The following is a 144,179-nucleotide window of genomic DNA, read 5'->3' as shown; positions in this document are numbered from 1 at the left end:
ATTTGTGAATATTTCAGTGTATCAAACTCTTTTCTACAGGAAGGGCACATTTTTAGCCTGGCTTAATATCAGACATGGTTATCTTTTTTAGTAGGTCAACTGTTTCTACGTTGACTGAGCGCAAGCTTTTTCGTGCAGTGTCGTTTTTCTTGCCAGATTGGTTGCAGCATGATCTTTGCAAAAATTCAAATCTTTTTAGGAGTAAATCTTCATGATGGATGCATTGTTGAGTATTTTCAGTAAAGTGTAAAGCACCCTGTCTAGTAAGTAATTCTTGCTCTTCTAAGGAAATTTGCTTTACAGCTTTCAGTCCTTTTAAGGCACTGTATGTCGTTAAATGGCATGGGGAATTAGTATTTCCAAAACTGCATACATTAACTTGATCTTGTTCTTCCATTTTAGCAACAACTTGATATGCTTCAGCCATTAAAATCAGATTGTCGAGTCCCAAATAAAGAAAAGAAATAAAATTAATAAGCATTCAGGTTCCCAAAAATTATGTAGAAGTCTCTAGTACAGTTAAATGGTTAAATTTAGCAATGAACCTGTCACAAACAGGTTTAAAATCACCGAATAAACAGCAAAATGAACATTTAAACAATGAAGACATAATCAACAATATTCCCAATTTTAGGCGACATTTTGGTACCTTACCCAAAGAGACACCAAAATGAAAATAAGGTTTTCTAATAAAATGAAATGTGTTCTGTTGTTTGGTGTTAATGAATGTAATGTGGTAGGTGTCCATTTTGAGATAGATGACTTTGAACACGGGTATGTATATTTTGATACATTCATCTCTTTTAGCAAATTTACAGGATGGTAGCAGAGCCAAGCCAAAATTTGTGATATACTAAACACCCAGGCAATTGTTTGGCAAAAAGACCAGGTTAATAGCGCACTTTCTCCACTACATATGCTTCGTTAAACTATGGGGAAAATTTCACGTGACATGATTTGTTGCCCTCTTTGAACTGAGAGTATGCCAAATGCATTGCTTTCTGAACTCTACTTGCTACATTTGTGTGTAGAGTACACAAAGTTTTACCGCTATACCCAGAAGCAAGAGTCTAGCTCTCACATTAGGAACAGTGGAATGCCAAAGTTCACCATTTCTTCAGGACTTTTCGGTCTCTGTAAAAGTGGTGTTCACGAAAATGGCTCTAGCGCCTCAACCAAGTTACAGATGAGCCTAAAACGTTGCATATAGGGCCCTCAGGTACATCCTTTACAAATTTCATCAAAATTGAAGATGGTCGAGCTGGGAGCCCTAGAACACTTCTCGTGGAATGATCCTTAAGTAAGCCGGCCGGAGTGGTCATGCGGTTCTAGGCGCTACAGTCTGGAACCGAGCGACCGCTCCGGTCGCAGGTTCGAATCCTGCCTCGGGCATGGATGTGTGTGATGTCCTTAGGTTACTTAGGTTTAAGTAGTTCTAAGTTCTAGGGGACTGATGACCATAGATGTTAAGTCCCATAGTGCTCAGAGCCAGAGCCTCATCACCTAACATTAGTCGTTTCGGTAAATTCGAGAACGTTTCACTCTGTCCTTGTTTTGATATTGGTTTAGAAGAACAAAAATTACAGAACTTTATACCGCAGGGTGTGTCATACAGCCTTTCAACAGATTACCGATTACCAATTATGAGTCCCAAGCGACTGCAAAAAGAGAGCAGGTGACTACTGTATGTAAGAAGGGTAAGAGAACTGACTTCTCAAATTTATAGACGAATATCCTTAACATAGGTTTGCTGCAGTAGGCTTGAACATATTCTTAGTTAGAATATAATGACGTTCCTTGAGAAGGGAAAGATTCTGTCCTCAAATCAGCACGGTTTTAGGAAGCATCGCTTGTGCGAAACTTAGCTTGCCCTTTTTTCGCTTGATGGCCTAGGAACTACGGATGAAGAGCAACTGACAGATTCCATATTTCTAGATTTTGACCCGGTACTCCTCTGCAGATGTTTAACGAAGGTATGAGGAGACGGACTACGTTCTAAGGTACGTTAATGGCTCAAATAAATCTTATACGAGGATTGGAACTATAATAGTGGCAACTATTTATTTACAGCTCGTACAAAATTGATACGTGTTACAAAGTTTTACTGGCCTTCAAAGTCGTCACCAGCATTGTGTGTAACCCGTAGCCAGCGACGTGGAAGTAGTAGGGTACTCTTAGCAGTGTCACTTGTGTCGACAGTTCGAGGGGCGCCGTCTGTTGCCCGACGAATTTGTAGCAGTTCTGAAGCGAATGCCGCGAAGTGTTTCCTTCAGTTTAGAAGTCGAGTTGAACTCACGAGGGCTTAAGTCAGGGGAGTGCAGTAGGTGGTATAGCACTTAGCAGCTGCATCAGTCAAACAAATCAGTAACGGCTTGCACTGTACGTGCTTGAGCATTGTCCTGCCAAATGATGGTCAGGTCCTGCAGAAAGTGTCATCACTTCTGTCTCTAAGCTGGTCGTAGGTTGCGTTCCAAACACGAACAGCATTCTACCACAGAAGACGAGTTTTTTGCACCACATCTTTATGCGCCAGTCTACATCAATCTTTTTTTCATTTGGGTTACTACAGGTGCACCCTTGTAATATACCTAGGTACCCTTTAACAGGACCATTAGTAACCAACATCAAAAAAAATAATATGTAGACTGGCAAAGCAGCTAAAGATGTGCCCCATATGCTCGCCATCTATCATATACTGAAATACAAGTCGTAATTTGTAACTGATGGCGGTTTCTTTACTGTTTTAGTCGTATTTTATGGAGGGATTTACTTTACCTATTGTGGAAAATGTTGGAGCTAAGGAAACAACTCACAGCTCATAACTCATTGCCCGTGGAAGCAACAATAAGTGCTTTAATTAACGCCAATTGCTAAAAAGAAACAGTAGCAGGTGGCAGGTGCGACTGTGATACGTCATGGAGAGAGGACGAGACACGGGGCAACAAAAAGAGAGTATAGGCCTTTAGAATGTGGTATTACAGAAGAATGGTGGCGATTAGATAGCTATAACGAGTATATCACGAAGAGGTTCTATATTGGATAGGGAGAAAAGAAATGTATGGGACTACTTGGCTGGAGGAACGGTTATTATTCATTTGGTAAGGAGAGCAGTGGGGGGTGGGGTTAAAAATTCTTGAAGAGATTAAGCCCTGACTGCGGTAAGCAGGTTGAGTGCATGTAGATTACGGTAATTATGCAGAGATAAAGAGATCTTCACAGAAGAGCCTATAATGTGCAGCAGCAAAATCAATTTTGAGTTGACAAAAACAGCAACAACTACAACAACATGGAACTTGTGGGCAGATTTTAATCAGATTCTCTTTGTCGCACCGGGACTCGAACCCGCAACGCTCGTGGGCAATGACTTTACCTATTGAACTGTTAAGTTTCAACAAGTATTTAAATGTTTTTAGATCATCTATTTAATGTACCGTTGGTTCTTACAACAGTACAAGATTCATTGAAATAAACCATGTCAGGCGAAATGAAATGCATAAATGCGTAAATTTTGATCTTGATTAGAACTTAAGGAATTTCTTTGTTTTAAGATAATGGTGCAGAATTTGGTATAAATAAATGTTTGCAGTGATATTATGATACGATAATAGTAATGTAAGGTACCACTTGACAGCAGCGTAAGACCACGCTTCCTTAATGCTTGCAGATTTTGAGTTGCTTAATCTGTTTACAATTAGTGAACTAAAAACACTGCGTAACACAATTAAAGACTCAGTTTTTCGAAATCTCGTAACTGCCTCACATCGCGATGCATAAGTTTTAAGTCTGGCTCAAAGATGCCTACAAGCTTCCTCTATAATGGCGCAAAAACGTGGTACTCTGCGACTCACCCTCGGGCTGGGCGATACTTCAAACAGCAACGTATCGACACACGCGAAAAAAAAGAGAAAAAAAAAACAACAACCACAGCTCAGAAGTTCATGTGTACCGCAAGGTGGAGTAATGATGCCGCAATGGCATCAACTCAAATCTGCCCAACGCCATCGTGGGCGTATCACAAGATGAGGTGGTCGTCACAGCCCATCTTACGCACGTTTCATCCGATCTTTTGAAGTCTCTGCGTTGGAGAACCGCTACACCATCACTGAAAACCACGCGGAATTGTTATGAGTAGCCAAGGAAGAGACACTGCCGCTCGGAATCGACACGAAAAGGCCACAGCGGGTGTAAAAGGCGTCACTGAAACCACCGGTTTCCCTAGGGCATTGTTTCCCACACGTTTCGCTGTCGAAAACGACAGTTCGAAAAGCGGTGAGCTACAGGAACATGTTCTTGACAGCCTTTGACACCGCTGACACGCTCGGACATTTCAACCCTCCTCTAATGTGACTGTGGGACTCCATCGCCTTTGAAAGTGATTGCACACCTAACGAGTACAGTGCGACCGTAATTTCTGGTCTCATGTTCAATTAACGTTCAAAACCATTCAAGGAATTTTGAAGCAGAAAACGGTTCTTATACTTTTTCCACGAACCCCCCCTCCCCCTCCCACACACGCACACACACTATTTTCCATCGCCCTGTGGTGTGATGACGTGTGCAACATTAACATGTGAGTGAATAAAACGGCAAAGCGGCAGCCGGTCACTTTAAAGACTGCCCGGTTCGGCAACCCTCTCGGTGCTACACACGCCCCTTTGAGCCAAATTAATAACTTATCCTTGGCAACTGGCAACGGGAGAGAATTACGAGGTTCCGAAAAAGTGATCCTTTAATTTGTTCCGCAGTGTAGATGCAGTAACTGTAGAGAAGGTATGTTCACGGGTGCTTAATGATGAGCGGAGACAAGTCACGGGGCTGCCTTCAGCAACGAGTCTCCCGAGAGCGTGAATCGGTACGACAGCGATCTCGGTCGTTGACTTTGATACTTACGTTTTCCATAGCAGTGTTCTGCTGGAACCTTCGAAAGAATATCGAGGTAGTAGGTTTATCATACTTTCCGAGTGATTCAGTAGATACTGAGAGAGACTGAATGCTATAGGTATGTTGTATATATTTGCTAATACGTAGTTCTTTGCTTTTCGCCATTACCCATCACATTTATACCCAAGAAACCTAGACAAGGACTATTTTACAAAAGCTAAGGAAACGTAATAATCCTTGATACTTAATAAAGGAAACCACGTCGATACCATGTATATTGCCAGATAGTACGCAGAGCATACGGTAGTGCCTACCTGAACACTAAGCTCACTGAGATCCTGTCATGAGGTTCAAGAGTTCCTAACTGGAGGATATTGACATGTTACAACGTCACGTCTTTAAGTTCCAAACGTTGTGATAGTACTGCTAGTTTAAGTAATAGCACCATACGTTATCAAAACAGCCGTCACTAGACACTTAGATGTGGGCCGCAAGGGAAGCCAAACAAATGGTTGTATCTCTACAAATCGCATCCATATCTAATTCATCGACTGCTGAAATGCTTGCACGGGACGTGCTGTGAGGGGGGATGTCAGGCATGGAAGTGAGCTAATGTTATCCACTATGCACTGCAATGAACTATCTCCAAGAAAGACTAACTGAAGTAGAAACCACTCGACAACTATGCATCCAAAACGAATAAGATAATCTTTAACCCGGCATTAATATAACGTCGCTTTGTGGATCTGAGAATCAATCGATGCCTCATCGAGCTACATCGTTCCCATTTTACATTAGAACCTAATACTGAAGCGAAGCACTGCTTACCGACCATCTGAGCTGCTTTCGGGTAGACAGTCTGTTCCTGTATTTTCTCCGCCGTTCGGCCGTAGTTTATCTGCTTCTCTCCGTTCGGCCGTAGAGTTCGGCATTAGAGTAGAAAGTCCACATCTTTCCCTGGTCTTCTGTAGCTCCGAAAAACTTTACTTAATCCCCATGCTGGAGTCCCGGTGAATGAAACGCGCATCTAACACACATTGGCCATACACAGTCTATGTGTCGTTGTCGGCCTATCATACTAAAGGATATTCTCCTCCCGATATCCTTCTTTCTCGGCTGTTCTCCAGAGGATTTCCTGCCAAAAACGTGAGACGCCAATGATGGAGCATTATTAGTTCTCCACCAACGAGAGAGGAGGAAACCGCGCTCTCGCTTCTCACTTCTCGAGATAATTTCAAAACAGCCAACCAGACGTGACGCTGGGGGCTAAAATTCACTTGTCCGGTACAGTAACTAGCACGCCCGGCGCCTTCTTGTCGCCAGTTCATGGGAGGGGGACTGTTCTTGCTGGAGTTGGTCTGTGAGAAATTCTCAGACGTGACTGACACAAGCGGATCTCCTTAGAGTTGCGTCCAGGTTTTGTGTCCAGGTGCGATGCCTTTCATCACTGCCTAATTGATGTGGGCAGAGATTTCCCGTTTCGAAAGTTGCTTTTATCCTCAAAATTTTGCGCGTACAGAGGCGCGAAGCCGCGCCATTGTGACCTCACAGTGCAGGTGGAGACGGCCACTCAAGCACTCCCAACAGTAGAAGGGTCTTCGAACTTAACATACCAAATCTCACGTCGCTACATAGTGGAAAAGTCCATAACTTGAAAGAAATTAGTATAGCTGCTGCATTGCCATGTACAGAAAAGGTTTGAGAGAGGGCTCTGTCTACTTGTTATACCACAACTGTTTCTGATGTGTCTGTTATGAACTTGTTCTTCCACGAATTACTGGTGGTATAAACCTTAAACGATGGTTGAAATTGATTGACACGAAAAGGGCCAGCCTACGGACACATTTTAATAGGACACACCTATCCACTGCATTGACTATTGCAGTCCTTAAGTTTTTTTTTAAAAAAAAGAAAGAATAGAATCTTTTTAGCCCCTGCTCGAGTATTGACGCCTGTAGTCACTGACTTTCAACCAAATTCTAGGTGAACTGATAGTGGGGCGGATAGTGTCTCATATGAAAATTTCTGAGAAGGGATTTCTAGTTACATCACATGCTTCACAGCCAAAAGACGTCTGTCGAAATCCTTTGTTAGAACATGGAGCTGGGAACCGAATTAGATGTAATCCATTAGTGCTGGAGTCTTTATTTTTTAGGTTCACTACTTTTACCTTCTTTGTTACAACGAAAAAGAAGCATTTAAAGTGAAAAAGGCATATTTACTTTCTAGTTATAATATAATTATTATACTGTACCATTTATCTAAGGCTAAGCAGTAGTGAGAGCAAAAGATATATTTGTATTATAAAGTTATACATATTTGTGCTGAAACGTACGAAGCTAACAAATACAAATTAAAAAATCACAATCACAATCAAAAAGAGAAACAACATGTCTCTCAGTTTAATAAGAAGCAAACCTTCAACACGTAGGTCGACATTACATTTCTTGCACTGGGTCTGTAGTGATGTCTTATATCCCAACATATCGCCTTCTTCTGAGTCCCTGTATTTTCACAATCAAGTGCTTCATTCCTCAAACTGAAGCTCATCCGCTACCGTAATGGAGTGAGGAGATCCTCCATGCCCTTTCGGTAGCGTCGCATGCCTCCTCAAGCACACTTGCACAATTTTCTCTTCGGATATTCACGTGAGAGATTGTATTTTCATTTCCGCGGCAGAGTATTCAAACATTGTATGCAGTGGCATGCAATAACCAAATGAAAAGAGACCAGTACCATTTCCTGTTATAGATAATTACGCTAATTTTTTAACCTATTGAGACACTTGATCAGTTTCACCCATTTGGTAGTTGCATTCTGTCAGAATGGAGGGTCCAGAAAGTACAGTGTGTTTCCTTGACCGCTAAAGATATCTTTTAACATTAGTTACTGGATGCACACCAGCAGGATTTAATTCTGCAGAAACAATGAAGCTTTTATGCTGTTTACTAGAGAGAGACAGTTTTCTTTTTTTATAATAGACTGAATGGTATCTCTTTCACGTTTATCTGTCTCCTTCCTTCGATGTAGGCAGTTTTGGTGGATATAGTTTTCTCTCTCTGTCCCAGCGCTCCCAAAATAATACTGAATCACAACAGTAATAGGCATAAAGTCATAATACAATTAGGTAGAACATGTTCCATACATTTAAATAAATGCGTATTATTTTTGGTGCATTAAGCAAATACAGTTTTTGTACCTGAATGACAAAATATTTTCACTGACTCTAAATCCATTGTGTGATGAGATTCAGTCTATAGAAAAAATAGTGCAATTCAGTTTGCCAATTGTTCTTAGTTGTGGATTGCTTCTCATTACTAATGATACAGGAATGAAAGAACAGATGCTCAAGAATCATTAAACAACGATAAGATATTGAGGAGTTTCATTGTTGTCCAAGTGTCCCTTGTACCATTCATTTAACGCAGAGCCCATTGGGTTAATTTTCAGACAATGTATCTCCGATAAAAAATGTATATCTGTTTATGAGTGAGCAATTCCGTGTGTGTGATTTGATAGACGTGTGCAGTGTATCGCTTTCATCACAGGTGCCGCGAAAGATACTACAAATTTTATTTTAATACATTTCATTCTGTACTCCTAAGGATGGAGCAAGCTCTTGGAGTAACGACCAATAAATAATTTGTTGAGTGAATTGATTAATATGAAACCATCTCATACAGAGACTAGGAGAAAGTAGCCTATGTGCACTGACTGACGTACGTGACGATTAGTTTGTATCGCCGTAAACTTACAAAAATAATTAATGTACGTAACGTCATGGATACATTTGGCAACTGGAGATCTTGAAATTAATTTTCTAGGATTTCACTCTCTTTATTGTCTATTCAGTGTCAATTTGGTGTCTGAATAGTCGTAGATTACTATTGTGAAAATGATGCGTCTCGTATGCATTCCAAATTTTGATTCCTGCTTTCTGTCAGAGACTGACGTCTGCAGTCTTCTTACAATACTGATTTACAGACGAACGTATAGATTGACGGTCAATTGAATCAAAACCATGGAACTTTTCATTTAACCTGTAATATGTTTTTTATACCTTCGATATAGTTTTATTTTCCATTAGAACACCTTCCGTGTAATTTCTGAAAATTCACATAGCAGAATGATTTTCAAAAGGGCCAAAGAAATTCGGTTATTTAACGATTAAGTAGGAGTTCCATTTTCGTATGTTTCATAATATCGTTGTATTCTGATAGAGATGTTTATGCAACACAAGCAGCCAAGCACAAAACTTTAACAAAATTTTTGTGCTACATAAAAACTTCAGAACTTTCACTTACCCAGGCTTACAATAAATTTTTGCTGCTCACACTATCAAATATATAAAACAGTGACGTATTTGGTCTCTATGATTTCATCTCTTTGTAATCTTCAACCATAAAACAGTTCTTCCATGTTAACGAATTCATTTCTCAACTAACTAGCATACATTCAGCAACATTCGCTGTGGAACTGAAACACGAAACGAACTGCACCAGAGACTGTCACAGTTATATCCATGTCTCCTGTACAAAGAAATTAATTTCTGACAGATTTATTCTCTGGTGATTGATGCACATACAAAATTAAAAAGAAAAACTACCGAAAATAAAAATTCATGCACACACGAGATTTTGGTGTACAAAATAATGTTCTAATAACATAGTCATACTTGTTAATATATCATGCTCATTTACAATAGCGTCGTTAATATTTTATACTGTACTTGCGATGTCTTTATGGTATATGCGTTCATATTACGCACAATTATTAGAGGCGGATAAGCGTTACAGCAACTGTATTATGTGTGTCATGGGCTGCCGGTTGAGGCTAATGACTTAACCGACGACTTCAGTGCCAAGTTCAGAAATAGTTTGTCAGGTGGTGAAGATATACGAGTAGGCCTACTGCTTGAAACTATTATTTTCATCTTCTTTCTAGAATAGCGTACTTGAAATGTGGGACAATAGTTTAAGTTTAATCGTTGTTTATCAGTGGTAGCAAACTTGAAATGCAATCTAAATGTCGAGTGCATCATTCAGCATTCAGAGTTCTGCAGGTATCAAATCTCTTACATTGTCAGTATTGGTAGAACCCGCTGTTGAAGTTGTGGCAGTGTTTTCCTTCGATCTGTGTCTAGTAAAACGAACTTTGCATTGCTTTCAATGTTAATTTGACTATTTTGGATAAAATATGCCGTAAATAGTGACAGTGGACAGTAAAATAATCTGGCAATACTAGGTTCCTGCAGACAAATGTGTAGTTCTTCTCGAAATTTTTGTCAATTAGAGGCCCATATTTAAGCTCCATACAAAGAGAATATTTCCAGTGCGCTAAGCTTATTACTTCAAAAGTGTTTTATTTAATCCCTATGAAATTATATTTTTTGAACGGTAATGAGTTTTATTATTTAGGCGCTGGTTAGCAGAAAGTAAAAAATAAATGAACGTGTCACATTATACTTCGTGGAAAAATGCGTTTTTATTATTATTCTGAACAAATGACTGCAACGTTTTGCATTGTCGTGCACATTTCATCCGTCTGTTTAATGCGTTAGCGCTCGTTACGTATTATCAGACAAACTAAAAGTAAAAATACTCCAACAAAGAAGAGAACAATAAATGCTGTTAAAGCATATGTGGACCACGAAACAGAAAGTGACATATCGTCTGCTTTCGAAAGTAAAAACGATGGAAGTGATAAGACGTCGGACTTTCTGTTATAACCTGATAGACTGATACTTCTGGAGCATCATATAAGTTCAGTCTAGTATTTTCTACGGTGAAAAACTTTGGTAGTATCTTAACAAGACATAAGTTCTAAGCATATATTCTGTCATAAAGTTGAAACATTTCTTTCTAGCACTGAATGCACCTTTGGTGTTACACATCTCCTTAAACCTATCCTCACTTTAAATATTTGGAACTGTAATTATCGATATTAAGTCGGACCACTTTTTTGATAAGAACGTAGGTCAATTATTGTGGAAACGTACAACGATACCAAAAACCACCATCAGTGCTGGGGGCTAGTCAGGCAGTGGTTAGAGGAGACAGTATAAGTATTCCTAAAGGAACAATACTTGGTAGAACGTAGAATCCTATTTGACTGCAGACAAGAGAACTCTTCCTTTGATCTTAAAGCAAATGTTGGAACTAGTGATACCCTCCAAGAAGGCAGTTCTATCGCTCTGGTTAGGAAAGTAAAATTTCTTATCATATTGTAATGACTAGTGCAATCAGTATCCTGTGTGATATGTTGTTCAGGATGTTTTTCTGCCGGCAAATTCCCAGCTATGAAATGATCTAAAGAACAGTGTTGCTTATATTCGCATTGAAATATTTCATACTGTACTAGGAAGTGGAGGAGAACACTCTATGATCACGCAAACATAGTGCTTAATTTTAAACTGACCTGAGCAAGCACAAAAGTTTACAGTGCAAACTTTATAAAAATTTATGAAATCATTGCGTTTGATTAGTAACAAACACCACGCTCTCTGCAGCTGGTAAGCGTTCGTAAAATACAGCAGAAGTAGTATTTATTTGTAATACATTTATATCAATAAATATTTATATACATGTGTCTATTTGTATAAGCTAGCTGATTAAATTTTGTGGAATATTCATATGTGGGGTTTTGGAAACAGCGAACTGAAGATGCTCTAAAAATGAAGCTGTTGTCAACAGGTAGATCACTGATTGTTACGAGTGGATCAGAATTCATTTGGAACATGTTCACAAAGCACGTCTGTATGTATAGTATAGTAAACATATAAATCGATGGACTGTGTCAGCACAACCAGGAAATCATGAGCAATGCAATCACCTAAACCATACTGAGAAGCTCTTAATCCAGATCACAGACTTCATTACCAGACTGAAGTTGTTTAAGCAGTAGCCAGTATTCTACTGCAGGAACGTGTTTACCTGAAGTACTCGGTGGAAACAGTGCTCCCCACTGAGACATCAAGATCACCGTGTCACTGTAGCAAATATTTACGACGTAACGTTTGCTGTACGAAAGGGCGGCAACTTTTAAAAGAGGTGGCGGTAGTCACCGTAACAGAACTTAGGGGTGCAATGACCCTTTGCTACGAGGATTGCACATCAGTGCGGTTGTACAGGTTGTTCCAGGAAGACTGGTCAATGGTCAATATTGAGGGGTGTGAGAGGTACGATCATTCGAAGAAAAAAAAAAAAAAAAGAAAGGCCAGTAAACATTGGCTTTAAAATGCATATATTAGGAGCTATGAGCATTTCTTCGTCTTCGATACTACGAAACAAATCTCTTCTACTTGATCTCCACATTATGAGAGGTGGTAGCACGGACCAAATGTTGTGTCCTGCCCACTCGTCTAATATACGGTGCTTATGGAACCTGTTTTCTCGGATAACTAGACAACAATTCAAGCAAATCGTATTAATGACATTTTATTACAGTGAGGTAATTGACAATACTTAACTTTGTGACATTCAGAAGTGTCACAGGCAAAGGGCGACAGATTAAATAAGCTATCTCTTCGGTGTATACAATTCGTAATACCAGCGAAACAATACAGTCCCCAAGTTACTGCTGCAGCGTTCGCAGAACAGCTCGTGTTCACCTGGGCCGCGGCGGCACGGCGCTTACAACGTCTTCATGTCGAGGGCGCTGCGGTCCTAGAGACGGGTCGGTCATTGTACTACTGGCTGACATCGTCTCTTGACCGACGACCCGGCGCTTGATGTTACGCCAGATCACAAAACAAAAAGATAATGTCCATAAATATGGGCTCTGAAGTGCACAATTTAAGAGCTATGAGCACTTGTCCATCTTCATACTGTGGAACACCTCTAGTCAACAAGTGCTCATGACGGTTAAGGTATGAATTTTAGAGAACACATTTAATATACAATTTTTTTCTTTTGCTCCATACTAGCTCCTCCCAAAGCATGCAAAGCAAGTAGATCGCAGTAGAAGAGATTTGTTTCACAGTATTGAAGTTGAAGAAATGTTCATAGCATTTTAGATTCCTTATTTACATGGCTTTTTTGCTTTGAATGATCGTTCGTGTCACATCCTTAAAATATTGTCGATTTCTTCTGGGACATCCTGTGTAAGCAGATTTGGAGATGGAGATGGTTTCAAATGTACACAATAAATGACGTGTAATGAAGAAAGATAGTAGACGACACACAATTGTATCGTACAAACAACGGAGTAGAATGGGACATGTGATTGGATAGCCACGTAAACGGATGGCTAGGAAAGACGCTGACGTACCGACGTACTGCATCCACTCGCCATCTGGCGGCAGGTCCCGGCTCTAAAGTGAAAGCTGTCCGTGAAGTTGACAGTTCAGTCCAGAGATGGCGTTCGACCCGCAGTGTTGCATTTCAAACAGCTACTTCTGTATTTCCTACCACCCCTGGTGTCCTTGGTATGTACGTGTGTGTAGGGGGGGGGGAGGAGGAGGAGGGGGGGTTGGTACATGGGCTGTACACGCACGTTCCTCCAATTTGGGTATAGACTTCTTATTCATTACAGAATTTCTAGCAATGAATGTTTGTGACTCTTGAAATGCAAATTTAACACTGTCGAGACCTCTGGGAAATTCTATGACTTTTAGGCATGAGTGAGGCGTCTCAGGACAACATACGCGAACGCACGAATAGGCACAAGGGAATAATTCGTGATATCGCCAAACACCACCGCAGTAAGGAAACTCAACTGATGAGTGCAGTGACAATAGTAATGAACAGAACTGTAGGAGAAGAAACAACGGGATTTGGCGCATCAATAAAAAACTGACCAAGTGTGAGTAGGACGTGCGCACTGACGGTTACGTACGAACTTAATTATGTGTATAGACAGTTCATCCAACCTAGGAATCCAGAATCTCAACGATTTTTGTCTGTTATCGATACTGTACAAGGGCGATGTACTTGAGGACAATATTATGGAAATGGAAGAGGATGTAGATGAAGATGAAATGGGAGATATGATACTGCGTGAAGAGTTTGACAGAGCACTGAAAGACCTGAGTCGAAACAAGGCCCCCGGAGTAGACAATATTCCATTGGAACTACTGACGGCCGTGGGAGAGCCAGTCCTGACAAAACTCTACCATCTGGTGAGCAAGATGTATGAAACAGGCGAAATACCCTCAGACTTCAAGAAGAATATAATAATTCCAATCCCAAAGAAAGCAGGTGTTGACAGATGTGAAAATTACCGAACTATCAGTTTAATAAGTCACAGCTGCAAAATACTAACACGAATTCTTTACAGACGAATGGAAAAACTAGTAGAAGCCAACCTCGGGGAAGATCAGTTCGGATTCCGTAGAAACATTGGAACACGTGAGGCAATACTGACCTTACGACTTATCTTAGAAGAAAGATTAAGGAAAGGCAAACCTACGTTTCTAGCATTTGTAGACATAGAGAAAGCTTTTGACAATGTTGACTGGAATACTCTCTTTCAAACTCTAAAGGTGGCAGGGGTAAAATACAGGGAGCGAAAGGCTATTTACAATTTGTACAGAAACCAGATGGCAGTTATAAGAGTCGAGGGACATGAAAGGGAAGCAGTGGTTGGGAAGGGAGTGAGACAGGGTTGTAGCCTCTCCCCGATGTTGTTCAATCTGTATATTGAGCAAGCAGTAAAGGAAACAAAAGAAAAATTCGGAGTAGGTATTAAAATTCATGGAGAAGAAATAAAAACTTTGAGGTTCGCCGATGACTTTGTAATTCTGTCAGAGACAGCAAAGGACTTGGAAGAGCAGTTGAATGGAATGGACAGTGTCTTGAAAGGAGGATATAAGATGAACATCAACAAAAGCAAAACAAGGATAATGGAATGTAGTCTAATTAAGTCGGGTGATGCTGAGGGAATTAGATTAGGAAATGAGACACTTAAAGTAGTAAAGGAGTTTTGCTATTTGGGGAGCAAAATAACTGATGATGGTCGAAGTAGAGAGGATATAAAATGTAGACTGGCAATGGCAAGGAAAGCGTTTCTGAAGAAGAGAAATTTGTTAACATCGAGTATAGATTTAAGTGTCAGGAAGTCCTTTCTGAAAGTATTTGTATGGAGTGTAGCCATGTATGGAAGTGAAACATGGACGATAAATAGTTTGGACATGAAGAGAATAGAAGCTTTCGAATTGTGGTGCTACAGAAGAATGCTGAAGATTAGATGGATAGATCACATAACTAATGAGGAAGTATTGAATAGGATTGGGGAGAAGAGGAGTTTGTGGCACAACTTGACAAGAAGAAGGGATCGGTTGGTAGGACATGTTCTGAGGCATCAAGGGATCACCAATTTAGTATTGGAGTGCAGCGTGGAGGGTAAAAATCGTAGAGGGAGACCAAGAGATGAATACACTAAGCAGATTCAGAAGGATGTAGGTTGCAGTAGGTACTGGGAGATGAAAAAGCTTGCACAGGATAGAGTAGCATGGAGAGCTGCATCAAACCAGTCTCAGGACTGAAGACCACAACAACAACATCGATACCGATATTGGCAAGATTTTTGTACCAAGAATTCCAAGCCCGTATCAAAATCTCAACGATTTTTATATCTTATTGCTATCGATACTGGCGAGATATTGGTGTCAAGAATTCCAAGACTGTATAAAAATCTCCACAGTAGATCCTCAGACTAGACCGGACATACAAAAATAAGCGACCAGGGCACTTCAGTTTACTCATTCATAAAGGCAAGATGTAATGAAATATTTTTATTTAGTTAGTAAAGCATTACTACAACATACATTTTACATTTGCTTGAAGTAATGTTCGCCTATTACGCTTTTCACGGATGAGTACAATTTATCTTCAGCTGATAAGATATATTTTTATGTGATATAATTGTAATTTAACAAGGTTCAGTTTGTTTACTTCACTTGAACTATTAAACCTTTGTTCCTGTGAAATTTCATGATCGTAGGTCAACAGGAAGCTTCCTATACTTTTTGACAAATATCAAAATATACGACACATGTGGTCGTACCTACTGATAACCTTGACTTAGAAATTTACTATTTTTATGCTGCCAAGGGTCCATAGACCTTAATATGTGACATGTTTTTTAACATGGTACGCCAAACTGTTACAAAGATTTTTCCGGTGTTTTCCGTTACTTGTACAGTGAAACCTTGCTTCTTGCCCGGTTTCATGATTGTATGTCAATGGGAACCATCCTTTAGGTTTTGGTGAGTGAGTTTTTGAGAATGAAAATATGTCAATTAAATGGCCGTATCTTTTGACTACATTTACTTAGAAGCTGACAATTTTTGCACTACAAAGAGACCATAGACCTTAGTATGCGACGTAAATTTGCACTTGATTCACCAAACTGTTCTAGGGAAAAAAGGGTTTTAACAGACGGACAGACAAACAGACAGAGGGACAAAAAAATATTTTCGGCCTGTTATCTAATTACAAATTATCAGTTTTCGGATTTTGTCCCATACTTGTACTGTGATATCCTGCCGCCTGCCAAATTTCATGATTCGAGGTCAAAAGGCACACCCTATAGGTTTTGACGATCGAGTTTTCGGGTATCAACATATGCGACATAATGTGCCTATCTTTTGAGTGCACTGACTTAGAAGCTTACAGTTCTTATACCACCAAGGGGCCATAGACCTTGAACTTGACATACCAAGCTGTTTCAGAGAAAAAGGGTCTTAACAGACGAACTGTCTGACAGGTGGATGAGAAAAGGAATATATATATATATATATATATATATATATATATATATATATATATATATACTTTTTTTCGTCTGATATAACTGCAGTTTAGCAATTTCTGGATTTTTCCTTCACTTTTACTGCGAAACCTTACTTCTCGCTAGGTTTCATGATTCTCGGTCAACGGGAAGCACGCTATAGGTTATGACGAGGCTGTTTACGTATATCGAAATAAGTGACTTAAATGGCCATATCTTTTGATTGAATTGAGCTAGAAGCTTAAAATTTTTGCACCTTCTAGGGATCATTGAGGTTAATATTCAACACAAATTTGAACTTGATACGTCTAGATAAACTTGGGAAAAAGGTTTCTTAGCAGTCGGACAGGAGGAGAGACAGACGGACAACAACGCGATGCTATAAGGTTTCAGTTTATACGGAGTGAGGCAGGTAATGCTAAAACCTAAACGGGCGCCAGGCACCTATTATAATACTAGTATAAATCGTGTTCAGAATGAAGGGCTGAATTAGTCCTCTGACCGTTCAGCGCCAGAAATCTGGCTCCGACGAAACCGTTTAGCCCAAGTGTTCTGATCGAGGGGAAAGTGAGGAACGCAGATACTGACGTCAGTAATTTACGTTACAAAGATGTAGTTGACATGAGACATGGCTTGCAAGCAGTCCACAAAACTTGTCCTTAGGTCGAGCACACAGGAGAACGATTCGCTATCGCGCTAGAAACAGAGGGAAATAATACTGTGGCCTTCACTGATTCAGATGCAGAAGGGACGCTGATGTCAACTGGACGCTATAGACAAATTTCTGAGCGGAAGCCATTGTCATCGCTACCTGATACCGCAGGCAAAATTATCGGTGCCGTTGGCACACGTAGAAAAACTGTTCCCCTGCGAGCTCAGTGTATAGTGAAACTAGAGAAACAGTTTCACTGTCCACGGCCTTGTGTCAAATTGTCTCCTCGGCGTCATTTGCTTGCGGAGAACAACGCTGTGATTGGCTTCTCTGCTAGAATATTTGTTTTGCGTTCAACGAGCCGTAACTTAAAGATTAAATACCTTACTTCTGCCGAAGGCCACAGCCGATTCTGTCCCCAGGTTCGCATACAAACTGTGGTAACTAAGTGGGGGCCCATTCGCTTCAGCACTTGTAATTGTTGCATATTAAGTAATACCATTGAAGAAAAGTTAGGTGTGTCAGGAGCGGGCCGACGACCGAAGTGTTTTGAACGAACATGAGATGTTTTCAAAGTAAAGCGGGGCATAATTAAATGTTACGAGTGCATAACGAACCGTTCAATCTTCTGTCTTTCTCTATCTCTTGGGTGAAACGATCTGCCGTCTCCTAAAAGTTATATCACACTACTGGGGAATTATGGAACTTGGTTTATATCGTGTCCAAAATAAGGAGCTTTTCTATAAAAGAGCAAACCAGTAGGATGTTAGCCATGTCTTACATATGTACACAGTTTTCCCAATATGAGTTTACGTGCCTTATCGTACAGTTTAGGTTTACTTCATGTATCGCACTCCAGCGAGAAAAGTGCCGCAAGTAAAAAAAAAAAAAAAAAAAAGAAAAAGCGGCAATTTTTGATTTTTACCACTGAAAAATACGTGTGAAGTGTCCCAACATGCACGAAAACCGTCACATCTCTATCTGGCAATTTGTCCGCTTCAGGACAATGTGTCAGTCTAGTTGCAGGCTACTTCATGATTCGCCACGGCAAGAACAGCGTCACTTCAGCGTTGCTGATGGCACATGCGCGTACGTCGTTTAAGAAGAGAGGCACATTCTGATTTTAGAAATTTGTCGACTATAACGTAAGTTGAATGTAATGCCAGTGTTTTTACAGTGTCCGTACCTTCTATTGCAACGTCCTTGGAGGTACTGTTTTGACGCTCACTACTGTTATAAATAATACGAAACTTATGGAATAGCCGTGCGGGGTGGCCCCCCCGGTCTCAAGCGTCTTGTCACGGTCTGTGTGGCTCCCCCGTCGGAGGTTCGAGTCTTCCCTCGAACATGGATGTGTGTGTCGTCCATATCGTAAGTTAGTTTAAGCTAGATTAAGTAGTGTGTAGGGTTAGGGACTGATGACCTTAGCAGTTTGGTTCCATAAGACTGTACCAGAAATTTCCAAAACTTATGGAATACGAGGAAAAAAAATGGAAATTTCTGCTAAGAAGAAAGTTCATACTGAATCCATTTTGTCGGCAAAAGCATTCTTACATTGTTGTTGTTGCGATCTTCAGTCCGATGCAACTCTCCATGCTATTCCATCCTGTGTAAGCCTCTTCATCCCCGAATAACTACTGCATCCACCTCCTTGTGAATCTGCTTACTGCATTCACCTCGCTCTACGAGTTTAACTCCTTACACTCCCCTCCAATACTAAATTTGTGATCTCTTGATGTCCCCGAATGTATCTTATCAACCGGTCGCTCCTCTGGTCACGCTGTGACACCAGTTTCTTATTTGCCCTGTTTGGTTCAGTACCTCCCCATTAGTTACCTGATCTGCTCATCTAATCTTCAACATTCTTCTGTAGCACCACACTTCGATAGCTTCTACTCTCATTTCGTCTAAACTGTCTATCGTCCATGTTTCACTTCCAAATATGGCTACACGCCTGACAAATACTTTCAGAGTAGACTTCCTAACACCTAAAACTATATTCGATGTTAACAAATTTCTCTTCGTCAGAAATGCTTTTCTTGCTATTGCGTCTACATTTAATATACTTCGGAATCATCTGTTATTTTGCTGCCCAAGAAGCAAAACTCGTCTACTACTACAAGTGTCTTATTTACTAATCTATTCCCTTAGCTTCACCTGATTTAATTCGACTACAGTCCATTATCCTTGTTTTGCTTTTGTTCATGTTCATCTTATATCCTTTTTTCAAGACAATATCCATTTCGTTCAAGTGCTCTTCCAAGTCCTTTGCTGTCTCTGACGGAATTACAATCCATTTTCAAAGCTAAAAGTTTTACTTCCTCTCCCTGAACACTAGTTCTTTCTCCCAATTTTTCATTGGTTTCCTGTGCTGCTTCCTCAGTGTAGAGATTGAGTACATCAAGGATAGGCTACAACCCTCTCTCCCTCCTTTCTCTCAACCACTGATTTCCTTTCATGCCCCTTGACTCTCATAGCTGTCGTCCCGTTTCTGCCCAAGTTTTAAATAGCCTTTCTCTTCCTGTGTTTTATCCCTGTTAGTTTCAGAATTTCAAAGACGGTATTCCAGTAAACGTTCTCAAAAGCTTTCTCTAAGTCTACAAATGCTTTAAACGTAGATCTGACTTTCCTTAACCTATCTTCTAACATACGTCGAGAGGCGAGTATTGCCTCGCATGTTCCTACGTGTCTCTGAAATCCAAACTGATATTCCCCGAGGTCATCTTCTACCAGTTTTTCACTTTTTCCATCCATCTGTAAGCAATTCGTGTTAGTATTTTGCAGTCATCACTCATTAAACTGGTAGTTCGGTAATTTTCATACCTGTCAGCAACTGATTTCTGTGGTATTGGAATTATTACATCCTAAATCTATCTTGCCAATACAGGATCAACCTGAAACTTTCCGGTGTCTCCAGGTCCCTTCCTCACTTACAGGGTTGTGGCTGCATCTACAGTAAAGCTAACTGTATCGCTGAGGCACGTAAATCACAGCACCATCGGCAAAGTCCATCGTTCATGGGAGGGATTCCCACACTATATATGCCCATTTATAATTCCTTGTATTCGAAAATTGTTTTGCTTAAATTGCATCTAACTAATGGTTCCTTCTTAAATTTTATTAATTTCCATAAATCATAAGTTTGTGAGATTTAAAACTTTCCCGGCGTACATATTGTTCCACAAAATTTCGGGCGAACTGCCGGATGTTTGCAACTTCCTGTAAACATCCGGCAGTTCGCCCGAAATTTTGTGGAACAATTATAAATTTGTCTTTTGTATTTTTCTAATACAACAGTTTCAACTTGTCTTTCATTTTTCATTTTAACTAAAACACAAATTTTGCCTGATGGAGGTTCGAATCCAATATTATATTACAGTAAGTAAAAAAAAAATACATATTTTTTGGGGTGGAAAGTGGTAAAGGTATTACACAAAGGGTCATAAGAAAAACAAAATAGTTTTTAGAAAATAGTGGAAATTGACACAACTCAAAAAATTAATTAATAATTATCTGATAACACCTCATATTCGAAGTCAACAGATTTACATGTCTGTATTACAATTGTATTGATTATGCTGTAATTTACTGTCAAAATTACTTACTTTGAATTTAAAGGACGCTTATACTACTTCAGTACGAGATTTATAGAATCATTTATGTCGATATTTCTCAAGTACCGGACTTCTGAGTTGTGTCACTATTCTTGCCGGGGGCGACACGTGTATTTTAGTAAGATATTCAGATTTTATTCGTGATAAGATTAGAGCGTTTTATTAAAGACAGAAACACAACTTGTTTTCTAGCTTGACTAGGCATCTCAGAGGTAAACTTTACTGCAGAGGGAGGACACATTGGGGAGTAAGGTAACTTCATTACTGATGATGGTCACGTGTGTTCAATGCCGACCAGCTGCAGTTGTGCTCTGTTTGTAAATGGAACACTATCTTGTCAAGAGCGGACGTGATGGCATCCTGTACTCAGTGAATCGTTTAGAATGTACTCAGTGCGGAGTTTGCTTGTGAATGACCGATAGCATTTTCAGTACATTAGTCTTGATTGTCTGGGTCGAACTTGCGATCTTGTACTAAGATAATCGGTCAGCTTCTTCCCGCTAACAAAGTATGACCTGTATACCAAGAGGTACGGCCTTACGTTACGGTTTGGTTAGGTTAGATTATTAATTTTCATAAGAATGTAACTCATTATGGTTGCCTTATGGGTTAACGTTTCTATCTACACACGTGTTCTCGGGGGCATGATGTTTACTTTCAAAGCTACTCATTACGTCTCACAACATACAGGCGTATGTATACTAATTTTACTGACAGTGTGAAATTTATAGAATTACCTTATTTTGACGACTTGACCCACCGTGTGAGGTTTGTGGGCAGAAGCATTTCTGGAAGTACACATTTGGTTGTGAACTAACGAACACTTTCAAAAGCGATGTATTTAATCAATACCCACACAGACAGTTAAACGCAATGAGTGTGTATAACATTGCTATATCTTTGCTGTTTCTGTGAATTGCTTACTGTTTCTGTTTCCATTCTCTGTTAACACTAGGCTGAAAATGTCTGCGAGAGGCGAAGTTTTGATACATATCTAGAGCTGCAAGACTACCATAGGCTATCGTAAGTAAGCGTAGAGTACGTGAATTACATTACATACGTTGCATGCCCGTTGGGCGTTACCTCATAACGATTGCTTTCTTTACGTATGCGATCAGTATCCTACTAGATTCCCCTAAAAGCCGGAAGCGGTGAACCTTCTAAAAAGTGATAGAGGGTATATAAAGGAGCGGGTAACCTACGGAGCGTTGTTATTCTACATAGTTATCCTCCTGTCTGTTGCTTAAAAGTAAACAGTATTTATAGCAAAATGAAACTGTCATGGTTTCATACAGGTTTAATTCGAAAATTGTTGGTTAGTAATATGAAAGTTGTGGTTGGATCACAGTTTCTCTTTTCCACATCCATTTGTTTCTTTCCCTACCAATGCAAGCAATTCTGCCAGCAATCCTACCATTTACAATGCAATTTATGTAGTGTATCAAAATTACCGAACCATAGTTTTGGGTCAGCGTTATTCTACTCACATCCTTTGATGTGTTTAAAAATGACAGTGAGATGCTTCGAACTATCTGCATTCGTGGGAGGAGCCAAACATATAAATAACGTTAACTGGCAGTTCCCTGTGGCTCTGCTCGCTCATCGGTAGACATGATGAGTGGTGGTAAGCAAGCTATGGTACGTGCAGTAACATCAGATGCTCCAAGTGTCTGCCTTTTCGAGTAATAAAGCATAATAAAGTATAGCTAGTTCAGTATCACGATGCAGAGATGCACATCCCCTCCTCTCATCCTCAAACTACAATGACACACGATGACATGGTACGCACACAGCGTTGCTGCCGAGTGGTGCATGAGGACGGGCGTAGGAAGATGCGCACATCTATGTATCGTGGTATTGTAGTAGCTACACATAATTTGTAAGGTGGCAGAATAAATGAAGGCCAATTTTGCACCTTACATAAGAGTTCATACATCGTAAAGGGAAGGTGAATATGACACCGAACTTACTTCGGCGATAATGAGCAAATTTGCCTATAAGTATGTAATGCAAAAGGGATGACACTCAATTGATGGTATTAACACACCACTCCTATGTAATGCATGTCAATGAGCTGAAGGTGAAACAAGCAACGAGAGGAAACGTTTTGTGTGGGAGCCAGTGTGGGCAGACGCAGATGCTGTGCCTGGGAGTACTACAGAAAGCTCTTAAGGGGGCACTTCCCACAGCAGGTCAGCAACCGGGCAGGTCACGCATGCTGCAGGGCGAATAAGGGGCCACCAGAAGTAGGACAGAAAGAAGCTTTAGAAAACTGCTTTTCGGAATGTGAAAGGGATACGCACAAAACCAGTGATGCATTCGATCACGTGAACTACAAGTGGTACACACGTGATAGACACATGCAACTTTTCAGGCGTCTGGAGCAGGCACAAAACTTCCCATTGGCGGAAATGCACCGAGAAGGAGTAAAGTGCTGAGATTTCGACACAGTTTAATGCTAGGACCCTTGCGATTGATCGAGAGAGTTTCCACAAAATAAAAGGAATGTTGCTTTTGGACGAAAAAATATGTGACATGGAGAACGAAAGAACCCAGGTGGGGAGAGAGTTAGGCAACGAGAAAGACAAGAGCGAAATATTTTGGGGACTCTTCTCTGAGTTGTATAGACCATGGTCATACAACCCGGAAGAATTCTCGGCAGCTCAAACATCTGGTCATGAAAGCCTTCATTGTATGACTCTTCTCTGAACTGGCGTCAAGCGTAGAATGGAGTGCATAATGCTCTGTGCGATGCAGAGGAGAAATTTGTGTGAACACTGCGTTCACAGTGGCTGACCTCCAGCTAGAAATAATCTGTAGTATCGTTGAGCTCCAGCTATGGAGAAATGAACCAGCCGGTTAGTTAATTGTTCTTGCAAGAACTGTGAGGGCATTATAATATGAACACTGCTCCAGCCATGCGCATGTATATCGCCATAGTCTGAGACCAGGGATGATTTCATGTCTTCTCACATATCGAGAAACATAGGTAGAGTTTCTGCTGGATAATTCAGCAAAGGTTTAATTAGATTTTACAGGAATTTCAGTGGGCGAGAGCAGCCATGAAGATGACAGCTCATCACAGCTAAGGAAAATACTGCTTTCAGAGGAGTAAACTTGTTGATTCACCAGCTGGCATCCACTGTAAACTCAAGCAATCTGTGGTAATCTTTTGCTCAACTTGCCACAAAACTAACCATCCTCCGTAGACTTCATTGTCATCCTAAATTTAGTACCGAACTTTGAACTAGAATCAGATGATTTGTCACAGTACTGGTCAACATCATAATGTACTCGTAAGAATAATTTTGTAAAGAAACTTTTAGTTAAAATTTTATACCGTTGTGTTTAGCATTATTTAACTTTCTGAGAGTTACAATTTAATACTGTTTTGTTTAGGATTAGTTCACTTTCAGAGGCCGAGATGCGTCACTTTGACAACTGTCTTAACATTGTGGCAAAAATTGCAATATTAAACAATGTCATTACAGCTTACATAGCTTTGCTCAGTCGTAGAATAAGAAACCACCTAACCATAACCTCACAAATTCTGTAACAAGTGTAATAATTTTTTTAAACATAGTTTGTGTTCACTGTTGTAAAAAATGTGTTCCATCCCCCTACTTCACAGTTTCAAGTATTGACTTTTCTTTTTTACTTTCTGAAGTAGCCTATCTTCTTACTCAGTGTTCAATCTCTCCCCATTCCAAATTTTATCGGAAGTGGTTCAGCGGATTAGCCGTGAAAGCATACAAAATTATTTGTGCAGATCTTATATTATACTAGGGAAGTACGGATAAAACACTTTGAGGATTGTGCAAGCACTATATTCATTATGTTGCATTGTATTAGGTACAACATATCAATTAATAAAAGCAGTTTCATAAATATGATAAAGTTCAAAAGTCAAGCAGTAATTAGCTTTTCGAAGAGTAAGTATATTGCCCTAATTCGCGTAATATTCTACACATCAAAAAATATCTTGCACCAAAAACTTCCCAAAGTAGCTTATGTTGTTTTTCAGCGTTCCAACTATCTCCATACAAATTTTTTTCAAAACTGGTTCAGATGTTTAGTTGTGAAAAGATAACAGAAAAACACAGTTTCGCATTTATAAAACTTTGAATTACGGTATCTTTTTTTCAGTGCTCCGAGTTTGATGAAACAATACCCACAATACGCTGAACGAAGCTACTCAGTTACATGTTGAAACACGTATGTAACATAGCAGCGATGGCGAGGCATTGTAGCATCTGTGACCAGAGAGTATGCGCTTGACCGCGCGAGTGTTGCGAGCGGTTCTCAGTCAGTAGCAGTCAGTCAGTCGTTGCGAGTCTGTCAGTTTAGTCGTTGCGAGTCTGTAGCTCTGTCTAGTTGAGAGCAGTACTCAGTCTGTAGTCGTCATGCAGAGCGGTCGGTCAGTAGTAGCAGCCCAGTGCGGTTGTGTGATGTAGGCGGTCGGCAACACTGGTCAAGATGAGGAATAAGGTATACCATTAATTAATATAATCATTAGATAATGTAAAAATTTATTTATTGTAATTATTCTCCAACAAGTTCCCCAATAATAATTTTATTTCAAAAGCATTTTCTCGAAAATTTAATTTTTTATTGAACTAAAGATTTCGTTGCACTTCCCATTTCATTCCACTTCTTTTGAAGAAAAATTTCACTAGAATCACAAAAAAAAAAAAAGAGAATATTATTATTTGCAATGCAGTTCCTCCAAGCGGTGCGCAACAACAAGAGCAGATATGTGACATCCATTTATTCTGAGGTAAGACTTTAATTCTGATTGTTTTACACAGGGCCAAAGACCAATATTTCGGTCTAGTTGAATTTCCTTATCACTGAATGGACTTTAATTTTTTTGTAAAGAATTTATATTTGAGTCAGATTGCGAATTTCACATTTTTTGTTGCCATTGTCAGTACATTTCATTGTGGGCAGGTTACAATTAGCGCAATGTCCATTAGCATTACTAAATAATATTGTCACACTCTTTTAAAATTATTGTGGGGAGGTTACACTCGGCTCTAGCATTCATAATTAAATATTGTCATATTTCTTTCCTTTTCAAAAATTGCGGTGGGGAGGTTACAATGTGGAAAAACGCATGAAGAATCATCTAGTAGTTCTGGAGATTAGCGTGTGCAAACAGACATGCAGGCGGTGTTAGAGTTTTATTTTTAGATATATTTCGATTTTGTAGAAGCACGCAACACATTTATTTGTAATGATCTAACAACGCCTTGTCAGAAATGTATTCACCCTATACTGACGTCGTTGTTGTGGCCTTCAGTCCAGAGACTGGTTTGATGCAGCTCTCCATGCTATTCTATCCTGTGCAAGGTTCTTCATCTTCCAGTACGTACTGCAACCTACATCCTTCTCAATCTGTTTAGTGTATTCATCTCTTGGTCTCCCTCTACGATTTTTACCCTCCACCTTGCCCTCCAGTACTAAATTGGTGATCCCTTGATGCCTCATAATATGTCCTACCAACTAATCCCTTCTTCTAGCCAAGTTGTGCACAGATTTCTCTTTTCTCCAATTCTATTCAATACCTCCTCATTCTTTATTTGTGTTGTCATCTCCTGTGCCTATGTTTTCTACGCAACTACCGCGGACTAGTATCTATGTGTCGCACAGAACTTATCAGTAACAGGTAGACCTATTACGACGAAATGATCTGTACAATGTATGACACAGTGAGCAACACCTGTTACAGCAGAAATACTTTCCTGCTAACAACGTCTGCATCGCTGTTGTAGAGCTGTCCTGCGCAGCCGATGTCAAACTGTACCAACAATCATGTGCTCTGATGATTCCACGATGCCGGATGTCGCTGTGTTGTGGATTTTCGGAGAGATTTCCCCACAACCACCGGGCTACTGCCAGGGTGAAGAAAACCTTGTCCCTCCACAATATGTTAATGAACGCTCAACTTCCTGTCATCGTCAAGAAACGAAGAACAAATATTGCAAACCTATTGTAAATAAGGAAACAAAGAATGATAATATTGTGAGACACTCTTTCAGTCACAATAATAAAAACAAATGTAAATAATACCTATAAAAGAACTGAAATTGTAACTGAATGTATTTACAAACCAGCATACACCCTGGAGCAAATGAACATGTGTATTTATTTATCTATACGTATACTAATGTAAAATTTATATTCATTTGTGTGTCATCAGGGAATGACTTCTATGGTACCAGAAGGGCTAAGTGGGTAAAACCTGTGCAGGAAGACAGAGTTTAGAATTCATCTATCAACTAATTGAGGACGTAGGGTGCAAGTGACACTCTGAAGTGAACAGACAGTGCAGGAGAGGAATTCGTGGCAGGTCACATAAAAAAAAAAAAATCTGTTACCACTGCATTCGGCGACACGTATTTCACAACATTTAACTTAGGTGTAACAACGACTATTGACGAAGAAAAAATTGCATATTCTTCAACGTAATTGAGCTAGATCGCTGGTCGATCATCAGCGATCGGCTTGTTATCGTTGGCCCGTCCCCGGGCATGAGCATCTTTGCGTTTTCGGCTGTGGCGCGCGGGACAGCGAGAGGCAGTCGGTTTGGGGCGGCCGGTGAGACTGGCGGAGTTGTGACTCGGGCGTAAGCACATGTGTGATGTCTGTTACACTGGGGCTGTTTGCTAACCGTGAAACTCCTGGGGCGGTTGGTTACTGGTTGCCTGGAAGGCATTTCATATAAGCTGTGCCAAGCCTCGCAGTGAGAGGGGAGTCCGGAGTTGGTGTTGGCCTAGATGTTTGTACAAACTGAGGTGCCTGTGTGAGAAGCACGGCTTGGGCCTGTTGGTTGCTTCGTCCTTCTGGCAGCCACCGCAAGCAGATGTTCGGCCGGAATGTCTACAGTTTGTGGTGAACACAGTGTGAAGTTCTCTTAGGATGCGCTTCCAGCCTGACTCTTAGCCTGTGTTTTTTGTGGGTGCCGACCCCTTGTCTGTTACTGCTTCCGGGTGTCCTGTAAGATTTCACAGCAAAACTGTGTTTTTGAGGCATTCTGTGTTTCTGGCTCAGTCTCCGCCTAGAAAGGGGAAAGATTGGGAATTCCTTAATGCTGTAATTTAAACATATAAAATAAAACAAACTGTTCTTTCAGAATAAGCGCCGGTTTCTTTGGGACACTGCAGTTCAAACAGGAGTGGGGTAATGTTAATGAGTATTTGTTAATCGTCAAATGAAGTGTATTTAATGTCTTGCTGTTTTCTGGGGCACGCAGCTGTGTTACTGAACTCATTTTGAAGTGTTCCGTCGGGTGAATGACTGCTCCCCACTTAAGTGTATTCTTTTGAGTAGTATTCTAAGGCTTTTTGGATATTTTTTGGATATTTGTATTGATCCAATTTTGTTTTCCCCTTTATTTTGAATTACGGTGAATTGCTTAGTTTATCTGGTTATTAGCTTAACCCGCGCTTCACACACTAAATTAGAGCTAATATAGAGGGTTCCCGATAATCATTCTTCCCACGCGCTATTGGCGTGTGAGACAGGGAAGGGGTGGATCAGTTAGTGGTACCCGAAGCATCCTCCGCCACTCACCGTCACTAGTGTTGAGGAGTACGGATGTTGACGTAGATGAAGATGCAGCGTGAAAACGAAGATCATGAAGTTTGTTCCTTAACATAATCTGTATATAAACTCTTAGAGATATTCCTTCTCAGTTCATCTAAGCAGTTCATTATCTCTCTAAAGCAATACGAATAACGTTAAATATGGAACTTTAATTTGAAAGTATGTCAAAATTGTAGTCTCCGAACAAATTCGCCCTCGTTAGGGGTTTATTCCCTGAATTTTCAATTGTCTTCCTTTTTGCAGAGACGCAACAATATCAGAGATTACTTCTTACTTCTGATTCATTAACGAATTAGCTTTTTCTGAAAGTTCTGATTGCGCAATTAGCCGCCATTTTATGAATGAATATTCTCATGAAATACTGCTGCAGCATATGAAGTACAAGCCACAATCACATAGCGAGTTGGAAGCTACTACAGAATTGCTGAAAAATAATTAAAGAACATGGTTCGAGAATCTCTCGTTCCTCATTTGACAATAACTCACTAATTCTTTAGAAATTTGTGTTCGCAGAGCAATAGCCAAACACTGAGAAGCGATCAGAGGTGAGATAATTGTTGTCATGTCTCGTACGTGGTGTCTAAATTGACTAAATATTAATTAGTACGAATTTACGACTTTAGGAGTTATAAAAAATCTATTTGTCGAGGTAGGATGTGTTTTATTCTTGTGCTTCGGCCTACTGTCACCTGATCGTAGACCTCTATTTACATCTTTTTCTGAATAGACATTTGTTTCGAAAGTCTGTGTCAATTCGGCGACCAGGTGTTGAGGCATGCAACTTCTTTTGCCTTTGTCAACACCCTCTTTTATTGTGGATGATGGCTGAAGTTCTTATCCAGACGTCTATCACTACACATGACTTTCCCAAAACTTTTATGTTCCATCCTTCCATTTGTTTGTGTCATAACTAAGACATCCAAGAAGGATATTCCGTCGTCATTTTCCGTTAGCATAAATTAGATCTGTATTGATTTGTTAAGTAAGCAAACCATAAATCTATCTTCCATAAAGCGGCAACATGGAGATGGTTTCTTTTTTGCCTTTTCTACATCTAATTTTTCGAATTTTTTCCTATAGAAGGACCCAATAGGCTACCATCAACTTGCTTATGAAATTTGTGGTCCCAATTGAACCGGCTACATGTGAGACAGCGTATAGAAAGAGCAGTAAAAAGTGCCGTTGGAAAGCTTCTACTGCATGAATTATTACTCTAAATCATACTGAATGAAGACACTATATTGTTGCTTACAAGAGTATACAGGGTGTTACAAAAAGGTACGGCCAAACTTTCAGGAAACATTCCTCACACAAAAATAAAGAAAAGCTGTTATGTGGACATGTGTCCGGAAACGCTTAATTTCCATGTTAAGAGCTCATTTTAGTTTCGTTCTTTCACCTACGCTCAATGGAACACGTTATCATGATATCATACGGGATACTCTACCTGTGCTGCTAGAACATGTGCCTTTACAAGTACGACACAACATGTGGTTCATGCACGATGGAGCTCCTGCACATTTTAGTCGAAGTGTTCGTACGCTTCTCAACAACAGATTCGGTGGCCGATGGATTGGTAGAGGCGGACCAATTCCATGGCCTCCACGCTCTGCTGACCTCAACCCTCTTGACTTTCATTTATGGGGGCATTTGAAAGCTCGTGTCTACGCAACCCCGCTACCAAATGTAGAGACTCTTCGTGTTCGTATTGTGGACGGCTGTGATACAATACGCCATTCTCCAGGGCTGTATCAGCGCATCAGGGATTCCATGCGACGGAGGGTGGATGCATGTATCCTCGCTAACGGAGGACATTTTGAACATTTCCTGTAACAAAGTGTTTGAAGTCACGGTGGTACGCTCTGTTGCTGTGTGTTTCCATTCCATGATTAATGTGATTTGAAGTGAAGTAATAAAATGAGCTCTAACATGGAAAGTAAGCGTTTCCGGACACATGTCCACATAACATATTTTCTTTCTTTGTGTGTGAGGAATGTTTCCTGAAAGTTTGGCCGTACCTTTTTGTAACACCCTGTATGTTGAAGCCAAAGTTAGCCCTTAAAGTAATTCGACGAAATGACGTCCGGCTTTAATATATCAGTAAGCTTTTCCGATATACGATTGTAAAAGCGATACTACGTACAGTACGTGATAAAAGGTATCCGGACACACCCAGAAACACACGTTTTGCATATTAGGTGCATTGTGCTGCAACCTACTGCCAGGTACTCCACATCAGCGACCTCAGTAGCATCGCGAGAGAGGAGAACGGGGCGCTCCGCGAAACTCACGGGCTTCGAAAATGGTCAGGTGATTGGGCGTCACTTCTGTCATACGTCTGCACGCGAGATTTCCACACTCCTAAACACCCCAAGGTCCAATTTTTCCGATGTGGTAGTGAAGTGGAAAGGTGAAGTGACACGTACAGCAGCAAAGCGTACAGGCTGACCTCGTCTGTTGACTGTCAGAGACCGTCGACAGTTGAAGAGGGTCGTAATGTGTAATAGGCAGACATCTCTCCAGACCATCACACAGGAATTCCAGACTGCATCAGACACCACTGCAAGTACTATAACTGTTATGCTGTAGGTGAGAAAATTTGGATATCATGGTCGAGCGGCTGCTCGTAAGCCACACATCTCCCCGGTAAATGCCTAACAACACCTCGTTTGGACTATTGAACAGTGGAAAAACGTTGTGTGGAGTGACGAATCACGGTACGCAACGTAGCAATCCGATGGCAAGGTGTGGGTATGGCTAATGCACGATGAATGTCATCTGCCAGCGTGTTGCGCCAACAGTAAAATTCGGAGGCGATGGTGTTATCGTGTGTTCGTGTTTTTCATGGAGAAGGCTTCCACCCCTTGTTTTGCAGGGCAGTATCACACCACAGGCCTACATTGATGTCTTAGGCACCGTCTTGTTTCCCACTGTTGAAGAGCAATTCGGCGATGGCGATTGCATCTTCCAACACGATCGAGCACCTGTTCATAATTCACGGCCGGTGGGGGAGTGCTTACACGACAGTAACATCCCTGTAATGGACTAGCCTACAGAGAGTCCTAACTCGAACCCCATAGAACACCTTTGGGATGTTTTGGGACGCCGACTTCGTGCCAGACCTCACCGGCCACCACCGATACCTTTCCTCAGTGCAGCACGCTGTGAAGAACTGGCTGCCATTCCCCAAGAAACCTTTCATCACCTGCGTGAAAGTATGCCTGCGAGATTGGAAGCTGTCATCAAGGCTAAGGTTGAGCAAGTACCACATTCAATTTCAGCATTACCGATGGATGGCGCCACAAACTTTTAAGTCATTTTGAGCAAGGTGTCAGGATACTTTTCATCACATAGTGTATGTTGCAGTACGATATAGGAGGAACTGACAGCACTAAGAAAAGGTCTGAGAGGAAGATAAATTTTATAAATTTTGGATGGACTAAAGAGTCTGTGACACAGTGTCAGTCTTGTTCAAATAACTTACGGGTTTGCTGCCGGGTGACGTCGTCAAGCACCGCCGATATTTCAACAGGAGCACACACTGCCATTCTCAATGCACAAATGCAAGGAAGAAAAAAATGTGCAAGGAAATTTAATACCTCGCTTCACAGAGGAGAAACAAGGAAGACACCACACACAGAACAAGTGTCAACACACCCAAAGATAACCAACATCAGAAATATCGATAGTTACTATTAATCAACAGGTGAGGTAGCACTAATTCTGTCCCTCTGTTTTTTGATGAGAGACAGAGCCGGATTCCAAGCAGCATTTAAACAAAATCCACCATCTCTGTTAATAAGGTTACTTGATAGTCTGATTTCAACAGCTTCCTTAATAACACTATCTCAATAGCTGGGCGTGCAAACCAGAATCTCCGTGTTGTTGTATTCCATAGGATGACCGGTGTCAAGGCAATGTTTGCAGACAGGATTTACAGATGACATTTCTATCCTTTGAACAAGGAAATAGTAGTTACAGGCCATTCTGAATGGAAAGAACAGTCTGAAAAATACGGAATATGGATTGCGAGTCAACCGAAGAAATACGAAAGTAGTGAAAATTTGCAGAAATGAGATGATTAATAAAACAATTACCAAAATTGCCCTCCACAAAGTAGACAAAGTAGAAGAATTCTGCTACCATGGAAGCGAAATAACACATGACGGACGAAGAGAGCACTCACAAAGAGTGCGTTCGTGCCTATGACCCACCTGGTATTAACAAACATCAGTCTTACACTGAGGAAGCTATTTATGATAATGTATCTTTAGAGCACAGCATTTACTGTATGGCAGTGTATCACGACCTGTGAGAAAATCGGAAAAGAAAAGAATCGAAGTGATGAGATGTGGTGCTGTAGGAGGATGCTGAAAATTAAATTGACTGAAGATTAGAAAGGAGATCCGCCGCAGCTTCGGCGTAGGAAGGAGCTTGTGGGAAACATGGACAAGAAGAAGGAAATAATTTCCACTTTGTTGCGCTTCTTAAGGATGCTAATCAGACAAACGAATACTTCTTACTTGAAACTTCCTGGCAGATTAAAATTGTGTGCCCGACCGAGACTCGAACTCGGGACCTTTGCCTTTCGCGGGCAAGTGCTCTACCAACTGAGCTACCGAAACACGACTCACGCACGGTACTCACAGCTTTAGTTCTGCCAGTACCTCGTCTCCTACCTTCCAAACTTTACAGAAGCTCTTCTGCGAACCTTGCATTCTGGAAACATCCCCCAGGCTGTGGCTAAGCCATGTCTCCGCAATATCCTTTCTTTCAGGAGTGCTAGTTCTGCAAGGTTCGCAGAAGAGCTTCTGTAAAGTTTGGAAGGTAGGAGACGAGGTACTACCAGAAGGAAAGCTGTGAGTACCGGGCGTGAGTCGTGCTTCGGTAGCCCAGTTGGTAGAGCACTTGCCCGCGAAAGGCAAAGGTCCCGAGTTCGAGTCTCGGTCGGGCACAGTTTTAATCTGCCAGGAAGTTTCATATCAGCGCACACTCCGCTGCAGAGTGAAATCTCATTCTGGATACTTCTTACTTCTTTGTCGTTAGAATATTCGGTCATAAGAGCTAATTTTCTGATTCCACAGTGAAATCAATAGTGAATTTCACCAAACGTTTGCTGCTGAATATCGAAACCAGTAATACATAACTAAACAGAACTGCATCTAGAATTATTGACTTTAGTTTACATAAAGATTAATTAAATTTCTTGATGTACACTCCTGGAAATGGAAAAAAGAACACATTGACACCGGACACTGCGAGAGGGCTGTACAAGCAATGATCACACGCACGGCACAGCGGACACACCAGGAACCGCGGTGTTGGCCGTCGAATGGCGCTAGCTGCGCAACATTTGTGCACCGCCGCCGTCAGTGTCAGCCAGTTTGCCGTGGCATACGGAGCTCCATCGCAGTCTTTAACACTGGTAGCATGCCGCGACAGCGTGGACGTGAACCGTATGTGCAGTTGACGGACTTTGAGCGAGGGCGTGTAGTGGGCATGCGGGAGGCCGGGTGGACGTACCGCCGAATTGCTCAACACGTGGGGCGTGAGGTCTCCACAGTACATCGATGTTGTCGCCAGTGGTCGGCGGAAGGTGCACGTGCCCGTCGACCTGGGACCAGACCGCAGCGACGCACGGATGCACGCCAAGACCGTAGGATCCTACGCAGTGCCGTAGGGGACCGCACTGCCACTTCCCAGCAAATTAGGGACACTGTTGCTCCTGGGGTATCGGCGAGGACCATTCGCAACCGTCTCCATGAGGCTGGGCTACGGTCCCGCACACCGTTAGGCCGTCTTCCGCTCACGCCCCAACATCGTGCAGCCCGCCTCCAGTGGTGTCGCGACAGGCGTGAATGGAGGGACGAATGGAAACGTGTCGTCTTCAGCGATGAGAGTCGCTTCTGCCTTGGTGCCAATGATGGTCGTATGCGTGTTTGGCGCCGTGCAGGTGAGCGCCACAATCAGGACTGCATACGACCGAGGCACACAGGGCCAACACCCGGCATCATGGTGTGGGGAGCGATCTCCTACACTGGCCGTACACCACTGGTGATCGTCGAGGGGACACTGAATAGTGCACGGTACATCCAAACCGTCATCGAGCCCATCGTTCTACCATTCCTAGACCGGCAAGGGAACTTGCTGTTCCAACAGGACAATGCACGTCCGCATGTATCCCGTGCCACCCAACGTGCTCTAGAAGGTGTAAGTCAACTACCCTGGCCAGCAAGATCTCCGGATCTGTCCCCCATTGAGCATGTTTGGGACTGGATGAAGCGTCGTCTCACGCGGTCTGCACGTCCAGCACGAACGCTGGTCCAACTGAGGCGCCAGGTGGAAATGGCATGGCAAGCCGTTCCACAGGACTACATCCAGCATCTCTACGATCGTCTCCATGGGAGAATAGCAGCCTGCATTGCTGCGAAAGGTGGATATACACTGTACTAGTGCCGACATTGTGCATGCTCTGTTGCCTGTGTCTATGTGCCTGTGGTTCTGTCAGCGTGATCATGTGATGTATCTGACCCCAGGAATGTGTCAATAAAGCTTCCCCTTCCTGGGACAATGAATTCACGGTGTTCTTATTTCAATTTCCAGGAGTGTATCAGTACTTTAAATTTTTTGTGGATAAAATAATCATAAATTGTAGATAACTACTTTTATTGATCGAATCAATGTTTCGTAGCAGATGACTGTCCATGATAAAGTTTTGTTGAGTTTGATTTGTAGTTGGCAGCTATTAATTTAAGAGGTAATTCGCAGTGTGAAGTAGTATTCTCAATGTACACTAATAACTTCGTGCTAGAGTATATCAAGCAGTCGTAACAGGCCAAAACCATCGAAGAGCTCAAAAACCAAATACTTCAAGTCGTAATATGTATCTAGAAGACTTTTCCTACTAATAAAAACAGTTAACTCTGTAATCGGCTTATGTTCGTATGCAGCCTGATAATTCAGTGAAACCAGAGAGAATTGTCCCATTTCGAGCAAAGGCGTACATATTTGGACAATTCTTTTATTATGTCCTTCAACTACAATTCGATATTAGCTCTATGATTATAAAAGTAGTAGAATTGGTTTCTGAATACATAAACTGATAAAGAGTTCACATTAACATGTAGAGTACCAAAGCTTTGATACCATAACGACTTATATTCCAAATTGATATCTTGAAATAAAATTTTTAGTTAAGATATTTATGTCTTGACGAGTTTCAGATAATGCAAACATAATTTGAATTCTACACAATGTTAGTGAACAGGAGCAAATTGTTAATGATCAAAATAACTAAATAACTTTTTTAGTTTTGAAAATATATCAAGATGTATAATTTACTGATCAGATGTCTGATGAGAAACGTATTCTCTGAAAAGCACGCAAATCAGTTTTACTCAAAGAGAAGTCCGTATTCGTTTTCTACAGGGTGTTACAAAAAGGTACGGCCAAACTTTCAGGAAACATTCCTCACTCACAAAGAAAGAAAATATGTTATGTGGACATGTGTCCGGAAACGCTTACTTTCCATGTTAGAGCTCATTTTATTACTTCTCTTCAAATCACATTAATCATGGAATGGAAACGCACAGCAACAGAACGTACCACCGTGAGTTCAAATACTTTGTTGCAGGAAATGTTCAAAATGTCCTCCGTTAGCGAGGATACATGCACCCACCCTCCGTCGCATGGAATTCCTGATGCCCTGATGCAGCCCTGGAGAATGGCGTATTGTATCACAGCCGTCCACAATACGAGCACGAAGAGTCTCTATATTTGGTACCGGGGTTGCGTAGACAAGAGCTTTCAAATGCCCCCATAAATGAAAGTCAAGAGGGTTGAGGTCAGGAGAGCGTGGAGGCCATGGAATTGGTCCGCCGCTACCAATCCATCGGCCACCGAATCTGTTGTTGAGAAGCGTACGAACAATTCGACTGAAATGTGCAGGAGCTCCATCGTGCATGAACCACATGTTGTGTCGTACTTGTAAAGGCACATGTTCTAGCAGCACAGTTAGGGTATCCCGTATGAAATCATGGTGGTGAATCGAGGAAGTACAGTACATACTGACGAAACTAAAATGAGCTCTAACATGGAAATTAAGCGTTTCCGGACACATGTCCACATAACGTCTTTTCTTTATTTGTGTGTGAGGAATGTTTCCTGAAAGTTTGGGCGTACTTTTTTGTAACACCCTGTATATCAGATAGTCACTCTTATAATTGCCGATAGGTAAGTTATTGTCATGCAGTAGTTTATCGAATGTTAATTACCGGTTACATTCTTTTATCAATTAACTTTAGCAATATTTGTGCCCAAAGTATATTATGGTGGAATAAAAGTAAAGCATCCAACACATGCTAATCTTTTGATATAACATCGTGTGTGATATCCATCTTTAGCAGATACAGAAGTTTTATGAAGTTATTATCTTTTATAGTTTCAGTTGTAGTGTTGAATTATATCGCGTGCATTGTTTTGGCCCTTCGACTGTCTGATGTACTGTGCGATAACATGTGAGCCATCACTCTTGATCTTGTATGACTCATGGACTGTCCAAATAAATCTCCCTAATGCTCCTATAATTTGGTTCCTCCCTATTGTTCCTATTATTTGAGGGCATTTGCATTGAGTTGCCCATCACAGTTTAGGATGTTAATTACAATTTTGTATGAATCCATGTTTTGTTATTGAAACTAAGAAAATGTGCTACAGACAGTTGCTGTTTCATTTTGGTCTTCAAATTCTATATACATAATCACATGTTAGAGTCATTCTTTCGCTGTCCCCATTAGCTTATCATAGAGTACCTATTAACATTTTTGGTGTTCTTATTGTGCTGTTTTCTCCTGGTCAGGTATAGTATATTTCCTTACAAATATGTGTTTCGTCCTAAAATATCCCTCTAATTTTTTGGATCAGTTTGTGTCTAGGAGTAAGATGTATTTAAACGCCACATTCCTTGAGGATACATGTGACTAACTCACTCCACTCAGCTTTGAAGTGGCGAAATTCATCCACAGATTTCATAATATTCTTCTTTATATTTTTGTCGGAAGAACATCAAAACAGTTCCTTTCATTAAACAAGTTCCAAAACTAAATTACATGAAACGAATATAAAATGAAACTCGAGAAGTGTTTAAAACTAGAACAATATAATTCATCAAAGACAAATCATTATGTAACACATTTTGCAGTAGCAGTCCAATGAGAAGTAGAATATAAATCACAAAATCACAGCAGTAAATATTTCTAAACGCAGCAAAACACTTGCAACACATAGCAAATCAGACAATTATAGAATTGCTTGACTACTCGGTGGAAATAACATGACACAGATGTGGGTTCTCTGGCCTTCAGTTTAGAGGTGTAAGAAGAGTTTTCTTCAGGTAAAACATTTCGAACTGCAATTAAATTTTAGTTGTGCAGTTCTTCGTCCTTTGGAGTAAAGAATTATTTGATGTTAATTGTTCATACAATAGACTGAATATTAGCAATGTTCGTATCTAATATGAACGTGCACTATTATGTATTTATGTTGAATGTTCACAAATGTGTGGCTCATATTCGTGATATACAGAGTATGCCAATATGCTGCATCCACTATTCAGGAGTGTAGAGGGAGTGCAAGGGATTATTACACTAAATGTATTCAAACATAACAAGTTTAATTGTAATCATTGCTGGATTCCAGAGATACGACAATTATTTATTATGGATTTCTATTTCAGAAAAGTATATCAAAACGATTACAGCATTCTTGGAACATTTCACTTCAGTTTTACCTCGAATGTAACTCTGCGTAACTTCATTCATATGTTCACAACTCCTTTAAAGTTTCTTGGACATAATGCACTAATGATGATAAAGCTGAAGAATATGACAGAAACCCACTAACGCGTTGCCATTGCATCCCATGCTCGTTAAGAGCGGTATTTGGTGGTAATATGCTGGTGTGCCACGCTGCTAAAGTATAATCCCTCAATCCCATCGAGCATATCTATACAGAGCCAGGTTTGTGTAATGTGATTAAATACAGATTGATCAGCTCTTATCACTAACAATGTCTGATTATGAATGTAGAAAATAATTTCCACAAAAGAATTAGCATCTCTTCCACTTCTTTACATTAATTGACGATTGATTATCAGTCTGTTGGTTTTATAATGGGGCTCCTCTCTCCATGTCTAGCGACATTATGAGATGTTGTGTTGTGGGGCTGAGGATGCTGCATCGCATTGATTTTGGAGTTGCACAGTACTATGAAAATATACCAAAAAAAATGCTAAACTTTACATAAGACATATTTCATCACTGGATAATGAATGCTTAAAAATCAGCATAACGTAGTAAATGATGCCAAAATAACTTCTTACATACAACACAAGAGTTATTGTGCAAACCCACAATCAATGAGATGCAGCAGTAGGATTCACACACCACACAAACAGTAAGAACAACACCACTGGATGTATTTCCTCATTTTTCAGCGTCCTTTGCTTCCATTCAGTTTTTCACGAGATGTGAGATTACGGTGGATTTAAATTGTAAATTGTGGCATATAAAAAGGATAGAGTGCTACCCACAGTAAAGATGACACGTAGAGTTGCAGACAGGCGCAATGGGAAGACTATTACACTAAGCTTTAGGCCAAAGCCTTCTTCAGAAATGAAATGAAAACACAGACACACATTCACACAAGCAATCACACGTCATGCACACATGACCACTGTCTCCAGCCACTCTGGTCAGACTACAACTATTACACTGAACGAAAGCAGGGAAGGGGGAGGGGTAGCAGAGTACAGGTGGAGGGAGAGAAGAGTGCTGTTGGTGGAGCTAGCAGTTACTAGAAGAAGACAGGACAGGGCTCTCAGCACAGAGTCAGGAGGGTCCGCGGGAGCGGAGGGCGAAATAGGGAGCGGTAAAGCAGAGTAGAGACAGTTGCACTGGAAGAGAGCAGCACGCAGTTAGGATGAACAGTCGTGACTGGGAGGAGGTGGTAGTCCAGAGAGAGTGGAAACTACAGGAGGTTACTGTAGATTGAGGCCGGGCTAATTTCGGGAGAATGAGTTGTAGGGATAATTCCCATCATCGCGTTTCAGAAACCCTGGTGGTGGAGGGGAACACCAAGATGCCCCGGGTTGTGAATCAGCCATTGATATAAAGCCTGTTACGTTCAACAGCATATGGTGCCACAGAGTGGTCCACTTCGTTGTTTTCCACAGTGCGAAGGTGACCATTCGTACAGTGGCAAGGGGCTGTGATTTGGAGTGCCACTTCCGTATCCCAGTGGAGGACCAAGGTGCAAGACTTGCCAGATACACGAACCCAGCACATCCTATTCCAGCCATATCGTGTGCAAGCTCCGCTGCAATAATTGCACAGGTTTTATGTCGGAATGACTACCACCCAGCTGCCCGTGAGATGCGATCACTACCAACAGCAATGCTTGAGGTGTAACTTTCTCGGAAAGAGATTACAGTGAAATTATTGTCTATGAATAAAAGTGCCGTTCCTGTTCGTCTCACGGCGTATTTCTCCAAGTTATCTTCTAGTGAGTACGATAATTGAAGAAAAATTCACAAGCCAAGGTCGTAAAAAAGCACTCTGTTGCATTACTGGTTTCGACAGTTCTGTACAGTGGTCATGGGATCTTTGGCTTAAAATTTTTTACAATATTTGTCCATACGTGCTGCGATGGAAAATGGACAATATGTTGTAAAAATTTTAAACCGTAAGACGCGACGGTAACTCTATCGAAACCGGTCACCGGTTTGTGAAGTTTTCTTCAGTTATCATATGCTTCAGTTCGCCCCCAGACTGACAATATCAGGAATATATTCTGTATAATACTGTATCAGTTCTTTCAATGTACGGTCCAGCTTTCATTGAGCTATGTTAAGTGGCAGTGTCACTTAATGCGAAAGTTACTTGCGTCCGTAAATTTTGCACTACTAAATGTATGTAGGGGAATTTCTACTTGACAGGTCAAACAGAAGAAAAGAATTCTTTCGACATTAGTTGTGACACTAGCTGGAGTGTGAATTCTATAGCTGTTCATAAAGTGTAACGCTCTGCCGACATAAGGGTCACAATCGAAAGGGCACAATGTTGTATTCGAACGCACTTGCGACGGATATCGACAGCATTTTGGTTAAGCAATTATAAGGGGGTCACCTTAAATTATATACGAAAACTACGAGAATCTTAAATCCTGAGGGATGGATGAAGTAGATGATGCCAGATAGTACTGCCTACAAATCAACTGTGACCTGAATTTGTGAGCCTAATTTAGAATAGATGTGGTATCACCTTCATTACTGTCACTGTGGAGAATATTATTTTCCTAGAAACGTAAGATCCTTAGCAATCACACTGGCAAAATCTGAGCAGTCTCCAGCTAGCGTACGTGTCAGTGTGTTCCAGCGGCCGTCGCTCTCAGCTGGTGACGGACGGGGTGAGATGTGTTGCTGGCGGTGCCGGCAAGCCATCAGTCGACGTCGAGCTTCCTGAGCAGCGAGAACCCGGGCTGTCTGCGAGGCCGCCTGCTCTCGTCCGACACCATCTCGTCCTGGCGGACCAGCCACTCCCTGATGCCGGCCATTGTCGCCAAACTCAGCTCTGCAACAACGCGGCAGGCGGCGGCTTAGCATCCGAACACCGGCTGAGTCCTGAGCAGTGTTTCTGCGTAACAACACTCCTGGACAACAATGAGATATTCCGACATTTGTAGGTTACCTGCGAATCAATACTTGACCGCAAACAGGCTTAGACGCATAACTGTAGCGGAAAAAAATAAGTTAAATGATATCAAAGAAAGAGTTTTTCGTTTTTAGTACGACTGCCAGGCAGTGAAGTTGATAGTATCAACGAGGTTAAGGTTCTAGTAGCAGGAGAAATCAGGCCCCGTTTGATGAAGAGGCCGCTGAGATCATTAACGACTGGGAGAGCTGTGTGTCTCTCCACACTGGCGTTCAACGCCGCTACAGGCTGACTATGAAATAGCATGTGGTTGGTTCTACCTTACCTCGGGGGCCTGAATGCAGATTTATTATATACTACTGGCCATTAAAATTGCAACACCACGAAGATGACGTGGTACAGATGCGAAATTTAACCGACAGGAAGATGCTCTGATATGCGAATGATTAGCTTTTCAGAGAATTCACAAAACATTGGCGCCGGTGGCGACACCTACAACGTGCTGACATGAGGAAAGTTTCCAACCGATTTCTCATACACAAACAGCAGTTGACGGCGTTGCCTGGTGAAACGTTGTTGTGATGCGTCGTGTAAGGAGGAGAAATCCGTACCATCACTTTTACGACTTTGATAAAGGTCGGATTGTACCCTATCGCGATTACGGTTTATCGATTCGCGACATTGCTTCTCACGTTGGTCGAGATCCAATGACTGTTAGCAGAATATGGATTCGGTGGTTCAGGAGGGTAATAGGGAACGCCGTGCTGGATCCCAACGGCCTCGTATCACTAGTAGTCGAGATGACAGGTATCTTATCCGCATGGCTGTAACGGATCGTGCAGCCACGTCTCGATTCCTGAGTCAACAGATGGGGACGTTTGCAAGATAACAATTATCTGCACGAACAGTTCGACGTCGTTCGCAGCAGCATGGACTATCAGCTCGGAGACCATGGCTGCGGTTACTCTTGACGCTGCATCACAGACAGGATCGCCTGTGATGGTGTACTCAACGACGAACCTGGGTGCACGAATGGCAAAATGTCATTTTTTCGGATGAATCCAGGTTCTGTTTACAGTATCATGATGCTCGCATCCGTGTTTGGCGATATGGCGGTGAACGCACATTGGAAGCGTGTATTCGTAATCGCCATACTGGCGTAACACCCAGCGTGATGGTATGGGGTGCCATTGGTTACATGTCTCGGTCACCTCTTGTTCGCATTGACGGCAAATTCTCCAGATCTGTCACCAACTGAAGTCGTCTGGTCAATGGTGGCCGTGCAACTGGATCGTCACATTACGCCATTCACTACTCTTGATGAACTGTGGTATTGTGTTGAAGCTGCATGGGCAGCTGTACCTGTACACGCCATCCAAGCTGTGTTTGACTCAATGCCCAGGCGTATCAAGGCCATTATTACGGCCAGAGGTGGTTGTTCCGGGTACTGATTTCTCAGGACCTATGCACCCAAATTGCGTGAAAATGTAATCACATGTCAGTTCGAGTATAATATTGTCCAATGAATACGCGTGTATCATCTGCATTTCTTCTTCGTGTAGCAATTTTAATGGCCAGTAATGTACCTTGGTTTATTCATCCATGTGCTTTATTCGTTCTCAGACTGTCATCTAAATGTTTTGCTCCTTGCAGTGCCCTTACTGCTGGAAACTTTCTAAAATTTTCCGATACATTACTGGCTGAGTATTTCCTTTTGGTCTCTGACACACAACAGTTTTATAATAGCATCTTCCACAGCGTCTATGTTACCCATTTCCACACTTCGTCGATTGATGTCTGTGTTATGTATGGTTGTTCTTTTCTTCGGAGGCTGATACACTAGGTAGCCGACACCTTTAATTGACACGGTCTTATTATATATGGTAACAAAATCCTTGAAGACACTCGTACATCTTCTGCAAATTATGTTGAGATAACGACGAGCCCCAGCTTCGTACAGGTAGCACTAAGATGATACGGCTGGACTACTTGTGTGACGTAGTGGTAATGTTGGTTGTGGGCCACTGCGCAGAGTTTTGAATAAAAATTAGAGACCAACGTTACATAACTGAATATCATCACTTTGAAATAACTAAAACGATGTAAGCGGCACACACCAGAACGTTCTCAGGTGGTACGAATTGCATGTGTTCCACTTTTAATTGGCGTTTTCCTGGACGAAAATGCATCATGTGTAAGATCAAAAACGAAATAAAATTACCCACACCTGTTGTAAAAGTGCAGCACCTCACACCACTCCCCTTGCAAAGCACTGATTCATTGTGCAGATTCATTGCCGCAATTATTTGTCATGGATTTTTGTGGCACACTTTTTCATCCGGCCACGGAAAGAATCGTGGTCTGCATCTAGGTTTGAGTCAAGAAAATCAGAGATCGGAGAGTTGACGCATCTGCTGTGCTGCTGGAGAAATTTTTTTAAGTAAACGAGGCAAAGCTGTAATCCCTGATGGTGAAGAAATTCATGAAAATTCTTATTTTTAGATTCGCGCCGTTTTTAGCTATGCAGCTGCTCTCAGATGACTGCAGGGGAAGTATACGATACAAATACTTGGTTGTTTTGCATTTCGTCGCCTCACATTGCAGCATGATGATTGAGGTGTTACCTTTTCGTTATTGTTTATATTTATTACGAAGCTTGGAAGTTAAGTAACTTGCCATTCTTCAAAGAATTTCCAGCGAACTGTGAGTGAGTAATGCGACTGCTAATCTGAGGGAAGTACAAACTGACAATCTGAAGATATCGTGTTTTTTCGAAATGCGTCTCCCAATCGTCTGTGGGAGTCTTTCTAAACCGTCTGTTCTCATATCTGAACCCCATTCCGTGTGTTTAAGGAATCAAGGAGATCACACCCATTGCTGTTTTCTTCCTTCAGTTGATGCGCCTTAGGTGTATACTGCTATGTACAAAATGTAGCCAACGCTTCGATCTTTTTGTAATCTCAAAACGCTACATCCCTTCCTCACCTGTGGAGATTCGTTTACCAGGAAAGTGTCAAAACAAATCTGAATAGGCAAAGGCAAGTCTAAACTGAACACATCGTAGCGAACACATTCCACCTGTTAAGTATATCGTCATGCCGTCGGGAGCTTTCCTTTCGAGTTCGGCCACCCACCGCTAGATGACAATGGCATTGTTTTCACTGTAGTGGTCTACTACAAGCCGTCATAGTTTAATCAGTTTGCACGAAGTATACATAATTTTTTCACACAAATCATCCTAGTAATTCAGTCAATTTATTTGTGAATACCATATCCAAATCTCCACAGTAGTTCCATACAGACAGAAGAGTTGCAAGGGACTGCAGTTCATGTCCGTATAGCAAAAGATAGACAGGAAATAGAGTAACCAGATTACAATCATTAAATTCGATATTTGATAAATTTTTTCTAAGTGTAAACTTTTCTTTGATCTAAAACTGCTTGCGATTCTCAAACTGGAAGAACACTTCTTCTTTAAGTTTCAGTCCACAACTAGTATAATATCTTAAATATTATGTACTATGATTAAGGGTATCTGGCGTTAGCATTACAGTTTGTTTCTACATTAATTAGTTGAAATGTATGAATTTAGAGAATTTCAGTCATAACATCTGGTAATAAGTCCTAATTGAATTTAAGAGATGTTCAGATGATAGTATAATTACTAGAGAGACACTCTTAGATTGTTTAATTATTTGAAACTACCTAAAAGCAGCAGTTATGTGCAATTTCTAGAACGTTACCAAGGTTAACTCTACTTTACGTAGTGAACGAATTTCCTTTGTCTTTGCCCAGTTCCACAAATGCGGTAAGTAGAACAGTTTTTGTCGCATATCCTGTAGCACTGCTATCTGCCATTACGAGTATTTATTACTGCCAGCAAAATCGATTGTTACTGTGGATGTTGGAGAAAACAATTCCATTATTCCCACATATATTTAGCAATAACTTAACACTAACAAATGAATGAATTGTGTAGACATGAACAGCACGGAATAACTAGCAAAAGCTAAGTCAAAGAATAACTATATCACTGCACGTAAATTAACACTTCACGGAATGTTTATTAAGCACTGTACACTTGTAGGGATCGAGTGTCAGAAATAGGTCACTACATTACTAATCATCAGGCTCTTGTAGGTAATACCTTACAGTGTTTGCGTGTGCTTGTGTGAATACATACAGCACATTATGTCTCATATTACTCGGGGTACCATTAAAAACACGAAATGAACAATAAATATCTATACACAGAATTTAAAGAAAGTATTGAGTTCTTCTGTCCAAATAAAATGTTAGCAGAGCAGATGTGGCGTGCATATGTAGGTTTTTTTTTAGAATAGACAGACGCTTCAACACGTCTTATAACTTATTTGTTGAGGGTTAATATTATCTTATTAATTGCACAGGGTAACATTTGCCATAGCAGATCGGAGAATGAAAATAACGATATAATAAACTGCAGAAGTGTCCATGGATAGATCCCAGAATTAATCTCGCTTGTAAACTGTAATTTGAGCACAATGTGTTGCGAACAGAGAACTAGCTAAAAGTGGAAATGAATACTACACAATTTTAAATTCCGCTTGGAACATTTGACGCAAATATCAACGACGGTAGAGATGTGTTTATAGCCGTAAATTATACCGAATGTGAAATAATTTGAATGAAGATAAGACGTGTTAAAGATTAATCCAGCATGATTATTAGGCGTTTTTATAGGGCATCTTCCTCATGAGCTGAAAAGGCGAAACATGTCAGAAAATTTCTGTAGGAAGAAGCGCGCGAATGTTATGCTTTTGTTGTAAAGAGCTACTGTAAATAATTAATTTCTTTCAAGGGCTCTATATACTGTATTACGTTTACAAATATGATCGAAGCGTGAATAGAGCAGTAAACTCACTAAGTTTGCATTTTACACTCTACAAAATATATGATGAGTACCCCTCTGGTCACACGACACACCTCCAAACGGTACCCAAATTCATTCCATCGATTATGTAGCAATACATTGTCAGTAGCATTGATGCCTTATCTGAGCTGTACTAGCTTGTTGGCAGTAAGAAGGAGGAGGAGGGATGTTCGTAAACACGATCTCTAATATACCGCAAAAGGAAAAAGACCTAAGGCGTAAGGTCACACGAGGAAGGGGGGGGGGGGGGGGGGGGGAACAGAGGCACTTCGTCATCATCATTAAATGTTTTCGCCGTTGCTGAATGGAATGTCGACAGTGAAAATTCGTGCCGGTCTGGGACTCGATTTCCCACTTTCCGCTAGCGCCCGCCTTACTATCTGGCTACCCGAGCACGGCTCATGGACAGACCTAAGCTTTCATAGGTCGTCAAGCACGTGTCTACAACCTGTACTGATCATGTATATTCTCGTACAGGTGACACATTTTACTTGAAAGTCGCTTGCCCGGTATCGGCGGATAAGTACGATATTACATTGCCTGCATTATTCTGAATTACGATGCGAAGTTGCTTCTATGTGGATGCAAGTAGGTGTTACGTCTTAAAAAACGTAAAACTTTCGGAGCCAGTAGTCATTTGTGGGAACAACAACAACAACTGCAACATACTAAGGTAAGACGTACCCTTCACAGTCTTTTCGCAAAGGAACAAAACATCCACACAGCTTCGGAGAATTTCGTCCATGCGCCGCAGTTTCACAAGGATTCTCAGTGCCACACAAACTCTCACACTGTGGCGATTAACCTTTCCAGATAAAGGGAAAGCTACTTATTCGCTGAGAATCAGGTGGAGGTCAAATGTTCATCCTGCAGTGTAATGAAAAACTGAAGGCGCTAGTCGTAGTATTCCGGTTTTAAATGTTGGAAGAGCTACAGACGCTACGGTTTGAAATGTAATCGCTGTCGCAAGTTCTTTGAGACAGTTTCTGCAATAATGAGATTTTCACTCTGCAGCGGAGTGTAGGCTGATATGAAACTTCCTGGCAGATTAAAACTGTGTGCCGCGCCGAGACTCGAACTCGGGACCTTTGCCTTTCGCGGGCAAGTGATCTGCCAGGAAGTTTCATATCAGCATACATTCCACTGCAGAGTGAAAGTCTCGGTCCAGCACACAGTTTTAATCTGCCAGGAAGTTTCAGTTTCTGCAATGTTTCAGGTTAACAGCTCGCTCCGCCAACTGATTTTTTTGGGGACAGGCGGTGTTGTGGAGGGCGGGGGAGAACTGCATACGAAAATTTCCCTCGCCCTCTCCAAGGCACTGTTGCATTTGGCTCACTATGTCGACCGATTCCTCTCCGATTACAGAGACAACCTGCCCCTAAATTATAGATATCAACGCAAAGTTCTCTGTTTACTTGGTAGTTCTTTTCCTCACTTTCTTCTGAATTCCCGCAACCCTGGTGTAAGCGCATATTCCAGCACACAAGCTCTTTCCTTGCGTAACAACCATTTTGTAAAAGCACTGCACTCGTAACGTCCACTGAGGGGTGGGGGACGGGGGAGGGGGCGGGACGGGAGATTACGACTCTGTTCACGCATCAATCACATTTGTACATGTGATGCTTCGGAAAATAAAGAACTCTATAAATACAGGGATCACAAAAAAAAGACTGGAAAGTTGCGAGGTCACACCAGTACTCAATTACAGATGTAGGAATTTACAGATGTAGGAATAGTATGACGAATTACAGATCTATATCACTGACATCGATTTTCAGTAGGATTTTGGAACATACATTAAGTTCTAACATGGTGAATTACGCACAGTCAGCAAGATTCAGAAAAAATCGTTCTTGTGGAACACAGGTAGATCTTCATTCTCACGAAATAATAAGTGCTGTCGACGTGGGGTCTCAAATTGATTCTTTATTTCTAAATTTCAAAAGGATTTTGATAACATCTCTTGAAAACGACTTCTAATCAAACTGCGTACCTATGGAATATCGTCTCAGTTGTGCCACTGCATTCGGGGTTTCTTGCTGGAAAGACCAAAATTCGTAGTAATTGACGGAAAAGCATCGAGTCAAGTGAACTGATGTCTGGCGTTTCGCAAGGAAGTGTTCCTTATGTATAAAAACGGATTAGGAGACAATCTGAGCAACCCACTTAGTTTCTTTGCATATGATGCTATAATTTACCGTCTAGTAATGTCGTCAGAATATAAAAACCAATTGCAAAATTGTTTAGACATATCTGTATGTAGCTACAAGTAGCAATTGACCCTAAGTGATTGAAAAAGTAAAGTCTATCACGGATCGGAGCGTGGAATGTCAGATCCCTTAATCGGGCAGGTAGGTTAGAAAATTTAAAAAGGGAAATGGATAGGTTGAAGTTAGATATAGTGGGAATTAGTGAAGTTCGGTGGCAGGAGGAACAAGACTTCTGGTCAGGTGACTACAGGGTTATAAACACAAAATCAAATAGGGGTAATGCAGGAGTAGGTTTAATAATGAATAGGAAAATAGGAATGCGGGTAAGCTACTACAAACAGCATAGTGAACGCATTATTGTGGCCAAGATAGATACGAAGCCCACACCTACTACAGTAGTACAAGTTTATATGCCAACTAGCTCTGCAGATGACGAAGAAATTGAAGAAATGTATGATGAAATAAAAGAAATTATTCAGATTGTGAAGGGAGACGAAAATTTAATAGTCATGGGTGACTGGAATTCGAGTGTAGGAAAAGGGAGAGAAGGAAACATAGTAGGTGAATATGGATTGGGGGACAGAAATGAAAGAGGAAGCCGCCTGGTAGAATTTTGCACAGAGCACAACATAATCATAACTAACACTTGGTTTAAGAATCATGAAAGAAGGTTGTATACATGGAAGAACCCTGGAGATACTAAAAGGTATCAGATAGATTATATAATGGTAAGACAGAGATTTAGGAACCAGGTTTTAAATTGTAAGACATTTCCAGGGGCAGATGTGGACTCTGACCACAATCTATTGGTTATGACCTGTAGATTAAAACTGAAGAAACTGCAAAAAGGTGGGAATTTAAGGAGATGGGACCTGGATAAACTGAAAGAACCAGAGGTTGTACAGAGATTCAGGGAGAGCATAAGGGAGCAATTGACAGGAATAGGGGAAATAAATACAGTAGAAGAAGAATGGGTAGCTTTGAGGGATGGAGTAGTGAAGGCAGCAGAGGATCAAGTAGGTAAAAAGACGAGGGCTAGTAGAAATCCTTGGGTAACAGAAGAAATATTGAATTTAATTGATGAAAGGAGAAAATATAAAAATGCGGTAAGTGAAACAGGCAAAAAGGAATACAAACGTCTCAAAAACGAGATCGACAGGAAGTGCAAAATGGCTAAACAGGGATGGCTAGAGGACAAATGTAAGGATGTAGAGGCCTATCTCACTAGGGGTAAGATAGATACCGCCTACAGGAAAATTAAAGAGACCTTTGGAGATAAGAGAACGACTTGTATGAATATCAAGAGCTCAGATGGAAACCCAGTTCTAAGCAAAGAAGGGAAAGCAGAAAGGTGGAAGGAGTATATAGAGGGTCTATACAAGGGGGATGTACTTGAGGACAATATTATGGAAATGGAAGAGGATGTAGATGAAGATGAAATGGGAGATACGATACTGCGTGAAGAGTTTGACAGAGCACTGAAAGACCTGAGTCGAAACAAGGCCCCCGGAGTAGACAATATTCCATTGGAACTACTGACGGCCGTGGGAGAGCCAGTCCTGACAAAACTCTACCATCTGGTGAGCAAGATGTATGAAACAGGCGAAATACCCTCAGACTTCAAGAAGAATATAATAATTCCAATCCCAAAGAAAGCAGGTGTTGACAGATGTGAAAATTACCGAACAATCAGTTTAATAAGCCACAGCTGCAAAATACTAACACGAATTCTTTACAGACGAATGGAAAAACTAGTAGAAGCCAACCTCGGGGAAGATCAGTTTGGATTCCGTAGAAACACTGGAACACGTGAGGCAATACTGACCTTACGACTTATCTTAGAAGAAAGATTAAGGAAAGGCAAACCTACGTTTCTAGCATTTGTAGACTTAGAGAAAGCTTTTGACAATGTTCACTGGAATACTCTCTTTCAAATTCTGAAGGTGGCAGGGGTAAAATACAGGGAGCGAAAGGCTATTTACAATTTGTACAGAAACCAGATGGCAGTTATAAGAGTCGAGGGACATGAAAGGGAAGCAGTGGTTGGGAAGGGAGTAAGACAGGGTTGTAGCCTCTCCCCGATGTTGTTCAATCTGTATATTGAGCAAGCAGTAAAGGAAACAAAAGAAAAATTCGGGGTAGGTATTAAAATTCATGGAGAAGAAATAAAAACTTTGAGGTTCGCCGATGACATTGTAATTCTGTCAGAGACAGCAAAGGACTTGGAAGAGCAGTTGAATGGAATGGACAGTGTCTTGAAAGGAGGATATAAGATGAACATCAACAAAAGCAAAACAAGGATAATGGAATGTAGTCTAATTAAGTCGGGTGATGCTGAGGGAATTAGATTAGGAAATGAGGCACTTAAAGTAGTAAAGGAGTTTTGCTATTTGGGGAGCAAAATAACTGATGATGGTCGAAGTAGAGAGGATATAAAATGTAGGCTGGCAATGGCAAGGAAAGCGTTTCTGAAGAAGAGAAATTTGTTAACATCCAGTATTGATTTAAGTGTCAGGAAGTCATTTCTGAAAGTATTTGTATGGAGTGTAGCCATGTATGGAAGTGAAACATGGACGATAAATAGTTTGGACAAGAAGAGAATAGAAGCTTTCGAAATGTGGTGCTACAGAAGAATGCTGAAGATTAGATGGGTAGATCACATAACTAATGAGGAAGTATTGAATAGGATTGGGGAGAAGAGAAGTTTGTGGCACAACTTGACCAGAAGAAGGGATCGGTTGGTAGGACATGTTCTGAGGCATCAAGGGATCACCAATTTAGTATTGGAGGGCAGCGTGGAGGGTAAAAATCGTAGAGGGAGACCAAGAGATGAATACACTAAGCAGATTCAGAAGGATGTAGGTTGCAATAGGTACTGGGAGATGAAAAAGCTTGCACAGGATAGAGTAGCATGGAGAGCTGCATCAAACCAGTCTCAGGACTGAAGACCACAACAACAACAACATCACATGAGTACTGAAAGAAATTAGTTAAACTTCGCTTCCACAATAAATTACACAAACCTAAAGACTGTCGCTTCAACCAAATAACTATTAACTATCATTACGAACAGCTTAAATAGGAACGATAACACAGATAATGTTGTGAGGAAGGCAAACCAAGGACTGCGCTTCATTGGCAGAAAATTCAGAAAATGCAACAGGGCTACTAAGGAGATTACCTACACTGCTCTTGTCTGGTCTCTGCTACAGTGCTGCTGTGCAGTATGGGATCCTCACCATTTAGGATTGATGGAGGATATGGAAAAGCCGGCCGGAGTGGCCGAGCGGTTCTAGGCGCTACGGTCCCAGGTTCGAATCCTGTGATGTGTGTGATGTCCTTAGGTTACTTAGGTTTAAGTAGTTCTAAGTTCTAGGGGACTGATGACCCCAGAAGTTAGGTCCCATAGTGCTCAGAGCCATTTTTTGGTATGGAAAAAGTACGAAGAAGGGCAGCTCGTTTTGTATTATCACAAAATAAGGGAGAAAGTATAACGTATACTATATATGATTTGTGGTGGCGTTTTTCTTTGCGACAAGTTGCTCGAAATTTTAGTCTCCAACGTTCTCCTCCGATTTCAGTGTTCTCTTAACGCACGCTCTGTTGGAACGGTGGAGAAACAGCATGAAAGTAGTTCCATGAACCCTTTGCCAAGCACTTATGTGTGAATTAATGAGTAGTCATGTATATGTAGGTATAGCTGTAGCAACAATCTGTCGTTGGCCACCGGACGAATTAAGCTTGATTCGAACACATGCGCCGGCCGCGGTGGGCGAGCGGTTCTAGGCGCTTCAGTTTAGAACCGCGCGGCTGCTACGGTCGCAGGTTCGAATCCTGCCTCGGCCATGGATGAGTGTGATGTCCTTAGGTTAGTTAGGTTTAAGTAGTTCTAAGTTCTAGGGGACTGATGACGTCAGATGTTAAATCCCATAGTGCTCAGATCCATTGGAACCATTTTAGAACACTTGCACATGCCTACTACGGGCCTACATCACTAACATGAATTTGGCGTAATATTTTGAACACGTTTTATGCTCGCGTATTATGATCCTACTGGGTACCGAAAATATCTTCTCTCCAGATCAACTACCATCGCGTGGGAGGCAAATCGCTACGTTCGTCCACTAGACTCAGGATGTAGATACCGATGACCAGGTTGACACCAACTCCCTCCACTGTCGAAAGCCTTTCGGTATACTACCACAGTGTCACCTAACGAGGAGAAAATAAGTGTACAGAACAGTAGACTGGCTTTGTGACTGGGCTGAAGAGTTCCCAGCACGTGGAGCACAGCAGTTAGTTCTTTGTTCTCGTTGCGGTTTTCAATCTGAAGACTGGTTCGATGTAGCTTTCCAAGCTCTCATACCCTGTGCAAGCCTCTTCCTCTTAGAATAACTAATGCAACCTACATCCTTTTTAATCTGGTTACTGTGTCCATCTCTTAGTACACCTCCACAAATTTAACCTCCCACACTTCCGTCCTACACAAATTGGTGCTCTCTCGACGTCTCAAAATGTGTCCTATCGATCCCTTCGTCTGGTCAGGTTGTGCCACAAAATTCCTTTCTCTCCAGTCCTACTCAGTACCTCTTCATTAGCTACGTGATATACCCATCTAATCTCCAGCGTTCTTCAGTAGCACCATATTTCATAAGCTTCTATTTTCTTCTTGTCTAAATTATTAATAGTCCATCTTTCACTTCCATTCATGGCCACACTCCATAAAAATACTTTCAGAAAAGACTTTCTGACACTTAAATCTGTATTCTATGTCAACAAATTTGTTTTCTTGAGAAATGTTTTTCTTAATATTGCCACTCCACGTTTTACATCCTCTCTAATTCGGCCATTATCTGTTATTTTCCCTCCCAAATACCAAAACGTATCTACCTCATTAAGTGTCTCGTTTATAATCTAATTGCCTTAGCATCACATCATCTCATTCGACTACATTCCCGTTAACGTTGTTGTGCTTTTCTTGGTGTTCATTCTACATCCTCGTTTCAGGACAATGTCCATTCGTCCAACTGCTCTTCCAAGACCTTTGCTGTCTCTGTCAGAATTACAATGTCATCGGCAAAGTCAAGGTTTTTATTTCTTCTCCCTGAACTTTAATTCCTATTCCAAACCTTTCTTTGGTTTCCTTCACTGCTTGCTCAGTGTACAGGTTGAATGACATTGGTGATAGGCGACAACCTTGTCTCACTGCCTTCTCCACCGCTGCTTCCCTTACATGCCCCTCGAGTCTTTTAATTGCCTTCATGTTTCTGTACAAGATGTAAATAGAATTTCGTTTCCTGCATTTTATCCATGCTACCTTCTGAATTTGAAAGAGTATTCCAGTTACCGTTGTAAAAAGCTTTCTCTAAGTCTACAAATGATATAAACGTAGGTTTGCCTTTCCTTAACCTATCCTCGAAAATACGTTGTAGGGTCAGTATCGCTTCACGTGTTTCTGCATTTCTCCGGAATCTAAAATGATCTTCCCAAAGGTCGACTTCTACTGGTTTTGCCATTCTTCCGTAAAGTATTCGTGTTATTATTTTCCAACTATGACTTATTAAACTGATAGTTCGGTAATATTCACACCAGTCAGCACCTGCTTTCCTTGGAAGCATTAGTATTGAAGTCTGAGGTATTTTCCTCTCTCATACATCTCGCACACCAGATGAAAATGTCATGGCTGGTTGTGACGGAATGTTGTCTACTCCTGGGGCCTTGTTTCGACTTCAGTCTTTTAGTCTCTGTTGGATCTCCCATCTCATCTTCGTCTACGTCTACGTCCTTTTCCATTGATATAACATTGTATTCAAGTAAATCTCCATTTTATAGACCCTCTGAATATTCCTTCTGCCTTTCAGCTTTTTCATCTTTTCTTAAGACTGGTTTCCGACCTGAGCTACATACAACTGCTTCTCCTTTCCCCAAAGGCCTCTTTAATTTTCCCGTAGGCGGTATCTACCTTTCCCCTATTGAAACGTACTTCAAAATCCTTACATTTTTCCGCTAGCCATTCTCGCTTAGCAATTGTGCACTTCCTGCCGTCACCACTTTTAGACATTTGTATTTCGTTTCGCCTGCTTCGTTTAATGTATTTTTATATGTTCTCCTTGCATTAGTTGAATTAAATATCTCCTGTATTAACCAAGGATTTATACTATGTCTCATATTTTTACTTGTCTGATCCTCTGCTGCCTTCACTATTTCTTTTCTTAATGTTGCCGTCTTCTATTGTATTCCTTTCCGCTGTTCTTGTCAATCGTCTGCTATGCTCTCTCTGAAACTCTCAACAACTTCTTGTTCTTTCAACTTATGCAGGTACCATCTCCTTAATTTTCTACTTTTTTACAGTTAGTTTGGTTTTAATCTACAGTTCAGAACAAATAAATTGTGTTCTCAGTGCACATCTACCGCTGGAAATGTCTCACAACTTAAAATCTGGTTCCGAAATCTTTGTCTTAGAATTACATAATCAATCTCAAAACCTTGTGTATCTCCAGGTCCTTTCCAAGTGCATAACCTTCTTTCATGATTCTTAAACCAACTGCTACCCATGACTGAACTGTGCTCTGTGCAAAACACTAGCCGGTAGTTTCCTCTTTCATTCTTTTCCCCAGTACACGTTCACCTACTAATTTTCTTTCTCTTCCTTTTCGTACTATAGAACTCTAATCCCCCATCACTATTAAAATTTCGTCTCTCTTAACGATCTAAATAATCTCTTTTATCTCATCATACATTTCTTCCATGTCTTCACCATGTGTAGAGCTACAGTGGTGGGTATGGACTTCGTATCTATCCTGGCTACAAACTGCGTTTACGATGCTTTTTGTAGTAGCTTACCTGTATTCCTATTTTCTTATTCATTATTAATCCTATTCCTGCATTACCCCTAATTGATTTTGTATTTATAACCCTGTGTTCACCTAACCTGAAGTCCTGTTCCTTTTGCCATCGAACTTCACTAATTTAATCTATCCATTTCCCATTCTAAATTGTCTAAGAGAAATCTTCACACATGTAACGTACACGAGCAGAGTGTTCATAACTGCTACTGTCCACGATATACAGGGTGAGTCACCTAACATTACCGCTGGATATATTTCGTAAACCACATCAAATATTGACGAATCGATTCCACAGACCGAACGTGAGGAGAGGGGCTAGTGTAATTGGTTAATACAAACCGTAAAAAAATGCACGGAAGTATGTTTATTAACACAAACCTACGTTTTTTTAAATGGAACCCCGTTAGTTTTGTTAGCACATCTGAACATATAAACAAATACGTAATGAGTGCCGTTTGTTGCATTGTAACATGTTAATTACATCCGGAGATATTGTAACCTAAAGTTGATGCTTGAGTACAACTCCTCCGCTGTTCGATCGTGTGTATCGGAGGGCACCGAATTACGTAGGGATCCAAAGGGAACGGTGATGGACCTTAGGTACAGAAGAGACTGGAACAGCACATTACGTCCACATGCTAACACCTTTATATTGGCCTTTTTCACTGACGCACATGTACATTACCATGAGGGGTGAGTGGTTTCCTTTTTCGATTTTGGAGTGGAATAGAGTGTGTCGCGACATGTCAGGCCAATAGATGTTCAATGTGGTGGCCATCATTTGCTGCACACAATTGCAATCTCTGGCGTAATGAATGTCGTACACGCCGCAGTACATCTGGTGTAATGTCGCCGCAGGCTGCCACAATACGTTGTTTTATATCCTCTGGGGTTGTAGGCACATCACGGTACACATTCTCCTTTAACGTACCCCACAGAAAGAACTCCAGAGGTGTAATATCAGGAGAACGGGCTGGCCAATTTATGCGTCCTCCACGTCCTATGAAACGCCCGTCGAGCATCCTGTCAAGGGTCAGCCTAGTGTTAATTGCGGAATGTGCAGGTGCACCATCATGCTGATACCACATACGTCGACGCGTTTCCAGTGGGACATTTTCGAGCAACGTTGGCAGATCATTCAGTAGAAACGCGATGTATGTTGCAGCTGTTTGGGCCCCCGCAATGAAGTGAGCACCAATGAGGTGGTCGCCAATGATTCCGCACCATACATTTACAGTCCACGGTCGCTGTCGCTCTACCTGTCTGAGCCAGCGAGGATTGTCCACGAACCAGTAATGCATGTTCCGTAGATTCACTGCCCCGTGGTTTGTGAAACCCGCTTCATCGGTAAACAGGTTCTCTGTTAATGCCCATTGACAGAATTGCACTCGATGATTAAAGTCATCACCACGTAATTGGTGACGTAGCGACCGATGAAACGGGTGAAAGCGGTGACGATGCAGTATGCGCATGACACTACTTTGACTCAGTCCACCGGCTATCGCAATGTCCCATGTACTCGTGTGTGGCTTCATGGTAACAGCAGCTTACACACCAACTGCACCCGCTTCTCCTGTGACGGGCCTGTTACGGACCCGTTTGCGTGCTACGACCATACCTGTTGCATACAGTTGGCGGTAGATGTTTCGCAATGTGCGGCACGTTGGATGCTCTCTGTCCGGGTAGCGTTCTGCATACAGCCTGCAGGCTTCATCTGCATTTCGTCGACACTCGCCGTAGGTGAGTATCATCTCCGCCGTTTCAGAGTTTGAATACACCGTGGTCACAGTTCCTACAACACTACACTATCACAGACGTCTGGTAACACGGTGTACTACAGTTGGTCTGCCTGCGGAGATGAATGCAGAATAACAATAGCAGCAAGCGCTACATGCGGACACTGCGACAGCTAGACCAAACCACAACAGTGCTCTGCAGCCACACTCGTAAACACGGTCGTCATCGTAAACATGTCCCTGCAGATGCTGCTCGCCGACTGTGGCCTGTGTTTGTTACAGCACGCAACTGAACGTCGGACGTTTCAAACGTCAACTTTAGGTTACAATATCTCCAGATGTAATTAACATTTTACAATGCAACAAACAGCACTGATTACGTATTTGTTTATATGTTCAGATGTGCTAACAAAACTAACGTGGTTACATTTAAAAAACCGTAGGTTTGTGTTAAAAAACCTACTTCCGTGCATTTTTGTACGGTTTGTATTAAACAATTACACTAGCCCCTCTCCTCACGTTCGGTCTGTGGAATCGGTTCGTCAGTATTTGATGTGGTTTACGAAATATATCCAGCGGTAACGTTAGGTGACTCACCCTGTATATGTAAATGACCCATGAATCACATTGTATATAATTGAGCCAATGGAGAAAGTAGGAAACATCAGACGGTATTTTCGGACGATGAAGATGTATCCAGAGAATTGTAGCGAAAGGCAGGAAGATCTATAGATAATCGTCACTTGGAGCAAGACTGCCAACTGTGTATAGTTATGCGGGGACAATCATTATTGTTTGATTAGACAATTGCCGAACAATCATCTAAAACAAACACGTTAGTGCCTGAAATTTTGTTACGGAAACGTTTGAAATGAAACCATATTGTATACATATGGTGTTCTTTCTAAGATTCGCCAGGCGCATTTTCTGTGACGTTTCGGCAGATATTTGCAGTTTCGTTTTTTCGGTGTCGGTCTACAGTCAAATACTAGTCATGGCGTCCCTCATGCGTCGGTTTGTATCCCGTTACAAACAAAACTATTGTTGATGCGGAATTTTATACGACCACGCTATAGAATGGTTTGAAATTAGAGTGATATTCGTTTTTTGATATATGTTAACAGGGACAGTAAATCCGGAAAAACCACCAGCAGCGATTGAGCAGCGCTACTGCATGGTGTAGCATTTAGCGTGGGCTAGAGCTTTGCTTCTGGTACTGCAGTACCTATCTCTGTGTTTTACTGGCCCTAGTAAAACAAATCGATAAAACAAATGTCGCACTAGGCTAATTTGGGGCCACGCTGTCCTCTTTAAAAATCATTATCTTCATAATGGCAAAGAAGCAGACGCTTTACGTCCACAATAGAAGTCGCATGAACGACGTGATGAGCAGTATGTGTTTGGGCCGACTCCCACACAATTTGCAGTAACAAAATTTCAGTAATCTGCTGAAACACTGAAGAAAGTCATTTGTTGGCTCTTAGGAGGGATACCCATATATACATTGATGACACAAAACATCATGGCCACCTAGTTAACAGCTTGTTTGACCGTCTTTGGAAAGAAATACATCACTGAGTCTGCGTACCAGGGAGCCGACAGTTTTTTGGTAGGGTCGTGGAGGTATTCGGCATTAGACGTTTACGCACAGCTCATGTAAATTATGTAAATAACTCGTGGATGATTTGGGTATGCAGTATGCGATAGTTACCGTAGCGGTTCCATAGGATTTACTGCAGGCGAACAGATAGCAACCTGTAGGGGTTCCATAGAATTTACATCAGACGAATGAAGCCAACAACGTGAGTTCACTGCAACTCTTCTGAAACCTCTGTAGCAACGTTCTGGCTTCGACACGCGGACAATTATACTGATGAAAGATGGCATTGCACTCGGTGAAGACCTTAACCATAAAGGAATGCAGGAAGTTCTCCGGTGTCAGAGTGTCTTCGATTATTACCACAGGTCCCATGAAAACGCAGGAGAATGTCTCCCACAATACTGCTTCCGCCAGCCTGTGTCCCTGCCGCTCTTCGCGTTTCGAGTCACCGTTTATCCCGATGAAGGGGTTTGTGGAGACGACCAGCGACGTAATGTAGTAAAAATGTGATTCCATTGATCGATCGTCAAATCCGACGGCCCCGTGCCCACTGAAGTCGTAATTGACGATGTCGTTGAGTCAACATGTAAACACGTGGGGCTGCTCTTCTGTGGAGCTCAGTGTTCAACAATGCACGATGAAAGGTGTGCACCGAAACACTTGTGCGTGCATAAGCATTGTGTTCCTTTTGCAGAGATGCCACAAATCACTAACTACCTTACATTACAGAGCAGAGAAGCCTCCAAACCCCAAGTTCTGTGAGTGGACGTCAACCATTTAGCGCCTTCAACCTCCTTCCATAGGCACTCACGACAATAGCACGTGAACAGTCGACCAGCTTCGCCGTTATCGAGGTACTCGATCACGGGCTGTGCATAGTAATAATAATAATAATAATAATAATAATAATAATATGATCTTTGTCAAAGTGCCTTATCTCAATGTATTTCCAGTTGTGCAGCCCTTATCCTCACTAAGGTGTTCAGCCCGTCCGCATCTGCTCCACTTACATAATTTCGTCGCCGCATCACATGCCCGCATCTTCAGTATTCGACACCCACGGTTGCGGTGGGCAGTGACCGTAATTTTCTCGCTTATCTATGTATATACACGGTGTTTATAATCAATGTTCCAGTTACAAACGATGTAGAAAGAGAACCACTGCAGAGAACGACGTCAAATTTGATCAGTATGGCGGTAGCGTTCTCGCTTCCCACGCCCGGGTTCCCGGGTTCGATTCCCGGCGGGGTCAGGGATTTTCTCTGCCTCGTGATGGCTGGGTGTTGTCTGATGTCCTTAGGTTAGTTAGGTTTAAGTAGTTCTAAGTTCTAGGGGACTTATGACCACAGCAGTTGAGTCCCATAGTGCTCAGAGCCATTTGATCAGTATGTTAGTGACGTGGGAAAACGTGTTGGAACAAACACTGTCGAAAATTTTACGAAATATCTTCCAGTGTAAACGCCAGAATAAGAACATCAACTGAAGAGTGGCACTCAGCTGTTCCTCAGTGTCCGTCTGCGTCGCCAAACATGATTGTCTCCATGTACGCTACTGGCCACTAAAATTGCTACTCCAAGAAGAAATGCAGATGATAAACGGGTATTCATTGGACAAATATATTATACTAGAACTGACATGTGATTACATTTTCACGCAATATGGGTGCATAGATCCTCAGAAATCAGTACCCAGAACAACCACCTCTGGCCGTAATAACGGCCTTGACACGCCTGGGCATGGAGTCAAACAGAGCTTGGATGGCTGTACAGGTACAGCTGCCCATGCAGCTTCAACACGATACCACAGTTGAGCAAGAGTAGTGACTGGCGTATTGTGACGAGCACGTTGTTCGGTCACCGTTGACCAGACGTTTTCAATTGGTGAGAGATCTGGAGAATGAGCTGGCCAGTGGAGATGTCGAACATTTTCTGTATCCAGAAAGGCCCGTACAGGACCTGCAACATGCAGTCGTCCATTATCCTTCTGAAATGTAGGGTTTCGCAAGGATCGAATGAAGGGTAGAGCCACGGGTCGTAACACATCTGAAATATAACGTCCACTGTTCAAAGTGCCGTCAATGCCAACAAGAGGTGACCGAAACGTGTAACCAATGGCATCCCATACCATCACGCCGGGTGATACGCCAGTATGACGAATACATGCTTCCAATGTGCGTTCACCGCGATGTCACCAAACACGGACGCGACCATCATGATGCTATAACCAGAACCTGGTTTCACCCGAAAAAATGACGTTTTTCCATTCGTGCTTCAAGGTTCGTCGTTGAGTACACCATCGCAGGCTCTCTTGCCTGTGATGCAGCGTCAAGGTTAACCGCAGCCATGGTCTCCGAGCTGATAGTCCATGCTGCAAACGTCGTCGAACTGTTCGTGGAGATGGTTGTTGTCTTGCAATCGTCCCCATCTGTTAACTCAGGGATCGAGAAGTGGCTGCACGATCCGTTACAGTCATCCGGATAAGATGCCAGTCATCTCGACTGCAAGCGATACGAGGCCGTTTGGATCCAGCACGGCGTTCCGTAATACCCTCCTGAACCTACCTATTCCATATTCTACTAACAGTCATTGGATCTCGACCAATGCGAGCAGCAATGTCGGGATACGATAAACCGCAATCGTCATAGGCTATAATCCGATCTTTATCAAAGTCTGAAACGTGATGGTACGCACTTCTCTTCAATACAGGAGGCATCACAACAACGTTTCATCAGGCAACGCCGGTCAACTGCTATTTGTATCTGAGAAATCGGTTGGAAACTCTACTCATGTCAGCACGTTGTAGGTGCCGCCACCGGCGCCCACCTTGTGCGAAAGTTCTGAAAAGCTAATCATTTGCATATCAGAGCATATTCTTCCTGTCGGTTAAATTCCGTGACTGTAGCACGTCATCTTCGGGGTGTAGGAATTTTTATGGCCAGTAGTGTCTGTGTGAAGATCAGATCACTTTCGAATTTTCCTTTTCACGGTTCGCAAACTGAGAAGTGGGCCTGTCGTCCCTGTAATAGTTATGACGTCATGTCCGACTATAACAACAGCTGTGAGGTATTGGTACGTTCTCAACTGAGAGGCACTTCATGGACGCACCGCAAACTCGGCTCTGAAGGGGTCGAACTTCGTCACCTTGAAGGCCTATCCGACGACGAGTACCCCACACACGGGCCCCTGTAGAGCGTACAGGTCAGAACCAATTGTTTCCGCCTTATGTGTACCGTGAAGCGGGAGCTTTGTAAGTGATTCGATCTACAAATCTATCTTACATCCAAACGGTACATTTGCTGACGTGGATTCCTGACTAAACCTGTATCTACTAAGTGCACTCTACAACCCTAGCAGCATTAAGTAGGAATTGAGAAAGATCCTGTATAGTGGTTTTTTAGTTCAGTCATGTGCACTGTGTTTCAAACAGCTTGCCGTAGTGTTACACTGTCTACGGTTACTTCAGTGGACTTGAGTTCTGAAACTAAAGGGGGCGTCATTTCCAGTGTTCAAATTTCAAACCTAACCTGTTAATGGACCCATTAATTAATGGCTTAGATCTCCTACAGTAAGTCACATTGCTGGTACATCTACCTCTGAATGACAACTCTGTAATTCACAGTAGGTGCTTAGCTGATGCTTTATGGAAAGACTTTCAGACTATTTCTCTGGTACTCCACTCCCGTAAACCACGCGGAAGTAACGAACAATTAAATCCTTCCGTGCGAGCTCTGATTTCTCTTACTATAGTATAATTATTGTTTCTCCCATTGTAGGTCAGCGTCAACAAAATATTTTCTCTACTACAGAAACGCCTGTGCTGATATTCCCGCAGATACGCCTCTGTCCTACGTACGGTCATTTGCAAAGTGGATAACTAAGTGTATTGAAGTTGGCGATACAACGCCTGAACACTTACTCTAACTGGAAAAGTAAGGTAGCGTTCGCCTCAAGCCACGGCCACACTGTTCGATATGTCGGAGGAATACAAGTTGCGAGTGGAGTTTTTAATTAGAAGTTATCAAATACTGGCCTGTCCGACCCTCTTAGCATGGTGATGGGATCCCACGTGCCATTTGATATTCAAGGGTCATTGAGCAGCCTCTCAAAAATTACGATTGTGTACCCATTTCTATTCCTCAGATCACAGCGCCATCTGTGGCGAAACGAAGAAAATGCTTAAGAGAAAGGTTTTTGATTTTGCCGTACAAACGTAATCTGCAATAAAAAAACAGGGGTTCCACTGAACATTTTAAAGCTGCCCACCACCACCCACGCAAGGGGTGGGGTGTCGAGTACGGTGTCACTGAATTCTGTCTGTGAAACAAATAAATTGGAATTATAACTTTTCTTGATCCGATGTGAAGTCTTCGAGATATTTCAATATCTTCAGATTAAATGTATACTGGTAACTGGTTTGAGCCATTAACCGTCAGACCATCAGTGTGCAGCCAAGTGAGGTATACTTGTCTAGGTACCAACTTACTTTCAATCCATGTTGGCAGAAAACAGATGGTTAGGTGGTAAATCACTGAAATTGATTACCAGTGAATAAAATTGAGAATTGCAATTTTAGACTTTTAATTACGTTCTAGTTGAAACTATAGTCGACTGTGTCAAAATTTATGACAGTAGCTTACGTCCCTCTCTCACACACTGGCGTTTTACGGCAGGAATTGGAAGTGTGGGTGCTCACCAAACAGCTCCTCGCTGGTCCCGGCAGTGCCTCCAAGCTCGTTCGGTACAAATTCCCGGGACACGTGGTCGAACAACGTGTCTTTTCCAGTGCGGTGAATGAGTATCTGCGGAAATCGAAGCAAATATTCTGCCTCGGCATTCACATTCAAGCTGCCCCCTACCACTTTACATCAAAAATTTTGATGACACTGTACTCTTTTCCAGTCTTATATCAAGAGCATTGTCACTGCGTGCTACTTACCCTTTTCACTAGCTTAGCAGGCATCAGGACTTTCACCACAGCAACAAGTTTGTCCACCAGCGCCGGAGCATTTACGAGATGTATTCGCTTGACGCTCCGGTTATAAATCGTCTTCACATTCACCAAAAAAGAAAAAGGAGAATTACATTGGTCAAGTACTTGCTCAAAATACAATATCGTAATGAGAAGTTTCGAGAAATATTTGAAAAACGAACAATTTTTGTGGATTGTACCAAAATTATTGCTAGACTTAGAATTGTATTTATAGAATAGTACTTTTAAGGGAAATACAAAAATATAGACAACCATCTATTGAATTTTAGTGAATTTATTACTAGGCTTGTACATGTACTGCAGAAAATTATTTTCAAGCGGAATACACAAATATTAGCAACCAGTTACTTTAGAGTACCTAATTACAGGTTTAGACGTATTTCAGTTAATTGTCATAACACTTCAGAGGTAGGTGTAATCTAAAACTTGCGCATTCTAATTATGTTTTGCCCCTAAGAAACCGATTTCTCCTTCACATCTTCACTTTCACTTGGTAGAGTTGAGTATTGTGGCAGGTTCTAGTATTACATTCAAGGGTTAGAGACTTTCTGATCGACCCCAACTTTTCATGAGCTGTCACGAAGCAGAAAGCATCACAGGAAGTAAATAGCATTACATGCAGTATTGTCGTATTACTAGATTGCTAATAATTGTAAGGAATAATAAGTTAGTTTGTGATAAATCTGGTTGTGATGACGTGTGAGTCTTCAAATACAAATCAGATATGGTTAATTTTTTGTTTTGCTTGTTTCGTAAAAGACAGTTGAGCGAGTAATTACTAAGAGTGAAAAAGTTCGAATACTGTGATCCTCTTCCTCAGAAACGCTAACTCCTCGTATCGACCCGTGACAGTTGCCAAGGTCGCTAATGCATAGCTTATCCGTTGACGCGAGACACGAAGGTACCCCGATTCGAAGACTTCTTAAGGAACAGAACTCAGTATATTGTGCTCGAAGGCGAGTGTTCATCAGAGACAAGGGAATCACCAGGAGTGCCTCAGGGAGGCGTGATAGTACCGCTGTTATTCTCAATAGACATAAATGGTCTGGTGGACAGGGTGGGCAGTAATCTGCAGTTGTTTGCTGATGATGATGATGATGTAGCGTATGGGAAGGTCTCGAACTTGAGTAGTTGTAGAAGGATATGCCATGATCTAGACAAAATTTGTAGTTGATGTGAGAAAAGGCAGCAAGTTCTAAATTTAGAAAGTTTACGTTAATGTGGATGTGTAGGAAAAACAGGCACGTAGTTTTCGTGTACAACAATAGTTGTGACCTGCATGACACAGTCTCATAGTTTAAGTATCTGGAAGCGAAGCTGCAATGCGCTAGGAAATGGAAAGAGCATATGAGTATTGCGGTAGAGAATGCGAATGGTCGACTTCGATTTATTGGGAGAATTCTAGAATAGTGTGGACCATCTGTAAAAGGGACTGCGTGCAGGAACTAGTTGATCTATTCTTGAGTACTGCTCAAGTATTAGGGATAAGAACAAGTTCAGGTTAAAGGAAGACACTGAAACAAGAATACTATTGAGAAAATTCAGAAAAGGGAATTTGAAGCTGATTCCAATACGATCCTACTGCAGCCATCGAAGGTTATGCGTAAGTCTCACGGAGATAAGATGCAAGAAATCAGGGCTCATATGGAGGCATACAGACGGTGTTTTTCCGTCGCTCTATTTGGCAGCAGAACAAGAATGGAAATGACGAGTGGTGGCATAGGACACCCTCCGCCACGCAGCGTACAATGGCTTGCTGAGTATATATGTAGCTCTAGTTCCAAACGGTAAACTGCCCGTCGTGTGGGAGCCTTGCTGCCTCCATTGCTGCTCTCCGACATGAAAAGGCTGTGTGCCTTCACCGGGTTCCGTCCTCTCCCTACTCTCATTGTCATCATAAGACACAAACATATCTATACACACACCCATGACACTGATCTGCACTCACAACACATATACAGCGTGGTCGAATGATAGTGACAGGGCCAAATATCTCACGAAATAAGCATCAAACGAAAAAACTGCAAAGAACGAAACTTGTATAGTTTGAAGGGGGAAACCAGATGGCGCTATGGTTGACCCGCTAGATGGCGCTGCCATAGTTCAAACGGATATCAACTGCGTTTTTTAAAATAGGAACTCTCATTTTTTATTACATATTCATGTAGTACGTAAAGAAATATGAATGTTTTAGTTGGACCATTTTCTTTCGTTTTTGCTTTGTGATAGATGGCGCCGTAATAGTCACAAACGTATAATTACGTGGTATCACGTGACATTCCGCCAGTGCGGACGGTATTTGCTTAGTGGTACATTACCCGTGTTAAAATGGACCGTTTACCAATTGAGGGAAAGGTCGATATCGTGTTGATGTATCGCTATTGTGATCAAAATGCCCAACGGGCGTGTGTTATGTATGCTGCTCGGTATCCTGAACGACATGATCCAAGTATCCGGACCGTTCGCCGGATAGTTACGTTATTTAAGGAAACAGGAAGTGTTCAGCCACATATGAAACGTCAACCGCGACCTGCAACAAATGATGATCCCCAAGTAGGTATTTTAGCTGCTGTCGCGGCTAACCAGCACATCAGTAGGAGACAAATTACACGAGAATCGGAAATCTCTAAAACGTCGGTGTTGAGAATGCAACATCAACATCGATTGCACCCGTACCATATTTCTATGCAACAGGAATTCCATGGCGACGACTTTGAACGTCGTTTACAGCTCTGCCACTGGGCACAAGAGAAATTACGGGACGATGACAGATTTTTTGCACCCGTTCTATTTAGCGACGAAGCGTCATTCACCAACAGCGGTGACATAAACTGGCAGAATATGCACTATTGGGCAACGGAAAATCCGCGATGGCTGCGGCAAGTGGAACATCAGCAACCTTGGCGGGTTGGTATATGGTGTGGCGTTATGGGAGGATGGATATTCAAATGGTTCAAATGGCTCTGAGGACTATGGGACTTAACAGCTATGGTCATCAGGCCCCTAGAACTTAGAACCACTTAAAGCTAACTAACCTAAGGACGTCACACAACACCCAGTCATCACGAGGCAGAGAAAATCCCTGACCCCGTCGGAAATCGAACCTGGGAACCCGGGCGTGGGAAGCGAGAACGCTACCGCACGACCACGAGCTGCGGACAGGAAGGATAATTGGCCCCCATTTTATAGATTTCAATCTAAATGGTGCAATGTATGCATATTTCCTACGTATTGTTCTACCGATGTTACTACAAGATGTTTGACTGCATGACAGAATGGCGATGTACTTCCAACATAATGATTGTCCGGCACATAGCTCGCGTGTGGTTGAAGCGGTATTGAATAGCGTATTTCATGACAGGTGGATTGGTCGTCGAAGCACCATACCATGGCCCGCACGTTCACCGGATCTGACGTCCCCGGATTTCTTTCTGTGGGGAAAGTTGAAGGATATTTGCTATCTTGATCCACCGACAACGCCTGACAACATGTGTCAGCGCATTGACAATCCATGTGCGAAAATTACGGAAGGCGACCTACTCGCTGTTGAGAGGAATGTCGTTACACCTATTGACAAATGCATTGAGGCTGACGGACACCATTTTGAGCATTTATTGCATAAATGTGGTATTTACAGGGAATCACGCTATAACATCATGCGTTCTCAGAAATGATAAGTTCACAAAGGTTTATGTATCACATTGGAACAACCGAAATAAAATGTTCAAACGTACCTACGTTCTGTATTTTAATTTAAAAAACCTACCTGTTACCACTTCCCGACCATGGACCTTGCCGTTAATGGGGAGGCTTGCGTGCCTCAACAATACAGATAGCCGTACCGTAGGTGCAACCACAACGGAGGGGTATCTGTTGAGAGGCCAGACAAACGTGCGGTTCCTGAAGAGGGGCAGCAGCCTTTTCAGTAGTTGCAGGGGCAACAGTCTGGATGATTGACTTATCTGGCCTTGCAACACTAACCAAAACGGCCTTGCTGTGCTGGTACTGGGAACGGCTGAAAGCAAGGGAAAACTACAGCCGTAATTTATCCCGAGGTCATGCAGCTTTACTGTATCATTAAATGATGATGGCGTCCTCTTGGGTAAAATATTCCGGAGGTAAAATAGTCCCCCATTCGGATCTCCGGGCGGGGACTACTCAAGAGGACGTTGTTATCAGGAGAAAGAAAACTGGGGTTCTACGGATCGGAGCGTGGAATGTCAGATCCCTTAATCGGGCAGGTAGGTTAGAAAATTTAAAAAGGGAAATGGATAGGTTAAAGTTAGATCAGGTGGGAATCAGTGAAGTTCGGTGGCAGGAGGAACAAGACTTTTGGTCAGGTGAATACAGGGTTATGAATACAAAATCAAATAGGGGTGATGCAGGAGTAGGTTTAATAATGAGTAAAAAAATTGGAGTGCGGGTAAGCCACTACAAACAGCATAGTGAACACATTATTGTGGCCAAGATAGACACAAAGCCCACGCCGACTACAGTATTACAAGTTCATATGCCAACTAGCTCTGCAGATGACGAAGAAATTGATGAAATGTATGATGAGATAAAAGAAATTATTCAGGTAGTGAAGGGAGACGAAAATTTAATAGTCGTGGGTGACTGGAATTCAAGAGTAGGAAAAAGGAGAGAAGGAAACATAGTGGGTGAATATGGATTGGGGCTAAGAAATGAAAGAGGAAGCCGCCTGGTAGAATTTTGCGCAGAGCATAACTTAATCATAGCTAACACTTGGTTTAGGAATTATGGGAGAAGGTTGTATACATGAAAGAACCCTGGAAATAGTAAAAGGTATCAGGTAGATTATATAATGGTAAGACAGAGATTTAGGAACCAGGTATTAAATTGTAAGACATTTCCAGGGTCTCTGAACACAATCTATTGGTTATGAACTGTAGATAAAAACTGTAGAAATTGCAAAAAGGTGCGAATTTAAAGGGATGGGACCTGGATAAATTGACTAAACCAGAGGTTGTACAGAGTTTCAAGGAGAGCGTAAGGGGACAATTGACAGGAATGGGGGAAAGATATACAGTTGAAAGAATGGGTAGCTTTGAGGGATGAAGTAGCGAAGGCAGCAGAGGATAAAGTATGTAAAAAGACGAGGGCTGCTATAAATCCTTGGGAAATGGAAGAAATATTGAATTGATGAAAGGAGGAAATATAAAAATGCAGTAAATGAAGCAGGCAAAAAGGAATACAAAAGTCTCAAAAATGAGATCGACAGGAAGTGCAAAATGGCTAAGCAGGGATGGCTAGAGGACAAATGTAAGGATGTAGAGGCTTGACTCACCACGGGTAAGATAGATACTGCCTACAAGAAAATTGAAGAGACCTTTGGAGAAAGGAGAACCACTTGCCTGAGTATCAAGAGCTCTGATGGAAACCCAGTTCTAAGCAAAGAAGGAAAAGCAGAAAGGTGGAAGGACTATATAGACGGTCTATACAAGGGAGATGTACTTGAGGACAATATTATGGAAATGGAAGAGGATGTAGATGAAGATGAAATGGGAGATGTGATACTGCGTGAAGAGTTTGACAGAGCACTGAAAGACCTGAGTCGAAACAAGGCCCCAGGAGTAGACAACATTCCATTAGAACCACTGACGGAGAGCCAGTCCTCACAAAACTCTACCATCTGGTGAGCAAGATGTATGAGACAGGCGAAATACCCTCAGACTTCAAGAAGAATATAATAATTCCAATCCCAAAGAAAGCAGGTGTTGACAGATGTGAAAATTACCGAGCTATCAGTTTAATAAGTCACAGCTGCAAAATACTAACGCGAATTCTTTACAGACGAATGGAAAAACTGATAGAAGCCGACTTCGGGGAAGATGTTTGGATTCCGTATAAAAATTGGAACACGTGAGGCAATACTGACCCTACGACTTATCTTAGAAGAAGGATTAAAGAAATTCAAACCTATGTGTCTAGCATTTGTAGACTTAGAGAAAGCTTTTGACAATGTTGACTGGAATACTCTCTTTCAAATTCTGAAGGTGGCAGGGGTAAAATACAGGGAGCGAAAGCCTATCTACAATTTGTACAGAGAGAAGATGGAGTCATAAGAGTCGAGGGGCATGAAAGGGAAGCAGTGGTTGGGAAGGGAGTGAGACAGGTTTGTAGCCTATCCCCGATGTTATTCAATTTGTATATTGAGCAAGCAATAAAGGAAACAAAAGAAAAGTTCTGAGTAGGTATTTAAATCCATGTTGAAGAAATAAAAACTTTGAGGTTCGTCGATGACATTGTAATTCTCTTGGAGACAGCAAAGGACTTGGAAGAGCAGTTGAACGGTATGGACAGTGTCTTGAAAGGAGGGTATAAGATAAACATCAACAAAAGCAAAACGAGGATAATGGAATGTAGTCGAATTCAGTCGGGTGATGCTGAGGGAGTTAGATTAGGAAATGATACACTTAAAGCAGTAAAGGAGTTTTGCTATTTGGGGAGCAAAATAACTGATGATGGTCGATGTAGAGAGGATATAAAATGTAGACTGGCAATGGGAAGGAAAGCGTTTCTGAAGAAGAAAAATTTGTTAACATCGAGTATAGATCTAAATGTCTGGAAGTCGTTTCTGAAAGTATTTGCGTGGAGTGTAGCCATGTATGGAAGTGAAACGTGGACAATAAATAGATTAGACAAGAAGAGAATAGAAACTTTCGAAATGTGGTGCTACAGAAGAATGCTGAAGATTAGATGGGTAGATCACGTAACTAATGGGGAGGTATTGAATAGAATTGGGGAGAAGAGAAGCTTGTGGCACAACTTGACTAGAAGAAGGAATCGGTTGGTAGGACATGTTCTGAGACATCGAGGGAACACCAATTTAGTGTTGGAGGGTAAAAGTCGTTGAGGGAGAACAAGAGATGAATACACTAAGCAGATTCAGAAGGATGTAGGCTGCAGTAGGTACTGGGACATGAAGAAGCTTGCACAGGATAGAATAGCATGGAGAGCTGCATCAAACCAGACTCAGGACTGAAGACCACAACAACAACAACATGTCTTTTGAACACTATTAAGGTAAATACATTGTTTGTTCTCTATCAAAATCTTTCATTTGCTAACTATGCCTATCAGTAGCTAGTGCCTACAGTAGTTAGAATCTTTTATTTAGCTGGCAGTACTGGCGCTCGCTGTGTTGCAGTAGTTTGTGTAACGAAGATTTTTGTGAGGTAAGTGATTCATGAAAGATATAGGTTATCGTTAGTCTGGGCCATTCTTTCGTAGGGATTATTGAAAGTCAGATTGCGTTGCGCTAAAAATATTGTGTGTCAGTTTAGTGATGATCAGAGTAACTAAAGAGAAAACTGTCTGAGTACGTTCAGGTTTGCTCAGCTGTTTGAAAATTGAATAAGTAAGAGGTTTATCAGCACAATCATTCATATATTTTTCTGAGGGGAGGTTGCAGCACAAGAGAAACTAAGGGACGATGACAAATTTTTTTGCACGCGTTCTATTTAGCGACGATGCGTCATTCACGAACAGCAGTAACGTATACCGGCATAATATGCACTATTGGGCAACAGAAAATCCACGATTGCTGCGACAAGTGGAACATCAGCGACCTTTGTGGGTTAATGCATGGTGGAGCATTATAGGAGGAAGGATAATTGGACCCCATTTTATCGATGGCAATCTAAATGGTGCAATGTATGCTGATTTCCTACGGAATGTTCTACCGATGTTACTACAAGATGTTTCACTGCATGACAGAATGGCGATGTACTTCCAACATGATGGATGTCCGACATATATCTCGCGGGCAGTTGAAGCGGTATTGAATCGCATACTTCATGACAGGTGGATTGGTAGTCGAAGCGCCATACCGTGCGCCCACGTTCACCGGATCTGACGTCCCCGGATTTTTTTCTGTGGGGAAAGTTGAAGGATATTTGCTATCGTGATCCACCGACAACGGCTGACAACATGCGTCAGCACATTATCAGTGCATGTGCGAACATTGCGGAAGGCGAACTACTCGCTGTTGAGAGGAATGTCGTTACATGTATGCGTTCTCAGAAATGATGAGTTCACAAAGGTACATGTATCACATTGGAACAATCGAAATAAGATGTTCAAAAGTACCTATGTTCTGTATTTTAATTTAAAAAACCTACATGTTACCAACTGTTTGTCTAAAATTGTGAATCATACGTTTATTACTATTACAAAGCGAAGAAAGTGTTCCAACAAAAAAATTATATTTCTTTACATACTACACGTGTGGTGTTACCGCGGACCCGCGTGTCGCCACTATCAGTGATAGCGGACCGAGCGCCGCCACACGGCAGTTCTAGTCTAGAGAGACTCCCTAGCACTCGCCCCAGTTGTACAGCTGATTTTACTAGCGATGGTTCACTGTCTACATACGCTCTCATTTGCAGAGACGACAGTTTAGCATAGCCTTCAGCTACGTCATTTGCTACGACCTAGCAAGGCGCCATATTCAGTTACTATAACTACTATCTTCAAGAACGTATTCTGAACAGATAATATTGTGCATCATGTACCGTCAAGAGCGACGTTCATCATTAATGGATTAAAGTTAAGTATCAAACTAATTACGTCCGCTTTCTGAATTCCCATTCCTTGTCATGTTCCAGACCTCACGTCAGTATAGTTCTTACCTCCTCACGCCAGACTGAGTGAGCTAAAACGCGAGCATTTCGGCCTCCACTCGTAACACGGTGTTGGCTCTTCTGCTAACATAAAAACACGAATATGTAATAAAAAATTGGGGTTCCTTTTTAAAAAAAAACGCAGTTGATATCCGTTTGACCTATTGCAGCGCTATCTAGCGGGACAACCATACCTCCATCTGGTTTCCCCCTTCAAGCTAGGCAAGTTTCGTTCATTGTAGTTTTTTCGTTTGACGCTTATTTCGTGAGATATTTGGCCCGGTCACGACAATGGATAACCTTGTATATGTAACGATGCTTCTATGACGAACGTTAGTACTTCACTTGTACCGCTCTTATAAATAACGGAGATAGAATAATGTATTAAGGAACACTGCTGAGCGGACGGATGAAGTATGGGACCGATTATATATTTGTTTTTAAAAGAAGTTTCAGAAAGAGAATATCTAAGGGCATCAGCAACTTCCGGAAATAAAACTGAACTCTACGTGAACAGACAATGAAGGCACAGGATACCGACCGGCCGCCGTGTCATCGTCAGCCCACAGACATCACTGGATGCGCATATGGAGAGGAATGTGCTCAGCATACAGCTCTTCCGGCCGTATGTCAGTTTACGAGACTGGTGCCGCTACTTTTCCATCAAGTAGCTCCTCAGTTTGGCTCACAAGGGCTTAGTCCACCCAGCTTGCCGATAGCGCTCGGCAGTCCGAATGGTTACCCTTTTCATTTTGGTCATCAGTCTACTGACTGGTTTGATGCGGCCCGCCACGAATTCCTTTCCTGAGTTAACCTCTTCATCTCAGAGTAGCACTTGCAACCCACGTCCTCAATTATTTGCTTGACGTATTCCAATCTCTGTCTTCCTCTACAATTTTGCCCTCTACAGCTCCCTCTAGTACCATGGAAATCATTCCCTCATGTCTTAACAGATGTCCTATCATCCTGTCCCTTCTCCTTATCAGTGTTTTCTACATATTCCTTTCCTCTCCGATTCTGCATAGAACCTCATCATTCCTTACCTTATCAGTCCACCTAATTTTCAACATTCGTCTATAGCACCACATCTCAAATGCTTCGATTCTCTTCTGTTCCGGTTTTCCCACAGTCCATGTTTCACTACCATACAATGCTGTACTCGAGACGTACATCCTCAGAAATTTCTTCCTCAAATTAAGGCCGGTATTTGATATTAGTAGACTTCTCTTGGCCAGAAATGCCTTTCTTGCCATAGCGAGTCTGCTTTTGATGTCCTCCTTGCTCCGTCAATCATTGGTTATTTTACTGCCTAGGTAGCAGAATTCCTTAACTTCATTGACTTCGTGGCCATCAATCCTGATGTTAAGTTTCTCGCTGATGGAATGTTATCTATCCCTTCTGCCTTATTCGACCGTAAGTCTTCCAAAGCTCTTTTAAATTCCGATTCTAATACTGGATCCCCTATCTCTTCTAAATCGACTCCTGTTTCTTCTTCTACTACATCAGACAAATCTTCACCCTCATAGAGGCTCTCAATGTATTCTTTCCACCTATCTGCTCTCTCCTCTGCATTTATTAGTGCAATTCCCGTTGCACTCTTAATGTTACCACCGTTGCTTTTAATGTCACCAAAGGTTGTTTTGACTTTCCTGTATGCTGAGTCTGTCCTGACGACAGTCATATCTTTTTCGATGTCTTCACATATTTCCTGCAGCCATTTCGTCTTAGCTTCCCTGCACTTCCTATTTATTTCATTCTTCAGCGACTTGTAATTCTGTATTCCTGATTTTCCCGGAATATGTTTGTACTTCCTCCTTTCATCAATCAACTGAAGTATTTCTTCTGTTATTACCCATGGTTTCTTCGCAGCTAACTTCTTTGTACCTATGTTTTCCTTCCCAACTTCTGTGATGGCCCTTTTTAGAGATGTCCATTCCTCTTCAACTGTACTGCCTATTGCGCTATTCCTTATTGCTGTATCTATAGTGTTAGAAAACTTCAAACGTATCTCGTCATTCCCTAGTACTTCCGTATCCCACTTCTTTGCGTATTGATTCTACCTGACTAATGTCTTGAACTTCAGCCTACTCTTCATCACTACTATATTGTGATCTGAGTCTATATCTGCTCCTGGGTACGCCTTACAATCCGGTATCTGATTTCGGAATCTCTGTCTCACCATGATGTAATCTAATTGAAATCATCCCGTATCTCCCGGCCTTTTCCAAGTATACCGCCTCCTCTTGTGATTCTTGAACAGTGTATTCCGTATTACTAGCTGAAACTTGTTACAGAACTCAATTAGTCTTTCTCCTCTTTCAGTCCTTGTCCCAAGTCCATATTCTCCTGTAACCTTTTCTTCTACTCCTTCCCCTACAACTGCATTCCACTCGCCCATGACTATTGTATTTTCCTCCCCCTTTACATACTGCATTACCCTTTCAATATCCTCATACACTTTCTCTATCTGTTCATCTTCAGCTTGCAACGTCGGCATGTATACCTGAACTATCGTTGTCGGTGTTGGTCTGCTGTCGATTCTGATTAGAACAACCCGGTCACTGAACTGTTCACAGTAATACGCCCTCTGCCCTACCTTCCTATTCATAACGAATCCTACACCTGTTATACCATTTTCTGGTGCTGTTGATATTACCCATTACTCATCTGACCAGAAATCGTTGTCTTCCTTCCACTTCACTTCACTGACCCCTACTATATCTAGATTGAGCCTTTGCATTTTCCTTCTCAGATTTTCTAGTTTCCCTACCACGTTCAAGCTTCTGATATTCCACGCCCCGACTCGTAGAACGTTATCCTTTCATTGATTATTCAATCTTTTTCTCATGGTAACCTCCCCCTTGGCAGTCCCCTCCCGGAGATCCGAATGGGGGACTATTCCGGAAACTTTTGCCAATGGAGAGATCATCATGACACTTCTTCAATTACAAGCCACATGTCCTGTGGATACACGTCACGTGTCTTTAATGCAGTGGTTTCCATTGCCTTCTGCATCCTCATGTCGTTGATCATTGCTGATTCTTCCGCCTTTAGGGGCATTTTCCCACCCCTAGGACAAGAGAGTGCCCTGAACCTCTATCCGCTCCTCCGCCCTCTTTGACAAGGCCGTTGGCAGAATGAGGCTGACTTCTTACGCCGGAAGTCTTCGGCCGCCAATGCAGATCATTTATCAAAATTTATTCAGTGGCGAGGATCGAACCCGGGACCGAAGACGTTTTGATTATGAATAAAGACGCTACCCACAGACCACCTGTCAAGATAGTGTTACCCACTCAAGTGCTAACCCAGCCCGTGAGAGATTAACTTCGCTGATTTGACTGCGTCTTTGGCGACAGCAGGGAACAGTGCACCAGGCAGTACCGAGCGTCGAGACGTCACGGTTAATGAACCAGACATAAAAAAGAAATGTGTCAAACGCCAGTCCTTGGGATGTATAACGGAATGGCTGACGTAGAAGCTACTATCCTGAGCCAGGCCAAGCTTTAATTGCAATTAATGATGAATCGGAGAGAGATAGGGAATTAAGGGAATGGAATTTGGATAAGTTGAACCAGAGGTTACTGAAAGTTTCAAGGAGTGTACTAGGCAACTGCAACAAAATACAATAGAAGACGAATGGGTAGCTTTGAGAGATAAAATGGTGAGGCCAGCAGAGCATCACATGAGTAAAAGCCGGCCGCGGTGGTCTAGCGGTTAAGGCGCTCAGTCCGGAACCGCGCGACTGCTACGGTCGCAGGTTCGAATCCTGCCTCGGGGATGGATGTGTGTGATGTACTTAGGTTAGTTAGGTTTAAGTAGTTCTAAGTTATAGGGGACTGATGTCCACAGATGTTAAGTCCAAAGTCCCATAGTGCTCAGAGCCATTTGAACCATTTTGAACCATGAGTAAAAAGACAAGACAACTAGAAATCCCTGGATACCACGGGATGTTTTGATATAACTGATGAAAGGAGAAACCATAAAAATGGAGCAAAAAAGCTGCAGAAAAGAAATACAAACGTCTAAACAATTAGATTGACAGGAAGTGCAAAATGCTAAGCAGGAATAGTTCAAGGACAAACATAAGGATACCGAAGCATGCATCACTATGGAAAAGTTGGATACTACCGATAAGTAAATAAACTGGCCGCTGGAGAAAAGAGAAGCAGCTGCATTAATATCAAGGGATCAGACGGGAAAACCAGCACTCTGCTAGTAAGGGTGGTGGTTGTTGGGATGTTTAAGGGGGACTAAACACGCTAGTAAGGGAAAGCTAAAAGTAGGAAGGAGGATATAAAGCGGCGATACACGGGAAATAAATTTAAAGGCAATATTATAGAAAAGGAGGATGATGTAGATGGAGATGGGATGGGAGATATGACATGGCGAGAAGAAACCGATAGAGCACTGAAAGGCCTAATTCGAAACAAAACGCCGCGAATAGAGGACATTCCGTCAGAACTACTGATATACTTTAGAGAGCTAGCCGTGACAAACTATCCTACCAGGTATGCAAGACCTACGATGTAGACGAAATACCCTCACACTTCAAGAACACTGTAATAACTCCGATTCGCAAGGTAACAGCTGCTCACAGATGTCATATAACCGAGCTACCAGTTTAATAAGTCATGGCTGTAAAATACTAACACAAATTCTTTACAGAACAATGGACAAACTGGCACAAGTACACTTCCGAAAAGACCACTTTGGGTTCTGGAGACGTGTAGGAAAACGCCGACCAGTACGTGACCCTATGACTTCTCTTAAGAGTTACGTTAAGGAAAGGACAACCTACGTTAATTGCATTTGCAGACTTAGAGAAAGCTTTTGATAGTTTTGACTGGAATACTCTCTTTGAAATTCTGAAAGGCCCAGGGGTAAAATGCAGGGGGTGAGAGGCTGTTTACAGCTTGAACAGAAATCAGATGACAGTTATAAGAAGGGTGGGAGAGGAAGGCAGGGGTTCAGAAGCGAATGTGACAGGGTTGCAACCTTTTGCTATTGTTATTCAAGGTGTACATTGAGCAAGCAGTAAAGGAAAACAAAGAAAATTTAGCAGAAGGAATTAAACGTCTGGGAAAAGAAATAAAAAAAAAATACGGTTCCGAAGACATTGTAATTCTGTCAGAGACAGCAAAGGACTTGGAAGAGCAGTTGAACGGAAGTTGAAAGGAAGAAGTAAGATAAACGTTCACACAAGCAAAAAAAAGTGTAATGGAACGTAGTCGAATTAAATGAGGCGATGATGAGGAAATTAGATTACGAAACGAGACACTAAATAGAGTAGATGAAATTTGCTATTTGGGCCTTAAAGTAATTGATGATAGCCAAAGTAGAGAGGAAATAAAATGTAGACGCGCAGTGCCAAGAAAACTGTTACTGAAGAAGAGAAATATGTTGACATCGAAGAGAGATTTAAGTGTCGGTAAGTCTTTTCTGGAATTTATATGAACTGTAGCCACGAAACTCCCTGGCATATTAGAACTGTGTTCCGGACCGAAACTCGAATTCGGGACCTTTGCCTTTCGCGGGCAAGTGCTCTACCAACTGAGCTACCCAAGCACGACACACGCCCCGTCCTCACAGCCTTACTTCCACCAGTACCTAGTCTCCTACCTTCCAAACTTTACAGAAGCTCTCCTGCGAACCTTGCAAGACCAGCACTCCTGAAAGAAGGGATATTGCATTGGTGGAAGTGAAGTTGTGAGGACGGGGCGTCAGTCGTGCTTGGGTAGCTCAGATGGTAGAGCACTTGCCCGCGAAAGGCAAAGGTCCCGAGTTCGAGTCTCCTTCCAGCACACAATTTTAATCTGCCAGGAAGTTTCATATCAGCGCACACTCCGCGGCAGAGTGAAAATCTCATTCTGGCAAGTGTAAGCATGTATGAAGGTGAAACATATATGATCAACAGTTTGGACAAGAAGAGAATAGAAGCTTTTCAAACGTGGTGCTCCAGAAGAATACTGAAGATTGAATGGGTAGATCGTGTATCTAATGAGGAGATTATGAAAAGAATTCGTGAGAATAGAAATTTGTAGCACAAGTTGACTAAAAGAAGGGATTGGTTGACAGGACACATTCTGAGACTTTAGTACTAAAGGGAAATGTGGAAGTGCAAGAATAGTAGAGGGAGTCCTAGAGATGAAGACAGTAAGCAGGTTCATAGCGATGTAGGCTGCGGTAGTTACTCGTAGATAGAGTAGATTGGAGAGCTGCATCAAACAAGTCTTCTACGTGGGGACCACAACATGAACATAATCATAAACAGTGAATTCAGGGATTTGAATTCACGGAATTATGACGTGCACTGCATGTACAGATTATTATAATGATTATTATCATTATTTTTGAAGAATACATGTGAACTGCATTTAACTTTCTTGGTACTTTGTAATTATTTGTGTGGTAATAAGGAGCTGTTGTTATAAGTTTGAAGAATAATTTACAGTGCAACAATTTTTTTTGTTTTTGCCAATAATTAAAGTTCCACTTTCAAAACGCTGTCGGAAGAGAACCACTGCATAGAATGACCTCAAATTTGAACAGCATGTTATTGATGCAAGGGAAAAAAATTAACGAATATTTGACCGATAGGTAACGCTGTAAGCGTCAGAATAAGAACCCAAGAGATGCGTCCGAGATGCCCAATCTGATTGTCTCTGTGAATGATCGCGCGCTGCTGGTGTACTTTTACAGAAACGGCGACTGTGCGCCAGTAGTCCTGCAGAAGTTCCAGACACTCAAGGGAATGAAACAAAGGCAATGGTCCGATGTCTACTAACGGCCTGGAGAAAATGTTTACAGAATTCGAAAACACAGGTTCTTTTTAAGTGCAATGTGGCAGAGGGAGGAAAACAGTTGGTACATTTGTCGATGATGTGGCCACAACACTGCATAACATGTCGAGCGGTGGTGTGTAAACATGGGCTGCGCGGACGGCTGAACGTTCAGCATGCCATGATCTCAGTGCATAATATCCTACGAAACATCCTGCACTGTTGTCCTTATAAAATGACCCAGCAAGGTAAGCGTTCGCTCTGGAATGTCTTGCTCACATGATGCGGGCAGTGAATGGTCATTGAACATTTTGTGGAGAGACGAAGCCCACAGTGGACATTTCAGTACTCACAATTGCAGAACATGGGCAAAAGAAAATCCGTACGCACATCAACAGGTACCATTTCATTCTACACCATTGACGATTGGTGTACCTTGACAGCACCGTTTGTCGCAAGGCGTATTTTCTCGAGGAGATGAGTCATGTTACCGATGCCGTAACTGGTTAATGCGGTGAAAGTTTTTGCGCACCAGCGTCATTTCAACCTTTCAACAGCGTGGATATGTGGGAAGAATCATATTTATGCAAGATGGCGTCCCTCCGCAGGTTGCACAGCCAGTGAAGTAGCTACTCGAGAGACATTTTGGAAATGCTAAAATTATCAGCCGTCATTTCCCCGCAACTTGGTTGCCCAGATCACCTGACCCTAATCAGTGTGAGTTCTGGCTGTGGGGTTATCTGAGTGGTGTTGTGTTCAGTGCTGTAATTACAAACGTACCCGCATTGAAGACACGTATTGTGCATTGCATTCTGATCGTGAAAACTCCAGTGTGTTGTGGAAGACGCTGTTCCTCGATTTCAACTTGTGACACAAAACGGTGCACAGCATACTGAACATTTCTAGCACCAGTCACACGAAAGTCAGAAACCGCTGTAATTTTGTTTTTTGGGGGGGATTTTGGTCCTAGGACAGTGAGATACCGATGTAATTTTGCTTTTTACGCCGTGTTTGGTCTCAGAACAATTAAAAAGCGATTTTCCTCATCCGATATGTTACGATCTTGCCGTAGTTGATGGGCTTACCTAACTACTGTTCAATGTTTTTGATTCCATGACGGTTCCCCTGAGTCAGCAATACTCTGTTCAAATGTGATGCGATTTTGAGGAGTGGTTCTCTTCCTATACCTTTTTGAAACTGGAACTTTAACTAGGGACACCTTGTAAATATATGTGTGTATGTGTGTGTGTGTGTGTGTGTGTGTGTGTGTGTTTGTGTGTGTGCTCATGGTTCGCTAGTTCTCTGGGTATTTCGCCAGGAGATCTCGCCGTCTACAGATAATGATTTTGGTGGAAGACCTTAAGGAGTCTGATTAGTGATTATAGTGAAACGACATGTTGTTGTCGTTATGGCAGCGTTTTTCACCAGATCTTAATAACGCCCTATGGTAAAACGCATTTCAAAGCTCCAACGACTAGGTCAGACACACCGGCCAGACCTTAGAAAGAAGGGGTACAATGATGGTAAACTGAAAGGCTCTGCTAGCGTACCAGATCTGAGGGAAAGTATAATTCACAGTGGATTTGGCACTGACCGTATAAATAGAAACAGTTTTTCGAGCTAGACTGCTCCCAAATGCCAGAATATGGGACATGGCCAAGTGCTTCAGATCGACGATGAGAATATTGCCAAGAGCGTAGTCAAGTGCCAGCATAGTTTCTGTGGCGATGATCACGTGCTTGCAGATAGCCGCGACGTCGATCTCCTTTGTTGGCGGCATGAACACGATCGTTGTTACGCGAAAGCCATCGGGCGTCAGCTGAGGGATTCCGTAGAACATCCTGCAAGAGAAACACAGTGACTATCACTGGTCTACATAGAAACCACGAAAGGTGTAGCTACATGATGCAGATATCGTGTCTGTCTCTCAAACGAGAGGTCTGAGTGCAAAAATTAGTCACCCCTAGGAGATACCACGCTAATACCTTAGAACATCGCCTGTTGCCTCAATAATGGTCTCAACTGGACGACGAAGGCCGGCCGCTGTGGTCGAGCGGTTCTAGGCGCTTCAGTCTGGAACCGCGCTGCTGCTACGGTCGCAGGTTCAAAACCTGCCTCGGGCATGGATGTGTGTGATGTCCGTAGGTTAGTTAGGTTTAAGTAGTTCTAAGTCTAGGGGACTGATGACCTCAGATGTTAAGTCCCATAGTGCTTAGAGCCATTTGAACCATTTGGACGACGAAGAGAGCTCAAAAATTCTTTCTGGTATGCCGTTTCCAGCTGAGGCCACTCATTGATGAACAGATGCCGTAGAACTACGAAACTGTGGGGACATTGGATGCTACTTTTCAGATAGTCCCACACATTTTCAATAGGATTCAGATTGCTGAATTGGCAGACCAGTCGAGCTACCTGAGTAGTTGTCGGACCAGAAACGTATACGTGTGCAGCCCTCTGAACATTGCTACTGTCATACTGAAGGACGTGATTGTTCACAGCATACTCAACATGAAGATCCTGAAGATAGAAGTACGTGCATACCGTGAATGTCAAAGAAACGTCATGGTTCGTGCGATGTCTGTTTTTACCAGTGTGAATCTTTAATGGTGTGTTTCAGGATGTTCAACCGATTTGTTATTTCCATTTTACACACAATATTTTGATGCTCATCCAGTCGTCTTCTTCGGATATCTTATATCTGAGGCAATGCGAACACCAAATTCGCAACTTTATTCTCATTGTACACCACCAGAGTCAGTTACGTCTCCGGTAAACGCGCATTATACTCAGCATCGATACAGTATCTCGCATACGATAGTCCCACTTTCCGAATTCTTCGTGCTAATCGCGGGGGAAGTTCGACGATTGTTTCATTGAACTTTTTAGGCACGTTCTGACGTCAACTTATTTCTTTTCCGACTGGAAACATTGTGAACCAACCGATGGCATGGCGATGGGAAATCGTTACTGCATGTCAGGGCGCACTTACACATACAAAACATTGAAGAAAAAGCTCTAAAATCCGCCAAGGCCAATCCTACGTGTTCGTATTGATACACTGATGACACATTAAAAATCTCGAAGAGTTCCTGGATTATTTGTACGCTGTACAATCTGCTAATAATCCATGGCATAACTTAAAAAAGCGGTACCTTTCGTCGACGTGTTAGTTAAGGCAAAACCGGAGGAATGGCTGGGTACGAGTGTATATGAAATAACCACGTGCATTGACTTCTATCCCCATGATTTGGGTGATCAGCACCCGTCACAACATTCAGTGGTGCCTCCATGTCGACATCATCTTACTGTGCTGATTCGATACAATCCACTGGCTCATACAGACCACCTAACTTTCTAGACCTGCGTCAGCGGTGGAGCGACCAGTGATCTTTTTTAAGGAGTGGATGATCTTTTACCTGGTGAGCTTAGATCACTATGATTAATTATATAACTTTGATCAGTAGCTGCAAAGAATATCAACAAAGCGCGTAACATGTACAACGTATATTTATATAATTGAGTAATTTTATTTTCTAGTTATTACTTAATTCTTCTACCAGCTGAGTACTCGGCGCTATGCGGATAGATATAAGGGCGATAAATAATTTTCCTTCCGAAGGGTTTTCTCAACACCTTGCCCATACGTCGGTGCTTGTATACCCACATCGGAGTCACGCTGAGTTGCATATAGGCTGTAGCAACGCCCTCAAACCAAAACCTTTTGATCGACCCTTATACATATCCCAGTCTTCTGTTAGTTCATGTCCTCCTTCACTGTCCAATACCCCCCCCCCCCCCTCCTTTCTACCACCCACTCTTTGTGCCCGTCTCCGCTGTCCCCCTCTCTCTGTCCATATCCTCATCCCCTCTCTGCCCCGCTCCTCTTCTGGTTTACAGCAGCCTATGTATTTTTGTTTCAGGCAAAGTGACACGCTCTCGCAACGTGATTTCCAAGAGCAAACTGCAAGACATGCTTCACAGCACAAAGGAATCAAACAAACGATTAACTCCGGAATCAATAATGGTTCCCAAAATTATTTTCCTTCCTATTTCCTGCGATAATTTCCCTCAAGGACATAGTTTTGTAAAAGCTAGTAGTAATCGGAGAACATTACGTCACTCCGTCTTGCCTTGATAACGCATCGTCGCTAACTGCGCTATTGTTATCCGGGAAGAACAAACGATCATTCAAGAAATATATTTTAAGTGACATCTTACATCCCAAATGGTAGAAATATCTCTGTAGTTTTTATATAATAGTGCGACAGTTCTCTGCATTACAGATGCTAAAAATTCCCTTACAGACACTTGCTAAAGAAAGCCCTGCCATTTTTTGAACATCGCTCAACAAATCAAGGAAATATTCATCAAATATTTAGTTCCCAATTCGCAGACGCAAAAAATCCTCCTCACACCCCCCCCCCCCCCACCACACACACACACACACACACACACATAATCACTTTATTATGACTTCACCAGTCCTTGAAATCTACTCTCACAAGTACATGAATTCACATGAAGTTATGTTCATTACTTTCTTCTTGGCGGGACCCAGTTCAGTGTGAAGCGGCTGAAGGCACACATTTTCGGGGTCAGAAGCATTAACCACATTCGTCTGCCAAGGCAGTAGTCTATCCAAAGCAGGCCATTTTTTTTCCAGTAAAGGTTCCTTGTTTTCAGCTTCTGCTGTTTCACTCGCACAGAAAGTAGCAGTCCTACATGACGAGAAAAACCGTTAATACCTTCAACATCCACTTATACGCCACACGTATTTGTAATGGAGCGTTTACATCTGTGCACTTTGCGGCTAGTTGCCGCGCGGATGTACTTACTCCACAAGCAAGAAGAGGCATGTGTCGTCCCGTCTCGTAAGGGAAGACTCCAGCGTCCCCGAGCGCACAGTGCTGAGGCATACGCGACTTTGCACCGGTGTATGCGACTCCTTATCTCTTCGTGCAATGGCTCCATGCACCTAGCGCACACGGGAAATCGCACAGGTCTGAAAGCATCTTAACACTGGACAAGCACGAGCAGCAGTTTAAAGCTCTCATATGTCTCCACCAGATTAACTGCGTAAGCAGAGGTGTGGCCGCGCGACCGCTACGGTCGCAGGTTCGAATCCTGCCTCGGGCATGAATGTATGTGTGATGTCCTTAGGTTAGTTAGGTTTAAGCAGTTCTAAGTTCTAGGGGACTGATGACGTCAGGTTTTAAATCCCATAGTGCTCAGAGCCATTTGAGCATAAGCAGACGGAACGGAACGAAATTTGTTCCCGTTGGGCAGAAGCAGTGCTGCCTAACTTTCCCGGAATCTATTAACATCCAAGACTCATTTATAATGAAATTATGGCTAAGAGTTGCCATAACTAACTCGGTATCATTACCAAAACTTTGGAGAAGAATCCAGAAGGAAAACACTTTTTATCGCAAAGGACATGTTTATATCATTTTCATCATGAAGCTAATAGTTCAGCCTGTTGCTTTGACAAATTTAAATCAAGAACACGGGAGTTGAGATCTCTTTTAAACAAGAGGCGTAGGTCATTTGATTCATAATGGCCTTGAAATATTATTTTCGGGTGCATATCTCCTTCGCTGAATCTTGCACTTTCCTCACTGTATTCGTCTTCGCTCACTGTCACATCCTCAGGAGGCAATGGTTCAGCAGTTATTGACGATGGGCTACAAGCCTAACAGCGGACGACAAATTTAGGATATTGCATGGTTTTCCTTTTTCCGCGGTGATTCCATTTAGTTTTGTTAGACGAAAATAGTAGTTCATTATGTGATTCCTTGGATCCATCATAATCAGGGGAATTGCGCAGGACACGTACACTATGTGATCAAAAGTATCCGGACAAATGGCTGAAAATGACATACACGACGCGCCCTCCATCGGTAATACTGGAATTTTATATGGTGTAGGCCCACCCTTAGCCTTGATGAAAACTTCCTTCCTCGCAGGCATACGTTCGACCAGGTGCTGGAAGGTTTCTTGGGGAATGGCAGACCATTCTTTACGCAGTGCTGCATTGAGGAGAGGTATCGATGTCGGTCGGTGAGGCGTGGCACGAAGTCGGCGTTCCAAAGCATCCCAGAAATGTTCTATAGCATTCTGGTCAGGACAATGTCCAGGTCAGTACATTACAGGGATGTTATTGTCGTGAAACCACTTAGCCACCGGACGTGCATTATGAACAGGTGCTCGATCGTGTTGAAAGATGCAATCACCATCTCCGAATTGCTCTCCAGCAGTGGGAAGCAAGAAGATGCTTAAAACATCAATGTGTTGTAATACCTCCACGCAGTACATCATGGGGTCCTAGCCCCTTCCATGAAAAACACGACCACACCATAAAGCCACCGCCTCCGAAATTTACTGTTCGCTCTATACGTGCTGGCAGATTACGTTCACCGGGCATTCGCCATGCCCACACCCTGCCATCGGATCGCCGCATTGTGGACTGTGTTTCGTCACCGTCGCCGTTGTCCCGTGGACTGGCCGCCCATGGGGACATCTTACGCAGATAGTGTAGGCTGAGAGCAACCGTGGTTTGAGACATCTGGAGGAACGCACACAACACGCCAGTGACCAAATTGCAGGAGACACTCTCCTCCGTGTGCAGTCAGAGTGGTTGCGGCGACTACAGTTGTGCGTTGCACGGAATGGACAACACGTAGAACATGTGTTGTTGCAGTCGGTATGAAGGTAATTTCCCAAATTTGGACATTAATAACCCCTAAACTATACAAGATAGACAAAAACAAGTTACACCACTAAATCCTAGAGCTCAAGCGAGTGTAATTTGATGTGTCATACACTCCCCTTCCCATTTAAAAAAAAAAGACTTGAATCCAAAATGGCGGATTTCACATCAAACCTATGTTCCCATATCACATTTCAATTTCCAATTTAATCTTCCAAGTTATGAAGGTGTCCATGGAGTTTTGACTCGCCCTGTATTTCATTCTGGGCCAAGAATTAATTATTGCCTATTTTTCTTGTCATGTTTTACTGTTGTTTATTACTGGTGATGATTTGTTCATGCTCCTTCTACATTAAGATTAAAAAATTTAAAAGGCGCAGGTTATTTTACGGAGTCTTCTATTTCATGGGGTATTAAGTTAGGCATTTTGATAATCTGAGCGTATGTAACCCTGTGTATATCGTCGGAGTAATTGAGTCAGACTAATAAACATATTTATTAATTGTTAAGAATTCGCGCCCGCTCACCTCCCAGCCACTTTCCACGCCCTCTGTCTCCTGCGCACATATTTAGGTACAGAACACTAACTAGTATACAGTGCTGTCAAGGATTTCAATAGATAGAACAGAGGGTGTCATAACACACCAACAGGCAAGAACGGATTTATTTTTCGAATTCAGCACCCGCGACTTAACAAAGACACTAATCACTTACAATCATGTTATACACCAATAAAACCACCCGTTGCAGATACCGGTAGAAAGCAGAACGGTATCTCTCTTGAGACATCCTTAAAATATTCGCTTATATCTATCAGCAGAGCCCTGACATTTATAAAGTTAATGTTCTAAAGCTGCGTAATAGAGATACTGTCCTTTTACCTTTCGTGACAACTACTGAAATGACAGAATGTAGACAGGGAATAATACTCACACAGTTTCGGTGCTCTGTCGGATGTTGCTATCAAGGGGATCTCTGTTCAGAAGCAGCTCAGGAAAGACGTTCTTCAAAGAAAAGTAGGCGTCCAGCGCCTTCTTTGTACGTTCTATCTTGCACTTGTAGATTATGTGCAGGCGCTCCAGTCGGTCGTCATCTGCGTGAAGGTGGAAAGCATGATGTCAGTAGAGATAGAACTCTGACCAGAAGCAATACGACTAGAGAGTATTTTGAGTTTTACCATCATTCGTCTTTACTCTCAGGCCACCAACCTCACGAACAAAGTAAGAGCACATAGATTATCACACCAATTGTGTGATTGGATTGAAGAGTTTCTAGATAACAGAACGCAGCATGTCATTCTCAATCGAGGGAAGTCTTCCGAAGTAAGAGTGACTTTAGGTGTGCCGCAGGGGAGTGTCGTAGGACCGTTGCTGTCAACAATATATATAAATGATCTTGTGGATAACATCGGACTTTCACTGATGCTAGCCGGCCGAAGTGGCCGAGCGGTTCTAGGGGCTTCAGTATGGAACCGCGTGACCATTACGGTCGCAAGTTCGAATCTTGCCTAGGGCATGGATGTGTGTGATGTCCTTAGGTTAGCTAGGTTTAAGTACTTCTAAGTTCTAGGGGACTGCTGACCTCAGAAGTTAAGTCCGATAGTGCTGAGAGCCATTTTCACTGAGGCTATTTGCGGATGATGCTGTAGTATATCGAGAGGTTGTAACAATGGAAAATTGTAATGAAATGCAGGAGGATCTGCAACGAATTGACGCATGGTGCAGGGAATGGCAAATGAATCTCAATGTAGACAAATGTAATGTGCTGCGAATACATAGAAAGAAATGTCCTTTATCATTTAGCTACAATGTAGCAGGTCAGCAACTGGAAGCAGTTAGTTCCATAAATTATCTGGGAGTAGGCATTAGGAGTGATTTAAAATGGAATGACCATATAAAATTAATCGCCGGTAAAGCAGATGCCAGACAGATTCATTGGAAGAATCCTAAGGAAATGTAGTCCGAAAACAAAGGAAGTAGGTTACAGTACACTTTTTCGCCCACTGCTTCAATACTGCTCAACGGTGTGGGATCCGTACCCTATAGGGTTGATAGAAGAGATATAGAAGATCCAACGGAGAGCAGCGCGCTTCGTTACAGGATCATTTAGTAATCGCGAAAGCGTTACGGAGATGATAAACTCCAGTGGAAGACTCTGCAAGACAGATACTCAGTAGCTCGGTACGGGCTTTTATTGAAGTTTCGGGAACATACCTTCACCGAGGAGTCAAGCAGTATATTGCTCCCTTCTACGTATATCTCGCGAAGAGACCATGAGGTTAAGATCAGAGAGATTAGGGCCCCACACGGAGGCATACCGACAATCTTTCTTTCCACGAACGATACGAGACTGGAATAGAAGGGAGAACCGATACTCAAGGTACCCTCCGCCACGCACCGTCAGGTGGCTTGCGGAGTGTGGATGTAGATGTAGATGTAGATGTAGATCAAGTTTAACCCAATCCATTCAAGACCTTCGTGATGAGGAATCATCCAACATAATATAAATATAGAAAACTGCAACCAGTCACTGTTTTAAGTAGATATTTATTTAATTAACCGATTTTCGAACTTTTTCAGGCTTTTCTTCAGATGGTGCACAGCAGGTTACAAGACTGTTTTAAAGCACAACTCTTGGGACTGGCTCTGGAACGAGGAGATGGAAAATGCTTCAATGTATCGCCATGTATACTGTTTATATGGCGATTAAGATCCGAAAATGAGATCTGTATTTACTGCGACTCTATGGGCTGTTTTGTTGTCAAATCCCCCCAGTCAGCTTCCACTGTCATGGACAGTTGGTATCACATTACTCACCTATATATCGTAGTTACGAAACTTTGCCAGCGACCAGTATGTGTAGTACAACCTGTGCTCGTTACAAAGGACTTCATAAGAAAATATAACGTAATTTACGCAGAGACATATGTTTCTGTTTTCATCTAATAAGATCAATTTAAGGGGAAATATTTTAATCAAACTGTCATTAACATCAATGCCCAAAAATAGAATAAATGAATAAAAAACTAAAAGAACAAACTTCAGCTGATCTGGTGTCTTATTCCTATTCTTACATTAACATACACTGAAGAACCAAAGAAACTGAAACACCTGCATTTCATCGTGTATGACGGCCGCGAGCACCCAGTAATGCCGCAACACGACGTGGCATGGACGCGACTATGTCTGAATTACTGCTGGAGGGAAGTGACTATGAATCCTGCAGGACTGTCCACAAACCCGTAAGAATACGAAGGGGTGGAGGACAGTACGTTGCAAGACATCCAAAATATCCTCCATTATGTTCATGTCTGAGGACTTTGATGGCCAGTTGAAGTGTGTGCCTGGAGCCATTCTGTAGCAATTCCGAACGTGTTGGGGTGTCACATTGTGCTACTGGAATTTCCCATGTCCGTCGGAATACGCAATGGGCATGACTGGATGCAGGTGATCAGACGGGATGCTTATGTTCGTGTCACCTGTCATGGTCTCATCGTCTGTATCACCGGTCCCACATCACTCCAACTGCACACGCCCCACACCATTACCGAGCCTCTGCCAGCTTGAACAGTACCCTGGTGACGTGCAGGGTCCATGGGTATTGAGGCAGTCTCCGTACCCGTACACGTCCATCCGCTCGATATAATTTAAAACGAGACACGTCCGATCAGGCAACATATTTCCAGTCATCAACAGTCCAATGTCGGGATTGACGGGACCAGGCGAGGCGTAAATCCTCGTATCATGCAGTCATTAACGGTATATGACTGGGCCTTCGGCTCCGAAAGCCCATATCGATGGTGTTTCGTTGAATGGTTCGCACGCTGACACTTGTTAATGGCCCAGCATTGAATTCAGCTGCAATCTGCGGAAGAGTAGCTGTTGTGTCACGTTGAACCATTCTCTTCAGTCGTCTTGGTCCCATTCTTCCAGGATCTTTTTCCGGCCCCAGTGATGTCGGAGATTTGTTGCTTTACCGGATTCCCGATATTCACCGTACACTCGTGAAATTGTCGTACGGGAAAATTCCACTTAGTCGCTAACCCGGAGGTGCTGTGTCCCATTGCTCGTGCGGTGTTTGTAACACGATCAAGCTCACTTAAATCTTGATAATCTGCCATTATAGTAGCAGTAAACGACTGCACCGTATTCTGCCTGTTTACATATCTCTGTATTTGAATAGGCATTCCTGTACCAGTTTCTTTGGCCTTCAGTGTATAACACAGTTACTGTGTGGACAAATACTTCAATCAAAGCTGATTGGGGGTTTTTGACAACACGAATGCTCAAAAATAAAATAAAATAAAATGAAGTTATACTATTTGCAGAGAACTGCAGCTGTTTGTACTTACATCTAAAAGACAACAAGAATGGAAGTAGAAAATCTGCTGACTTATGTCTGATCGTACATTATATCTGGAATATCAGTAAAAGCACATTCTTTTTATAGCAGCTAAAGGTAATACGTATAAAGATACTTATTTATTTTTACAGTAGAGTGCTGGGACATTTAGACATTCAATACAGGATGGGACATTTAGACGTACAATACAGGATGCATTCTATGGTAGGATATTTAAAGTTATTTACGTTGAGACTGTACGGAAAAGGGAGACGAAAGTCTAGTAGTTAGTATGTAAAGAGAGGGAGAGAGGCGGGGAGATTTGGGTGTGTGGGCCAGAAAGAGGGGGGGGGGGAGTTGGTTGACTAATTAGTTGTTTTAAACTATTAAGTCTTCAAAATTCTGATGGAAATATTTGTTTCTTAAGCCTGCTGTTCATAGAGTAGGTAGTCAGATGCTGTGTGTTGACACCTAGAAGAAATGCAGATGGTAAACGGGTATTCATTGGACAAATATATTATACTAGAACTGACATGTGATTAAATTTTCACGCAATTTAGGTGCATAGAGCCTGAGAAATCAGTAGCCAGAACAACCACCTCTGGCCGTAATAACGGCATTGATACGCCTGGGCATTGGGTCAAACAGGCGTGTACAGGTACAGCTGCCCATGCAGCTTCAACACGATACCACAGTTGATCAAGAGTAGTGACTGGCGTATTGTGACGAGCACGTTGCTCGGTCACCGTTGACCAACCGTTTTCAATTAGTGAGAGATCTGGAGAATGAGCTGACCAGTGGAGATGTCGAACATTTTTTTTCTGTATCCAGAAAGGCCTGTACAGGACCTGCAACATGCGGTCGTGCGTTATCCTGCTGAAATGTAGGGTTTCGCAGTGATCGATTGAGGGGTAGAGCCACGGGTCGTAACACATCTTAAATGTAACGTCCACTGTTCAAAGCGCCGTCAATGCCAACAAGACGTGGCCGAGACAGTAAACAATAGCACCCCATACCATCACGCCGTTTGATACGCCAGTATGACGATGACGAATACACGCTTCCAATGTGCGTTCACCGCGATGTCGCCAAACATGGATGCGTCCATCATGATGCTGTAAACAGAACGTGGACCCATCCGGAAAAATGACGTTTTGCCATTCGTGCGCCCAGGTTCGTCGTTGAGGACACCATCGCAGGCGCTCCTGTCTGTGATGCAGCGTCAAGGGTAACCGCAGCCATCGTCTCCGAGCTTTAAACGTCGTCGAACTGTTCGTGCAGATGGTTGTTGTCTTGCAAAGGTCCCGATCTGTTGACTCAGGGATCGAGACGTGGCTGCACGATCCGTTACAGCCATGCAGATAAAAAAAAAGATGTCTGCCATCTCGATTGCTAGTGATACGAGGCCGTTGGAATCCAGCACGGCTTTACGTATTACCCTCCTGTACCCACCGATTCCATATCCTTCTAACAGTCATTGGATCACGACCAACGCGAGCAGCAATGTCGCGATACGATAAACTGCAATCGCGATAGGCTACAATCCGACCTTTATCAAAGTCGGAAACGAGATGGTAAGCATGTCTCCTCCTTTACACGAGGTATCACAACAACGTTTCACCAGGCAACGCCGGTCAACTGCTGGTTGTGTATGAAAAATCGGTTGGAAACTGTCCTAATGTCAGCACGTTGTAGGTGTCGCCACCGGCGCCCACCTTGTGCGAATGCTCTGAAAAGCTAATCATTTGCATATCACAGCATCTTATTCCTGTCGGTTAAATTTCGGGTCTGTAGCACGTCATCTTCGTGGTGTAGCAATTTTAATGGCCAGTAGTACTAAGCTTGTTTTTATAGTAAAATTTTAGACTAATTCCTGAATTTATTTTAAATAAACAGTCACAGTTCTTCAACATCGGTAATGGGTAAGGTTAATCATTATCATCGAGTTATGTGACCATAGCCCGCTGCCATGTAATTACTGAGATAAAACCTCAACAGAAATTAAAACATTAACATAATATGCAATTTAAGAACAAGACCCAAAGCTATATGAAATCGTAGTGCAGAACAGTTAGATCTGTTTGCAACCACAGTGAGATTAATTTGTACAGATTTATAATATGATAAAACGGAATGGATTAATATCTCCTGTGATACATCTCTAGAATAATGATTACTACGAATATGTAGGAATTTAATGTGAAGCATTTGAAAGAATTTGTAGAAGAATTTCGTATGGGAAAAAATTAGCACTTAATGCCCTTCTGCATAGATTTTCTGTGCTAACTGGTTTTTAGGTGATATCAGCTTATTATCGTTACGGTTAGAGGTAGGTGAGCACCCTTGAGAAATATATATTATATTACAGATACAAGGCCAGATCTACCAAATACGAACTTTCTCAGTAGACAAAGGACGAATACACGAGTAATTTGGAAGCGCCGAAAATGAGTGAGTACCAACGTATGTCACATTGTAACTCGTGCCCTTACACGGGAAAGTTTGGCAATCTCGCTATTCCCACCCCACAGAAAAAAGTTGCTATGAAAAGACTGCCACCCCACTGCCGTCACAAATCAGTTCATCGGTCTTCAATCCCTTCACTTCAAATTAGGCAACAGAGGTTGGTATAATTTGGGTTAGTATATCTTCTTCGTAGAGTAAATTTTCTTGTATCTCATCATGAATATTTTCCGCTTGAGGTTATGTAATAAAGTGTATGACCCACTTTCGCGGCAGTCTCGAGGATCTCATACACGAAAGTCTCATGACTTTTAAATATCATGGATGATAATGCGTAAAAAATAAACACTCTGTATAAAATGAATTTAAAAATAGATTCGTAGGAGAAAATGAATAAAATCGATTAGGTTTTGAAATTGCGAAATACGTACAAAGTAGACAGATAGATCGGTAGCGAATATCATAAGAAGGAGAGGAGCCGTATAAGATCACGCACGGTATTCAGTACATCTATGGTGGCCTAAGCAGAAGACACGGAAGCTTTTGCATTAGCATAGGACACATACTCATGGGGAACTGCAGGTAACAACTTTGTCGCACTGTCACGTGAACGCAGTGCCGCCGTTTCCTACAAAAACAAATGAAAGCTTTTCAGTTAAGATGAAATCGGGTAACGTTACTTGCATAAACCTTAGAACTGTAAATCAGTTGCTGTAAAGCTTCTATTATTGTTGAACACAGTATGACGCGTAAGGCTTTTGTGTTTCTATACACGTGAAATCTAGCAAAAGAACTTAAATTTCCACACATTAATGTCAGTTATTAGACCATCATGATACTGATAATATTAGTGTGTGAAACCCTTGAAGCGAATATGAAAAACTACGTTTAGAAGGGATGAAGAGACGGAAAGAATATAAGGTCTTCCGATATCATAGAGAAAACCTATGGGCTGAAGTTAACATTATTAAGAAACGCAAGAAATTTGTGTACTACGTGTCCATATTGAGCAAAGAACACTAACTTCGAAAGGAACAAAGAACATGAGTCATCTAGACGCGAGAAGTCGCTCAACAACTATTCGGAAACCGGTAACGAAATACATCTAACTGTACAAAATGTCTTCAATGAGCCGGCTGATGAAAAGTAATGAGGAAAATCAAAAAGCCTGAAGTGTTGACTAGTGGGAGCAACCTCAGATTAAACAATAAAACGAAGAATATATGTCAGTGTTGGATAAAATAAGACAAACTGATTGAACGAATTCTTTCCAAGTATCCTTAGGAATAATAAATACTGCAGAAAAACAATTACCTATAGGCAGTTCACTAGCACAACAGTACTATTGGAGAGATTCGTACGAGAAACGTAGATGTAGAAACAAGAATACAGTAAATTACTCGTCTAAACAACAGTAATAGCAGTAATACTCTATGTCCTATACGTGAAGAGGTATGTGGACAACAGCCCTGCACATATTTTCGTACAGCATTCCTAAATCCGGTATAAGCAGGAAGAACTCACAATACAAACCGGTCAGGTACAGCGAAGGGCATCGGGATTATGGACCAGTCCGCTGAGTTTACGTAGGTGAACCATCAATACTGAAATTTTCAAGCACCGAAATGAGCTCCTTCAGGATCACATTACGTAACCACGAACTCGATGTAACATGATATATCCCTAGTGCTGTGAATTAAATTTCTTAATACAATTGGATCGACAGAAGATACATAATCATTACTTATTTCAAGTAAAGCAGCGATTTCAAGTAAAGCAGCGTTAGACACGACACACATAATTTAAATTTCTACACATTTATGTCTGCAGAAAGTCAGACAGAAGCTCTATCTTCGTCACACAGTTAATAAATATGAGAAAGGACTGAGAAGCAAATGCGTGCTTGCTATTTAGATTGGTTTGATGCGGTCCGCCAAGAATTCTTCTCCTGTGCCAGCCTCTTCATCTCAAAGTAGCACTTGCAGCCTTCGTCCTAAATTATTTGCTAGAGGTGTTCTAATCTCTTTCTTTCTCGAGAGTTTTTTACCCTTTACAGCTCCCTTTATAGCCATGAAAGTTATTCCTTGATATCTTAGCCGATTTCCATCATCCTGTACATTATGCGTGTCAGTGTTTTCCATATATTCCTTTCCTCTCCGAATCTGCACAGAACATCCTCATTCCTTGTCTTATCAGTCCACCTAATTGTCAACATTCGTCTGTCTCAAAGGCTTCGTTTTTCATCTTTTCCGATTTTCCCGTAGTCCATGATTCACTACCGTACAATGCTGTACTCCAAACGTACATTCTCAGAAATTTCTTCCTGAAATTAAGGCCTATGACCGATACTAGAAGACATTTCTACGCCAAGAATTCCGTTTCTGCCATTGCTAGTCTGCTTTTGATGTCCTCTTCCCCATGATGCGTTATTTTACTGCCTAGGTAGCAGAATTCCTTAGCTTCCTCCACACCGTGACCATCGGTCCTGATGTTAAGTTTATCGATGTTCTCATTTCTGCTGCTTCTCATTGCTTTTGTCTTTTTTTTTATATACTCTCAGTCCATATTCTGTACTCATGAGTATGTTCATCCCATTGAACCCATTCTGTAATTCTTCCTCACTTTCACTGCGGATAGCAATGTCATTCGCCAATCTTATTATTGATATCTTCCCACCTGGAAACTCCACAATGCCAATTATCTTTTATTTCCATCATCGCTTCTTCAGTGTACAGACTGAACGGTAGGGGCGAAAGACTATATCCGTGTGTAACACCCTTTTTAGTCCGAGCACTCCGCCGGCCCGTGTGGCCGTGCGGTTCTATGCGCTTCAGTCTGGAACCGCGTGACCGCTACGGTCGCAGGTTCGAATCCTGCCCCGGGCATGGATGTGTGTGATGTCCTTAGGTTAGTTAGGTTTAAGTAGTTCTAAGTTCTAGGGGACTGATGACCACAGATGTTAAGTCCCATAGTGCTCCGAGCCATTTCAACCATTTGAACCAGTCCGAGCACTCCGTTTTGGTCTTCCACTCCTATTCTTCTCTCTTTGCTCTTGTACATGTCGTACATTAACCGTCTCTCCGTGTTCCTCAGATTTTGCAATATCTTGAACTACTTGAAATTGTCGAACGCTTTTTCCACGTCGACGAATGCTAAGAACGTGTTTTGATTTACGTTTAGTCTCGCTTCCATTATCAGCCGCAACTTCAGAACTGTCTGTTTCGAGCCTTTGCTTTTCCTAAGGTGAAACTGATCGTCATCTAACGTATCCTAAATTTTCTTTTCCATTCTTCTGCATATTACTACTGTACCCAGCATGGATGCATGAGCTGTTAAGCAATAATTCTCGTAGTTGTCAGCTCTTGCTGTTTTCCGAATTGTGTGGATCATATTTTTCCGACAGTCAGATGATATATAGTCAGACTCATACATTGGATGCACCACTGTAAACATTAGATTTTTGTCTTTGCCTTATTTCATCTTAAGTTCTCCAAGGCTCTCTTAAATCCTGATTCTAATAATGAATCCCCTACCATTTCCAAGTAGACTCATGTTTCTTCTTCTGTCACATCAGACAAGTCGTCCCATTACAAAGACTTTTAATATACTCTTCCTAACTACCCTCTCTCTCCGCTGCACTTAACAGTGTGATTCCCATTGCACTCTTAATGTAACCATCGTTGCTTTTAATTTCACCGAAGGTTATTTTGACTTTTTTATATGTTCAGTCAGTCCTTCCGATTGTCATGTTCACATTTTTCACGCAGCCATTTCATCTTAGCTTTCATACACTTTTTGTTGATTTCATTCCTAAGCGGCTTATATTTCTGTTTTCCTGAATTTCCCCGAACTTTTTTGTACTTTCTTCTTTCATCGATGAACTGAAATATTTCTTCTGCTCCCCGTTATTTCTTCTCAGCTACCTTCTTTGTGCCTATGTTTTTGTTTCCAACATCTGTAATCGCCCTTTTTAGAGATGTCCATTCCTGCGCAACTGAAATTTCTACTGATCTATTCCTTATCGCGGTATCTGTAGCCGCAGAGAATCTAAATCATATCTCTTCATTCATTACCACTTCCGTATCCAACTTATTTGTGCACTGATTCTTCCTGATTAGTCTCTTATAAACTTCAGAATACTGTTCGTCACTACCAAATTGTGATCCGAATCTGTACCTGCTCCTGGGCACCCCTTGTAATCCAGTATTTTATTTCGGATTATCTGCCTAACCGTGATGAAACTAACTGAAGTCTCTCCGTATCTCCCGAGCTTTTCCTAGTGTAGCTCCTTCTCTGGCGATTCTTGAACAAAGTATTCGCTATTAAAGCTGAAAATTATTGCAGAACCCAATTAGTCTTCCTCATTTATCATTCATAGTACCAAGCCCATATTGTCATGCGACCCTTTTTTCTACCAACTTCCCCCAACAGAATTCTATTTCCCCATGACTCTTAGTTTTTCATCTCCCTTTACGTACTTAACTACTCGTTCAGTATCCTCATACACTTTATCTATATCTTCATCTTCATTTTGTTTGCTTTCGATTCTGATGACAACTTGATCACTGAACCGTTGACAGTAATACACTCTCTGCCCCACCGTCCTATTCATATCGAATCCTACTCCCGTTGTACGATTCTATGTTGCTGATGACATTACCTCGTATTCATCTGACCAGAAATCCTTGTCTTCTTTCCATTTCAGTTGACTGACTAGCATTATACAGGGTGTTACAAAAAGGTACGGCCAAACCCTCAGGAAACATTCCTCACACACAAAGAAAGAAAATATGTTATCTGGACAAATTAAGCGTTTCCGGACACATGTCCACATAACATCTCTTCTTTATTTGTGTGTGAGGAATGTTTCCTGAAAGTTTGGCCGTACCTTTTTGTAACACCCTGTATATAGAGTGAACCTTAACATTTCTCCCTTAAGTTTTTCTAGCTTCCCAAACACGTTCAAACTTCTAACATTTCATACCCCATCTCTTAGAACGTTATCCTTTCGTTGGTTGCTCACACTTTTTCTCATGGTCACCTTCGCCTTGCCTCTCTGGTCCCGGAGATCCAAATGGGGGTCTATTCCGAATATTTCTGCCAATAGAGAAATCATGACACTTTTTCAACAACAGGCCACATGTCCTATGGTTACACATTGATTGTCTTTAATGCAGTGGTTTCCGTTGCCTTCTGCATCCTGATGCCGTTGATAATTGGTGATTCTTCCGCGTTCAGGAGCAGTTTTCAACCAGAAGGCAAGAGAGTGCCCTGACCCCCTGACCGCTCCTCCGCTCTCTTTGACAAGGGCCTTGGCAGACTGAGGGTGACTTCTTACTCCAGAGATCTTCGGCCGCCATTCCTGGTGATTTATATTGAAAACATCAACGGTGGTGGGGTCTAACCCGGGCCAGTTATGTTTCGATTAATAGTCGAAGACGCTACACCTACACCACGGGCCGTATTGCTTACTTTTGATCTCGCGAAAAAAATATGTCAATGAAAAATAACTACTTTTCTCCTGAATTCATGATAAGTGGCCAGTTTCAGGCAAGGAAATTCAAAATGTATGGAGAATCACTTCATAATATTTATTGTGATAACAATACTTACGTAACTATGCACCGACTGCGAATTCACATCTCGGCAGTGAGAAGATGACCACACACAAAATTCATTCATCGCTTGGATGTGTTTTACAATATTTATATAAAGGGTGATTGCAATTTCAGTTAAACTTTCAAAACGCTGTAGGAATAACACCACTGGTCAGAGTGACATCAAATTGCAACGGAATATTTTCAGAGAAGGGAGAAAACGTATGGCGGAAGAAAAAAGTAGTGTGAAAATTGATCAGTAGATGGCGCTGTATGGGTCAGAATAGGTAAATGAAAACACCTGTCATGAGCAGGAACCACTGAAGTTGGCGTAATTACGCCAGGTACACGGCTTTTCCTCCTTTCGCGTCTGCGACGTTCGCCGTGACTGTCTCAATGCAGGATTGAACTCTGTCTGAGACACGTTCAATGATGTGTCTGCATGTCAGCCCATTTTTCCTCCGTAAAACCGGAAGAGGCACAGTGATGTTGGGCGCTGGGGTGTGGACCGAAATTGACGTCATAGCTCACCCTAAACGATGATACCAGTGGTTTCTGTATGGGAGCAGGCCTTTCGTCTTTTAACAGAGCCATACCAAAAGTATCTGGACGTGTATTAGCAGACATTATTAGTATGGGGTGTGGCCACTGATCACCTGTGTGTGTATAAAATAAAAATAAAAACAACAGTACTTGGCAACCCTAAAAGCAGTATCGAAAATTGGATAATTGGATATCTCGATAAGTGGACTCGCCACTACAAAAAGTGGTGGGGAATATTTTGCTGTCAGTAGAGAAGCAGTAACAGCAAATGGTCAGGTGATCTCAATGAGTTCTGAGGTGGACTAGACACTGACTGTCATCTGAGTAACAAATCCATCAGGGACATTTCAAAATTTTCAGGCCCCATCTGCACCCTCGAAAATTGTAGATACTAGCATACAGGGGCCACCTGTTCCTGAATGTTGTAAATTTGTACCCTAAGTCCTTTCTTTCGAAAACTTGACTGCAACTGATTACATCTGCAGTCCAAGAGCATGGTCAAATATCTTTCACCACATTCTTGGACTGCAGGTGTGCTTGGATGCAGTCAAGTTTTCGAAAAGAAGGACCTGGGGTACAAATTTACGACATTCAGAAAGAGGTGGCCCCTGTATGCTAGCATCGATAATTTCAGAGAGGTGCAGATGGGGCCTGAAAATGACATACTGAATTGCCGAAACTGGTAACGAAAACAAAATAAAATAACTTCTCAGTTCGCATTGCTGTCCGGCGAATTCCGTTGTTAAATAAAAGAGCGGTGCACTGTAAGAAGAGGGTAGATGTTATGGATTTCCAGCAGACACAATTCTGCTGCGGTACGGCTAACAGGTGCACCACAGTGTGGGAGTGGAGCGGCCCATCAACCGGGAACTTTATCCATAACTGAAGCACGCAGGTCAGTACGATTCTTGTAGGCTAAAAGTACAAACATAAGGGAAAATTTAATTTGTCTGCGTTAACATAAAATTTATTTTTCAACGTGTACTATTAAGGACACATTCAAACGACCGAAGAATTGAACATAAATCAAGGAATTATTTCAATAACATAAAAAATATTTCATTTATATAAAAATGACAGACGAAAGAAAGAAGATTTCGTGAAATCGCATTCTAGAGACGTACGCGTTTACATTGTTTATTTACAGTGAACACGCACAGCGGGCAGCTACCATACCACAACTGCTGGATTGTTGCTGTTGGCAGCAACGGGAAACAAAACACAGTAACAAAGCTATCGGGGCAACATAGACAGTACATAACGTTTTTGACATTGTCTGAGAGTAAACGGAACTTTCTACTTATGAAAATTGAAGTAAGATCCTAACTTTCAGTTTCTTCATTTTCAATGGTTACGACTTTCCTTATTGTGTTTTAGGTTATGCCTCGAAGAAGAACACTAACGGGTCGGACTGAAAGACGAAGAGCTAGAGAGAACATGAGTAATGTGGACGCTGATGATGCTTAATCTACTGTTGTTTTGTGAGACTGTGTTCGGCTAAGAAGGAAGAATCTGCAGACGAATAAATTCCAGTTAATTATATAACATAATGGACTTCCGTTACTTTATAAACACACTTAGTCGAATTTCGACTATAGGCGATACTACATCTGAATCAGTATTTGCACGCGGCATCTCAAACTGAAATGAAGGAAGCAAGCGTATTTGTGTTTATGGCAACGCGTGTGTGTGTGTGTGTGTGTGTGTGTGTGTGTGTGTGTCCACCTGTGCGGTAGCAGAGTGGAATAGACTGGTACTTTCCCGACGCTGCTGCATTGCGGTCTGTCGCGGTTATTCAATGCCCTCACCAGCTGCTTTGACCCTGAGGTCTCCAAAACGAGTCTGGTCTGTGGCGAAAGGTTACCGCTTCAGCTTTTGAAGTAGAAGCCGTCAGACAACGTGTACACCACATGCTTCAAGGCAACATTTTCTGCCGGTGTGTGAAATTCCGGTCACGATTTCGTACAGGGGAAAGGAGCTGCTCACGTGAGTGGTTGCGCCGCTTTCTTTTTTTTTTTTTTTTTTCAACATACGTCACCGAGAATAGTTTGAAGATAACGAGTTTCTGCATGAATTCAGATTAGCTTTGGTGTTTGAACGCGATATACGTCTCATGATTTCCCACTGTTTCAATGTATCGTGAGATTTCAGAAAAACTGGCACTTCTCTGCACGGTAGTAGATTAACGACTACTTCCATAATTCAAGACATAGATTTAGAAGCTAGGCTTGGAATTTGCAAAACTTTTCGACGAAAAATTGTCGTCTCTTACGTACGTCTTTATTATGTGACGTGAAGAATAGCTATGAAGACATTGTAAATCGTTATAAAATAAAGGAGGCAAAAGCTGAATAAAGTTCAACAGTCACAGGTTGTGGAGACTATGAAAGTAATAAAGTAGTAAAAGTTTGAGGTAAAATTATGCAGAGGGGCAAGGAGCAGATAAAATTTCTTGGATAAAACATTGGGTGTTGAATTTGTATAGATGGAAGGAGATAAGGAAGGACAAAGAAGTCTAGTGGTACCAAATATAGGGCATAATTTAATAAACGAATGTTTAAGTATGTATGTTTGAAGCGCTGTTTTGTACGGAAGTAAATAGTTGACTATGGGAAAACGGGCAAAAATAGGAACCAGATCATTTGAGATCTGATGGTACAGAAGGATGGTTAAAATTATCTGGGCTACTAACACAAGAAATAAGACTCCCCACAGATCTAGTGAATAAATATATGGAAAGCAATGAGAAGAAGAGGGACATAGTGACAGAATATAGTTTGAGACCATGCTGAATAAGAAGGATCGCTGCGACAGTTTAAAATTTTTATTAAAGACACAACTGGTTTCTCAAACTGTATTTGCCTCATCAAGTGTTTATAGTCAGTCCGTAAAACCCATCTGTTTTAACACTTTCATCAGGGTATCTAAAATTTCTAGCTCGCGAATGTGCGAGCGTTGATAGACAAAAAGGAATAGGAAATAGTGAGTTTAATACTCTCCAGACTGCCTACATTGAAGGGTTCGGAATGGCCTTTGCCCTAATATTTTTATATTTGGACGTTCCCACATCTGCGAGTCAGAAATTTTGAATAGCTTGATGGGAATCTCAGTAAATTAGCTTACTATGCCTACTTTCATTCACTGCTTTCGTATGGCATCATATTCTGGGGTAATTCATCGTTGAGTAGAAAAGTATTTATTGCTCAAAAACGTGTAATCAGAATAACTGCTGGAGCCCACCCACGGTCATCCTGAAGACATCTGTTTAATGATCTAGGGATCCTCACGGTAACCTCACAGTATACATGTTCACTTATGAAATTTGTTGTTAATAATCCAACCCAGTTCAAAAGTAATAGCAGTGTGCATAGCTATAACACCAGGAGAAAGGATGATCTTCACAAATCTAACTTTGGCACGGAAAGGGGTAAATTATGCTGCCACAAAAGTCTATGGTCACCTACCAAACAGCATAAAAAACCTGACAGACAGCAACTAACATTTAAAAATAAATTAAAAGAATTTCTAGATGACAACTCCTTCTACTCATTGGCTGAATTTTTAGATATAAATTAAGGAAAAAAAACAACTTAAACATTAGTCATGCAATATTTTGTGTAAAGTAATATCTTGTACCGACATCTTTTATTAACCTGACACGTTCCACATCATTACGAAGTGTCGTATTCATGATCTATTGAACATCTATTAATCTAATCTAATCTGATCTAATGTTGGGTAATGTGCTTCTAGCACCTTTTAAATAGATAGCTTTCATGTATTGATTATAAACGCCTGATGATGCAAGCACATTTTGCGAAACCGGTCGTGTCTTTGAATACGTATTTTAAATAGTCGCAGCGGTCCTCCTTATTCAACACCGACTATTTTCGACCGTGAATGTTCCACATACATAGTGCTATGTTCATATGTTGAGGCATCAGGTAATAACTCTCACTGTACTATTATAGGCTGTGGAGGGTTAATTTTTGCAGGGGAAGACAGTGTTTGGAGTATGTAGAACCCAAATAATAGAGGACGTTGGGTGTTAGTGGTACTCTCAGAAGAACATTTTGACATAGAAGAGAAAATCGTGGCAGGACGCATCTAAACAGTCAGAGTTCTGTGTGCGTGTGCGTGTGTGTGTGTGTGTGTGTGTGTGTGTGTGTGTGCGTGATAAGTCTTCTGACTGATGTGATGCGGCCCGCCACGAATTCTTCTCCTATGTGTGCAAACCACGTCCTTAGTTATTTGCTGGACGTGTTCTGATCTCTATTTTCCTCTATAATTTCTACCTCTGCAGCCCCCTCCGGTAGCATGAACGTTATTCCCCGATGTCTTAACACATGTCCTGTCATCCCGTCCCTTCGTCTTGTCAGTGTTTCCCATATGTTTCTCTCCTCGCCTCCTCATTCCTTATCTTATCGGTCTACCTAATTTTCAACATTCTTCTGTAGCACCACATTCAGATGCATCGATTCTCTTCTGATTCAGTTTTTCCGCAGTCCATGTTTTTCTGTAATACAATACTGTGCTCCAAACGTGCGTTCTAAGAAAAATCTCCCTCCACTGAAGGCCTATGTTTGATACTAGTAGGCTTCTGTTGGCCAGAAATGCTCTTTTTGCACTGCTAGTCTGCTTTTAATGTCCTCCTTGCTCCACCGAACGTAGGTTGTCGTGCATCCTAGGGAGAAGGATTCCTTAACTTCATCCATCTCGTGATCCTAATTCTGTTGTTCTCGCTATTGACGTATCTGGTACTGCACAAATTCGGCTTTCTTTGCTCACGGTCCATATTCTGTACTCAATAGATTGCTCATTCAGTTCAATAGGTCATGTCATTCTTTTTCATTTTCACTGAGGATAGCAAGTGATAAGCGAATCTTATCACTGATATCCTTTCACCTTGAATTTTAATCCTACTCTTGAGCATTTCTTTTATTTCCTTCACTGCTTATTCGATATGTATATTGAACAGTCCCGGCGAAAGACTACAACCCTGTCTTAAACCGTTTTTAATTTGAGCACTCAGTTCTTGGTCTTCTATTAAAAGTCATACACTGTCAAATAAGTCGGATAAAGCTGTAGAATAAAAGGTAGATAATTTTTGTAGGACAATAGTAGGCAGCTGCGGAAAAGAGAGGAGCATCTGTATGAATTCGAGAGCTCCGATGGCAAACCAGGAACGAACTGAAAGGTGTAAAACGTAAAGAATATATAGAAGGGTTATTTAAAGGAAATAAACTTGACAACAATATCGTGAGTATGGATGTGGATGAAGACGAGATGGGTGATACAACACTGTAAAACAAATTTGACAATACTGTGAGAGAAATCTGACAAAGCAATGAAGATCTATGTTGAAACAAGGCACTGAGGTCGACAAAATTCTATTAGAATTATTAAGATACTAGGGAGACCCAAATATGAACCAGCTTTTCGACTTCGGTATGCGGAATAGGGTGAAAAGCCGTCAGACATCAGTGAAAATATAATAATCCCCACACCAAAGGAAGAGTGTGCTGGTAAGTGCGAGTATTACGGCACCATCACTTGAGGAAAAACAAATGTTTTTTAACAAACTGACACGAAATATATACAAAAGGGTGGAAAGGGAGAATAGATCATCTGGTGAAATGTCGAAGTAGTACTGAGATTACGACGTATCTAGTAGGATTAAATAATACACGGTAAGAAATTCCGGCAGTATGCTTAATGGTAGATGGGAAGTTAGGCGTAAAAATCAGCAGCAGAAATAATCGGTTGCGTAGATGGGACATTTCATAGGCGTGACTTACGTCTGAAGCAGTGACCTATCGCACAGGCTTAACCATATAGACAAATAGTGAAGCCACCGTGCGCCCAGAGTACCAGTGAACGAATTGTTTTGTTTTCGGCGTAGTGAACACACTCGGCAGAAGACAGACTCGGGTGGTGGTTCTGCAGTCAGCCGTGTCGGTAGACGGATTCTCTAAAATATTCAGCTCAATCGGTTCGTCGTCGCTTTTTAACGGTTTCCAGTGCCTACATTTCACTGCCGAACCACAGGCAATTTCATACATTTTTCAAAGCGCATAGAAACGAGAAAGCCCGTTCGGAGAAAGTGGTGCGGCGGAGAAAGCAATTGCTGAGTGCGATTTAAGATGAGAAGAACTTAGGAAAAGCAGAGATTATCGAAGATGCTTTGGATTATTTCTTTAGTGTGCTTCAGTGTGACATTCCCGCCAAAATAACAAAATACTTCCTTTCCGTTTTAAAACACTAGGGAACGCAATAGAAATTAATACAAGGTAACACAAATTAATTGGTTGTTATACAATAAACACTTAAAAATCCCAAGATGGGATAACAATAACTAAGCCTGCCAACTAGCAGAGTTGTATAGTCAAACCAACACCGCAGTAACAAAACCTGCTGGTTCGCTCACAAATAAAAAATTGAATTTGGTGGAATGAGAAGCGTTTAAAAGTTCTAACAGGAATGTCATTAAATTGGAGAAATGAAAAGTTCCGGAAAAATTGCTAAAAATGCGTGTGAAATCTTATGGGACTTAACTACTAAGGTCATCAGTCCCTAAGCTTACAAACTACTTAACCTAAATTATCCGAAGGACAAACACATACACCCATGCCCGAGGGAGGACTCGAACCTCCGCCGGGACCAGCCGCACAGTCCATGACTGCAGCGCCTTTGACTGCCGGCTAATCCCGCGCGGCTCCGGAAAAATTGAATATTGTAAGCAATTTAAAGAACAAAAAATAGAAACACCCATGAAAATATGGAAGATTAAAGTATCATCAATTAAATCACAACTTCCTGAAATGGAGATTTTTGTCAGACCTTCAACAGAAATTACGAAATTAGCTTCAACAAACTTTTTGATTCAAGAATAAATGCTGTACAGTTGGCATAAATTATACTGAAATTTGTGAAATACTTGTAAAATAGTTTGATGAACTGTTAAATTGCTCAGAACCAAGCCATAAATAAAAATTCTCAGACAATCGCATCAAGAAGAAAATATGGCATGAACGTAAATTGGTGAAAGAACTGACTGTTGATCTTGAACGTAAATAAATGTAGGGCATTGCACACAAATAGGCGAAGAAACTCACTACTTAACTATTACACAGTTGGTGAAGTGTCGTTGGAAAGAGTAAGTACAGTAAAATATAGAGCAGTAACCATCCGAAGCGACCTGAAGTGGAATGATGACACAAAAGAAATTGCAGGGAAAACAGAAGCCCGCCGGAGAATCTTTGGAAGAATATTTAATTCTTCCAAAAAAAGAAGTGGCTTACAAAACATTTGTTCGAATCTTGACTATTGCGCACCTGTCTAGGACCCTTACCAGAAGAGATAGACTAGATAAAACGGTGAGCAGCGCGTTTCATCATGGGCTCTTTAAGTCAGTGCGAGAGTGTTACGGAGGATATCCAGAGGCAGTTATGCATGACGGAAAGGATGATTGAAATTCCGAAATAGTACGTTCCGGAAAGAATCAAGCTGACTATTGCTTTCTCCTATACACGTATCTTTACTGTAAGCAGCAGCATAGTTGGGCGGCTCTTAATAAGCGATCGTTGTGAGGGTGCTGTCCGCCAACGTGACATGTCGAGGAAGAGTTTTATATGTTTAACAGTGTCTGTTTGCTGCTTGCTTTTTACCTTTGACGTTGCATAGTGACATATTAATTTTAATGCGTGTTACACTGCATGGCAAACGTGATGTAACGATTTGCGTTTGTTCGTTGTATTGAACTTCATAATGGTATAATATAGTCCCAAAATATGTGACGGTAAATAGATCTCACACTTTCTATAACTAGAAAGTAACCTACTCAGAACTGAATCATTCGTCGCACGCGCTAGTAGCGAATGGAACAAGGATGTGGAGATCAGTTAGTGGTAGCAAAAGAACCCACCGCCACACCGTATGGTTGCTCGCGGATTATTGATGTTGATGTAGAGTCCATGAAAATGGAAAGTCGCCCTAGCGCCTCCTTTTCACGTGAAAGGTCAAAAGCTACAAAGGAATACGTCTCCTACCAGTTGCTTAACAATTCTACTAACAGAAGTAAAAAAAGATATCTCGATAGACAACCAAACGATTGTCAAGCGGGCTTTTGAAAAGGCAGATCCTGCTCAGAATTGACATTCAGTGTCAGACCTATAATATTTCACTGGTTAATAGACTGTAACGACACAGTTGTAAGATTTGTAGATTCAGATAACGGCCTTGACTATGTTAGTAGGAAAATCCAAGAGTTGGGCAATCTAATTCTGAAAAATGATGAGTGATTTTCCTAAGTTCTTTAAAATAAATTCTGGTGTAAGACAAGGTGATGGCTTACTTCCAGTGCTCTTAAACTGTATGATAGAAAAAAAAGCAAGAATATGCAATAAAAAATTTAAGGAATACCAAGTATCACTTATACATTCGCAAGAGAGAAACAGTGTTTTCAAGTAAATGGTCTGGCATTTGCAGACGATTTGCTGTACTATCAAAAATTTGGCAAATGCAGAAATAGAATCACCCTGTTGGAACGGATCCTAAAGGAGGTGTTTGAATCTGTGCAGAGAGAACCAAATTTATGAATAAAGAAACAAACACAAATATTTGGCAGACAAGCATAGATCAATAAAGGTCGAAAAGTTCAAGTATCTTGGAGAAATAACTCAATAAATGCGTTAGAAAAATCTGTCATAAATTAAATGTTCATAAAATCGAAAAAACATATGAAGTAAGAAAAGAACGACAATACAACGTTTAACGTTAATAAATGCAAAAAATTATGCTTTATATCGCGGTAGTGTAATCAGAATGGCTCTGCGGCTGGTGAATGCCTCGCTCTCTGCTATGAATTACATAAGTAAGAAATTAGAAACACAAAAGCCTGGAAATAAGTAATCAATTATAAAAACGTAGAAAAAATTGTACACACCGTCAGGGAAAGAAGACTGATACATTTTAGACATTTGTACAGCATGAATGGCAATAGTTCGACACATGCTCAAATATATCTAGGAAAAAAAATTAACAACAAACAATCTGGGAAGTTGAGAAAGATTTAGAATTACAGAATACAGAAAGCAGGATGAGCAGCAAAAAACGATACTTTTAGAAGCAAGAATTCCAACGTAGAAGCAGTAACACAACAGATGATAAGTGGCCTGAAGGAAGAAAGGGAACGACGTCGTTAAATGATAGATGTATGAAAGAAAGAAAATATCGACTCCAATGTTACTGAAGTTTTCAGCTCGTTCCTAGGTGGCTAAAATGGACGGAAAGAAAAATACCTCTAGAATGATCTTGCATTACACATGCAAGAGAGTGGTTTTTTTAACTTCCTGGAGAATTAAAACTGTTTACTGTACTGGGACTCGAACCCGGAATCTAGGAGAGAAATACTGTGAGGGAGGGTCGTGGGTTGTGACTGGAGCAATGCAACCGAAAGGCTGGGTTTCGGGCTCGAGTCACATTCTAACACACATCATTATTCTGCAGGAAGATTCTCTAATACATAGTAAGAACAGTTTCCTGGAACGTTAAAACCAGGGGATGTGCATTACGGTGAGTGATAATTAGCTAATAATTCTCTTGTTTACGCAAGAGTTATACTTACAGTGTAGAAATTACAAGGTTACGACCATCATAAATTATTGCGAATAGTCAGATGCAAAGTTAAGAAGACATCATTTCTACAAAACCAACTAACAGCACACTATCGCAGATAATATTTCGTTCATAATCAACTCGATGACTTTATGGTAAGTTCAGTGGATGAAACACACATGCTGTCTTCTTATTCACTGCTGCAAAGGGACCAAGCTGCCGCTATCATGGCTCGCTGTAAGCTGTGCTCGTGGAGACTGACTGACCCATGCCATCAGCCGGCAGGTGGGGCTGGTCGCGTAGCCACTCCCTCAGTGCTGTGACGTCACTCTTGAGGGCCTCCTCGCTGGTGCCCAGCTGCTGGCGTACGAATTCTATCTGGCTGCGAGTAGGCCTGTATGGGTCGGCTTCCATGGTGCGCTGCGCAGTTCACCTCCTGAAACACCGATCGTGATTAATGTCATGTGCAGTGACAGCGACTTACTTTCACACACGTGTCATGCGATTACTATTCAAAGTCTGAGCACAAAGCTCCAAGGCTAGTTCGCAGAGGGATTCGCAGTTTGTTACGCCCCCCCCCCCCCCTCCTCACGCATTAAACTTGCGTCAACTTCACGTTCCACATATGCCTATGATTTTCATAACACAGTAATAAAATGTATGTAACATTTTAATACAACAATAACGTCAATGGTAATAATCGGTTTACATCTGCACTAAGTACAACGCTTTAGAATAACGACCAAGAAATTGCGGCTAACGGCCAAAAATTTGAGACGTACATGTCTCGTACAACTAGCATACGAGCTACGGCAGTAACAAACTCTCGCAACATACATTATAAAACCGAACTGTGAACGTTCCCTTATCAGTATTTCACTCAACAACACTAACGACCCGTAACGGTTTTGCTGTTGGTAGCCAAGTACGGTCAGCCCGTCTATGGCTACCTTTACTTGGTTGTAATATTACACGTCAGGCGCAAACCCTACACTTTTGCAGGCCTAACAGCAGGTAACTGGAAATTGTCTAGTGTTATAAGTAACTTGTAAACTCTAAAGATCTTAACTATGTTCTAAGTTTAGTTTTCATGGTAATTGTTCATCTAAATGTTTGCAGTTAGATTGTAAATTGATATTTGTAGAAAAACTGGAAGCTTTTGTTCGTTTTTTTTTCTTTTTCCCAATAACCTGTCCCACCTCGCCCTCTATGGTTTGTCTCTGTAAGAATGGCTGGAACAAATGCAATCCACCAATCAGCTATAAAACGTAAGTATTCTTCATAATAATATAACACAGCATTCTTAATACTTAAAACGGAGAATATCTGTCTTCCAGTTTCTAAGAATTTTAACGATAAATCTTTTCTATAAAAAGTTCGAAATATCGAGAATGTGGTATTAGATGATAAACTGTACAACGAATAATACGAATTTGCTTTTGGATAGCTCCAGCCTTCAACAATCACAATCTTTCTTCTTTTAAATCAGACGTGTTTCGCTGAATTTGTTGCATTATCACTGGATTTATTATTTTCTTTCTGTTAAACTATGGAAAAATTGGTCTTTACAATCCGATGATTTTGAAAAAGAATTTCCTGAAAACCTAAATTTCTAAATTTACTTACAAGTTTATGCAGATCGTAAAGAGCCATTTTCCTATAGCTTTACAGAAATAAAATAAGAAACCCACTGATAATGCAGCAAATTCAGCGAGACACACACACACACACACACACACACACACACACACACACACACACACACACACATATATGTTGTCACATGCCATGGTTTGTGTGTTTATCTGTGTTTACCGTTACAGTTTTTTTTCCTTTCACAACTTATTGTCTGACACAATGCAGAAATTTATTTATATCGAAAATGTACGAATGGAAAAGTTGTGATTAGCATTTCTTTATTCTCTGAGGAAGTGTGTGTGTGTGTGTGTGTGTGTGTGTGTGTGTCCAAGTCTCTTACTTGCATGCACACACACACACACACACACACACACACATACACACGATCTTCCACGTGGAATAAAATAACGCTAACGACTACGTTTCCTGCCGTAAATTTTTGATGCAAATAGCACCCTAAATTGTGGTCTCTGTAGTCAGGGATGATCATCTGTGAATGAAAAACAGCTGTAACGTATAATATCGAAAAGCACAGAACCAGTAGCATGTGGTAGCAAAGTACGTGTAAAAATATTGTTTGTTATCAAATGTGTAAATACGCTACCTTAAAATCAGAAATTTCTGTATGTACAGATAGTAAAGAGCAATTTGCCGTTAATTAATAGAAATAAAATAAAGAAAAACCTCTGTGGTGGTGCTATGACTTCAGCGAAGTATGTCTGGGAACGCATAAAATTATTTCTTTGCTGAAGGCAGAAACTATTGAAAAACAAATCTGTTTGTAAGAAACGCAGATACATCAGTGGGCTTTAGCTTAAAGACGACTAATATGAACTTGATTGTAGAGTGTATAAAAAAACGGTTTTACGAAATATTGTGCAATTTATAAATAAGCTATCTACAGAGGAATCATTACATATTTGTGAAAAATTTTGGTTTCATTATACAAAACTATGAAGGTGAAAAATATATTTTTCTTCAAACGTCATAATACGTGTTCATTGAGTCTTATGTTAATTAGAACATTGCAGAAGAACTTAAATTTTTTACAGGTGCGTCCTATGATTAAATATAAAAATGTTAAACGGCTTCGTGTGACTTCCTGTTACGAAAACGTCCTGCGGAAAGCACATGTAAGAAAGTTTCACTCATGCCATACATTTGGTTGGTATTTTCTGTGTAGTGTTGGCACAGGTCACAGACAGAGTGCAATGTATTGTTGCATCAGATTTCATTTAATTAGGCTTCCAAAATATCTGTTTTTTTCCATCATAAAATGTGAGAGAAATTTGTAGCTTTTGAGTCATTTCTTTTCTGAAAAACAGAGGACAGCACTTTTGTATGGAAGCGAATGACGTCATTCTCGATTTATGCATCTGAGTAAAACGCCAAGTATTCTGCTGTTCCATTATTTGCGTCATTACTTCCTGTATTGCTCTTCCTCAGCTGTTTGACAGTAGCTAACATTTTTTTCTTCATAGGAGATTCCAATTCATTGGTATTCAAGATGTTCGTCTCTCACCCATTTTTGTCTGGTGTCCGTACCAAATCAGTCATTCTCTTTCTTTTCCGCTAACGACTGACCATCATCTTCACTCTGTACGTAACGATCCTGTTTGTTACACATCTCCTAGACTGATGGATTTGCAACTTCTCATTGTCTCACACATCGCTAAGTTTTTCCCTCTTTTCTCTTATTTTTAGCTATGACACAACAGTACTGAATTGATTAAATAATACTCTTGATATTTGTTATCGGGCGTATTTTTTCAAGCTTTGGAAACCCAGCTGCTATTGACTTGTCGCCGGACATTTCGTCTCTGCTTATCTATATATTCCATCTAAATTTCACACCTCGATCCTTTATTATAAAAAAATTTGGTTATTTCATTCCTCGTTGCAGCTTGATATTAGCTTCTTTCAATATTTAAATGATCCACATAGACAAGATGTTGTTTCTAAACCAAATTTACCACACCTCATGCAAGATTTATTGTCGTATTTCCGTGGACACAAAGTCTCCTGTAATTGCTGTCGGTCTATCGATGAGAAGTATGTATACATATAGGGCGTCCATTTGCAGAGACATTTCCGTGCCCTGTTCCTAAAATCATTCAAATTATTCGGTCGGAGCGTACCCATTTTCAGAGGCGTTACATACATTAATGGCCATTAAAATTGCTACACCAAGAAGAAATGCAGATGATAAACGGGTATTCATTGGGCAAATATATTACACTAGAACTGACGCGTGATTACATTTTCACGCAATTTGGGTGCATAGATCCTGAGAAATCAGTACCATGAACAACCACCTCCGCCAGTAATAACGGCCTTGATACGCCTGGGCATTGAGTCAAACAGAGCTTGGATTGCATGTATAGGTACAGCTGCCCATGCAGCTTCAACACGATACCACAGTTCGTCAAGAATAGTGACTGGCTTATTGTGACGAGCCAGTTGCTCGGCCATCATTGACCAGACGTTTTCAGGTGATGTGAGATTTGGAGAATATGCTAGCCAGGGCAGCAGTCGAACATTTTCTGTATCCAGAAAGGCCTGTACAAGACCTGCAACATGCGATCGTCCATTATCCTGGTGAAATGTAGCGTTTCGCAGGGATCGAATGAAGGGTAGAGCCACGGTCGTCACACATCTGAAATGTAACGCCCACTGTTCAAAGTGCCGTCAATGCGAACATGAGGTGACCGAGACGTGTAACCAATTGCACCCCATACCATCACGCCGGGTGATACGCCATGGAGGCGATGACGAATACACGCTTCCAATGCGCGTTCACCGTGATGTCGCCAAACACGAATGCGACCTTCATGACGCTGTAAACAGAACCTGGATTCATCCGAAAAAAATGAGGTTTTGCCATTCGTGCACCCAGGTTCGTTGTTGAGTACTCCATCGCAGATACTCCTGTGCGTGATGCAGCGTCAAGGGTAACCGCACCCATGGTCTCCGAGCTTATAGTCCATGCTGCTGCAAACGTCGTCGAACTGTTCGTGCAGATGGTTGTTGACTCAGGGATCGAGACATGGCTGCACGATCCGTTACAGCCATGCGAATAAAATGCCTGTCATCCCAACTGGTAGTGATACGAGGCCGTTGGGATCCAACACGGCGTCCCGTATTACCACCCTGAACCCACCGATTCTATATTCTGTTAACAGTCATTGGATCTCGACCAACGCGAGCAGCATTGTCGCGATACGATAAACCACAATCGCGATAGGCTACAATCCGACCTTTATCAAAGTCGGAAACGTGATGCTACGCATTTCTCCTCCATACACGAGGCATCACAAGAACGTTACACCAGACAACGCCGGTCAACTGCTGTTTGTGTATGAGAAATCTGTTGGAGATCTTCCTCATGTCAGCACGTTGTAGGTGTCGCCACCGGCGCCAACCTTGTGTGAATGCTCTGAACAGCTAATCATTTGCATATCACAGCATCTTCTTCCTGTCGGTTAAATTTCGCGTCTGAAGCACGTCATCTGCCTGGTGTAGCAAGTTTAATGGCCAGTAGTGTAGTTGGACTAATATACTGCCCAATATTTACATTGCACATTAAAGTGCAATATTTTAGCTTTCTTCGTGTTTCAGTCTCGTATACCCTCGGTATGCCCATGAAGCTTGTAAAATTCCTACAAAAATACTCTTTATAAAGGTACCCTTCTCTTTTACCTCCTTCAGTTTAATCCGGCTGATATAATTTATTATGTCATATAAAAACTTTTCACCTGAACTTATTTTTGGTTCTTCTTTTCTATCAGTACTTGTGTCTATAAATCTGGTATTTCGAACCTTCGCTTGAGGTTTCCGTCGCCCATTATGGTTACTAATTCATGTACGTAAAGGGCTGACTAAGCTTAAGTAGATGAACTGAAATCCGCCCATGATTATTTGCGTCTTTTTAAAGCTTACTGTGTGCTTTTCGCTGTTACATTATCCTGGTCCTGGCTGGTAGTAATTTGGACATTGTGTTCACTTCTTATTCACATTTCAAATTTTGTAAAAAAAAAATGTTTTCATTAATTGTGTTAGGAGTTAGGTTACATTTTCCACGACATACGTTCCCGTATTAGACAAGACATTGTCTCCGATTCGGTCTCATCTACGATGATTGCGACCTCTTCATTCTCCTCCAGTAGCTCTCTTTGGCATGATGAGCATTTTTCATAGTCTACATACAATGACGGCAAAATATCGCAACACCAAGAAGGAGTTGTGTGACATGAAGCAAACTTGCGTGGCATATTTCTACATCTGAAAGTTGATGTCTATTCACATTTCGCGCCATTCACATAGGAGTGGCAAATGGATGCAAATGAGGTTTGTCTTAAAAACGCGCTGTAACGGTCGTGAGCGTTAGTTACCTTTGAGGTTGGACGTGGAGAGACGATGTTAGTCAAGACTGACTTTAAGACGACAAAGACGCCGTTATCAGCACTTCACTGAGTTTGAGCGATGCCGTGTAACAGGGTTTCTAGAAGCTGGTCGTTCGTTCTGTGATACTCCAGAAAGACTTGGCAGGAATGTAATCACTGTACATAACTGCTGGCAGTGGTGAACTCGAGAGTTTAATCCGCAAAACGACAGGGCTGCGGACGGCCAAATGGCACTACCGATAGGGAAGACCATCGTGTTCAGCGAATGGCTCTGGCTCACCGTTCCGCCTCTGCAACAGCAATCTGAGCATCAGTTGGCACCACAGTGACACAACGATCTGTTGCAAATCGGATACTTCAACGACAGCTCCGATCCAAACGTCCTGGACAGAAGGGAGGTCTGTTGCGTTTTTGATGAAAGTTGTTGCTGCCTCTGAGCCAGTATAGCCATGTGTTGGTAAGAAGGAGTTGAGCGCCTGCACAACCCCTCTGCGTGCTACACACGCTGGACCTGCACCTGGAGCTATGTCTGGGGTACGATTTGATACAAGAACAGGAGCATTCTCGTGTTTACCCCGCGCACCCTGACGCTAATTTGTACGTCTAATCATGTGACCTGTTCTGCTGTTATTTCAAGGGTGTTTTCAACAGTGTATCGCTAGCCCAAAAACCGCTGTTGTACCCAAAATACTCTACAGAATATCGGCATGTTGCCTTGACCTGGTTGGTCACCACTTCCGACTCCAATCTAGCACATTTGGAACATCATCGGATGACAACTACAGCGACATTCACAACAATCATTACCGTCCCCGTATTGACAGATCAAAAGCATTTCCATCCCAAAAACTGACATCCAGCGTCTACAACACAACGCAAGCACATCTGCATAGTCTACTTACAGTCAACATTCTGGCGGTTACACCGGCTGTTAATGTACAAGCATATCCTGCGCTTACATTAAGCTGTGATCTTGCGTTGTTTATCATTTAAAAACATTACCTAGGTATACATATTCCCAAAATTTCATTACTTAACATTTTTTATGTATTGGATTCGCGATTTTTTTCCCTTCAGTGTATGTATCCATTGCTGCTTCGGTGTTTGTAAATAACTGAATCTGACAGACACTTCTTTTCATAGAAACTATGTTGTATATTGCACTGGTTAATTTACAACTTTGTTGACCATCTCCGCAAACCAATATCCACAGCTCTGCATTTGTACACGAATATGCCATCAGCAATCCGTTTTATATGAGCTCGAAAATTCCCAAATTCATTCATTGGTAGCTGTATTTCGTTTTCGCCTTCCACAGTTTCTGAGATATTCTTTTATCGGCCATACGTGTCACATGGCCACACCATCAGTTACTTACTATTACATACGGCCATACATTTCCAGAATTAGATTTTCACTCTGCAGCGGAGTGTGCGCTGATATGAAACTTTCTGGAAGATTAAAACTGTGTGCCGGACCGAGACTCGAACGCAGGACCTTCGCCTTTCGCGGGCAATTGCGCTGCTATCTGAGCTACCCAAGCAAGACTCACGCCGCATCCTCACAGATTTACTTCTGCCAGTGCTTCGTCTCCTACCTTCCACACTTTACAGAAGCTATCCTGCGAACCTTTCAGAACTAGCACTCCTGAAAGCAACGATATTGCGGAGACATGGCTTAGCCATAGCCTTGGGGATGTTTCCAGAATGAGAGCACTTGACCGCCCGAATGGCAAAGGTCCCGAGTTCGAGTCTCGGTCCGGCACACAGTTTTAATCTGCCAAGAAGTTTCAGGCCATAAATTCACTTACATATTGTCACATACCTTTAGTTGTCCAATTCTTGAAAGCACATTGTACACAAATTCAAGATCTCCATTTGCAGAGTAGTGGTCATCGTACATTAGACGGTCCGAAGAAATGGTGTCGCTAGCGACTGAGGGTTTTCTGCAACGGGGAGCCAAGCGAATGGGCTACTCTTTCCAAATCTTGCAGTATCAGGCAATGGGCGTTCCGTTTCTGCAACGTTTGTTACAGAGGATAAGACCAGGGAGCATCATGTGATATTTGAGACGGAAAAAGTATCAAGGTCATAGAGACACCCCATGTCTCTGTCCCACAAAAAGTTCTAAACAATGACATCCTCGAAGAATGTTACGGCCACCATCTTTTGCGTGACGGGGGTCGGTTTCCTTATCCATGGACAGACGAGGAATGCTCCTAGATATTGTGGTAACGGTGTCCTATAAATAGCACGCAGTGGAATTTCCACCCAGTGAAATTACCACATAGGAAAGGTCGATGAAGGAACCACTAATACCTTCGTCCCTAAATCCGAGTCTTACTCGGCGGGTTGAAGAAACGATGGCTCTCCCAGGCCAGCCCTTCACGTGGAGCGGTGTTGAAAGGAACTGAAAGTGCTCAACTAATAACTGTAATGCCTAAATTTTTAGAATCAAAAGTGAACACAGTTTTATTTTCTCTCGGACCCAATGATCCTCGTAATTTTATTTATGTACTATCAGATTTTCAGAAAACACAATGGACAATATTAAAAGCAAATTAAAAACACAGATTTTAGATATCGATTCTCTTCTACTAGACAAGGCCTGCTATAAAATATAATACGGTCTGTAATAGTGAGTCAGCACATGGTACATACACTACTGGCCATTAAAACTGCTACACCATGAAGAAATGCCGATGATGAACGGGTATTCATTGGACAAATATATTATACTAGAACTGACACGTGATTACATTTTCACGCAATTTGGGTGCATAGATGCTGAGAAATCAGAACCCAGAACAACCAACTCTGGCCGTAATAACGGCCTTGATACGCCTGGGCATTGAGTCAAACAGAGCTTGGATGGCGTGTACAGGTACAGCTGCCCATGTACCTTCAACACGATACCATAGTTCATCAAGAGTAGTGACTGGCGTATAGTGACGAGACAGTTGCTTGGCCACCATTGACCAGACGTTTTCAATTGGTGAGAGATCTGGAGAATGTGCTGGCCACGGCAGCAGTCGATCATTTTCTGTATCCAGAAAGACCCATACAGGACCTGCAACATGCGGTCGTGCGTTATCCTGCTGAAATGTAGGGTTTCGCAAGGACCGAATGAAGGGTAGAGCCACGGTTCGTACCACATCTGAAATGTAACGTCCGGTGTTCAAAGTGCCGTCAATGCGAACAAGAGGTGACCGACACGTGTAACCAATGGCACCTCATACCATCACGCCGGGTGATACTGCAGTATGGCGATGACGAATACACGCTTCCAATGTGCGTTCACCGCGATATCGCCAAACACTGATGCGACCATCATGATGCTGTAAACAGATCCTGGATTCATCCGAAAAAATGAGGTTTTGCCATTCGTGCACCCAGTTTCGTCGTTGAGTACAGCATCGCAGGCGCTGCTGTCTGTGATGCAGTGTCAAGAGTAATCGCAGCTATGGTATCCGAGCTGATAGTCCATGCTGCTGAAAACGTCGTCGAACTAATCGTGCAGATGGTTGTTGTCTTGCAAACGTCCGCATCTGTTGACTCAGGGATGAAGACGTAGCTTTACGATTCGTTACAGCCATGCGGATAAGATGCCTGTCATCTCGACTGCTAGTGATACGAGGCCGTTGGGATCCAGCACGGCGTTCCGTATTACCCTCCTGAACCTACCGATTCCATATTCTGCTAACAGTCATTGGATCGCGACCAACGCGAGCAGCAATGTCGCGATACGATAAACCGCAATCGCGATAGGCTACAATTCGACCTTTATCAAAGTCTGAAACGTGATGGTACGCATTTCTCCTCTTTTCACGAGGCATCACAACATCGTTTCACCAGTCAATCCCGGTCAACTGCTGTTTGTGTATTAGAAATCGGTTGGAAACTTACTTCATGTCAGCACGTTATAGGAGTCGCAACCGGCGCGAACCTTGTGTGAATGATCTGAAAAGCTAATCATCTGCATATCACGCCATCTTCTTCCTGTCGGTTAAATTTCGCGTTTGTATCACGTCATCTTCGTGGTGTAGCAATTTAATGGCCAGCAGTGTATAATGTGCATAAGCTGCGTTGTAGTTTTAACGAAAAAGCGATTTCATGTGTATACAGGGTGAACCAGAACTTCACTGACATCATTTCGGAGATGGTTCAGGGATATTTTCTTAGTGTTTTGGAGTAAGGGACTTGTGGTGTCCAGTGGTTCGTTACAAGATAATTACATTTAGTTTGCTTTATTATCTCATGTTTCGGTATTGAACTGAAAACATCTGGACAACAGTGAAAATGTCGATGGGAATGCTCTGTGTGTCTTGTTCGGAAACAAACTTGCTCCTTTCACTTACGTCACTTCCGGTAGACAAGAGTAAGACCTCCTTTTGTCCTGGTGTTCTAACTTGCAGTTAGTACAGCTCGGTCCAGTTGATTTTTCCAGCAGCGGTAGCTCTACGTTAAGGCTGATACGCAACAGTATGGATAGGTTTGCTGACGAAGACTCGGCCGCTACGTATCTCGTCCTTGGGTTCACCGAAAGCAGTGGAGAAACGGCACTTCAACGATATACTCAGTTCTTCCCACAGCGAAGGCAACTCCAGACAGCAGTTTTGCATCTGTACACAGGCGCCAAACAGTAACCCGATCCATTTTTGTTCTTACATTTTCGTGGTTGCGTAATACAGTGGTTTTCCCTGCTGTGAAACTATCTTCACATAAACAAAGACAAATCTCTTAACAAAGCCTATTAAGAAATAATTACGTTATTACTCTGCAACGATCCATTGGAGGCCACGGGTACTCAAACGAAACCACTCAAAAACTATACCTGAACAAACTCTGGATAGGTTTCCTCCATCTTGATGTGTCTGCCAGTTCAGTTTCTTCAGCATCTCTGTGACACTCTTCCACTGGTCAATCAAACCTGTGGCCTTTAATGCAGTTTTCTCTTTTTCGTTGAATGACACCTGGTAATCCTATTTGGTACGGCTCCCACACAGTTGAGCAATATTCTAGGATGGGTCGAACGAGTGCCTGTATGGTCTATTTGTATACCATTTGCATTTCCCCAGTATCTTACCAATGAATCAAAGGCTGCCGCCTGTTTTACCTAAATCTGAGCCTATGTGATCACTTCATTTCATATCCCTGCGAAATGTTGGACGCTGGTATTCGTATTGGTTGACCGATTTCGACCATGACGCGGTGATATTGTAGGCGAAGTGTACCACGTTGTTTTTATTTTGTGAAGTATACAGTGTCACATTTCTGAACATTTTAAGCAAGTTATCAGCCTTTTTATCACTTTAAAATATTATCAAGATTTAACCGAAAATTTGTGCACCTTTTTTTAAGATAGTACTGCATTATATGTGACTACATCATCTGAGAAAATTTGTTGCTAGAATATTGTCCGCAAGATCATTTCTGCGTTAACAACAGGAGTCCCAGCACACTTACTTGAGGCACACACGATGGTACTTCTATATCTGACGGTGATGACTCTCCACCCAAGATAACTTGCTGCGTCCTCCCTACCAAAAGTTCCTCAGTCCAGTGACAAATTTCGCCTGATACTCCACACGATCGTACCTGTGATAATAAGTTTAGATGTGATACATATCTCATGATTTTTGGAAATGAAGAAATTATGCGTCTACCTAACTGTCCTGATCCATGGCTTTCAGGATGTCATGTGAAAAGGCTTCAGAATTGGGTTTGATATAGTTGATGTTTCTGAAATTGGGGCAACGGCCTTGCCACAGTGGATACACCGGTTCTCGTGAGATCACCGAAGTTAAACGCTGTTGGGCGTGGCGGGCACTTGAATGGGTAACCATCCAGCCGCCATGCGCTGTTGCCATTTTTCTGGGTGCACTCAGCCTCATAATGCCAATTGAGGAGCTACTCGACCGAATAGTAGCGGCTTCGGTGAAGCTTACCATCACAACGACCGGGAGAGCGGTGTGCTGACCCCATGCCCCTCCTATCCACATCCTCCTCTGAGGATGATACGGCGGTCGGATGGTCCAGGTAGGCCACTCGTGGTCTGACGACGGAGTACTTCTTTTTTTGATGTTTCCGGAATACATGCTGTCTGAGTGAAGGAGATATCGAGTTATGTTTGAGCTCAAAATATGTTCTAAGATTCTACAACAAATGGATCTGAAGGATATTGGACATTTGCCTTATGGTTCACTTCTGATACGCTTCTTGTATAAGGTTGTGACCAATGCTATCTTCCAACCATTGGGCACTGTTTTTTGTTCTTGGGATCTATGATAGATGATGGTTAAACTGGGGCTAACTCGGACGGAAATCTGGTACAAAATCTGATAGGAATCCCATCGAGTCCTGAATATCTGCATCACTTCTCTTTTCGGTGTTGCCAGAATTATGTAGGAATAATTCTGCATATAATTGTCGTTACTGCTGAAAGGAAGATAAATGATCATTATAAAACTGTTTTAGAAGTAAGATACATTTTAAAAGAACAACGTATCCATTACCACTTACGTGTCATTATAACTTACGTAGCAAAGGAACCAAAATTTTTGAGGTGACAATGAATAACGATTTTTCACACTAAGACGGAGTATGCACGTAATGCTACCTACGACAGTGCCGCTAAAGGGGAGTTACTAAATTCAGTTTTCTGAAATTCCTTCGTCAAATAAGACGAAGTCAATTACCTGTATTTCGAATCATGAACTGCTGCCAACTAACTCAGAAATAGGTAGCGTCGAAGTGGCGAAAAAACTCAGATCTCTTAATAGAGACAAGTCTTATGATCCGCCTGCATACCAGTTAGGTCCCTTTCAGAGTACGCTGATGTAACAGCTCTATATTTAGCGATCATACACAACCACTCGCTTGACGAAATATCTGTACCAAAAAAGAGTAAGTTACACAGGTCACACCAATCCTTAAGAAAGGAAATAGGATTAATGCGCCGGATTACAGACTCATGTTGCGGACGTCGATTTTCGGTATAACTTTGGAACATAATTATAGTGTTTTCGAACATCGTGAATTACCTCCAAGAAAACGATCCATTGACACATAGCATGGCTTCAGTATAATGGTTCTTGCGAAACAGAACTAGCTCTCTCTTCTCATCAAGTAATGAGCGCTATCGACAAGGGATCTCAAATTGACTCCATTTTTACAGATTTCCTGTAGACTTTAGATACCGTTTCTCACAAGCGACTTCTGCGACACCGCAGTGTGAAAATTTCGTTCTGGGCTTCTAATCAGATTGCATACCTATGGATTATCGTCTCAGTTGTTCGACTGGATTCGCGATTTCCTGTCAGAAAGGTCACGGTTCGTAGTAAATGATGGAGAGTCATCCTTTAAAATGGGTGTGATTCTGGCGCTCCCCAAGGAAGCATTATAGGTCCTCTGCTGTTCCTAATATATACAAATAGTTTATGAGAAAATCTGGGTAGAATGTTTGCAAGTGATGCTGTCATCTTCTGGGAAAGTCAACACAGTATGAAAACCAACTGCAATATGATTTACACAAATGTCTGTAAGATACGAAAAGTTACAATTGAGGCGCTACATAAGGAAAAGTGTGATGTGGTTCACACTACTACTAAAAGGAGTTCGGTTATATTCCGTTATATGATAAACCGCACAAATCCAATTGCTGTCAGTTCGTCTAAGTGGACAGGAATAAGTGTTACAAACAACATTAATTGGAACGATCACATTGATAATCTCTTGGGGAAAGCAAACAGAAGACGACGTTTTGTTGGCAGAACAGAAGATGCAGCAGGTCTACTAAAGAGACTCCCTACATAAAGTATAGCTGTGCGGTATGCGATTCATAGCAGACAGTATTGTCAGTGGACATCTAAAAACTCCAAGTAACGGCAAGTTGTTTTGTATTAAAGTGACATAAGGGAGAGAGTGTCACGGACATGATACGCGTGTTGCAGTGGCCATCATTAAGACAAAGGCGTTCTTCGTTGCGGCGAGATATTTTCACCAAATCTCAATCTTCTACTTTCTCTCCCGATACGAAAACGCCTACGTGGGAAGAAGTGATCTTAATAATAGAAATAAGAGAAATAATAGCTTGTACGGGAATACTTAGGTGTTGTCTCCTGCGCTTTTATCGAAAGTGGAACGATACAGAAATAGTGTGAAAGTGGATCAATGAACCCTCTGACAGTCACTTAAGAGTGACTTCAAATGGTTCACATGGCTCAAAGCACAATGGGAGGTAACGTCTGAGGTCATCAGTCCCCTAGACGTAGAACTACTTAAACCTAACTAACCTAAGGACATCACACACATCCATGCCCGAGGCAGGATTCGAACCTGCGATCGTAGCAGAAGCGCGGTTCCGGACTGAAGTGCCTAGAACCACTCGGTCACAGAGGCCGGCAAGAGTGAATTGCAGAGCACTGTTGTGTGTGTAAATATGCATCATAAAAGGACATGAAAATACCCGTATAAACGTCAAAGCAAGCAGAACCAGTGTCACAAGCGTAAGCAAGGGGGAATAAAATAGAGCGTTAAGGAGACAACTGGTGGCGCTTTTGCACTTCTGCCGGCAGTAGGATATTTTGTTTACGTTGGTCGTTTGCGTAGCTCGGACAGGGCCTTGCAACACCCCACTGCGACCGGAGGGAGTGGGTGAGCGTGGAGTGGGTGTGCAGGTGGGCTGCTTCGTAGTTAGCAGGTAGTTTTCCTGTAAACAGGGTGTAAATTTCACAGATTGATGATTGGGTGCAAATTTCACCACTTTTCACACATCCCGCTACAAAAGGCGATCAGGAGGAAACGACTGGGACTGCTTTCGACAGGGGTCGTATTCCACCAAAGCACCTGACCGCATGGTGCCTCGGTACGTGCGATTTGGTACTGTGTTTTCCGATGAACTGTATTGTAGTACCTCCACACGGCCCAGATCTCCTTCCAAACGTTTATCGCGTCTTCGAGCTGTTAAAGATGCACCTAGTCAGCCTTCACTTCGAAACCGATGCTAACGTTCAGGAAGCTGTTGTCAAGTAGATTTTAGAACTTGATCCTAATTTGTTTTATGACGATTACAGCAGACTGGTTTGGTGAAGTGGACTGTTATAATAGTATAATATAGCTATCAACTCTACGGTGAACTCTTCCCAGTCATGTCCCTTAGTGTGGGATATATACGAATTGTTGATATTTCTATAACAGGACAAAAATTCAGTTAGGTGCCTATTCCACACATATGCGTCTCTTATAAACATATTCATTATTCGCTTGTACTGAGAAATATCATAAATTTATTGTGAACTTCAGTTGTCTTGTCACCTAGCATTAGCTACACTTGTGGATATTCTTGTGTACGTAGAAACCGCTTAGGATAAGTTTTCAATAATCTTTCGAATCTGGTACAACTGGTCTTTCTGTCTTTTCTCTAGCATTTATTCCGTCGAGAATGGGTTTGCTTTTTCAGGCGTTGGAAATATGTAAAATTAATTAGGAGGCTCTTGTGGACGCCACAGTCGTCAAGTTAATCTAAGGGAGGTAAGTCTAGGAGGGAAGCCTAGTGAGCCATCTGTCTGTAAATTGGGTGCCGCACGGGATTAGCCGAGCGGTCTTAGCCGCTGCAGTCCTGGACTGCGCGGCTGATCCCGGCGGAGGTTCGAATCCTATCTCGGGCATGGGTGTGTGTGTTTGTCCTTAGGATAATTTAGGTTAAGTAGTGTGTAAGCTTAGGGTCTGATGACCTTAGCAGTTAAGTACCATAAGGTTTCACACACATTTGAAAATTTTTTCTGTAAATTGTGTAGACATTGTTCTATGTGTTTTCAAATTTTAACTGTTCGTGTAATGCATTTTCTGGGGTGGAATATGACGATCCAGCATCTGCCTAAACAAACGTCTAAAATCGTCTAAAAGTTACACTTAGGCTGGCGGTCATACCAACCTACGATTATTGATCCGCCGTGTCGATTCGATCCTTCTCTGTGCGTGGTACTATTGATACTGACTACTTATTCTCCACATTCTTCTAAAATCATACCACCATCCCTGGCATATGATAAGTTAGAATCATCATTCGTAGCGCAAGTGAATAATAAAACTTCGCCGGAAACTTCCACAGTAACCTTTACATTCGTTGCACACTTCGATGCACAACCATTTATACTTGTCCTTTCTTTCGGATGGTGGTGACGCAATGATGTGACTCCACAAACGGACGTCCCTGACAGGGAGCCTCTATTTAGATTTTCCATGGATTCTTAATGAACTTAAGGAGAATACGGGGATTGTTCCATGCCCAGTAAGAGTATCTGCTGCCTTTGAAATAAGAAATTAAATTTAAATTTATGTCCTTGTCATCTCCGTTAAATATTAATTTCTGGTCTCAGTGTCAACATACACTACTGGCCATTAAAACTGCTACACCAACAAGAAATGCAAATGATAAACGGGTATTCATTTGACAAATATATTATACTAGAACTGACATGTGATTACATTTTCATGCTATTTGGGTGCATAGATCCTGAGAAATCAATACCCAGAAAAAATACCTCTGGCCGTAATAGCCTTGATACGCCTGGGCATTAAGTCAAACAGAACTTGGATGGCGTGTACAGGTACAGCTGCCCATCCAGCTTCAACGCGATACCACAGTTCATCAACAGTAACGGCTGGCGTATTGTGACGAGCCAGTTGCTCGGCCACCATTGACCAGACGATTTCAATTGGTGAGAGATCTGGAGAATGTGCTGGCCAGGGCAGCAGTCGAACATTTTCTGTATCCAGAAAGGCCCGTACAGGACATGCAACATGCGGTCGTGCATTATCCTGCTGAATTGTAGGGTTTCGAAAGGATCGAATGAAGGGTGGAGCCACGGGTCGTAACATATCTGAAATGTAGTGTCCACTGTTCAAAGTGCCGTCAATGCGAACAAGAGGTGAACGACACGTGTAACCAATGGTACCCCATACCATCACGCCGAGTGATACGCCAGTATGGCGATGACGAATACACGCTTCCAATGTGCGTTCACTGCGATGTCGCCAAATACGGATGACACCATCATGATGCTGTTAACCGAAACTGGATTCACCCGAAAAAATCACGTTTTGCCATTGGTGCACCCAGGTTCGTCGTTGAGTACACGATCGCAGGCGCTCCGTGATGCAGCGTCAAGGGTAACCACAGCCATGGTCTCCGAGCTGATAGTCCATGCTGCTGCAAACGTCGTCGAACTGTTCGTGCAGATGGTTGTTGTCTTGCAAACGTCCCCATCTGTTGACTCAGGGATGGAGACGTGGCTTTACCATCCGTTGCAGCCATGCGGATAAGATGCCTGTCATCTCGAATGGTAGTGATACGAGGCTGTTGGGATCCAGCAAGGCGTTCCGTATTACCCTCCTGAACCCACCGTTTTCATATTCTGCTAACAGTCATTGCATCTCGACCGACGCGGACAGCAATGTCGCGACACGATAACCCGCAATCGCGATAGGCTACAATCCGACCTTTGGCTGCCAAAATGGAGACCGACAACGAAGCCCTCGCACTCTGTTAGGTACGGATAACGCAGAACACCTGTGTGTTTGATTGTGATTGGTCACCATATGACGCTCTTCACTCCTCATATGTACGCTACAAGGTCTGGTGATAACAGTAAATAAATAGTACTAATGCACTCTGGTACCCGCTCCATCTGTCACAGAGAATTACACTGACGATCAGACCATGTCTGCTATATGCTTCATTTTTTATGCCATGCCATGTACACTACTGGCCATTAAGATTGCTACACCACGAAGATGACGTGCTACGGACATGAAATTTAACCGAAAGCAAGAAGATGCTGTGATATGCAAATGGTTAGCTTTTCCGAGCATTCACACAAGGTTGGCGCCTACAACGTGCTCACATGAGGAAAGTTTCCAACCGATTTCTCATACACAAACAGCAGTTGACCGGCTTTGCTTGGTGAAACGTTGTTGTGATGCGTCGTGTAAGGAGGAGAGATCCGTACCATCACCTTTCTGACTTTGATAAAGTATAGCTGTGCGGTATGCGATTCATAGCAGACAGTATTGTCAGTGGACATCTAAAAACTCCAAGTAACGGCAAGTTGTTTTGTATTAAAGTGACATAAGGGAGAGAGTGTCACGGACATGATACGCGTGTTGCAGTGGCCATCATTAAGACAAAGGCGTTCTTCGTTGCGGCGAGATATTTTCACAGCCAAACAAATCATGCAGTTTCCAGTTTTGTTGGGCGTTTGGATGTAGCAGTAGTCCCATATTGATCTGCATCGAAACGTTAGGCTGGGCATACTCGTCAACGTATTGTGCACCAACCACATCGTAACCCCTTCAGCAGGGAACAAGTAATGGACTCCCCGGAACATTCTGTGTCATTCCGCACCATTGTTTAGATAGCAGCAGCAGTTGGACTAGGGAACTACCGTCCTAAGAAAAAGCTGCCGATAAACACTCCAGATGTCTCCATTTGGAGTGATTTCATGACCGGGAAGCATGGTCTGCTGATGAACTGCGTCGTTTTATTTTCAACGTTGAATGACGGCTCTGCACTACCTTGCAGTATCGTGATCGGTGGGTGTGGAAGCGACCTGGTGAGATGTCTCAGTATTCCAGTGGTTTGGAGGAGCAGATCGGTGTTACTCCTGGTGCTGTGGTGTGGGGGAACCAAATGTTATGACTTTAGATCCCACCTGATAGTGATCGAGTTAACTCTGGCGGCATGTAGGTGCGTCCTCGTGTGTTACCTCTCATGCGATGGTAACCTGGTGCCATTTTCCACCAGGACAATGCTCGTCCACATATGGCAAGTGTCTGTGTGAACCGTCTGCGTGATGTTGAGGTACTGCAAAACCGCAACATTTGTCCCCCATAGAACATGTATGGGACCCATATAGTGGGTTCTCTTCTACTTCGCCGTTTTCTGTCAGTCCAAGGTGATTAACACACGTAGTGTTACTATGAGGTGCTTCACGTTAGGCTACATCAAGCTGGGTACAGCAGAATGTAGGACGGTTGATAGCAGTATTTAATTCTATCGTGATCTAGCGAAACAAACGCACTAGCGTTTGTATTTATCTTTTGTTTTTGATTTGAAAAGATCTCTTAAAGATTGTTTGCCTCTAGTACATTCTCGAACTTTATGGTGCCTGCTTTATGTCACATGTCTTTAATCCTTCTCTCAGTTATTGCATTTTTCCGAGAGCCACGAAAATTTCGCCGAAGCGAGTTTGTTCACAAGACGGAAAAGAAGATTCACAAAACACGTACAGAAATTCAGTTCAGGAAAATTCTAATACATAATATATTACGTCTCTTTTCATATACACTACGGGCCATTAAAGTTGCTGCACCACGGAGATGACGTGCTACAGACGCGAAATTTAACCAACAGGAAGAAGATGCTGTGATATGAAAATGAGCAGCTTTTCAGAGCATTCACACAAGGTTGGCGCCGGTGGTGACACCTACAACGTGCTGTCATGAGGAAAGTTTCGAACCGATTTCTCATACAAAAGCAAGAGTTGACCGGCGTTGCCTGGTGAAACGTTGTTGTGATGCCTCGTGTAACGAGGAGAAATGCGTACCATCTCGTTTCCGACTTTGACAAAGGTCGGATTGTAGCCTATCACGATTGCGGTTCATCGTATCGCGCATTGCTGCTCGCGTTGGCGAGATCCAATGACTGTTAGCAGAATATGCAATCGGTGGGTTCAGGAGGGTAATACGGAACGCCGTGCTGGATCCGAACGCCCTCGTATCACTAGCAGTCGAGATGACAGGCATCTTATCCGCATGGCTGTAACGGATCGTGCAGCCACGTCTCGAGCCCTGAGTCAACAGATGGGGACGTTTGCAAGACAACATCCACCTGCACAACAGTTCGACGACGTTTTCAGCAGCATGGACTATCAGCTCGGAGACTATAGCTGTGGTTACCCTAGACGCTGCATCACAGACGGGAGCGCCTGCGATAGTGTACTCAACGACGAACCTGGGTGCACGAATGGCAAAACGTCACTTTTTCCGATGAATCCAGGTTCTGGTACACCATCATGATGGCCGCATCCGTGTTTGGCGACATCGCGGTGAATGCACAGTGGAAGTGTGTATTCGTCATCGCCATACTGCCGTGATGGTATGGGGTGCCATTGGTTACACGTCTCGGTAACCTCTTGTTCGCATTGACGACACTTTGAACAGTGGGCGTTACATTTTAGATGTGTTACGACCCGTGGCTCTACCCTTCATTAGAACCCTGCGAAACCCTACATTTCAGCAGGATAACGCATGACCGCATGTTGCAGGTCCTGTACGGGCCTTTCTAAGTACAGTTAATGTTCGACTGCTGCCCTGGCCAGCACAATCTCCAGACCTCTCACCAACTGAAAACGTCTGGTCAATGGTGGCCGAGCAACCGGCTCGACACAATATGCCAGTCAGTACTCTTGATGAACTGTGGTATCGTGTAGAAACTGCATGGGCAGCTGTACCTGTACACGCCATAGAAGCTGTGTTTGACTCAATGCCCAGGCGTATCAAGGCCAGAGGTGGTTGTTCTGGGTACTGATTTCTCAGGATCTATGTTCCCAAATTGCGTGAAATTGTAATCACATGTCAGTACTAGTATAATATATTTGTCCAATGAATACCTGTTTATCAGCTGCATTCTTCTTCTTCGTGTAGCAATTTAAATGGCCAGTAATGTATAAAGACTAAGAGACGCTGCACGATGAACAGTAATCCATCATCGTAAAAATCAAATAGGCCGTTGAGTATTACTTCCCTACCTACGAGTGAGATGAAATTACATCTACACGTCACCAAAAAGTACAAAGTGCAAAGTTTATGTCAATGAACCGATAAATTGATACTTGTCAATTTTCCCTTTGTACACAGCAACTTTCACGTTCGTTTTTTAGGTCGTAAGGAGATAAAGTGTACTATATCTTTTAAATCACACGTACAAATATTTACTTATTACTACAGTTAATTTGCTTGGAATATTTAAATATCCATATACAGAAAAAGAAAAATAATATAATTTTCTTTCTATTTGTTTTAAATTCTGAGCAACATCACACAAGTTATAGCGGCAGAGAAAAATGTTTCAAATGGCTCTGAGCACTATGCGACTTAACTTCTGAGGTCATCAGTCACCTAGAACTTAGAACTAATTAAACCTAACTAACCTAAGGACACCATACTCATCCATGCCCGAGGCAGGATTCGAACCTGCGACCGTAGCGGTAGCCCGGTTTCAGACTGTAGCGCCTAGAACCGCACGGCCACTCCGGCCGGCACAGCGGCAGAATTTGAAACTGTAGTTCTACAGTACTGAAAGACGAAGACAGACTTCGACATGCTCATCTGTTCTTCAAAATCCACTTTCTGGTGTGTGACGGAGGGTACTTCACGCACCATTGTCATTTGTCTCCTTTTATGTTGAAGCCACGAATCGTCCGCGGGAAGAACGGTTCTTGGAAATCTCGAGTTTCGTCGTCTTTTCACGAGATACATGTGTGAGGAAACAATATATTTGTTGGAACATCTAGGAACTATGCTAAACCACAGAGCGATGCGTAACTCCTGTCTTGCAGCCTCTGCTGCTTGGATTTGATGAATATCTCAATGACGTTTTCACGCTTACTAAGCGAACCCGTGACGAAAAATGTTCCTCTTCTTTGGACCATCTCCACTTTTTTTACGAAACCTATCTAGTAATAGTACCAGACTGGCAGTACCCAGGCAACAACCGAAAGAGGGTTTGTGAGCTTCCTTTCTCTTAGGTGGACTATACTTCCTGAACAGTCCTCTAATGTATCTCATTCTGCTATCTGACTCTACCAAGATTAATTTAATTTGGTCGTTCCGTTTAAAATCGCTCTGTTCTCATTGTATGCACACTCTCAGATAATGCATATGACTGGTTCCTCTGATTGCTCTAAAATCGCATAATCCGCCATTTATGGACTATTCTTTACGTTTGCTTATATTGACTCACTGCAGCTCTTCCTCCATTTCGCCACAATTTCCTATGCAACTTTTCTACATAAAACAGCATAATTCCCAAGCAGGCAGCAACATAGAGCTTCTGCCGTTACCCAGTCGTTCATTTACATGTACTAAGAAGACTAATGATCCTATAACAACCCCTTCATTAAGTTGTTTTATATCTGAAACTTCTTTGCCGTTGTCAACGACTCGTTTTCTCTGATTGCTAGGAATTCTCATATCCAGTCACAAAGACGATCTGATATTCTGTTCGCTCCAATTTTGTTCATCGACCAGTAACGCGGAACAAGGCACACCTTGGTTTCCTTTACCGTCTAATTAAGTAGTGACGTTTGACTTCGTAGAAAACTTACCAGATGGCTCGGGAATCTGTTGGTTTGAAACTATTTCTTCCGAACGTCGACACAACAGAATAAATCGGAGTGTCTGTGACTACGGGAAAGCTGTTGTTTACAGCCGCGGATGCGCCAAGCGACTTTCCGATGCCTATGTTGTCAGCTGAGCAGCTTTTGCCTAGCGGCACTTAACGGCTGCCAGTCCATTTGTCACGTTCCGAAACACGACGTGCCCAAACAACGGACAGAGCTATCTACCGCGATAGGCAGCTGGTCCCCAGAGTCTAGTGAGGCGAGACTTAAAAGGCACTGAGGTCTACCGATAAGCTTCGGCAGCGGTGGACCAGCTATAAACACTTACATGGCGAACGTAATTGTTTAACCTGAAGGTCCGTATTCATTACCATAGACAATAACAAAGTAAATTATCAATTCAAATTCAGTAGGTAATTTGGTCTGAGTGTTCTGATAAATGATGTCCCTCATTTCGACATATGAATAGATAATGGTGGTGTTAGCAGTTATTCATGTACTGCTGTGACGGTGGGGGGAGGGGGGGGGGAAAGCATATACACTCAAGAGCTAAAGAAACTGGTACACCTGCCTAATATCGTGTAGGGCCCCCGCGAGCACGCAGAAGTGCCGCAACAAGACGTGGCATGGACTCGACTAGGATCTGAAGTAACGATGGAGGGAATTGACACCATGAATCCTACAGGGCTGTCAACAAATCCGTAAGAGTACGACGGGGTGGAGACCTCTTCTGAACAGCACGTTGCAAGGCATGCCAGATATTCTCAATAATGTTCATGTCTGGGGAGTTTGGTGGCCAGCCGAAGTGTTTAAACTCTGAAGAGTGTTCCTGGAGCCACTCGGTAGCTATTCTGGACGTATGAGGTGTCTCATTGTCCTGATGGAGTTTCCGAAGTCCGTCGGAATGCACAGTGGATATGAATGGATGCCGGTGATTTAAAGGATGCTTATGTACACATCACCAGTTAGAGCCGTATGTAGACGTATCAGAGGGCCCGTGTCATTCCCACTGCACACGCCCCACACCATCACAGAGCCTCCACCATCTTGAACAGTCCTCTGCTGACAGGCAAGATCAATGAATTCATGAAGTTGTCTCCGTACCGTTACAAATGGTTCAAATGGCTCTGAGCACTATGGGACTTAACATCTATGGTCATCAGTCCCCTAGAACTTAGAACTACTTAAACCTAACCAACCTAAGCACATAACACAACACCCAGTCATCACGAGGCAGAGAAAATCCCTGACCCCGCCGGGAATCGAACCCGGGAACCCGGGCGCGGGAAGCGAGAACGCTACCGCACGACCACGAGCTGCGGACGTACCGTTACACGTCCATCCGCTCGATACAATTTGAAACGAGACTCGTCCGACCAGGCAACATGTTTCGAGCTATCAATAGTCAAATGTCAGTGTTAACGGATGCAGGCGAGGGGTAAAGCTTTGTGTCGTACAGTCTTCAAGGTTTACACGAGTGGGCCTTCGATTCCAAAAGCCCATATCGATGATGTTTCGTTGAATGGTGAGCACGATAGTACTTGTTGATGCCCCAGCACTGAAATATGCAGCAGTTTGCAGAAGGGTTGCACTTCTGTCACGTTGAACGATTCTCTTCAGTCGCCATTGTTCCCATTGTTGCAAGATCTTTTTCGGCCGCTGCGACGTCGGAGATTAGGTGTTTTACCGGATTCCTGAAATGCACGGTACGCTCGTGTAATGCTCGTACGGGAAAATCCCCACTTCATCGGCACCTGTGCGCCGGCTATAAAACAACGTTCAAACCCACTTAAATCTTGATAACCCACCATTGTAGCAGCAGGAACCGATGTAACAACTGTGCCAGACGCCGGCCTTGTGGCCGTGCGGTTCTAGGCGCTACAGTCTGGAACTGAGCGACCGCTACGGTCGCAGGTTCGAATCCTGCCTCGGGCATGGATGTTTATGATGTCCTTAGGTTAGTTAGGTTTAATTAGTTCTAAGTTCTAGGCGACTGATGACCGCAGAAGTTAAGTCGCATAGTGTTCAGAGCCATTTGAACCATTTTTGAACTGTGCCAGACACTTGTTGTCTTATATAGGCGTTGCCGGGCGCAGCGCCGTATTCTGCCTGTTTACATATCTCTGTATTTGAATACTCATGCCTATACCAGTTTCCTTGACGCTTTAGCGTATATACAAGGCGATTCAGCTGCCCGTAGTGCTGGGCTTTTCGCAGGTCAGAACGCATTCAAATACTATGCGCAAGATTTTCGTGTTCTCCTGCTCGCTACGCGCAGGCTATTAGCCCTACAGAAACACTAAATAGGACCTCTTTTTAGGAAATTTAATGTTGGCAAATTTTGTAGTGGGATACGTTTACGCTGGAGGCCACTCGAGTTACCCAAGAAAATCGCGTTTGAAGCTCTCTTTTGTATCCTTTTCTTGAATAATTCGAAAACTACGGGCTCTAGATAAAACGCATCACAATACAGATTTTGACTACATTAAAATTCCAACAATACGTCCTGTTAATTTTTTCTGTGGGACCAATAGTTTGCACCTAGCGTGTGAGAGAATATGGAAGTCTTGCTCATGGTATTTTAAGACATTGCGAGTTGAATAAAATCCAGCGATAGGGGCATTTGAATCATCCTACATAGCAGTGTTTCCCAACCTGGGGTGAGTGCTACACCTCTCCCCCCCGCCCCGAGGGGAAAATGTAATTTTTTGAAGGATAAAAAACGAAAAGATTTAGCTGTCTTTCGGTCACGAAAATAAATCATGTTTATAAGATCATTACTCGTATCACTATTTTCGTAAGATCATAATAGTGATTACATACGTTCTGAATTTTTCTTTAAGTACTGGATTTAATGAGAGACACTATACGGTGGAAGCTACAGCTTGTAAAATGAATGTGTGAATAACATCATCTTCATGCCCGCCCGGTTAGCCGTGCGATCTAAGTCAAGGCTTTCCGGATTGGGAATGAGCACCTGGCCCCCGGCATGAAACCGCGCGCAGGACTTGTGTCGAGGTCCGGTGAGCCGGCCAGCCTGTGGATGGTTTCTTAGGCGGTTTTCCATCTCCTTCGACGAATGCGGGCTGGTTCCCCTTATTCCGCCTCAGCTACAATATGTCGGCGATTGCTGCGCAAAAAAGTTCTCCACGTACGAGTACACCACCGTTACTCTACCACGCAAACATAGGGCGTACACTCGTCTGGTGTAGACGTTCCCTGGGGAGGGGGGGGGGGGGGGGAGGGGGGGGGTCCACCGGGGGCCGAACCGCACAATTACCCTGAAAGAGTAGTTCGGTGTGGGTAGGCGGAGGGGTGGACTGTGGTAGTCGTCGTGGGGTTGTGGACCACTGTGGCTGTGGCGGGGAAGGAGCCTCTCCGTCGTTTCTAGGCCTCTGGTTAACACACAATACAATACAACATCATCTTCACATAGTTCACTCACTACAAACGTACTTTGTACCGTTCACCTATGACAATAAAAACTTAACTTAGACATACACATAACATACGCTACAATATGAAATGTTGTTGGTAGTTCTCGAAATAGGCCAAAAGTCACCTCATTATTCACTTCTCAACAATAAACGAACTGACTGTAAGCACAACGCAACACTAACTATGTAATGACTACAACACTGATGTGGGGCTTACACTGTATTCTTATTATAATTAATTTTAGAGGCAGTAGTCAGACGAAACATTGGCAGCCTGAAGACTTCCAACTTCTGCCAGTTCAGATGGATGGATTCCACCAGTCAAATGATTTACCAACAGAAGGCCTAAGAATAGAGCACATATTTTTTTGAACGGGGATGCTCGTTGTTGGTGAAGCAGGCATCCCTAGGGAGAATAGCATTGGAGAGGAGACGTATTTCGTAACAGGAGTCTACCCGGCTGTGGAGAGTTAGCTTTCTTTTCTGAGAAGGCGCTGTAGATGGCACTCGCGATGCACTTAGAATTGCTTCATATGTATATATAAAGTGGAATACAGCGGTTCCAGTTGTGTCATTGACTCATTAACTCACAATTTAATAAAACAGTTACAATGACTAAATATCACTTATCTTTCGTCATTTTAAAAATGAAAGTCTTCAAAGAAAATTCTTTTCCAGTTTGAAGTTTAGTTAAGGGGTAATGTATTAGCTAATATCTGATTACACTCAGGGGTAACGGCCTCAGAATGGCTGGGACAATTGCTCTAAGGTATGCTTTCATTGCGTGTATGACACGTATGAAGTGATTAGGATATTCTGAAGTAGACTGATGACTAGTAGCACAGATTTTATATAATAGTTGAAGTGTTAACATTATGCAAATGCAGCTGTGGATATGTTGTCGTCGCTGCCGTGCTCTTCAGTCAGATGACAGTTTTCCACGGCACTCTATAACTCTATACAGTTGAAGCGTCTTCTTGTTTGCATAACTACTGCAACGTACCTCAATTAGAAGCGTCTTATTCAAGCCTGCTGCTCTCCATAGTTATTACGCCTCAACTTTCGTCCGTTGCCAAACTCACGATTTCTTGACGTCTTTTGATGTGTTCTACATGTACGTCCCTTTTCGTAGACAACTTATTCCATAAAATTTCGTCTTCCTCCACTTCGGTTAAGTACCTCCTCATTAGTTATCCAATTGAAACATTTTGAGCATCCAATCTTCAGCACTCTCCTACAGTATCACAATTCTAAAGCTTCTCTTCTCTTCCTGCCCGAAAATTCGGTCGTTCAAGTTTCAGTTTGGTACAAGGTTGGACTCTAGACAAATACCTCCAGAAGAGACGACGCAACATATAAGTTTAAATTCGATGTTACCAATGACTGTGTTTCAGAAATGCTTCTGTTCTCAGCGTGCTATTTGCACTCAGGCGACGAATGTTATGAGACAGCGATATGGACATATATAGATGGCAGTAGACCACGTACACAAGTTGTAAAAGAGCAGTGCATTGGCGGAGCTGTCATTTGTACTCAAGTGATCCGTGTTCTGCATCTACATCTACATCTACAGCCATACTCCGCAACTCACATGACGGTATGTGGCGGAGGGTACCTTGAGTACTTCTATGGGTTCTCCCTCCTATTCCAGTCTCGTATTGTTCATGGAAAGAAAGATTGTCGGTACACCTCTGTGTAGGCTCTAATCTCTCTGATTTTATCCTCATGGTCTCTTCGCGAGATATACGTAGGAGGGAGCAATATACTGCTTCACTCCTCGCTGAAGGTATGTTCTCGAAATTTCAACAAAAGACCGTACCGAGCTACATAGCGTCTCTCTTGCAGAGTATTCCACTGGAGTTTATCTATCATCTCCGTAACGCTTTCGCGACTACTAAATAATCCTGTAACGAAGCGCGCTGCTCTCCGTTGGATCTTCTCTATCTCTTCTATCAACCCTATCTGGTACGGATCCCACATTGCTGAGCAGTATTCAAGCAGTGGGCGAACAAGCATACTGTAACCTACTTCCTTTGTTTTTGGACTGCATTTTCCCGACGTGATCATGGTCTCACGATAGGAATTAACAGAATTTGAACGCTCAATTCTAGTTAGAGATAGACGCATGGGACATTCAATTTCGGAAATCGTTAGGAAATTCAATATTTCGAGATCCACAGTGTCAAAAGCGTGCCGGGGATACCAGATTTCAGGCATTACCTCAAACCGCGGACAACACAGTAGCCGATGGTCTTCCCTTAACGACTGAGAGTAGCGACGTTTGCGTAGAGTTGTCAGTGCTAACACAAGAGCAACACTGCGCGAAATAACCACAGAAATTAATACGGGGCATATGACGAATGTATCTGCCAGCACAGTGTGGCGAAATCTTGTGTTACTTACAAGGGAACCTCCCCATCGCACCCCCCTCAGATTTAGTTATAAGTTGGCACAGTGGATAGGCCTTGAAAAACCGAACACAGATCAATGGAGAAAACAGGAAGAAGTTGTGTGGAACTATGAAAAAAATAAGCAAAATATGCAAACTGGGTAGTCCATGCTTAAGATATGTAACATTAAGGTTTATACTACCTCAGTAGCGCCGTGGTCCTGTGGTTAGCGTGAGCAGCTGTGGAACCAGAGGTCTTTGGTTCGAATCTTCCCCAAATGAAAAATCTTAATTTTTTATTTTCAGACAATTATCAGAGTTCGGGCACACTCACACACAATCAACTTCGTTCTCCAAAATTCCAGGACATGTTCAGATTTGCTTGGACATATGCAGGATTTGACGGTCTACACACGGAAAAATTTGAAAACGTTAAAAACATATGTTTTGACAGAGCACAGGGAAACTGTGCGACTGTTGCAGTCATTTGTTGCAGTTTATGTGACAAACTCTTATGTTTTCATCACTTTTTTGTGAGTGATTATCACATCCACAAGAAAACCTAAATCGGGCAAGGTAGAAGAATCTCTTTACCTATTCGACAAGTGTACAAGTTAGGTGGGTCGACAACACATTCCTGTCATGTGTCGCACATGCCGTCACCAGTGTCGTATAGATTATATCAGACGTGTTTTCCTGTGGAGGAATCGGTTGACTTATGACCTTGCGATCAAATGTTTTCGGTTCCCATTGGAGAGGCACGTCCTTTCGTCTACTAATCGCACGGTTTTGCGGTGCGGTCGCAAAACACAGACACTATATTTATTACAGTGAACAAAGACGTCAATAAAGATATTAAGTTTTTCACTCGAGGGAGGACTTGAAACAAGGATCTCTCGTTCCACTGCTGCTCACGCTAACCACGGGACCACGGCGCTCCTGATCTCACAGTGTCCTTGATATTGCATATGTTGCACATAGACTACTCAGTTTTTATATTTTGCTTATTTTTTTCATAGTTCCACATAACTTCTTACTGTTTTCTTGATTGATCTGTGTTCAGTTTTTCAAGGCCTATCCACTGTGCCAACATATAACTAAATCTGAGGGGGGTGCGATGGGGAGGTTCCCTTGTTAGTTATGGTAGCAGATGACAGGCGCGACTGTCTTCGCTAACAATGCGACATCGCCTGCAGCGCCTCCACTGGCCTGGTGACAATATCGGTTAGACCTTAGACGAGTGGAAAACCATGGCCTCAGATGAGGCCCGATTTCAGTTTATTAGAGCAGATGGTAGGGTTCCAGTGTGGCGCAGACTCTACGACGCCGTGGGCACAAGGGGTCAACAAGGCACCGTGCAGGCATAATGGTGTGGACCGCGTTTACGGGGAGTACACTGTGTTCTGGTTGTGTTCTGCTACTTGAAGAAGATTTGCAGCCGCTTACGGATTTCATATTCCTAAACAGCGATGGTTTTTGCAAGGCTGACAATGTGACATGTCAGTGGGCCACAATTGTTCACGACTGGATCGAAGAACATTCTACACAGTTCGAGTGAACCATTTGGCCACACAGATCGCCCGACATGAATCCCATCGAACATTTATGGGACATAATCGATAAGCCAGTTGGTGCACAAAATCATGTACCGGTAACACATTTCAGTATTTCTGCACGGGACTTCCAAAGACTTTCTGAGTCTATGTCACGACGAGTTGCTGCACTACATTGGGCAGAAGGTCTCCGACACGATATTTGGAGGTATCCAACAGCTTTTGTCACCTTCGCCCATCGTCCGTTATTTATCTGCCCAAATAACTAAACTCATCTACTACTTTTACTATCTCATTTCGTAATCTGCAGTAGTACTACACTACTGGCCATTAAAATTGCTATACCAAGAAGAAATGCAGATGATAATCCGGTATTCATTGGACAAATATATTATACTAGAACTGACATGTGATTACATTTTCACGCAATTTGGGTGCATAGATCCTGAGAAATCAGTAACCAGAACAACCACCTCTGGCCGTAATAACGGCCTTGATACGCCTGGGCATTGAGTCAAACACAGCTTCTATGGCGTGTACAGGTACAGCTGCCCATGCAGCTTCAACACGATACCACAGTTCATCAAGAGTACTGACTGGCGTATTGTGACGAGACGGTTGCTCGGCCACCATTGACCAGACGTTTTCAGTTGGTGAGAGGTCTGAAGAATGTGCTGGCCAGGGCAGCAGTCGAACATTTTCTGTACTTAGAAAGGCCCGTACAGGACCTGCAACATGCGGTCATGCATTATCCTGCTGAAATGTAGGGTTTCGCAGGGATCTAATGAAGGGTAGACCCATGGGTCGTAACACATCTGAAATGTAACTTCCACTGTTCAAAGCGCCGTCAGTGCGAGCAAAGGTGACCGAGACGTTTAACTAATGGCACCCCATACCATCACGCCAGCATGACGATGACGAATACACGCTTCCAAAGTGCGTTCACCGCGATGTCGCCAAACACAGATGCGACCATCATGTTGCTGTAAACAGAACCCAGAGTCATCCGAAAAAGTGACGTTTTGCCATTCGTGCACCCAGGTTCGTCGTTGAGTATACCATCGCAGGCGCTGCTACCTTTGATGCAGCGTCAAGGGTAACCGCAGCCATGGTGTTCAAGCTAATAGTCCATGCTGCTGCAAGCGTCGTCGAACTGTTCGTGTAGATGGTTGTTGTCTTGCAAACGTCCCCACCTGCTGACTCAGGGATCGAGACGTGGATGCACGATACGCTACATCCATGCGGATCAGATGCCGGTCATCTCGACTGCTAGTGATACGAGGCCGTTGGGATCCAGCACGACGTTCCGTATTACTCTCCTGAATCTACCGATTCCACATACTGCTAACAGTCACTGGATCCTGACGAATGCGAGGAGTAATGTCGCGATACGATAAACCGCAATCTTGATAAGCTACAATCTGACCTTTATCAAAGAAACGTGATGGTACGTATTTCCCCTCCAGGGAAGTGAGAGAAACAGCTTCTCCTTAACGGTTCCCCCTTATGGGCTCCAAGATGACGAATTAAGTAGCTGTGTATCTTATCGTCGATTGACAAACATACTGAAAGCTATCATAACTACTTGTTTGCCGATACACGGTTCAAATTATGGTGTCGAATTATTATTAACACAAAGAAAAAAGCTGCATAAGAACTGTTGTTTCAATTTTACCGCTGCAACAGGTAAAAAGGTTAGTTCTTTTGTAGGAGAAGGAACGAAATCGAATGAGGAGTGTAATGAATAAAAACTTCACTTATCACAGTGTTACAAAGCAATTCAATATCTTACGAAGATTACAGTGCGGAGAAATGTACTTACAGTAAATCCGCTGAAGACACAAAAGGAACAGAAATATCATCGCAACTAAAAATATCGCATTTCTTTTCTTGATCTGATCTACGGATGTGAGAAAGAAATTTTAGTCAGGTGAATACATTTACTGCCAACTATGAATTACTTCATGTATCAGCCAAACTTTGAATTGGTCTTTTTATTCTATAAATGTAAAAGTATTACATATAATGACGAACCGTCTGAAGCAACAAGATGACAGAACAACCTGATTCGTGAAATAAACAGTGTCTGTGTTTGTTCGGTGCTAGTGTCACATTATATTTTATTTTCTTGTTGTTGGTTAGTCCAGTATTCCCTGCGAGATTCGGCACACTTGCACTAAATTTTCTTGGACATCTCATATATTTGTAAGGTTTTGTTGTGCTTAATAATCTGGTTTACCAGTTACTCTCTGCACCCATTGACCGCTACAGGCCTGCCTCTCCACTTCTGGTAATTAATTACATATAATTCAGTTTAATTTCTCATTAGAGCTAGTTAATTTGAGCATTTAGTTCAGCAGATGGAATTCCTGTCGCATTAACTGCGTTATCTGCTTCCCAGGCGTTGCGTATATCGTTCTTTCCGTGACACCAACCAGTTTTTTTGGCACAATAAATATCTTGTATTTCGGCACTCAAGGGTACTCTCATGCATGGGACAACTACGAGCCTTGAAGTCCTGTTTGGCCGGAAAATAAGTTTCCGCCATTGTTAAAAAGTTAGAGATCTCTCTGTGTCCTTGAAGAAGCAACCTGTGTGCAACGATACAACGTTGTGAGACAGCATTTCGTAGAACAACAGAAATGGAGCTTTAGAATACAGGCACTCAGCATATACAACGGAGAATTATTTGTTGCTCATATTAATTAAAAGTTACTTACATGACACTGTTCGTTCCTAGCCATCCGAAAAGGAACCAGGTGGTCAGACTGCGAAAGATATCTTTGTGAGATGTAAATTTGTAAGAGTGGGACTGAGTCGTTTATTGCGAAGTAGGCGAGGCCTACAAATTTCCTTCAGACACGGCCGGTTTTAACACAGAGTGTTTTACTTCCTTGCACTTGAAATCGAATATGTATTAGATAAATAATTTTGCGTAAGCATAAATAATATACAAACTATTGTAAACACGCTTTTTTAAAAATCATTATATCGTAAAACTCTCGTGCTAGAGCGTAATAGCTGAGTCGGAGAAAGACAAAATAAAACTTGGCATAGATTCAAATTTTTACCACTGTCATTTTCTAGAAACACTGAGAAGAGTTATTGTTCGACCACTCCACACACCACGATTTGGAGGCATGGCTTTTCTATGGTGTGGCTGACCTTGGAAATTTTTGAGCTATGCCTTCGGTGTAGCCTCTTTGCCAAGGTAGGATTCCATACTCACTTACCGTTACTTTTATCAACATTAAGTCTTTATCACCAGCCATCAGACTTAATATACCGTAACATGCATGTCGCACTTGATGAACGACATTCAGACTTCAGAAACGAAAGATGTCAATGCAACTGAATAGCGAAAACGTTACATATAGCCTACAGACATAAGATGGTCTCTCAACCAATAATCACGAGCGACTTTATTTTCGTCCCAATAAAATAATCACTCATTTCAATTAAGCGTTCCCCTCTTTCATCTGTACATGAGGGAAGTGCTCTAAAACCTTTCTAATGCTATTGCAGAATGAAACTTTTTCCGTCAGTCACAGACTTTCTGCCAGAAAATAAGTTTATATCAATACAGATGTTCACTTCGAGTAAGAAGTCAAAACAACGTACACGAATACGGAAAATTATGAATAACTTGGAACTAAATATTGAACTGGTAAGGTATAGGATTGGTAAGGAGGGCATATAAGCTGCTGGGATGTAATCATGACCCCATTTGAGGATACATAAATTTATTTTCACCACGTTAATTAAAACACAGCACTGTTAACAACAAAGTTATTAATTAGCATTTTAGAATTGCGGTGATCTACATCGATTAGTCAAGTGTCTAAAAGCAGAGGGAATAATTGACAAATTTTCTAAGAAAAATTGCCTTATGGCCTCAACCTTAAATTAATAAAAAATTACTTTTCACAAATATGACTTTAACGTAACTGCAGATCTGAGCTCACTAGTTGTGAAATTAAGTCATTTATCAGGCCTTGTGAACATGAAAAATAAAATTTGCAAAAGCTATTAGGTTTCAAAAATATTCAAATAGCAAGATCTCACAAATACGTGAATTAACTATTATGGAAAACATTCGGCAATATGATGTTATGATAGCCTGAAATATCTACACAGAAATCAGCACATTATCAACGTTTAGAGTTCACATCGGCCGCGCGTCTTAATTCCGTGCTCAAGAGCTCAAATGACGACAACAGGCAGGAGGGCCTGCACACAAAAATAACGGCTTCTACAACGCACAAACCCAGTTTTAATACTAAAACCAACAGCCAAGCTCTGGGCAGTGCCAAATGCAGGAAGAGATTTTAAACGTTGTAATCTGACAACCGCAGTTACTATTAAAGCAATAATTCATTAAAGAATCTCCAGTGACGTGAAATTTTACTTGATTACTTTATAAACCACAACTAGCTCAAGATGATAATGACCAGACAATCCGCACACAGCCTTAAGTACCAAAGCACCGTTTGACGGCGCAAAAACTGTTACTATTATAGTTGCCGACAAGGAAGAAGTTTGCAATTACAATTTTAAATTAGTTTTACACAATTTTAGACGAACAGTTGGTAACAGGTAGGTTTTTTGAATTAAAATACAGAACGTAGGTACGTTTGAACATTTTATTTCGGTTGTTCCAATGTGATACATGTACCGTTGTGAACTTAACATTTCTGAGAACTCATGCTGTTACAGCGTGATTGCCTGTAAATACCATATTAATGCAATAAATGCTCAAAATGATGTCCGTCAACCTCAACGCATTTGGCAAAACGTTTAACGATATTCCCCTCAACAGCGAGTAGTTCGCGTTTCGTAATGTTGGCACATGCATTGACATTACGCTGACGCATGTTGACAGGCGTTGTCGGTGGATCACGATAGCAAATATCCTTCAACTTTCCCCACAGAAAGAAATCCTGGGACGTCAGATCCGGTGAACGTCGACCAATTCACCTGTCATGAAATATGCTATTCAATGCCGCTTCAACCGCACGCGAGCTATCAGCCGGACATCCATCATGTTGGAAGTACATCGCCATTCTGTCATGCAGTCAAACATCTTGTAGTAACTTCAGTAGAACATTAGGGCCTAAGTAGGAAATCAGCCTACATTGCACCATTTAGATTTCCATCGATAACATGGGGGCCAATTATCCTTCCTCCGGTAATGCCGCTCCACACATTAACCCGCCAAGGTCGCTGATGTTCCACTTGTCGCAACCATCGAGGATTTTACGTTGCCCAATAGTGCATATTATGCCGCTTTACGTTACCGCTGTTGGTGAATGACGCTTCGTGGCTATATAGAACGCGAGCAAAAATTCCGTCATCGTCCCGTAATTTCTCTTGTACCCAGTGGCAGAACTGTACACGACGTTCAAAGTCGTCACCATGCAATTCCTGGTGCATAGAAATATGGTACGGGTGCCATCGATGTTATTGTAGCATTCTTAACACCGACGTTTTTGGGATTCCCGATTCTCGCGCAGTTTGTCTGCTACTGAAGTGCAGATTAGCTGTGACAGCAGCTAAAACACCTACTTGGGCATCATCATTTGTTGCAGGTCATGGCTCACGTTTCACATGTGGCTGAACTCTTCCGGCGAACGTTCCGGACACTTGGATGATGTCGTCCAGGATACCGAGCAGCATACATAGCACAAGGCCGTTGGACATTTTGATCACAATAGCCATACATCAACACGATATCGACCTTTTCTGCAATTGGTAAACGCTCCATTTTAACACGGGTAATGTATCACGAAGCAAATACCGTCTGCACTGGCGGAGTGTTACGTGATACCACGTACTTATACGTTTGTGACTATTACAGCGCCATCTGTCACAAAGCGAAGAAAGTGGTCCAACTAAAGCTTTCCTATTTCTTTGCGTACTACACTAATATGCAACAATAAAAATGGATGTTCCTATTTTTTAAAAAAAGTTGTTGATATCCGTTTGACCTATGGCAGCGCCATCTAGCGGGCCAACCATAGCGCCATCTGGTTTCCCCCTTCAAGCTGGAAGAGTTTCATTCTTTGTAGTTTTTTCGTTCGACGCTTATTTCGTGAGATATTTGGCCCAGTCAGGATTAATGGACCACCCTGTATATTGTGACGGATTATTATTGCAAATTCTCTTCAACTAAAAATAA

The 144,179-nt window shown here is 42.2% G+C and overlaps 1 protein-coding gene across 1 annotated transcript; it reads right to left on the bottom strand.

The window, feature by feature from the left end:
- Positions 1 to 40,980: 40,980 nt before the first annotated feature.
- On the bottom strand, positions 40,981 to 108,593 carry LOC124613387. Its single transcript, XM_047142090.1, has 5 exons — positions 108,446 to 108,593; positions 86,554 to 86,713; positions 80,506 to 80,752; positions 63,191 to 63,296; positions 40,981 to 41,111 (listed from the first exon to the last, which is right to left on the bottom strand). Exons 1-5 carry the CDS (start codon positions 108,591 to 108,593, stop codon positions 40,981 to 40,983), a joined length of 792 nt encoding a protein of 263 aa, XP_046998046.1.
- Between the last annotated feature and the right edge of the window lie 35,586 nt (positions 108,594 to 144,179).

The sequence above is a fragment of the Schistocerca americana genome, chromosome 4, assembly GCF_021461395.2.
Source record: "Schistocerca americana isolate TAMUIC-IGC-003095 chromosome 4, iqSchAmer2.1, whole genome shotgun sequence".
In the NCBI taxonomy this organism is placed as follows: domain Eukaryota; kingdom Metazoa; phylum Arthropoda; class Insecta; order Orthoptera; family Acrididae; genus Schistocerca; species Schistocerca americana.
The sequence above is the reverse complement of the archived record's forward strand: the minus strand, read 5'-3'. Positions and strand labels throughout refer to the sequence as shown.

Bases quoted from the DNA above. Each gene is read 5' to 3' on its own strand.
- LOC124613387 (XM_047142090.1), bottom strand. From the start codon at position 108,593: ATGGAAGCCGACCCATACAGGCCTACTCGCAGCCAGATAGAATTCGTA. The intron at 86,714-108,445 runs GTCAGTCAGTCT...ACCTTCACGCAG, and splicing joins CCTGCCGGCTGATGGCATGG to ATGACGACCGACTGGAGCGC. The intron at 63,297-80,505 runs GTCAGTGCCAAA...CGATTTCCGCAG, and splicing joins AAACTGTTTCTATTTATACG to ATACTCATTCACCGCACTGG.